At 39.0% G+C, this 126,263-nt stretch overlaps 3 protein-coding genes across 3 annotated transcripts; 1 reads left to right on the forward strand and 2 right to left on the reverse strand.

The window, feature by feature from the left end:
* Nucleotides 1–13,336: 13,336 nt before the first annotated feature.
* LOC139736360 (uncharacterized) lies at nucleotides 13,337–87,495 on the reverse strand. The gene is made up of 14 exons (XM_071647115.1): nucleotides 87,345–87,495; nucleotides 76,556–76,761; nucleotides 75,005–75,127; nucleotides 73,931–74,050; nucleotides 72,593–72,715; nucleotides 47,981–48,103; nucleotides 47,194–47,402; nucleotides 37,479–37,524; nucleotides 23,933–24,066; nucleotides 22,343–22,468; nucleotides 21,820–21,934; nucleotides 20,092–20,226; nucleotides 14,689–14,814; nucleotides 13,337–13,461 (listed from the first exon to the last, which is right to left on the reverse strand). The coding sequence occupies exons 2-14, from the start codon at nucleotides 76,704–76,706 to the stop codon at nucleotides 13,337–13,339; spliced, it is 1,656 nt and encodes a 551-aa protein (XP_071503216.1). The 5' UTR covers nucleotides 76,707–76,761; nucleotides 87,345–87,495.
* Nucleotides 54,732–56,725, reverse strand: LOC139736358 (piggyBac transposable element-derived protein 4-like). Its single transcript, XM_071647114.1, has one exon. The coding sequence runs from the start codon at nucleotides 56,723–56,725 to the stop codon at nucleotides 54,878–54,880; it is 1,848 nt and encodes a 615-aa protein (XP_071503215.1). The 3' UTR covers nucleotides 54,732–54,877.
* A 26,475-nt stretch (nucleotides 87,496–113,970) lies between the features above and the next one.
* LOC139736361 (heme-binding protein 2-like) lies at nucleotides 113,971–121,507 on the forward strand. Its single transcript, XM_071647116.1, has 5 exons — nucleotides 113,971–114,057; nucleotides 114,115–114,162; nucleotides 114,898–115,027; nucleotides 115,876–116,056; nucleotides 121,336–121,507. The coding sequence occupies exons 1-5, from the start codon at nucleotides 113,971–113,973 to the stop codon at nucleotides 121,505–121,507; spliced, it is 618 nt and encodes a 205-aa protein (XP_071503217.1).
* Nucleotides 121,508–126,263: the final 4,756 nt, after the last annotated feature.

The following is a 126,263-nucleotide window of genomic DNA, read 5'->3' on the forward strand; positions in this document are numbered from 1 at the left end:
ATGTCTCTCCAAAATTTGTGGAGTCTGCGTCATATCAACAGCACAAGAACATGCCTGCTTGAAAGTGGCATACTTTTCAAAGTGCTCTCCGATAGAAAACTAATGTGTCCCTTTAATATCCGATTCTCTCTGGACAGGCAGAGAAATGAAGCAATCATAACAATGCATGTCATGCAGAGATACGGTCTGTAATTACAGTACGTAGTGTATGAAACCTGAAAGTAAACTAGGACTGTGTAGCGAACCAAGAAACCGATGATTTATCTGGAGAGTGCACCGGGGTTTCAGTTTCGAGGGAGGATTCACTCACGAGGAGGAAGCTATTAAGGATGAGGTGTGTAGCACAACAGCAAGCATCATGGTTGCCTAAAACCAGGAGGGGTAAACTACCCTTGAACTGTAGCCTCCATTGATGAGATATCCAGGCTAAGTGGCAAAAAAAAAATGGAGCCATTGGGACCAGGGACCAGTGGCTCCCTGAGCGAGTGACGGTACCCAACATGAAGACATCCACCTTTCTATTAAAAAGTGGATGTGTGGGTTTCTGTGTAAGAAAAAGGGAAATCCCCAGAATGTGTTGTACGATGTAGTTTGCATCATTCGAGCCTATGCTTTCCTACACGTTTAAGTCATACAGAGTTTCTCCCCAAGATGGTATTGGGAGTTACTCGAATTTCCACGTACTTGTAGCTCTCGTGTTCGTGGCTGGCTGGAAGACGAGATCCGCCTCGTCTCTTGTTGGAAAATTTTTATTTTTCGATGTTTCCGTTTTATTGTTGTCTTTTCTCCCTCAGCTGAGCCACCAGTGAAAGAATATTGAGGTATTTCACAGAAATAAACAGAAAAAGAAAAAAAAGTTCTGCATGCTTAGTGTGTATCATGGTAATGTGTATATGTGCCTTGGATATATGTGTGTGCATTTGTATATATATATATATATATATATATATACACATGTATATGAAGAGTTTGAATGCAAGAATCATATATATTTATAGAGGAAAATTAATCTTTTTAATGGTACTGCACTCGTTACATTAACATTCTGAAAATGTTACTAAAATTGGCACATATTTTTATCACTTTCTCTTGATCTCTATTTCTACAGGTTCTATCTCAAAAATCTCAATTTGATGAAAATAGATCAATCAAATTTTGAATTACAGCTATCTCTCTCTAATATATATATATATATATATATAAATAAATTGAAACAAGAGAGAGAAAACTGACCAGAAACAAATAATAAATGGCGAAAACTATTGAGCAAAGAAAATGGGTTTTCATCGGGATTCGAACCCGAGACCTTCGGATTACTAGACCGGTGCTCTACCGACTGAGCTATTGAAAGCCCTAGATCGGTGTTCGTCCCAAACCCTTAATTCTCTTTGCTCATGTGGTCAGAAGCTATAGTGTGTGTATGTGTGCCACACACACACACATTAACCTGACATAGACCCGAAGGACGTAAATCAACTTTGGAATAAATGCGAGGGATCACCGAAGCGATGCAGCTTTTTATTTTTTGTAATATAAATTGAAACAAGAGAGAGAAAACTGACCAGAAACAAATAATAAATATATATATATATATATATATATATATATATATATATATATATATATATATATATATATATATATATTTATATATTTATATATACATATAAACATAAGCATGCTAATTACCTTCCTATATGAGGTTCCTCACTACATCAAGTTACAAAAACAAAGAAATGTTATGAATTGGGACCTGCAAAATTACCTTCTGACAGGAGTAACTGTTATATCTGACCTCTTTATAACAAGATTCTTTCTCTCTCCTCTCTCTATATATATACATTTATATGTATGTATGTATGGATAGATAAACAGATAGATAAATAGATGGATAAATAGATACTGTAAAATCAGAGATTGTCGTATGCATGAAACTAATGTGAATTTCGCGAGGAGCCCACTGGTTTTGTCTAAACAATGCACTGAATGCTAGTGGCAATTCAATTCAGCTTTAATTTGTGAAAGTTCAATGCCATGAATGTTTCTAGTTTTACAGTAGATATACATGTGTGTAGATACTTACATGTACATAGATACGTATTGTATATTGTGTGTGTGGGGGAGGGAGGAGGTGTGCATGTTTGTGTCTAAAACTGTGAAAATGGATGACATTAATATACATGTACTTGTCATACAGTACATCCCTATCTGGTCAGTTTTTCAACTGTGATCCACTGCAGTGTGTTACTGTTCCTGTTGCACGTACACAAGTCCCCCGTGAAGTGAACTTTTGCTTTTTGGGGGAAAAGGAAAACTTATCCCTTGGAGAGACGTTAATGCTCTACAATTCAGGGAAACCCTGCAGATGGTGAGCTCGCATAGGACAATGTGACGCTTTTTAAATAAGGAGAATTCGGCAGTGCCGATTTACCATTTCAGTATTTAGCTGGTCTCTCTTTTTTATAGCAAGGCCTTACATGAGGTACATGTACCAGTTATAACAAGGTCAAATTAGTGGTCCTAGCAAAGTTGCTATCTGTATAACAGGATTCCCCTCTTCATACAATATGTACTTTTTAAAGTCATCAGAAAGAAAAGAGAGGTTTTTAAGGTCATATGGATTCCCTTTGCAAACATCACAAAATTTTATGTGGTTGGAAAATAATGTCTCCCAACTTCATGTATGAAAGCGTATGGTACATACACCTCAAGAGTTTGTTTTGTTTTTCTTTCTAAAGAAATGAAAAACTAACCCCATGTCACTTCAGAATATGCCCCCCTTTTTGTACCAAGAACAACAGATGGAATTTTTTAAGGAGGTCTGAATAAATTCACTGGAAATCTACAGTTTTGTTTCCCCCTCCATCACAGAGAAGTTTCCAGTTTTATCATTCTGAGGAAAAAAATGATACCCTCCTCTACAATATACCGGCTTATGAATGGAATCTTGATTTTCAGGGTTTCAAAAGGGACACAAACACCTTATATAACATGAACTATGTAATTCTTTATCTTTTTTTGTAATCCTTTGATCATCAACTAATAAAATAGAGCGTAATATTAAGTGCATTTGAAGAGAATGACAAAGACAATGAGTGTACACCACAATTCCTTTTCACGACGGACTATTTTTAATACTGCCTCCTCATAAACAACTCCAAATACAATGAATACAAGAATGCATTGTTTTCTCTTTTTTTTTCACTTGTGATGCAAAATACTACATTACAAAGGCAACTTTATACACACACCTATACAGGGTTTACAAATAAATTAATATCTAATATCTTCATAACACAATTACAGCATCGCACCGGTATGATGCAATGAATGTTTCCCTGTTAGAAACTTGGTGACAAGAATAAGATATCAGTAGTCTTTCCAAACTAATATTTTTTTTCTTTTACTTTTCATGAGACGCGCTGTATAATTATAATGGTGAATATGCCATGACAACACATGTCATTATGAACCATCACATCACAACAAAAACTAGAAGATGTGTAAGTACAAAATGCTGCATACTTGTCGACGGGGGGTATTTATCACAATGTGAGTAACGGAGGATTTTTTTTTCATTCTCATCACAATGATTTAATACAGAAATACACCAATGGCACCACTATATCAATGGGTAGATGTTGCTGTATTATCGTCCTATTAATAAGCTAGTTTGTAGGACTTCTGCTCAGAAGTTACCGTACACATCTTGGTCCGGGATAATGGGTGATGGCACAACACTGCTTTAATACATTCTGCACAACCTTCAGTTCACAACACCACAGTTTCATCACAAGAATAGACCCACTTTTGACATATAGCTACCGTTCAGTGGGAACACACAGCCTAATCTCAGTGGTACAGAAAGCCCACATAAGCAAAAAAACTTCAGACTATGCCTTGGGATCAAAGAGGAAAACTACTTTGAAGGGTTTTGCTGTGAAAACATCCCAAACAGCTCCCAGTTTTGTATCACTTTGTTTTAGATCTGAAAACCTATAAGGAAATTGCTCAGTACTAGCAAATTTTGAATACTTTATAGTGATTTTTTTTTTCACAAAAGCTATGATCTTTATTACATGCGGGACAACTAAAAATCCAACTTACTCTCTTGACAACGTAGCTCGAGAAACCACAAATTTACATACATGTGCATGAAATTGTTGCAAATTTTACAAGGAGCCAAGATTAGCGAAATTAAAATGCATGTGAAAGTTTTTGTCTTCACAATTCAGCGAGTGCCACTCGCCAATTCGCGAAAGTTTCACGCCACGAATAAGGCCGTCGGCTTCTACTCGTGAAAGTTTTATGATGCGAGTGTTTCTGGTTTAACAGTATTTCTTTGGCCTAATGAAACATTTTACTATAGTATATTGAAGTTTGAAATCAACACAAATACAAAAGGCAGAAACTTGGGACACTGATTTTGGATTGACATACACATAGTAGGCCATTTGTCCTGTCTTGTTTGAAATAAATGTGGCCATGAGAAGACACATCATTCCTCCATGGACTTGTAGAGTGCAGAGATGGTTTAAGCTCTGAGATGCGTTTCTGTCGTCAGTGGGATACTGCAAAGGTGTGCCGAAAAGCTGCGCCAGCCCTTGCCATCTTATCTACTTTAAAGGGGAATTCCAGACGATTTTCATAATTTTGAATCGTGTAGTACATAAATCAATAGCTCCATGTATAGATTTGTGGAATTTATTGTGGTTCTTGAGCAGAGAAACAATACTTTCAAAAACCTCAAACAAATTACACTGAACTAGGATGATGACATAGGAGGTTCACATATTTCAGAAATGTAGCAGTGTAATTCCATTACAATACCACTTGCTTGCGAGTTCACCTGTGTATAATCTATGCATGCCTTCTTCTTTTGTTCTGCTTCCTTGAGCCCCAACTCATGTATTCTTGCAGTGACTCTGCTATGTCATCATCCCTGTTCACTGCAATTTGTTTTAAATTTCGAAAATATTCTTATTCTTCATGCCAATTATGATAAATTATGAAACTCTGTCATCAGTACAACTAATTTACAGTTGTTCAAAGGTCAAAATCTGAAAATCATCTGGAGGTCTCCTTTAACAATCGGCTACCTTGGTACACTTTCAGGTCTTTTACGATAACAGACTGGTTTAAACGTAATATATTCACAGTGTGCGCTCACCAATATGCCAGAAACTTGACCAACAGGAAAAAAAAAACAATATGACACATGCAAATTGGATTCCATGTATTGAAATGCACTGAGAATGTACAGATAGAAGAAATAGCTCGTTAGTACATCCTTTAAAAAAACAACAACAAAAGTGCCCATGAATTTGAATGCATGAGTAAGCCCTTTAACCTGAATAATGCAACTTTGAAGTATTTGGGCAATGTTGAGAGCAAAATGTACATGCATATTTCTCTGTCAGGCTCTGGTGCGATCTACAAGACATACACAGCATATCATTAATATGCTTGTACACTACAGTATACGGCAAGAAAGTTCTGCATGGAGCAGCCTACTCCTGGGTCATGCTGCATAAAAGTTGGGATCAAACATAAGTCAGAAATCAAACACAAGTCTCTGAATATTCAATTCTGATTGGCTCATACATGACTTATGCTTGATTTTCATACTTAATATCTTTGATTGCATGTTTTTATGCAAGAGGGCCCTGGTATTTTTCTTTACATACATTTGCAGCAACAGCATTTTGTCCGGGTGGGGGTGGAAAAAACTTGGTATGGGCTGGTCCAATTCATCACAACAAGCTCCTAAGTTACCTTTATGCCTTTTACTACGTACAGCACACATACATGTACACATGCCATTTCTTTTCAAATTGTGATGGATGGAAATATGACTATTTGCTTTTCTTTTTGGTCTTCCAGTGAAGCGAAGCTAAGAGATACTGCGTACTTTGCCCATGGAAGTGACACCAACACGCTCTTGTGCCCCGTACAGCATGAACTCGTCCAGACTGGACGCTGCACATCCCAACTGGCCAAAACAATATGAACAAACCACAAAAATGGTGCCAAAACCAAATAATACCAAACTTGATTTGATGCACAGCACACTCACAAGCACATCTTTTTTTCATGTTTCTCACTTTTTTCATCTTGTTTTTTAGATTGTACAGGTGACACACTACATTACAACAACAGATGCCTTTAATACACACAGTAAATCTCTCTTCCAGCATAATGCACACCAGACAATATATACAGTTTGCGTTGCAGAAGACCATAACAAACTACAGGTGTCACAGTGTACACAAATATGTACATCCAGTTTTTGGTGACCTTCTTGCAGGCAAGTTTTTTTGTTTTAAAAAAAAGTGACATTTTCTTCTCTCTCTCCCGCATGAGATCAAATGAATTCTCACACTTTTATTGCAGTTAGTTCAAAATCATAATGGACGCAATTCTGAGCTGTACATGAACTTTCTTGTAAAACTTTCCGACATATCTTTAAACACATTTCATGGAACGTACCACCACAAATGATCTCTGTGGTACCCACACCTCACAGATGGTCACAAGAGAAAAACACCAATATCACTTGAATAAAATAAAAAAACAGATATTCCTCTATTTCTCTCCCACCACCCTCCACCCCCCCCCCCTTTCCCCCGACATGGCGGGAATGTAATGAGGAGCGCAAAGCCACATGACTTTCACAACCACGATTCTAATAACCCTTTGGCACCCGAGATGTTGTAATTTCTCATGGAGCCATCACTGGGCACAACCGATTCCCCAAAAAGCATTGCATTTTAAAGTTCCCACAGCCACAATTGCACTTGACAAATTCTCAAGACCAGCTACTGTGTCCTCGCGTTTGGACGGGAGAAGATAACAACACAAATCCAATTGTTCACTGGCCCCCTTCACACTGTAACCCCACAGGAAATACAAAGACATCGCAACACCAATCTCTTACCATTATTGCCAATATATTGAAAATGTTATGCAACACCATCCCAACCTCTCATTCACTTCATTCTCTAGATTTCCCCTTCCAAATTCCGGCATGATGCAAAAATAGGTGAATATATGGACATCAGAGAGAATTTTCCATTCACAGTTCTGGTGAGCAACAAAAACCATCACATCACAAATATCTTGTCCTTCTTTTCTGATCATAATTCTGTTCCATCCGCTCTGTTTTGTACCAATAATAGATTGTCCAAGGCCTGCTACTTCTACGAGATGAATTAGAAAAGTTTTGAAAGAAATAAAAGGTACATGTGGTCATAGAAAAGTTTTGAGAGAAATCATAGGTACGTTTGATAGCGTGTCCCAAACAGATGAAGACTGCATATTGAAACTGAAGTCTTTCCTTCAGAGATTAATAGTATTTCATTTGTTTAATTATCTTCTTTCTTTTTTTGTGTGAGAATGCCTGTCTTCATTCTGTTCTGGAGAGATCATCAAACATTTCTCATAATTTTTCCTTCAGTTTGAGTTAACAGGATGACTTTTGAACCATCTTACATTATAGTTTATTTGTGCCACTTCTCTAACAGCAGGGCACATTATGGGGTTTTTAGACCAAAGGAACAATTTTATCACAACCTTGTACATGTGATCTTGCCTACGAATACATGGCTGCTATTGGCTGATGGCATGGGCTTGAATATTTGTTTTGTCCCTAGCTTGTAACATTCATATCATCATAGTCAAGTGCAACAGAGTAAAGATCATGAACAATGCACTGCATTAACACACACACACACACACACACACACACACACACACACACACACACACATATATAAACATTTTTCAAAAGTCATCGACAACATTCCTTCACTAATAAAGAAGTGATAATCCTTCATGTGAAATGATTTGAGTGCAAAAAAAAAAACAAAAAAACAAGAATACTCTCAACTGTCAAGATGGGAAATATATCTCACAAAAACGAATGAAATTTAAATGAAATGAAGAACAAATGAAATTCAAACACTCCACCAACCCCCTGATAATACATGTAACTCTACCACAATAAATATACTACACAGAATTTACTACACACAAATACAATATGCTGAATAGAAATAAATAGAGGCAGGAAAAACAAGAAATGAATACACAGTTGTTCAAAGGTGTCATCTGGAGGCAGTGCTAGTAGAGAGAGAAATGCAGTAAATTATCAACAAGAGCAACATGATATCTACGACATATGGCACACAGACAAGCATGTTTAAATTTAGTAGTGAAAGCTTCCTGTGAAGGACAGATCTTTTTAGGTCTACCAGTGGTCCTCTTCTGCAATCTCGCCCTGGATTTGATTGGTTGGAAGTTGGCTTGGAATGTTTCTGGTTGGAATCGTCGATTGGTCCTCCACCATTGTTTAATAAACTCAAAAAGAACTAAAAGCTGATGTTGTGACTTTCAAAAGTTGTGTATCCCTTTTGCAAACATCACAAAATTTTGCATCATTGAAAAATAATATCTCCAAACATCGTGTATGAAATCTTACAGGAATAAACCTCAGTCTCTGATAAAGAAACAAAAAGCAAATCCCATGTCACCAGAGAATACTCTCTCGTTTTGTACTGATAATAACTGTTTTTCCAGGTCTGCATAAATTCACTGGAAATCTTTGTTTCCCCCGACATCATACTCAAGTTTCCAGTTTGATCTTTTTTTGGGAAGGCCTGAATTAGCCACCTCTATTATGTAAGGATGCTAACTTTCAGGGTTGGAAGAGGGACACACACACTTCAAATGAAAAAAAAAATCAAAGTCAAATTTGGTTATCAGAGAGAAATTGTCTGTAAGAGGTGAATATCAGCAGTTTGAATCACCACCTGCCAGACATAAACATATTACCCAGAGCTCCAAACAAGCATATCTCCAATATTAGTTTTGCTGAAAAAAAAAAAAAAAGAAGCTAAAAATCACCTTCTTTTTACCACATGCTGACAGTAAAGCTCACGTTCTAGCACAAGCATCAAATGTTTTATCTCTGATGACAATTTCTCACAGAGTATTACAAAAAATGTGCATCATATCTGCACCGTGATGTCAATAAACACATCACACTAACGAGCCTGTCAGTAGACCTTAGAAAGAATCAATCATAACTTTCACAATACTACATATCAAACATGCTTGAAAGAACAAGCACCCAAATTCTCTCCATAAATGTATGACGTAGAAACAATGGCAGACTATATAACCAAATCTGATGCACAATCAATCACACCTTCATTGGCCAAAATTCTTTTTGAGTATGGGTTTGGTTTGGTGAGGATTATAAAAACTAGGGCAAGGGGGTGGAATGGGGTACAATTCCGGAAACAGTATGATTTCTTTCCTTATTTACTTGTACTTTTTTTGTCAATTTTTGTCAAATATAAAATGGATAAATGTAGATCATATGTAGGAATCTATACATCTTCATAATATGAGTATCTTCTGCAATATGAGAATACAAAATCAGTTGAACGGAGATAACAGGCATAAATCGCTATAGCTTAGCCTGTACATCTTCCGCAAACATGAAGTGTGTAGTATCAGTAATAAGAATACATACTCTTGCAAGCTAATAAGACTTGCAGTGTGACATCAATTCCGCATGACGTGTCCCTATGCAGTTAAGTACGCCGAACGGGAGGAAAACAAAAAACAGAAAAGAATTCCTTTTGAGTGGAAACCGTAAGTACGTGTGAAGACACACTATCAAAATGGCACCGTTTCAATTTCTATTCAAGTGAAGCATAGGGTGGACACACACCTATCAAAGGTTTTTGGCAAATATAAAGTATCATAAGTACAAACACAATAAGAATGAAATTCTTGAGAGCCCCGACCACCACAAAGTCGAGGCTATCTTACAGACCAGACTAGAAATTCACATTGAGGTTGGTCCTCTAGCGTATGGAATGCCAACTTGTGACCTCATCATTTTGTACAATTCTGTAATACATACTTTGACAACACAACTAAAACTGTCTCATGCAGAATCATGATTACCATGACAACACGCGCTGTTTGTCTGTCGATTTGTTTCATAAGTACAGAATCACGACACAAAAGTGAGAGGCTGAGGTCATCCCTTGCAAGTCAGAAAAATGAAGTTTTAACGCAGTCATGATCGATGAAACAAGTTATTAATAGCACACTGTTGATCTCAGACACCAAAACTTTAAGTCTGTTTTATACACTGTCTATCCCAGCTGGCCTTTCCTAGAGTGGTTAATGCCGAGTTTGCTTTGACTACTCACCCCTCCCTATACGCCCATGAATATGCAATACCGAATTAGCATAAACTTCAGAATCCAGACGCATTCTCTTCTTGACATTGGAGTTATGTTTCTTCTCTGAAATGATTTTGATATATCTTTAAACCAAGCACACAACAATTATGGCAGCATGAGTACTTTATATGCATGTTAATAGCTAAAATAACCCCAAACAATGATATGGCTACAGAAGGCGCGGTCAGACAGGCAAAAGATCGAGAAGTTTAAGCTCGCGAAGTTTGGGCCATTCGTACGCGCGCAAGAAAGAGTGCCCCGTCCAATGGCTAGTGATTGTGATGTAACAATGCACATCTGTACATGACAATGGCCTCGCGCTTCGGAGACACCGCCCACAAACAGATCGAGAAGTTTCGCGAGAAATTTCGCAGGAAGTTTGCGGTCACACTGGCAAAACTTCGAGATCTTAAAGATCGCGATCTTAAACTTCGCGATCTTTTGCCAGTCTGACCGCGCCTAGAGATGCATAATTTATCCACAAGAAGGGTTATAGTGCCAAGGAAGTAAGAGGGGCTAGAAGCTACATGTATCTTTGGACAATATGGGCAGATGAAAAGCCAAGGTGCAGTCTATGACTTCTGACCTAATAAGCTGCCAGCTGGGCCCTGTTGCATATTAAAAGTTGAGAACAAATGCAAGTCAGAAAATCAAACATAAGTCTCTGAATACTCAATTCTGATTGGCTGATACCAGACTTATGGTTGATTTTCTGACTTATGCTTGATTGCATCAGGGCCAGAACAGGCATTTGAGGAAGAGCCCCACAACACACACTCAACAGGCAAGGTGCCCATTCATATTTTTTTTCACTAGCCCAACAGTGACTTGCAGTAGCCCGGGGCAAGTAACATGTGGCCTTGCAGTGCCCTAGGACAAGATTTCAGTCTGCAACAAGCTGATAACATCTACCCTTGGTGTGACAGAGAGAGCACTCTCCTTTCATTATTTGACATTCTTCCAGCGCAATTAAATTAGATGCATTTCCAAGAAAGTGTCAATTGAAGGATTAAGTACAAAGTGGATCTAATTGAAGCAAGGTGGAAATTTTCAAATTTGAAACTAAAACGGCATAAAATCACCATCTTTAGTTTGATGAAACACAAAGGTAAACAGGTCTCAAATTGCAAACAGAAGCAATTGATCAAGAGGTGATATTCCTGAATATAATTCTTTTCTGTCACTTTTCACTGCTTCATATGATCTTGGTCATATTCACCTCAGCACTATGAAGTAACTAACACTGGCCAGATAACAACATGGTATACATCAAAGATTCTGGCCCCTACTTGTTCATAATTCCCAAATGATGTAGTGAAAAAATCCATTGCTTGATAAGCCTTCATACATTGTACCTTTAATAATCGCATTTTGCAGGATTTTAAAAACAATAATGCCAAGATCCCAAGATAAAGAAAGTTATTCTTACCTTTTACTCTTGTAAAAGGCTACAAATTGCTAAGTATTTGCATTACTTTTTGGCCAATTCTTTCCCCTTGAATAGAAGTGAAAGAAAAAGAATGGGGGGGGGGGGGGGGGGGGGGGGAGTAATAAGAGTCAGATAGACCAACCGGCAAAACAGTATAACAGTAATATATACAATCTTTGTAGATTGTAGAGCAGTGGAATTATGAGGTCCATTTTGACAAGACGATCAGTTTTGGGAAAGTCTACAGCTGACTGGTAAGGACGCCGCACCAGCAGATGTGATGCTTGGGACAAAAACGCAGGCTGGGAGAGAGTCAAAGGTTATGCAAGTTTACATACTTTGTCATTTTATTCCTATCTGTTCACAAACATCTGGTGCTTAGCCAAAACCTCGGGGGGAGTGGCCTGTGTCTGACTCAGACATATCAAAGTTCGCAGTTGCACATCACCACCTGTGAAATAAGATGGCTGACCTTACATGTGTCTTAATCTAAAGGATTTCATTTGTTTGGCCACAGAAAATGTGTGCATGCATCGTCTGAGTCTAACACTGGCAATGCCTTTCTGCTTTTAACACTCACAAACTAGCTTGAAAAAAGCAGGTAGAAAAAAAAAATGATATGAATATTTGGCCTTATTCTACTGTGTGTGGCAAAAAAAAAAATATATATATATATCTTGATTATGTCTTACTTGCAAAGCATCACACTGTTACAAATTTTGTAGCATTATTGTGACAAATACAAAAATGTTAAACTATTCCAAGGGGACAAGATATCTCATCAGATAACTGTATCCATGGCAAAAATACAAACAAACCAACAAACTGTTTTTCCACCTTAATTCCTGCTGAAGGAATGAGTATCAACTGCAAGTGCAGCCCATCATTTTTTTTTAAATCATCTTCTCCCTTATCAGCCCCCCCCCCCCCCCCCCCCCTCCTGTTTTCCCATTTCCAATGCTAGGAGGCAGAGACGGGTGTAGTTTGTGTTGGAACTGAACACAACTTAGGGCTGCACAAACACACACCAGAGAAAGGTTCACCATTCTCATCCCCCATCCCCATCCTCCGCCCCTCCCTTTCCCTCTCCCCATCCACCAATACTAAACCAGTGTTCCTCATGTCGCGCTCATATGACTGTCACACTCAACCAGTTGGGGGGTGAGTAAAAAAAAAAAAGCAGTCAACACGCAGACTGGTGAACAACCACAAACTCTGGACAATCATTGGTGCATTCATGTGAGTGATACCAACACATATTTGATGACAATCTGCACAGGAGTAGAAGAGTTGGTGCCTGTCTGTCCAAAGTCCACTCCCTTTTCTGCCACCATCTTTCCTTTTCCTAAGAAAAGCAAGAAATGTTTGTGCAAAGGTCTCGGACAACTGACCTCCGATCATTGATGTATCCATGTGCGTATCCAAGAGAGTCTTCATCATACATCAAGATGTGAGCATCTACCTTTTCACTTTTTAACATTAGCATGTGACTTTCATAAAAATCACTGCTGCTTGTTAACAGTTAGACTGGTACCACTATCTTGTCTTCCATCATGATCCATGCCAGGTAGTCAAGTCAAGTCAGCGTGGTTGAGAGATGGGAACGCGCACCCTGCAACAACTACCCACTCAGGATGGAGACTGGTTATCCCATGTTGTCCAGGACAGTCTGTGCAAGCTGCTTGAGCTGCGCCGAGTGAGAAGAGGTCAGAATGGTGTCCACCAGCTTGGGGAGAGACGATTCCCCGAACGCCGTCCTGAAAGCTTCCGCTGTAGGGAGGGGATGGCAAGAAGAAACTTGAAATTAAAGAAATGAAGCAAAAAACATTTTCCTATCAATGAGACAAGAGTAGACTGGATACATCAGTTGCAATCATCATTAGCACAATTATCACCATTTATAAAACTTATTACAAACTATAAGCACCACCACGTCTGACATGATCATCACCCTCTTACCAGCATCACCACAATTTATGTTAATCATCAGCAACATCATTCTCATGACTATCACCATGATAATATCTATTGCCTTAATCATTATCTTCTTCCTCATCACGTCATCATTATCACCATTATCATATTCATTGTCACCATTAGAATCATCCAACTGTTGACACAGACATTATCGTCTTCATTATCATTGTCATCACTGTCACCAGAAACAGAGACTTTCCTATCAATGAGACAAGTACAGATTGGATACATCAGTTGCAACTATCATCATCACCATCAACACCGTCATCATCGCCATCATCACTATCACCATATCCTTATCACCATCACCACCATCACATCGCCATCATCATCACCATCACCATATCATCATCACCATCATCATCACCACCATCATTACCACAGTGATCACCACCATCATTACCATCATCACCATCACCATCACCATATCCTCATCACCATCATCATCATCATCACCATCATCATCACCATCATCATCACCATCATCATCACCATCATCATCACCATCATCATCACCATCATCACCACCATCACCATCACATCCCCACCATCATCATCATCACCATCATCACCATCATCACCATCCACATCATCGTCACCATCATCATCACCACCATCATCATCATCACCATCACCATCACCATCACCACCATCATCATCATCACCAAGCTCATTACCATAATGACCATCACCATCAGCAATCACCATCATCATCACCATCATCATCACAATCATCATCACCATCATCATCACCATCATCACCACCATCACCATCACATCCCCACCATCATCATCATCACCATCATCACCATCATCACCATCCACATCATCGTCACCATCATCATCACCACCATCATCATCATCACCATCACCATCACCATCACCACCATCATCATCATCACCAAGCTCATTACCATAATGACCATCACCATCAGCAATCACCATCATCACCATCACCATTATCATCACTATCATCATTCTCTCTATCACCTCTGAGCAATGCATGTATGAGTGTCTTACACTTGAGGAGGTGGACAATGGTCCAGAGAGAGATGTGGATGAAGCCGGCGTCCGAGCTGCGGAGGAAACGGGTCAGGTACTTCTGGAGCATGGAGATGTTGGCAGATATCAGCTCGGGGGGCAGGCCTGGCAAAAGATACAAAATATGAAAGCTGTCAATGGAAAAGTTTCACTGGTACAAGTATGTTAGGAAGCATCATTAAGTGTCTCAACATGGCTGGAAAGGAACTGTGTAAGATACAAATATGTGACCCGCTACAACAAAAGGATCTGAAAGTCGAAGGAGGTGGATTTTCTGAAAATGACATGACATTATTCCCTTACTCTTCTGCCGTAATTTCATATATACAATGTAACACAACTCATAAAATTCATCGGTTGCGGAGATATTGATGATTTTATGAGAGCACGTCGAGCGGTCTAGGAAATCAGCATTTTGAGAAAACCGCCTTCAAAGTTTCTTTCTGATGCAATCGTGATCAAGGGGAGGTAAGACAGTTTACACCTCTTGACAATAGGTCTGCTCATAGCAACCTCCACAATGTTCAATCAAGCTTAGCACCAGCAGTTTACACACGACCAATCAGCAAACAGGATGCCACGCACTGACCAATAAGATCACTCCCTCGTTGCGAGGGGCAGAGTCTATCTGCAGCGTTAAATAAAAATCTTCGGCCAAGTTTCTGTTCCGTTGCATGTTGGAAAATCATGGCTCAGAAAAACATCAATTTCTCACCTTTCCTTTGATCATTTAAGCTTCAAAATTTCGGTAGATGATAGACAAAACATTAGACTACATTATCCTGAAAATAGAAATTCAATTATTTTGACAAATTCTGACGATCTGACTTCAAACTCGATTTTCTCTGCTCAGCCATCAGCAACTTTCAGATCCTTTTGTCGTGGTGGGTCACATATCATCATCACTATCATCATCCTCAAGTCATCATCATTATCGCTATTATCATTACTACAACTACTCCCCTTACTATTGCCTCCATTACCATTAATACTACTATATCATTGCTCTGATCATTTTCATCATCATAACTGTGACATCAAGTATATTTCAGCTTTAGATTTAAGATACAGATTGTCAATAGCTTTCGTCCGTTTCCTCATCCCCATAAGCAAGAACATGCGCGGAGCACTGGGCTGAACGGACATGGTGCCAGCTGCATAGTGACTCGAGAAGGAGAATTAATCAACTGTTTTATTGTCATATTGTCACAAGCCTACCACAATGAACAAGGAGTCAAAAGTGCATAACCTAAATCACCTCCTCTCTCACAGATATGCATTACACACAAATACACAAAATGGGACAATGAACAATATACAGGATATGTTATTTATGGAAATGGAAACGTGTGAAACAATAAAAGTATTTACAGGAAAATGACCTTAGTGTAAAAATAGTAAAGTGCACTTGGACTGTGTTGAAGAAATCAGTATGCTTGGTTCAGTCGCTGTTAGCAGTATTCTTTTGAGAACAAATGTGACAAAAGTGTCATTGTTCTTGTTTAAAGATGTTTGGAAACCATGAGGGGAAATGAGTCTCTGTTTAGAATGATGATGTCCATGAACATAGGCAAGGCTAAGCCGACTGAATCATCTGGGTTGTTTAAACAAAGTGTGGGAATGTCCTGAAGGTGAGGGGAATATTTTTGTGTTTTTACGACACCTTGAAAACAAAAGGGTCTCTGTTCAGAATGATAATGTCCATGAACGTGAGAAAGGCTATGCCCACTGAATCATTCACAATGCAGCTTGTTGAAAAAGGTGAGTCAATGTCACAAAGGTGAGAAGAATATTATTGTGTTTGTTCTTATTTCTTCAAATTCTAGTCATTTCTTTGACAGCATGCAGTAGCATATTTTAAAACCTTTGTGTGCCCATGTGCTCAGCGTAACTTGCCAGGCATTTTCATTGTCATTTAGTAAGCCATCAAAACTTAGCTTTATAATTGTAAAGTTAGCAAAGTGGATGGTGATTTGATTTGGGTTTATAGGTGGTTGGATGGTGTCGTATTTGTGCTGAGAAGTGGCCATTTTGGGTCAGGGAGCCTGGCAAGAGGTTAGGGTTGGGATGGGTGGAGGATGGGTTTGATGGGGGAGGGTCGATGTGGATGTAGTGGGCTAAATAGATGTTGGGGTTGTTAAGGGGGATGGGTAATGCCATGACTGAGCAGGGTGGTGGTGGTGGTTGGGGACAATGGTGATTGGGTGAGGTGGTAGATGGATAATGTGAGTTTTGGGTTGGGTAATGAGTTGACAAACAGTTGAATTGTGCTGGATCAGGCTGATCTTGCAGAGGTTGGGATAATGGGAGAGGATGAGGTTTGACAGACAAAGGCCTCATTTTAACGCCCAGGATCAGGGTAACTTTGAAGACATTATCTGGCAGAATGATCTGGCAGGTGGGGAGAAGGCTAACACAAACACCTGCTCACCACAGAACAGCTAACGAGGGCAAGTTTTGAGGTAAAGACGTCACAGTCAGTTCATCATCATCACATTCACCTGTTTACTTGACAGGGCAACCAACATCGTCATCTTGTGGTTACCTGAAGGATGGTTTGGCCTTATTTACCCAGGATAGCCTCCCTTTGAAGCTATCAGCACCCTTCCCTGCAGGCAGCTGCTAGTATCAGTACCCTTCCTTTAACCCACTGAAGACTGGTCCCGAGTATACTCGGGCAATTGTCTATGGGAAATGGATGTTACAGCAAAATCAGCCCGTCCTCAGTGGATTAACCAACGCTTAACACTGGCGATGGTCCCAGACTGGCGAAAGTCACGGATGGACTGGTAACTTTTCAAGAATCGCAACAGTTACTGGTCCGACATGACCGTTACAACAAAAAATTATGATAACATCATTGTTGAGCCAGTCAAACCAACAGAACAAGACCGGTAAATTTTAGGATCCCACCAGTAAAAAAATGGAAAAACTGGGTATCTACTGGTCCAACAAAGATGGGTTGTACTAGTAGAAAAGGGGTTCTAGTGTGCAGCCCTGCTTTACTGCAACAATCATACCAACATCATGGTCAGCATGAGTATTGCAGGTAGATAAAAAGCCCGAAACTCAGTGATGTATGGATAGGGCAGGAATTAAAGTTGGGATCTCTTCTTGTTTGAGACTCCCATAACTCTCTCTATCTCTGTACGGCATCCAACTATTCTATTGTAAGTTCGATGTATTGAGTGGCCCATATTCCTACAAGCTTGTCTTCTATATGGGTCCCTCTTTTCCATTAACGCAATTATTTTGAACGATCAGTTCCATATATGCAATTCTTTTGTTGTAATACAATGTGTTTTTTTTAATATGTATCGATAACAAACGTGTGTTATTGGAAATAAGATTTATTTGAATTGAATTGAACAGTATTCCCTCTTCCAGTACATAAATCTAGAACTACACGTTTAGAAGAGTTACCATCCCTATTAGCCCATCTTGGGAGTTTGAGTCAGAATTTGGCAACTAAGACGTAGACTGTCCATGAACCTCGGCTGAAAACAAAGAATGAAAGGGGCACACAAGCAAAAGACTGGGTGTGGCACACAAAACCAGCTCATCATAACCTACCAGTCAAGGATACAAACTTTGATGACCCATTTTACTCTGTTTTCCGATTCTCATCTCTTATCATATCTCTGCACATCATTGGCACTGTTTTTTTCTTTTTTTTACTTTAAGAACAAAACAAGAAGCGGTTGATAATATCAACCGACTGAAATTAGATAGTCAAGAGTGTGTACTGATCGCCCACTTATTTGTTTCGTATGTGTCAATCATGCATATCAAAAGGTTTGCAGCGAAAAACAAATATTGCTGCTCCATTGTCAGCATTACAGTAGACGGCATGCTATTGTTAAGATAGAGAAATATGGGTAATATCTGTCAATACAATGAATAACTCCCCCTCCCCCCCCCCCCATAAAAAAAAAAAAGAGAGGAAAAAACTACTATTGGCCTATTGTGCAATTTTGTAAAACTTGAGAATGATCCAGGCATCTTTGTGAAAGGTGCCAGGAATGTGAAATCAAAGCCTAGAATAAGACCTTGACATGTAACAGGGGTTTAATAAACACCATGATTATTACTCAGGTTTTTACTTAATTAACCCCTGTGTTTAAAACACAAATGTGTGATGTCTGCTGTTATCATGTCTGCTAAAGCACAGACTTTTCCTACTGATTAAGATGTCCCAAAACTCGTTGAAATGTGAGAGAATGATGCCAGACAAATGATGCATGGGTGACAGTGCGTTAGTGGAGATGCAGTGCACTGGAGGGTATTTACAATGGTCTTCTTTTCTTTTCTTCTCGAGTCACTACACAAGTCCTGTCCAGTGCAGAGCGCAGGATCTGGCTTTGGTGTTGAAAGTCTCCAGATCATTTACAATGGTGCAACATGCGCAAGGTGCAGCCAACAGCATGTTGCATGATTTGTGAATACCTTTGATTTCAGTTTATTTATTTTATATATTTTTTATATTCTTATATATGTTTTTGTTCATTTATCTTTTATTTTTTCTTCATATTCCAATGTTCTCACATCTACTCATGTAAAAAGTCTGTAATTCAGCCTGCGGGCTGCTAGAGATGTTGCTTAATAAAAAATACCTTTTCATTCATTCATTTAATGTCACAAGCTTAAACCTGTGCAATATTTGTTACAAAAATAGGTCGATGAACTATCATGTCAGCTGGAAAACTCTTTGATCCCTCTTTCATCAGCTGTACAGACGACCATGTGAATCAAAGCAACTAATTGGGTTACTCTATAATCTTCCAGTGGAAGATGTGTAGTGCAGTTTGGTTTCTCATTGCTGTGCACTTTTTGCACTCAGGTGCTTTTTGGCACAAAAAAAAAAAAAAAAAAAAAATGAAGAAGGCACTCATGACTCATGTCAGCATTTAGGGTTGGCTACATTCTTGTACCAATTCTATAATATTCAATTATTTCACCCCGTCATATTACAATAGTCTTGATGTGGGACTGTTACATCTTTAATGAAACTTTTAACCCGTTGAGGACGAGTCCCGAGTATACTCGGGCAAGTGCTTATGGGAAATGTGTGTTGTAGCAAAATCAGCCCGTACTCAACAGGTTAATGGGATTGTCTACTCAATAGTACATAATATTAACCCATAGAGGACAAGCAGACTTGATTTGCTATAACATGCATTTCCCATTGACACCTCTCTGGTATACTCAAGAGTAGCCTTCAATGGGTTAAACAGAGTTTAGGGAGACATTGGTCTGATGTCACAGATATAATACAACAAATTGAAACTAAAGTGCACTAGCCCTAGAAGGGTAAGGGTGACAGTTCACATGAACTCTTATAACTTCACAGCCCAAGTGTGGTGCCCCCTTTTGGTCACTCACTGAATAACGCCAGCTGCCCGATGGTTCCAGCGCTGTTGTACTGCACATCCCGACTGGGCGAGCACGCGGCCAGGTTGACCAGACGACTGAAGACCCGTCCGTCACCAATCCCCAGGAGCACTCGCTTGGCCTCGTCTGGAACACAGCGCAAACAATTGAAAATTTTTATGATCAGGATGGTTTATCGCAACTGATTGGCTAATTGCCCAATGTCAACATAAATGAACATCAATCATTGGGTGTTTGAGTAGCAGCCATGATAGAGAAATCCTGAGCACACATACTTGGTTAACACTCAAACCAACAAGAGTACAAGAGTATGTATGCCTGTGATATTTCATTATAGCTCAAACACTGAATAATAGGTGTTCATTTACATCAATGTGGGGCAATTTGTCAATCAGCTCCAATAAGAACAACTCGACACAAGAATTACTACCGGTAATTATTCAAAATTAGGACGGTTTATCGGACAACATGGCAAATTCACAGCATCATGAGAAATTACATAGTCTGTAATTACAAATGTACATGGTCATACATAGCTTTGACCATAATTTTAAAATAGTGACATAAGTACATATCAATAAAGGAGCACGTTTGAACAGGGAACCCAAGTCTTACAATACAAATGGCAAGCCTGTAGATAGATAATTAGGAATGTAATATGTATATAATGAATTGACACGGTGACACAAGTACGTGTACAGGGCAGTCAAACTTACTCAGTTCTACAGGTCTCATGGCAAACTCAATCCTATGATCTACACGACTTTGCCGTAGTGTAACTTTCATCTCTTCACATATTGCGCATATTGCACAAACTGTTAATCTATTGATTCGCACAATTTGCAATCGTGTGAAAACTATGTACTGCACAATGCCCACAGCGTAGCAAAGTGCAAAGATGCATCCATGGACTGACTTGTTACTGACTCAAATATCATCAAATCACCTTAATTTTCATCTCTTCAAATGAGACCACAAATTGACGTTGCAGTTACAGGAAAGAGAGATATTGTAGTTACAGAATTCTTCTTCTGCTTCATGATCACTGAAAGAACTTTGTCCTGTGAGGTAATTTATTTGACAGTCTCTGGCTGCATTTATCAACTTTCCCCTGTTTAAACGGCTTTCAAAAGCTGTTTCCAAAGCCCTTTCCAAAGCCGTTTCCAAAGCCCTTTAGAAACGGCTTCCAAAATAGTTGCGTTTATCAACTCTTTGCAAACACAATAACTGGCCTGTCACTGCACAGCTGCATTGTGCAATTCCACCCGGGGAGAAGAGGTCATTAAGGCGTGCATTGTTCGTAACTGCAGTATAATACCACAAAGCCGTTTCAAAACAGCTTTGCGTTTATCAACTTCAAAAGGCTTTTACAAACAGGTTTCTGAAAACCTGTTTAGGAAACCTGTTTGGAAAGCCACAAATTTGCGGCTTTCGAAAAGGCTTTCCGAAAGGGCTTTCAAAACAGCTTTGCGTTTATCAACTCGTAAAAATTCCTTGAAAGCTGTTTGGAAAACCTGTTTCTGCTCAGAAAAAGAGTTGATAAACGCACCCTCTGTTGTACCAATTGACTGTTTTCGCACAGGCGGATCACCAATCTGTTCGTTCTCTGTGGACAGGGAAAAAGAATCTTGTTTGGGGGCACTGAAGACTCTTGGAGAATTGTGGGAGGAATGGGTCAACAATCATGGGAGTTGCATTGGCCTTCACCGGCCACCTTACCGTGTCCAGCAATGATGGCCAGGGCTGCGGTCACTTCCGTCTGGACGCTAGCTGGAGAGGTGGACTCAAGGAACACGGTGATTAGTCCGTCAAGGGCACCCGAAGTGAGAATCATCTGACATTCAAACAAATAGATCAACATTCAACACCATTTATGAAATCTGTGTCTTTAATATATGCAACACACATTATGTCTGCCTCAGAGTTATGTATGAGCCTTCTCTTATTACCTCCGCCACGCAGGATATGTTTTTGCTTGTGTTGGTTTGTTTGTTTGTCTGGGTGCAAAATAACTCAAAAAGTTGAGAACGGATTTAGATGAAACCGGCAGGAAAAATTGATAATGACACAAGGAATAGATGATTAAATTTTGCCAGTGATCCAAGAATTTTTATGAATTTTTAAGAGACTTTTTATTTCTTGGCATATATGGTCAATGAACTTGGGAGTTCAAGCTGCGCATATTTGAAGTTTGTGTACAGGCGCTAAAGTGCATGTTCTGCTCAAGGCTCTGCAACCTTACCGATGTCTTACTCCCGGCTGCCAGGTTGCGTAACGTTCCGGCGGCGTGGCAGTGAGCGTCCCACAGCATTGGCTGCCTCAGCACCACCGCAATCTCCTCCAGGAATCCGTGCTCCAAGATGGGGATCTGGGACCAGAGGAAGAAGGTGCACAAAAACCAGATCATCCCCAAATTATTACTTTATTACCTCCGCCAAGGGAGGAGGTTATGTTTTCGTTACCGTTGGTTTGTTTGTTAGTTCGTTCATTAGTTAGTTAGTTAGTTACTTAGTTAGTTTGTTAGTTAGTTAGTTTGTCCGTGTGCAAAATAACTCAAAAAGTAGTTGACAGATTGGGATGAAACTTGCAGGAAAGGTTGAGAATGACACAAGTAACAAACAATTAACTTTTGGTAGTGATCCGAGGATTTTGGGGGAATTTATGAAGGATTTTTGATATTTTGGCAGGTAGGGTCAATGAACTTGGGAGTTCAGGCTGCGCGTATTTGAGGTTTGCCTGCGCGCACTAAAGAGCGTGCTCTAGTTTCTGCTGGGGTGAGGCGCACTGTGCAGCTGAGGGTTTATGACGTAACAAAGGCTTCAATATTGGGAAATCAGGCAACTTTTCAGCACACAATGCTACAAGTATGTATGGGTGAAAATCACTGATATCTCTATGGAAGAACAAGATCAGTGGTGAAAATGATTTGCATGCTTGGCGGAGGTCTGCGCTCTCAGAGTGCTTCTCTAGTTACTTTTTTTTTCCTTTTTTTTTTTTGCTGGATCAGAATTTTGCTTCTAACAATGGAAGTCTCTAGTGAGTTGCATCCATAAAAAAAAAGGAGAACTTGCCAAACACGCCTACAGTGTACTTGCTCCAGCCTGTGTCATAGGGACCACTAGAAGAGCAAAAAGAGCTAAAAACACACTTTTGCCTGCAGCAAACAACCATTCTAACAATTGATGCTACATTGTTCTTTTAACTCACTAAAGCAGGCCTGAATGCACACGTTTCTGTACTTAAAGGGATAGTATTGGTGGAGATGAGGATTGGGCTTTTAACTTTTTGCCAGATACCACAAACCACTTCTGAAATAGTACAGAACATACCATCTATACAAGGAATTCAAAGTTTATTTTGGAACGGCTGAGGCATCCAAAAACAAAGTAAAATAAAGAGATCGTAATAAAATGTGGGTCCCATCTTTCATGAGGATCGCTCTGTTTTTGATATCTCAGCCATCTCAAGACCAATTTTCATCAAATAAACATTGAATTCCTCTTGGAATTACATGTTCTTTCATAATTGATTTAAGAGGTTTCTCGTATCTCATACAAAAATATTAGAAACCCGAAGATGGGTCTCAACCAAAACTATACAATCCCTTTAACTTGAGCGTTCATGACAAATCCTTCCTTGTCTATTTCAATCACAACATAACTCTTCTGTGTACACATTTTCACACTGCCTTAACAAGTTTTCCCCATTGTCACCAATATGACTAAATAATAATGCTAATAAATAACACTGTATGTAATGCTTCATACACTTAAGAATGAAGAGGACAATGAACTTTGAGTCACATGACCACCAGTTGAGAGAATACCATTACCTCATTGAGTCTGTGGATGGACAAATTGCGTAACGCGGCGATGGCAGCTGACAGCGTCTCCTTTGAGCTGTTCCTGATGATGGACAGTAGAGGGGGTAATCCGTTGAGCTTCACAATGGCTACCTGATTCTCATCTGTCAGAGAAAAAAAAAATAAGCATATATGAAACATTGTTGTTTAATCAGATACTTGTATGAAAATTTAGACAATATCTCAGACTTCATAAGTTTGTTCAATATCTGAGTGCATAAAACTGTATAGTGTATTAAATGTTTCCTGAGAGACATTTCCCTTCATATCTTCTTTGTTTATTTGCAGGAAAACTGCTGAAAATCCTGGAGAATTGCCATACTGGACATTGCAATTACCATGCATCATCTTCCAAATACTGCCATATCACAATAATTCAATGACAACAATGCAAGGAGGCATGTCAATCAAAGCATCAAAATCAAGAGGCAGGGGGTTCAGAAAAGCTATCTGGGAGGATTTTGCATGTTAGATGCATTTCAATTGGTAGAAAGAGTATTCACAAAATCAGGGAAGCTTTTAAATCCTTTAATCAGTGTGTGAAGTGTTTTGGTTTTGTTGATTTTTTTTGTGGTTTATTTTTTTGAGGAGCCTCCTATACAATCAGGGATCTTCCCACTAACAGCAATGTCATTCAAACTACAATGTATATGCTACCAGAATGTCAGTAAGATGATGCCAAGGGAATAACAGATTTAGGATCAATGTCATATATGTGAATGTACATACAGTGTGACTAAAAGAGAGTGGAAGCTCTCCAATGTAGGTCCAGCATTTTCCCTCAAACAAATAATCCCTCTTTCATTACGGTTGGGAAGATGTAAGTAAACCCAGTGGAGCGTTGCTTCAATGAAAGTCAGTGAAACACAAACCAAACGTCAGCGTAAAATTTTTCGGCAAATTAGCACAACTGGGACAGACACTAAACACAGGGAGCAGAGTGACAGTGAGTCACCAAGACATGGTTGTCCTCTTGGGGTCCACAAATGAGTTGTCTACATCTTGGCTTGTCACATGACTGTGACATTGATTGCTTTATATCTTCATAAACTTGTTACTGGCGTGCCCTTATTTCATAGGAAAGTTAATAGGTATATCAATAAAATTTTCCAAGAATCTGTTCCAGATATCATGCTCTCTCTAACACTCAACTGCAGACTTCAGAAACACATTACATCCTTCTCACATTACATCACCTGCTTGTAGACCAACAATTCAACAAGTTTTTTTTTTTATCTACAGACTTGTCTTTTTGTGTAAACAAACAAACAAACAAACAAACCGACAGACAAATCCAACGTACATGTGGAGTCTTTACAGGTTATCATTCATTTTTATTGTGTTGTTTCGTTAAGTTTTATTGCCAGGTATAAGTTGTGGTTCAAAACTTGTCTCGAGTCTGCTGCACTGGTCTTGATTGATGTAATATATAAGATGGAAATGTGCATAATTTAATTGATAAGAACTAGAGTTCATCAATTTTTCACTGAAGTTTCACTTTAACAAAAAAATCACTGCGGGTTATAGAACTTCAATCTGCTTTCACTACTAATCACTATGTCTTCCACAGTTGCCTAAAAGGTAAACTAACAGGGCCGAATGAAACAAAACAAAACATACAAAGACTTCATTTTCAATATGAGAACAAATACACTTTATATATTGAAAAAACGAAATGTATATGATTTATAGCAGAAATTCACACAATACATTCAATTCTTTGTTAAACTGTTTTTGGTTTTTCAAACTCTTTCATCACATATCATCAGGTCTCAGTTAGCTGCGAGTCTGGCTTGGAAGGAAGGTCACTTGGCTACTCAAGATCCATATCAGCGATTCTTGTGCCGGGAGTCTCACGCGCCCACGATAGCATCGATGAGTCAATTTCCCTGAAAGTGCTATGTTACGTGCAAAATGTAGTCTTGTCCCGTAAGGAATCGCAAGGAATCCAACGAAAGTCATCCCATAGTGTCATCCGACACTGCTATCAAGTTATATCAATTAGCACCTTTATCTGCCAAGATGCGTTGTAATGAGTCAAGATATACAGCGTTGTACATTCTAGCCTGAACACATGGAGAAGACAATTTGAACTCATGATAGACGTTTAAATTGAAAAAACAGATATTGAATTAAAGCTTATTATCATGTCCTGGTCTGTAGAAGCAGGTAAAGGAATTTATGATTAAGTCTTGATGGTAGGCTACCCTGCTCAATGTAATTACTGTGAAGTCTGGCATTGATACCGCGACTAAAGAGTTGATTTAATAAAAGCCTGTGAGTCACTGCGATATCAGTACCAAATATCCATGCTTTCTCCAGTCACCGCAAATCGAACCCGACAATGTGTCCCACAGACACGAAGACACAATGCTAGCGATCGCTGCACATCAGATGAAACTGAGCATCATCATATCTGTAGTTCCCCCTGCTCACTCCCCCATGCTCCAATGGGGCCAACACATGTAGTGCAATCACAGCTGTAATTTATAACACGTAAAGATGATTACAATTCCAAAATTGTGCCATCTGTACTTTGGTACTCTAAATGTTCACACAAGGGTACATCTTGTTTATTTTGCCATGTCCCATTCATCAAAATTTCCTCAAAACAACAAGCTCTGTTCATGATTGTTGGATAGAAGTTTAACCCTTTGTATGATTTGCATGCCAAATGGCTCAGAAAAACCCTATAGCATATTTCACACTGTCCAAAGTCCCTGGCACAGAAATGGTTTAAGGGAAACCCCACTCCTTGCTGGCGTAGACAAGTTTCATAATAGATAAGTAAGAATACAGTCATACAAATAAAGAGTGACAAAGGTTTTACGTTGAAATGGTCAAGAAATATAAAAGAAGGTTGCAAAGTCTCTTGTGTTTTCAGAAAACAGTGCTACTGGTTAATATCACACATGCTGCTCAGGAAAAGAGACTACTGTAAAACATATTAGCGGCAGGAAATTTTCGCTGTTAAATTGGAGCCGACAGCCTTTTTTGTGGCATGAAATTTTCGCTAATTGCTACTGCCGTTCAATGCATATTGTGAAGACAAGAACTTTTGCATGAATTTTAATTTTGCGAATCTTGGCGCTCACGAACTTCGCGAAATTAAAATGCACGCGAACATTCCTCGTTTTACAGTATAATGTAATTAATCCATAAATATCACGTATTGGTTAGCTCATACTAAAATACATACATGTAGTATGCACATTTTGTCTTTTTGGTCAGACCCGTGGCAAATTTGACACCTACCACCCCCCCCCCCCCTTGCAAAGGGTCACCTGCGCACTGTCGTCACAAACGAAGGATGATTTCATGAAAGATTTCTTCTATTGATTCTAAAATAAATAATGCATCAATAGCACATTTTCTTCATTTATGTGGTTGCGTCTGTATGTGTGTGTGTGTGTGTGTGTGTGTGTGTATGTATTGTTGCTATTGTCACCTTTAGTTTTTGCTCATAAATTAGTACTGAGCGCAAATGAAGACTTCAAGCACTTTGTTTTCTGAACACATATCATTCTATGGGGAATGAATGGTACAATTGTACAAATGAAGACTGAGAGGGCATTCCAATATGATTCGCCGCTCCTTTTGAACAGACATCAGCTCATGGGATTTAGGGAAAATGAAGTATTCACTACAATGCGAGGAAGACAAGAATTTCAAGGGTTACAATTCACTTGACAAGAGGGCGGGAGACAAAAAAAAAAAGGCAAGAAAAGAAAAGAAACATGGTTTGTTAGCTTGCTTTTCCAAGGCTAGAATCAGGATGACAAAAGGAATTGGGCCGGATTTCAGGAGCGGCTCTTTGTAGATGTACAAACAATCCCATGGGTGGAAACTTAAAGACAAGGACACGTGTGATTTTCTATTGGCATTATGTGATTTTAGCAAAGCTTTGGGCACCTCCATCCTCCCTGGAGGACAAGTCTAAGAAATGGCAATGTAGTGTTACTGTATGCAAGCGATACTCATGATTGCCCTAGGGTGGTTTTTTTTTGTGTGTGTTTTTTTTTTGGGGGGGGAGGGGGGACTACGTTGGGGTTCTTGTGCTTGTACCATATGTCTTGGAGGCAAAAGTAATGTTGGATGAGATTTATAAACACGATGCTGTAAAGGGAATTCAACCTGACCACACACTTTTGATACTCAATAACCTAGTACAGTTTGTTTTTTGCTTGTTCTTATTTTGTATGTTTTCAATTTTTGAGGGGCTCTCTCTGACAGTGGAAACGAGTAGGAACAACTTTAAAGTTCTGAGTCGAAAAAAGTCAACATATTGACAGCAAGAGATGCCAGAAGACAGACCAGAGAATGATCGAACAAAAGCAACCTCTGACATGTTCTTTCAAAGTAACTACCTGGCTGTGACACATAAAACTAGCTAAACATGGAATTCACATTCAATACATTTGTTACCTGATCATGCATTTAGTTTCTTTATTTGGAAGAAATACTGGGTTAAATCGGCATGGATAATGGAAATGAGAGCATGAGGTATGAAGATCTGAGACAGTCTTCATACTGATGTGCATGCAGCTTAGTAGTTAGAGAAGTGAACAATTTCTTTCTGAAATGTGTAATGGAGGTGTAGTTGTAGAGACTAAACTGTTTACAATAATTATTGTTATATGCTACAAAGCTTTATATAAATCATTTATAGTTATTCATTTTCACTTAACAATGTGTGGTACTACATGTAATACCATTCAACAAAATCCTATTGGTGCATGTATTTTCTTAACCCATTGAGGACGGGCTGATTTTGGTACAACACAATGTTTCCCACAGACCCCTGCCCGAGTATACCCGGGACTCGTCCTCAATGGGTTATAAAATCATATGAATTCAGACATTGTTACTTAGCAATGTAATATCATATAAATTCTGCCATCTCCCTCGATCCAGACACACACCTGTGAACAGAGGTGTGTTTGCAAAGATACTTTGAAAATCTACTGTAAGGGCAGCTTCAGAGTCTATAGAGGTACATGTATATATTCTATTTTTAACTTTTATCTCAAAGTGTAATCAATTTTTTTTCCATTCTTTTTGATGTAAATGTCAAATTCTAAATTCAGGGCAGGCTGTATTCCATTTCAAGATTATTCCAATGCCAAATGTGACTGCCCGGTTCAAAAACCACAAAAAGTAGGCCAAGATGACTTGTCACTTTTCTACATACAGTTGAACCTCTCGTATCCGGACAAGTCGGGACCGGGGCTCATCCGGATAAGGGATTTGGCCGGATACGGGAGATTCAATGCTTTATACATGTACATATACATACACATGTACTGACGTAGCCCATTGTAGTACCACATGTAGTAATGTGTATACTGCAACCTTTTCATTGTTACACTCAGTAACAGACAGCTGCATTACCTAATACCGTACCGGGCCCAAGGTAAAAAGTGATAGCGCATTGCGATTGGGTTGCTCTCTTCCCCACACTCTCTCTCCCTCTCTCTCTTTGTGTGTGTACTGTGTGTGAACAATTTCCCCCTTTCCTCCCGTAATCATTAAAAAAAAAAAAAAAATCACGGCGAGATTGCGTCGGTATAATAGAGAGATCCGGATAAAGGGAGGCCGGATAAGAGAGGTTCAACTGTAGTTTAAATGAGTGAGCTATAAGCTTTAAAAATGATATATGTAACTTGTGAAAATTGGAACTTCCTAACCGATTCGAAAAGTGACTGAAATAAGAGAGACCTAGGAAGTGCAGTTTCACAGAAAAAGGAGAAAAGAGGATTTAAAGATTAGGGTCAATCAGGCATGCTGTATAGAAGTGTCAATGAAATCACAGCAAAAGCGGCACCTGTCAAAAAAAAAAAATATGGTCCAGAAGAAGTGCTAATATCTTGATTTTGGTTTTGTTAAAGCCGCCATATTTTGACAGTAGGCGGAGAAGAGACTACTCTCGCAGATGAGATAAATCTTAAAAATTTGATTTGGTCGACACAAATTACTATTTTGCTCTATTACAGAGAATCCTAATCTGCAACATTCTTGTGGGTTTTGAGCTGGGTGGTCACATCAGTCTTTAGGAGTAACATGATAGTAAAACATTTCAATAACATTTCAAAAAAGAGGTAATGCTCATGGATTCAGGTTTAAAAATGACAGTTTTTGTCTTCCAGCTTCTCGGTGAGCAAATTGGCAATCGCCTAGCAGGCTGATGCCACCGTACCGCTCTCGTGTATTTTGCAATTTTTTGCAGTTCTCATTCAAGTACCATATTTGTTGATGATACCAAAGCATTATAGTGAATCCCTGGATGCTGTGAGACAATTTTGGCTGGAAATTTCGTGATACTTTGAGCTCATCTGTGACTGAAAGGTTTGTCTATAATTGTGGCGACCTCCCACTAGTAGCCATGATGAGCTACACCACATTGCCCTAGACAGTCATGCTTGACCAGAATCAAATTGGAGTACAGCAGTGTATAGGCAGCTGGAATTGAGAGGAGGGTGAGTAATGGAACCAGTGAAGCTCATCGCTATTGTGTTTATTGTTAACCTGTCCGACTGGGCTGTGGGGAATGTCGCAGGCCCAAGTGCACGTATTCAGGTACTACCACAACCACCAAGTAGACCCTATGTACTTTTCAGTAGCGATTTGAGAGAGTGCAGATTTTTGGGAGCAAGGATATCATATCATGCCAACACTACTGCAACATTTCAACTACGACTTCTCGTGTCCGGGGATGTGAAGCCAAACCCAGGACCAACCAGAAACGGCAATCATGTATATGCACTTGATGACAAATTACCTAGTGGAAACACTAAGCGAATCAGGTATGAGCGATCATCCCTGCTCACATGCAACCCGCTTTGGAATCATTGCGAAAGAGGAAATATTCCAGAACAGGTACGGAAACACATCACAGCACTCGGCATCAGCCCATCACACTCTATTCGTACAAGGAGAGGAAAGAGATGTGGAAGGAGAAAACAGAGAAAGATAGCAGTTGTAACAACAGCATCGGTCAGCAGAGAAAGGGCAACTCCAGGACAGAATGGGGTCAACCTGAATAACCTCCGTCCTCTAACAGGCACACCAGCAAGACAATCAGAGGTGAGAGAAAGTACACTACGAGCAACGGAAAACTGTTCAGGAATAAACGTCGTAATAAATTACTGTCGCCGGTACCGACATAAGAAAATAATGAAACGGTATGAAAACCTTGTGCAGATAAAGACGACAAAACGCTGCCATAACTCTGTAACATCTCATCAAAAAAGACATTTGAATCTCCCATCTTTTCTTCTATGCAACGCGAGGTCACTCAATAACAAATTAGATGAAATGGAAATAGTTCTAAGAGAAAACAAAACCGCTATAGCAGCGGTAACGGAAACATGGTTCAAATCCAATATGCCAACGCACGTCGCAAAAATAGCTAATTACAACTTGTTCACAAAGTCGCGACAGCATAGACAAGGTGGTGGTGTTGCGCTTTATGTGCTGGAAACATGTAACGCAAAACAAATGAAAATTGAAGTGCCCACAGAAGTGGAGGTTCTTTGGGTGAAAATGCGACCTCAACGGCTTCCGCGAGCAATTTCGCAACTGATCGTAGCAGTAGTATACCATCCGCCAGACAGTGTACTGACAGACAGACTCATCGATCACTTACAGGATACCATGGACCAGATCTTAAGCCAACATCCAGATACTGGCATAGCGATTATGGGAGATTTCAACCAGCTTGACTTAACTACGTTGCTTGCTAACGCAAACTTCACACAAGTTGTCAAGACGCCAACGAGAGATAGTAGGATCTTGGACAAGATAGTGACAAACTTCCCTAACTTCTATGACCAACCACTCGTCTGTTGCCCATTAGGAGCTAGTGATCACAACATGGTGGTATGGTCACCGAGTACCCCTCCTCATTATCAAAACTCTACCTCAAAACGGATAACAAGACCACTTAGAGATTCAGACTTGAGGCGATTCGGGTCCTGGATCACAAGCTATGATTGGAGTTCTGTGATAGACAGCATCTCATCAGACGAGCAGACGGAATCTTTTTATGCCACTCTTAACTCCCAGATTGACCGATTTCTGCCAACAAAAATGACCAGAATACACTGTCGTGACAAGCAATGGGTTACTCCTGTCATCAAATCTATGATTAAGGAAAGACAAGCTGCTTTCAATAGTGGTGACAAGAAACTTGCCAGGAAACTTGCTAATCATGTTCAAAAAGAGATACGTAAAGCCAAGCACAGTTATTACAACGACCGAGTGAAGAAACATAAAAAGGCCAATCCTGCAGAATGGTATAAACAAATAAAAATTATGACCAACATGAGAAATGTCAACTCACACATAACTGTTCCTGGAGTTAACAGAGATGACACCGCCGTCATAGCGAATATGATCAATGCCTTCTTCACCTCGGTCGCTGAAGATGTACCTGCTATGGACACTAAAGACTTACCTGCATACTTACCTGATCCTTCTCCTCCTCCCCGCGTTGAACCATGGGACGTCTATCTGCAACTTAGGAAGGTGAAGGTTGGGAAAGCGGTTGGTCCTGACATGATACCTTGCCGAATCATTAGAGAATTTGCATTTGAACTTAGTGTCCCATTGGCCCATATCTACAGTACTTCACTTGCTGAAGGTGCCGTCCCGACGATGTGGAAGAGAGCTGTAGTTGTCCCTGTCCCTAAAACCACTCCTGCGAGAATTGATAAACTCCGTCCAATCTCTCTGACTGATACTTTCGCCAAAGTCTTTGAGGGTTTCGTCTCGAAGTGGCTGATGAAGTCCATTGGATCGCAGCTTGACAACAAACAGTTTGGTAATGTGAAAGGATTATCCACTACGCATTACCTAGTTGACTTATTGCATCACCTTTATCAGCACGCAGAGACCAGTAAAGCTGTATCTACACTTGTCATGACCGATTTCCACAAGGCTTTCGATCGAATCAACCACACTGTTGCCGTCCAAAAGATGATCTCTCTGGGAGTGAAACCTACGCTGATTCGCTGGATAGCACACTTCCTTACGGACAGGAGCCAATGCGTGCGCTACCGTGGTGCCACATCCATGTGGGCGACTCTAAAGGCCGGAGTACCTCAGGGGACCAAACTTGGACCAATTGTGTTTTTAATCGTCATCAACGATGCGCTACGTGATAGTGATATAGCATATTGGAAGTATGTCGATGACCTTTCCATTGTTGACTCAAGATTCGCCGGAGAGCAACCCCTTTTATTGGAAGCGACTCTCAAGCGTTTAGCCGAATGGTCTACGTCCAATGGAATGTCTATTAACCCCGCTAAATGTGAGAGTATGCAAGTCTGTTTCATGAAAAATCCCCCAAACCCATGGCCACTGCAAATTGACCAAGAACCCCTCATACAATCCACTTCTGTAAAATTGCTGGGAGTCCACATTCGTCATGATCTAAAGTGGAATGATCATGTTGATTTTATGATTAAGCGAGCTAACGCACGGATATATCTCATTAGGATTTTGAAAGGATACGGATTATCAATTGAGGATCTCTGCACCATATACATTGGCTTCATTAGACCCCTTGTGGAGTATGCCTGCCCTGTTTGGAATGGTGGCTTAACTAAAGAACAAGTATACTGTTTAGAAAGGGTGCAGAAAAGAAGTTTGAAAATAATCTTAGGCACGAATTATTCATCATACGAGACAGCTCTGACTCTTCTGAACTTGTCATCCTTGGCTGACAGAAGGAAACAATTATGTCTGACTTTTGCTGAGAAAATGGTCTCAAATGATAAGGTCTCCTACCTCATACCCCCTTGTAAGAACATTAGAAATCTACGCAAATCAAATGTCAGAGAACAATTAAGATGCAAAACAAAGAGATTCCGTAACAGTTCAGTACCGTATTTCATCGATTTGTTGAATTCATGTTAATCAGGCTTATGATTATATATTGTAAAACTAAGTTGCATATTGGTTGTATGTTACATAATTCATATTTTATTGTTCGGTTGCACTATCCACGAGGCATTATCTCTTTGGACCTTTATACCTATCTCGCTCTCTCCTCTCCCTCTCGTTCTCGCTTCTCTCTTCCCATCTCTCTCTCTCTCTCTCTCTCTCTCTCTATCTCTCCCCTATTCAAACCACTTTTTTGTGACATAGTGCAAAGTTTTGTAATTACCTTACAAATATGGTTCTCATTGGTGTTCAGAGTACATTGGTTATCATTTGAGATTTGAGAACTTGTTTTCAAATGATAAGATTCCCTGCCTCATACCCCTATGTAAGAACATTAGAGATTTACGCAAATCAAATGTCAGAGAACAATTAAGATGCAAAACCCAGTGATTCCGCAACAGATCAGTACCGTATCCCATTGATTTGTTGAATTCTTTTTAATCAGGTTGGTAATGATATATTATTTGTATGGTATTTTGTACAAACTAAGTTGCAGATTGTTTGTATGTTACATAATTTACATAATTTATATTTTATTGTTCGGATGCACTATTTATGAGGCATTATGGCAATGGGCTTTTATACCTATCTCGCTCTCTCCTATCTCTCTCCCTCTCTCTTGCCCTCGCTTCTTTCTTCCTATCTCTCTCTCTCTCTCTCCCTCTCTTCAAACTACTTTTACGCGAAATAGCGCAACGTTTTAAAAATCGCCATCTAAATAATGGTTCTCAGGGGTGTACAGAGTTTATTGGTTGTCTTTAGAGATCTTTCTGCAATATTCATACCTCTACATCAAAAGAGTATACCAAGCAATATGACAATGTCCGTTTGATACGGTTTCATGGGGCGCCCTCCCCGTCCATCAGTGGTCATAATGATAATCATGCGATCGAAATTTAATAAGCCACATTTTTACAATATTTTTGTTGTGCAATAATTATTCCTGAATGTTATGATATTGTAATATTTTCTGTGAGTTTTTGGAATGTTTTTTTTTTCTGATCCATATATTTTGTGTGTATTTCACATCTGCATTCATAAGATTGATATTTTATATCTATTATACGATTTATATGGATAAGGTAGTTTGGTTTTTATCTAATTTTGATCAATAATGATGTACAGTATTGTTAAAAAGATAGCAAAGTTAAGAGATTATATGGATTGAAATGATGATTTTGATAGAAATAGAAGATGAAAACAAATATATTTGATATTTTATATCTTTTTGCATATCTCTTCCCTAGTATTCTCTTCTGTCTCTTTCTATCTTTCTTGCTATCTCCTTTTTACAAGTACCCCTTCTGTGTTTCTCTCTCTCCGTCTCCATACACAAGTGTTTGATATCTCTTGTTATCACTGCCCCCTTAAATTATTTCTCAGCACATGTATAAACAAAATATAAAAGTTGTTGCAGAAGTATAATGATTTGTGTGTTTTTATATATATATATATATATATATATATATATATATATATATATCTCCGTTTCCATACACGAGTGTTTGACATCTCTTATATGTTATCACTGCCGGCCTATTTTTTTTTTTTTTTCAGCACATGTATTTGATGTAAACAAGATGTAAACAAAATTTGAAAGTTGTCGGAGAAGTGTAATGATTTGTGTATTTTTGATATATTTTTGTCTATACGTTTGTGTATGTATATGATGGTGATATGAAGATTATGTATAATTTTCCTAGCATATTTCTCAATGTGTGTGTATAAGTGTATTTGATTAATTCTGCTATTTTGGTTATCAGGTGGCTTTCTATATGTATGTATATAATTGTGTAGTTTTATCTTTTAATCGTAGACTGATTGTATGATTATGTATGTTACCATGAAATGAAATATTACACTGTACAAAATTCTGCAATTCAGCCATGTTCATGGTTGCAAATGAATTTTTTTTTAATAAACCATTACCATTACCATTATTATGGCATGAACAAAAAGAACACCATTATGTCAATGTATCAATGTTGTTCTTGCCGTTATATATTTTTCTTAGTATCAGAATGTCCTCGGGCTATTTCTGTGCTGGTAACAGCCTAATGAAATATACGGACAATGAAGAGAAAAATCAATTAAGCTGAAAACTCCGCAAAGTGAAGTGAAGGTTGTCACTGCCCCTCGAACATTCATTAATTAATTGGATTTACAGCAGCAGTGACCACACATTATTGAGTGTGTGAGATTCTACCATTCAGCGGTGTGCTCTGAGTGTGTATGGGGATTGAATGGGCGGAGTAGTGTACATGTAATTATTAGTGGTATACTCTAATGCAGAGTATAGTAAAGTGCCCTTCAGTTCACTGGACTTTCAGAGTAGTCTACCAATTCAGACCTTGCCCCAACATGTATTTGATTGAACAGTGCTGTGGCTATAGGACGTGAATATTATGCAGAGACTCCAACCCCAGGCACCTTCTGATCTGGAAATTCTCCCGCCTGAAACCCCAAGCAAACGGGAGACTCCAACTTGGCTTGCGCACATCACGAGCGCAAAGCGCGAATTTCCTTGCGACCTGGGTTATAAAGTGGAAGCTTTAGGGTTCTAGATGCTCTCTCATGCTATCTAAGGCTGATGTTTTTTAACATACGATGACACTAAGTAAGAAATAATTTCAAGCGGGAGACACAGAGCCAGGGCGGGAGAAATTAAAACTTAGGCGGGAGAATGGGAGATTTTGCAAAAATGGGCTTTCGGCGGGAGATCTCCTGTCGAAAGCAGGAGAGTTGGAGTCTCTGATTATGTCATCTTTACTGTCACAACAACACTCACGATGACTACTCTTCTGCTGCTACATATACATGTATGTATCTACTACTTCCACTACAAAACTTATTGCTGCTTCTCTTGTTACACAAACATAAAACTACAACTTTTCCTGTTGCTGTTGATCACGGACTGCTTGGGCGGCTACTAATATTACTATGACCACCACCACCACCACCACTACTACTACCACCACCATTACTACTTTCACTACCACTTCTACATCTACAAGGACTCCAACCCCAAGCACCTTCTGATCCGGAGATTCTCCCGCCTGAAACCCCTAGCAAACGGGAGACTCCAACTTCGATGTGCGCGAGGCACACATCGCGAGCGCAAAGCACGATGTCCCACGGCGGCTGGAGTCCCACTCTAGGGTTTTATGTGCTCTCTTGTCCCATCTCATGCTTATTTTTCAACATACGATGACACTCAGTCAAAAATCATTTCCAGCGGGAGACACAGAGCCAGGGCGGGAGAAATTAAATCTCAACCGGGAGAACGGGAGATTTTGCGAAAATGGGCTTTCGGCGGGAGATCTCCCATCGAAAGCGGGAGAGTTGGAGTCTCTGCATCTACTACTACTACCACTACTACTACTACAACCATTTTACTACTGAGCCTACTACACATACTATTACCACTGGTACTACCATCACCACTAAGACTGCTACTTCAACTACTACCACTACTACTATTACTACCACTACTACTATTACTACCACTTCTACTACCTACTATTACCACTTCTACTACCAACAGCCATTTGAGTTCAGAGAAAGAACTTACCATCTGAAGCCAGGTTGCGTAGAGCAAAGCATGCTTGACACTTAACCTGAAGAAGAAATGGTCAAAAGCAGAGATATTATTAAACAGAGACATATTTGATGAACATTCAACAACAACAACAAAAAGTTGATCGTACATGTACATTTGTATCTTGCACATTATTATGTGCATCCATGTATGTGGGTTTGTGTATCTCCATACTTGTATAAAAATTATGCATACTAGATAGCAAATGGTCAGGAAAGCTCTAGAGAAGGATTATATGATTATTAATCGCCATTTTCACCTTGACCTCAGGCTGAAGTGAAACAGAATATCGAGAGGGCTACTTAGGCATTTGGAGTACATGTACTTTACAATAGTCCAGAATGGTACAGGACAGAGCACTCATCATAATAAAATTATGTTATTGTATAAATAACAAAGTACATTAACACCAAGGAGGTAATATCCCATGAACAAATCTGTAGTCACATTGCATGACCATCCACTAACAGAACAATGAATGTTACATTGTACGTGATACCAATTCAATCGGTTGACCAAAAATAATGTCAGGAATACTGTACGCTACATGATATGAGATACTTAAGACAGTGAAGGAGTCTTCTCAATTGATTTGATCTGTTAACACAAATCACAAGAGGGGATGAAAAAAAAAATGATGGAAAATTGTGATTTTCAAAATTGTGGTTTGATCCTCCAGTTACCAGGTATATTCAAAATCAAATGGTTTTGGTATGGATGCAGCACATTATCCCAGTGGCGGATCCAGGGGGGGCAACCGGCGCACGCCCCCCCCCTTTATTTTTCGTTAAAAACAAAAGAAATAAAAAGAAAAAAAATGAAATGAAACCCAGAAGTGGCACCAGAAATGTTAGCAGCGCCCCCCCCCCCCCCCCTTTACAGAATTCCTGGATCACTCCCTGTTATCCTGTGACTCACTCAAAAGTTTGTTTAACATGCCTATTTTGTCTAATTTTTTTTTTTGTCTGATTTCAAGCCATGCTGATTTCTCTCAGAAATAAGGTATCACTCTATCAAACTAAGTAATTTAGATAACAAAGTAAATTTTATTCAGTATAGCAACCTTGAACAAGTAGTGTGGAATTTTGTTCTACACCTATTCACAATAGTGACAGGAGTATAATAGATATTCTCAATCTATCTGAGGGATGACAATTTCCCTTTCAATAAAGTTCCATCCCTACAAAGTTAAAAGAAATTGAATAATGAAAACATGTTATAATTGTCATTTGGTGTCTGTTAACTTTTAATTTTTTTCTGTCTGATGAGCAAATCACCCAGAATTTGACAGCAAGTTATCTTGTACTTTGTTAAATTCCATTCATAAGAGAACAGGTGTGAATTGCAACTTGGAGATAGATGTAAATGTGAAAAAGAGATGAATTTATTTCAGTCACATTTAAAGTCTGCATTAAACCACAGACAAATCATCTGCTGAGTCACACTTGTCACTTTATATCACGATAGAAGGCACTAAAACGAGACAGATGGCTCACTTCGGAGTGCTATCATCCGGGCACAGACAACTGCCGTGTCTGCCCTAGATCGTCCTCTACGCTCATTCTGGCTGCCTTCCAACATCGCGGCAGTTTTTCGTCGCCGTGGAATCGAAGACGTTGATGCAAGCTGTAATTAATGAGCCACAGGAAATCCTATTTTCCCACTGCGAGTAATCCCCGTTTTGCAACTGCCAGAAATTTGATGCATGGTATGAGAGAGAGATTTCATCTCCCATGGAATCTCGGACAGTGCTCGCAAATCATTCTTTGCACCACTCGGGCATATTGCACAATCGCTGTTTCAAAACTGCCACGCATAAACTGACTGAATCTTCCTCTCAACACGTAATGAATGTGACGACGTGTCTGCGCATAGACAAGCAAAGTTGGCTTTGATCTAAACAGTGCGTAAATCAGTGTGATTCCAAAAGTATGCCGTATGGAACATCGCAAATTTGAAAAACATTCTCAAACAAACATGACTTAATTCATTTGTAGCTATGGTCTGTTTATCATTCATAAATATACTTTTTTTCTGTCACAAACACAAAAGAGATAACCCGTGAATAGAGAGCTCTGGGGACGACTTATGATGGCAGATATTTCTGGGAACTTGGCAGCAGATATTAATGTCATCCTGATAAAGTATGGATGCATAAAATTTCATTACTTAAAGGGAATTTCCGACCACATACAATTTAGTTTGAAAAGAAAAAAATTTAATTTTCTGGGAACGTCTGAAAAAAAAAAATTATTAAAACCTGACAAAAAATGTTATAAATTAAATTGTGAAGTTTTTCTAATTTTTGCAAATCAAATCTCAGACATTTGATAGTATGCGAGTACAAAAGGTGTGCTAATGTTGCCATCACCTCACAATTTTCCACCGGTATGATTGGGTACAAAAAAGAAAAGACAAAAAAAATTAATTTTTCTGCTATAAAGGTATTAAGTGTCAAGTCATTCCTGGCTGAATGACTTCATACTGACTGTTCAAGAAGTATTTTGTATAAATTACCCAGACTTTAAAATTTCGTAACTTTAATCCTTAATCTTTGTCCGATTTTAATTAAATTTTCACTTTTCTGTGAATGAAATATGACCCTTTCTTATCAGACTTAACTTTTATCTAACTAGTCAGGAAGTTAAATTGAAGCCTTTCATACAACGTGTAGAGTATCACGATGTTGATATAAAAGTGGAAACACTTTTAATTAATGGCCAATGACGACACAGTTCAATCAAACATAGAAAAACTTCACAATAGCAACCAATTATGATGTGAGAAAATGATATTTGTAAAGTCATCTACTGGTGATGTACCGTTCTCCCTGAATCACAAAAAAAATGCAATTCTTCTGCGTCGCATTCACAAGCATGACCCCAACATCATCTATATACAATACGATGATAACAATAGTATGATAATATAATCAATATACAGTTTGTCTATCTGAGGCTGTAAGGGGAGGTCAAAACGGAAGGAACGGCTGAAAACAGTCCTGTAGTGGAGCCGTTGCAGCCCATGTGGGTAAGGCCACAGTCTCTAACTTTCTATATCCCCGGTTTTAATAGAGTTGACTGGTGGCAGCAGTTGTACCCCAGGTGAGGAATTTTGTCCTCATTGACTCTCATTGACTCTGCCATCAGAGGTGAATATAAGCAACCAATAATGAAGTAACTTTCTCATTAAAGTTCAGAGCTTCTGTAGTGGCCATGTTAAATCAAAAGACATAGGTCCTGTGTACACACACAGGCGGAAGATGACGTTACTAGTAATTCATCTGATCTCTGTACTCTGCGGACATTGACGTGACAGTCTACTGCAACCCTAGAACACTGGTTCTTGAAGAGAGAGAATATTTAGATTTTTCCATGCAATATGATGAAGCCATTTCATCTTTAATCACTTCCACAGTATCTATACTATAGTAAGCTGAAATGAAAACAGCATGCAACATGATGTCATACTGAACTCTATGATGAAACTGTCATACACACCACAAAAATCCTTTCACAATTTTAGAACAAAAATCATTCTATATCAAGTACTATAAAAGGTACAAATTTTAACATGAGTAATTTTTTGCACTCAAGAAGGTAGAATTAATTTTAATCTTGCAGATTTATGTAGATAAAATATTACACACTTCATGCAAAAATATGCAATTCAATGTTTAAAGACTCATATTCAGCTAGCTGAGAATCTGTGATATTATAACACCCCCCATGTATACACTGATAAACACACACCCTGCTAACAATAGCATTCTACACACAATACTGTGTACATAAGCCACCAGTCCGCAACACACGTATCAAGCCCCAAGTGGCACAAATAAAAACACAACACTAAATACAATTTTAATGCATCCGTTGGTAATAAAAGACAGTTAGCCTGAGTAAACGCCACAAGTCAAAAGAGCTACACTCCTATAAAATATTTGTATGGCAAGGCATGCTGAGCTGTGCAGCTGACTGAAAATTTGGGTGAAATATGAAGAATAGGCAGGATTATTCTTTTGACAGTTGTGAGCATGAAGTCATCTATGACACTCACTAGTCATGGTAGAAATTGTGGCTATGTATTGTGATATTTTTAGATATTAAAATGGTATATTTGTTCAATGTTTCACATGTTTGCTGTATAATATAATTATCAAATTGCATCCCTTATTCACATATTGCATGAATTTGAGAAACCAAATTTCTGTTCTTTAGAGCTATTATTTCATTATGATTTTTGCTATTCATTATTAGTATTTCACGAGGTAGAATACGACAAAAAGTTAATAATCTCTTTCACATAAGCCATACGTAGTCACTGCTTTTGGGTGCAGAATTTAAAAAAAAAAAAGAAAACCTCTTGCTAGGCTTCCAGCTAAATTCTAAATTGGTACCACATTTTAAAAAGATGAAAGTTTCCTAAATCTATATTGATCACATTAAAAAACTGGGTTGGGCAGACTTGCTGAATGTAACCCACTCCATCTCCAGTGTAAGATATATGCAGTGAAAATTCAGAGGTGCCAATTTGAGGATTACGATGATGATCACTTCTGCAGTTTAAAAAAAAAATTCCCCCCGGAATTGATGGATTAATATTTGAAGCAGAGACAAACAGCAATGTCTGCAATCTGAACCACAGTACCGTCAAGAACGGGGGCCCGGATGCTGAGATCAAGATGCGGTTGCCAAATTTTGTGCCCACCACTTTATTAACCCTTTGTCTACCAGAACATGGTGCATTGTCAAATATTTAGGTCTTAGGGATGACAGAGGCTGGTAGGAGAAGGGTTAACGGCTGACCAGCTGTCAGCTGGCGACACCTAGCCTCCTAAGGTGACGATCGCTGGTGACAACGGTTGGCAACAGGACAAAAAAAAAAGGGAGGAAAAAAAAAATCCCCTAGTTGGCAGCCATTCCATTCAACCAAGTTTGTTTTTTATCAAAGTCTTGTAGAAATAGTTCAGAACCCTTTGCTGACTAATTACGGAGGTGTTAGGGGGAAAAATGTTAAAGGTAGCATTCTTGTTGGGGCCAACAACTGTGTTTAAAGGCGACTCCATAACATAGCTTGCTTGTAGGCTTTTTGTCATTTTATCGAGAAATCTCTAAATGATGCAGTAATAAATCCTATCAAATCAAATCAAGTATTACTGGGTTATTCAGAACAGAACACACTGCACCTCACAGAAGGAAAATCTAAAATGAAAATGTAATGATTTTTATTAGATGCAAAAGCATCTTCAAAAGAGTTTTAATTTTCTACAATCAAAGTGGCTGGGATGTGTACATCACCTAAACTGCACCTGTAAACCCTCTTTGCTTTTCCTCATAATTTTTAAAGTGATTGAAGCAGGGAAGACTAGCAAAAGGGAACAAAACCTACAAAGAGTTTCTAGAAAACAAAGAACCTTAAGAAGAAGAAACTCTTTTTTCATGCTTGTGTTTTGTCTTATTTTGTTGTTCTTTTTTAACACTTGATCGAGTAACGGAACCAACACTGTGTTTGGACCAGAAGGACTTTTCATGTCTGGAAGACTTGAATAAAAATCTGGTAATGACTTTTGGGGGGAAACAATCAGAAAAAAAAATGACTTCAAACATCTTTGCTTTTCTTTCATGATCATGTGAAAGGAGGACGCAAAATGAAAAAAAAAACGAAACACAACTATTAAGACCAGTGGTCTCTAATGACTGAAATAAAGACAAATTGTAAAGTAAAGTTGTATTTTGTTGGTTCTGTTTTTCAAGGGTTTACAAAATGTAGACTACCCATAGAGAAGCTGGTAGCAAATGAGTTAAGTTTTTGAAACCTCAGTGACATGTCAAGCGACACGATGGTCCCGCCAAGCACGAGAGCACATATCACTCATTCGAGCACATGGCACGTGGACGGTAGTTGTTAACTAGACCAGAACAAACCCAGGCCATGAGAACAATACCGCGACACCTAAAGACTATAGTTCGAATCTGGTAGCATGCACCCTGCATTTACTGTACGAAGGCAACAAAAATGTTACAGGCCTGTACACACATACTCATGCATGTGCACACGCGTACACACGCACACACACACACACACACACACACACAAACACACACAGGCTTGGGCATGCCAGTGCATTCAGCGAGAGAATATATACAGCTGTACGTACACGTGTATGTATGTAAGCATATACAAGAGTATCTGATTTAACTTAATCACACAGCTTCATTAATCTCACAGTGTCACCTGCAATGTCTGGCACAACTTGGCCCTGTGTAACTTGCTTCTGAGGCGACTTTTTAATAGCCACATTGCTGCACATCTGTTTCAGACACGACTCCTCCCCATTCCCCCCCCCTTTTTTTTTCATCTTCGATACTCGTGCATTCGGCCTAGGGACAACAAATTTTAAAGTGCATGCTTAACACGTTGAAGACGAGTTCCAAGTACACTCATGCAGGTATCTACGGGAAATGAGTGTTGTAGAAAATTAGCCCGTCCTCAACGGGTTAACGACATCTGGGTTCAGCATGCACAGTCCATTAAATCGAGACATCCAATATCACCTCGCCCTACAAAACTGCATGGTTCATTGGGATTGTACTCGCTATAAGGGATACAAACTCCAATCTATTTCAATACAAAACAACAAAAAGTAAAAGGGTTAAAGATGCTCCTTATGAAAAAAAACAAAAAAAAAACTCTGTTATGGCAAGTTGAATTAATAAAGCATGAATTCAAACAAACACCCCAAAAACCGTTAGACTGTATCACAACCGCAGACAATTTTGGCCGAAACAAATATGGCATTTCTGCCTCTACTGCACAACCGTGACCCTTTAACAACAAGCCGTCACACCCAAAGGAACAGCAATAAATTCAGTTATTTGTTTGATCTCTATTCCTACCTAGACATACCATTCAAGCTGGGTACACGTGGGAAACTTTGATTATGCACATTCCAGGTGCCTTTAAAACTTCCCACTTAACTACCACAATTGAGGTACTGTCTATACTCAAAGTGCAATTCAATCCCATGCTAAAGTTGAAATAAACAAAATTAAATAAACAGGCTTGTGTAGGTTTCATCAAATTCTGCCCCCCAAAAAATATGGAATTCTGGAGTTTTACACATTTTCATGAAGCAATTACTAGATAGTACAGTCAGGCAGCAAGCATATAATGTGAAAAATTGATAATGCCACGGCCTCGCATCTTTTACCATTACATGTAAATCTCTCTCAAATCTCCCTAGTTATGATTTGAATACAAAAAGAAAATCTATCTCCTTTTCACCACATCTTTGGTGTGTTGCAATAACCTGGGTAATGATGACTTTTGTAGTTGCTATAATTAAAGTTATCGACAAAAAACATAATTTTCATCATGCTTTGTACAAGAACCAATAGGAGAGTTCAGAGTTTATGACATCATCAACCCGTCCATCCCTCCCCCCCCCCCCATTTAATTTGCATATAATGGTAGTGACAAAAACATGCAGGAATTTAAAGACCCGTTATTATGGAAAACACCTTGGAGTGGGAAGGCTGGCCAAACATGGATATATTCGAGAATCCATGTACAATTGCACACACCTTTTCAGAGACTCCAACTCTCCAGCTTTCGACGGGAGATCTCCCGCCGAAATCTGATTTTTGCAAAATCTCCCGTTCTCCCGCTTGACATTTAATTTCTCCCGCCCTGGCTTTGTATCTCCCGCTTGAAATGATTTCTTACTTATTGCCATCGTATGTTGAAAAATAAGCCGTAGATTGCACAAGAGAGCATCTAGAACCCTAACTGTTAGCTATAGAGCTTCCAGGAAACCGGGCTGCAAGGAACTCCGCGCTCGTAATATGCGCTTCGCGCACATCATATTGGAGTCTCCCGTTTGCTCGGGGTTTCAGGCGGGATAATCTCCAGATCAGAGGGTGCTCGGGGTTGGAGTCTCTGCCTTTTCTCACTGATCTCTATGCAAGCACACACGCAGTTGAAGAATCTTGACTGGAGTCGAGCGTTACCGATGAGCATACATGTAAGCTTCAATGCACATATTTGCTGACACATGGCCGACAGGCGCTATTCATGGTTGTCGAATGTAACCCAGCAGACAGCGAATGAAGATGGATTCAACCTGACCATCCATGTTTCCCCATACCATTGGGCCTTTTAACCCCCCCCCCCCCCCCCCTTGAGGACGAGTCCCGAGTATACTCGGGCGAAGGTCTATGGGAAATGCGTGTTGTAGCAAAATCAGTCCTTCCTCAATGGGTTAAAATTCCAAAGCTTGCTCATCTTAATAGTGTGTGTTTTTTTATACCAGAATAGCAGGACCAGTACATTCTTATGTAAATACATGAGGAGGGTGCTTGTTTGCCTCACATCCATCACAAATTTCAAATTTACATGCTGCTCAACACAGGCACAAAAAAATGTTGTCGCAAAACCATGGAGTACACAAGGTCTGTTATAATGCTGACATATTGTGACACTAAATACCATGCTGCTTGAGCTTTCTGTGTATACTGCAGTATAATCGAGAAGTTAAAAAAAAAAATGATTATCAACACTCATGAAGTCATTCAATTTAAAATTATTCCACTGCTGAATGCAATAGTAGATCACTGAAACATTTCTGATGGCTTCATTGCTTTATTTTGAGGACACATTTTACTGCTGTGCAATCCTGGGGGCAAACAAAGATAAATACCAATGCATTCTGATCATTTTGTTTCCAAAGATATCATAGACATGTCTTGTTCTCGTGTTTTGTTTCGTAAAACTCTCCCCTTCCAACCCACCACCCTCCTCTCCCCATCCCACACTCCCCCTTCCCAGTCCCCACCGTCCCTCTACCCATTCCCAACCCTCTCCCTTTCTATCCCCACCCTCCCCTTCCCAAGACTCCCCTTTCCTCCCAATTCTAAACTTGCCCTATTCACATCACCCAACCTCTCTATTTTCATATCCCACTTTTCCTTTCCCATCCCCATCCTCCCTTTCAATTCCCCACTCTCTCCTTCCCATCCCCATCTTCTCCTTCAACCCCCCCATCCCCCACCTTCCTCTCCTATCACTATCCCCCTTTCAATCCTAAACTCTCTCATTCCCTACCCTGCCCTTTCCCATTCCCCATCCTTTCCCTTCCCATTCCCCATCCTCCCCCTTCCCATCCCCTACTCCTCTTCCCACCATCCCCCTCCCCTTCCAATCCCTACCCTCCTGTTTCCCATTCCTTACTCTCCCCCTTTCTCAATCTCCAACCTTTCTCCCTTCCTATCCCCCGCACCTCGGGCCTCCTCTTCCGATTCCCAGCCCTCCCCCTTCCCAACCCCGCTCCTCTCCCCACCATCCCCTCCCTCAAATTCCCTACCCCCTTCCGATCCCTACCCTCCCACTTCCCATTCCTCACTCTCCCCCTTCTCAATCTCCAACCCTTTCCCCTTCCTATCCCCCACCCTTCCTCTTCCCATCCCCTACCCTCCCCTTTCAATTCCTACCCTCAGGCTTCCCATTCTCCACCCATCTGCACCCTCCTCTCCTATTCCCCACCAACCCCCACCCATCCCCCATCCTCTCCTCCAATCCCCCACCTCCCTTCCCATCCCCAACCCTCCTCCTTCCCATCCCCCACCCTCCTCCCCCCCCCCTACCCCATCCTCATATGGGTGGCAGTGAAGACAGAAGAGTCAGTTACCTTGTCGGCAGGTGAGCTGAGAAGATTGATGAGTAACCGGATGACCTGGTGGTTCCCCTCCCTAACTACGGCGACGCGGTGCTTGGCGTCCACTGCCAGGTTGCTCAGCGCTGCCGCACAGTAGTATTGGATGTCGGTGTCGCGGGACTGGAGCAGGGTCATGAAGGTCGACACTGCACCATGATTGACTAACACTGTCCTGTTGGAATCTGCAAATCACAAAACAGGGTTCTGATATTAGAGTATGAAAAAATGTTTGATCTACTTTGAAGGAGCACGTAGATCCCTTGTCCATTAGTTATTCTGCATAATGAGCAAGTTGATGATGTCACACCCTCACAATTTTCCGTATGTTATATATGAAATTCAGAAAATTTTTTGTTTTTAGCTAATACAACTAGAAGCATGTTCCCATACCAAGATATATCAGAGTTAGCATTTGCTCTTTTTTATTTTGGGTATGCTGGATTTTGCCGTTATAAGAGGGTTTAACATAGCCAGTTTTTTTTTTTCCAAAAATGGGCTCACCCAATTGTTAGAAGAAAAAAAAAAATGACAGTGTCAGGACAGGTATGAGCGGGTCAACAAAACAGACCACCAAAACAGAAAAAGAACAAAACAATTCTGCCACCAAAACAATTTTTCCCCCAAGATAAAATGCATGTTAAAGACCCTGTCTATCGTGGCCAACTATCTATAATGGCCACTCTTTCTGTCTCCCTTGGGTGGCCGCAATAGAGTATGTCTGACCAATAATTTTTGGGATAAAATCTGTATACATACTGACCTATGTGAGTGAGATTGAGGAGGGGCGCCAGCCGCGTTGCGTTGCACCCGAATGTCGGGGACGACGTCAGGGAGATGAGCGGAGGGACACCATTGCACGAGACAATTGCCATTTTGTTGGTATCTGGGGAGGACAAGAAATGGAGGAGGTAGAAAAAAAAAAAAGATAGAGAGAGAGAAAATGATAGAGAACAGATTATCACTACCAGCAGCTCAGCCTAAGAGGCTTACAAAGTGATCTTTGGTTCCTCTTCCTAGTTTACAACACTAACCCATTGAGAACGAGTCCCGAGTATACTCGGGCAAGTGTCTGTGGGAAATGCGTGTTGTAGTAAAATCAGCCCGTCCTCAATGGCTTACTGACAGCAGGTGTACTTTTGGGGGGGGGGGGGGGGGAGGGGTTTCAATCTGAGGAACAAGAGAGAAAAACCAGGAAGAAGTTCCTCCCACTTTCAAAGAGAGCAGACTGCTGTATTATGCTCTTTTTAAAAACATCTTTTTTTTCTGGTTTAGCTGAATATGGCAATTTTCCAAGAGATACTTCTGGACCTTGTGCCTGCATACTGTTTGTATCTTAAAAAAAAAAAAAATAGAGAGAGAAAGAGAGGAGAAGACGAGGAAGAGGAAAGGTGAAAACTGAAGCTAGTCACCTCCCTTTAATCAGGACTCACACAAACTAGTCACCTCCCTTTAACCAGGACTCACACAAACTAGTCACCTCCCTTTAACTCTTAACGTGCCATGGTCGCCGATCGGCGACCATAGTCCTGACGTGCCATGGTCGCCGATCGGCGACTAAGAAGAGCAAGAAAACTCCTGCTCATTAAAGTGTTTGTGGTATCATAATTACTTGCACTATGAAACTGCCATTGATATATAATGATAGCAGATAATTGTATCTATCGTTTGAACTAAATATTTGTGTATGCTTACATAGGATTTTTTAGAGTAAATTCATGATTTTTCGACAAGGTATGTTTTCTTCGCGCCGGGAAAATTCGGCGTGAGCGCACCCTCTGTGAGCTGTGTATAAATCAAAAGTCTCATTGGTAAACCACGCGTGTGTACGCTATTGAGTCTGCGTGTCTTTTCTATGAGGTTCCAGTCGTCTTGTTCCGCTTGGATGCTGTCCTGCGGGACGGCTGAAAGCATGCTTTCATTTTGTCCCTCAGAGAAGGTCAGCTTTTATTTTGACGGTCAAGCCTTTCATCCTTTTGTCTGTTTGATGTACTGTAATCGTCCCGACGCTTACATACAATCAGATACAAAAGAAGAAAACGCCTTTGTCCTTGTGTATGCACGCGTACCAGCAAGCGAAAACTTGACTCGTGAACTAAGCCGCACGGCACATCCATATAATTTGCGTTGACGTGATCGTCATTGTTTTTAGCCTGTCATTGCCGGTCTCCTTGTCCAAATGAAAGTGAATACCAGGAGAAATTTAGGTTGGCGTACTTTAGGACTAAAGACAGAATGGTAGAAAAAGAGGGGGAGGTGAAAAGGGTATAAAAATACCCAGGTATAGTCCCCTTTTGTGTATGAATGTGTCATTACATAATATCATTAGCGCTAGAAAGAGTTCGATATACACACCTTGAGAAAGGGAAGTACTGAATACATAATGCAGCTGGTATGGTATTGCCCGACATCATAGTAATTTCGTACGCATATTTCTACGTACTTACGATCTTCAATACTCGCGGGACCTCGTAGACTGGCCTCACAAATCGTTTATAAGGACTGAAACCGCAAAAATAGAATGCAATACAAAAATGCAAAAACGTTAAGAAATTCACATTTTACCTCAGATTTAGAAGAAGATGTCGATTTATCGCAAGATTTTATCATGGGAACTATTCAAAATGTTCGTATTAGACATTTTGCGGTGAGAAAAAAAATGAGCCTCATTAGCCGATTCTTTTTCTCTTTGTCCTCCCCTCGGTAAGAATACTAGTAGGTACATGTAGTGAACCTTGGGTAAGAATTGTGGTTCTGGTGCAAGAACAAGATGTGAAAGCATTGACTATGCCATTACGAAAATCATGTACCTAATTATAATGCGATTTTTTTTTTGCGGTTGTAAAAGACAACTTTTGATTTTTTTTTTAAATTTTTGGAGAGAAAGATATACTTGAAGCCTATTCTCCAAAAACCTGAGTGAATAATTTGCGTACTTTTGCTGAATTCGTATTTTCAGGACTTTGTGAATAACCGGTGTTATTTTTTGCCGACATTTCATCCACTATGTGCTGAATTCAAAGCCACAAAAAAAAAGGCGTTCGGTGATACGATCCGCTCTCCTACTGTATACATAGTAAACGATTCATAGACATTCACAAAGCACACATCGCGATAGCTAATGTCCTATCTTTTTGGCCCTTTGTATGCGTTTATTGTGTACTTTCTTCTGACGATAAGTGTCCCATGTTTTGCAAAATGGTAAAGTGCTCAACAAAACTAGTCAACAAAAGGAATTCCAATGTTGACATTGATCAAATCCAAAAACGTACGTGAAGGACTTTCCAAGATAGCGGAAGTCATTCAAACTGACTAAACTCTCACTAAAACCCTGTGGACTTACGAACCTTATTGCTATCTGCACCGCGTAGTGCGCCGTGTTTTCATTTCTGTTGTTGTTATCGTACGTATCGAGGGCTGCAAATTATTATGACGTTACACTTCTGAAGATCGTTTTATAACGGATTTTTGACTCGGTGAAAAATCCATCGGAAATACAAAATAAAGATATTACTTTTGACATTTCTGGGCAATGAATCGAACCGCGATATGTCTTTATTTCTTCTTATTGTTGTTGTGTATCAATGAGCTCCTCATATACTTGGCGAGCAACTCTCTTGCACTTCCTCTTCTACAAAATTTCGTGAATAAATTTGGCAAATACAACAGATCACAGTACTGTAGGCTGTCTTACTTGACACCTGATGCTGTTTTACGTAATTTGTGCAAAGTGCAACGTGATTTTGACCTTTTTTTAGCTTAGCTTTTTTGTTCTAATCTAAGATAGAACTAAGTGTACCTGTATAATCAAACCTTTTGTTGTGGAACTTGCCTTGATTCTTGTTTGTGTGTTGTTTGATATGTGTGTGTGTGTGTGTGTTCTTTTTTTTTTGGGGGGGGTACTATCCATACAAACGATCAAGACGCAGCCTTTTTCAATATTCAATAATTGGTGTAATTTGGTCATACAAGAATGTCGTTAACTCAAATCTTTACTTCACAAAATAAGTGAAGAAGTCGAGGTAAAATTATTATATCTCTCTATGATATATGAATAACTTCAAATTATTGTTGTAACGTTAACCTCAATATCCATCTGTCCCTTCTCTCTCTCTCTCTCTCTCTCTCTCTTTCTGACAGAATCGCTTTGTCTCTCAAACTCTTGTTGTTACTAATACCCTATTGGCGAATTTCATTTCTTCTTTTTTTTTTCTCTCTCTCTCTTTTTTTTTTGGGGGGGGGGGAGAACTATATACTCTAAAGAGGAATTGCTGTACAAGGCTTCGTGCATTGTTTCTTCGTACCTTGCGTCTCGTATGATTTGATGCGGATATAAAAACTGTTAGCTTACATGTTGACGTTGTTGTACAGTACGTTTGCATGGAGTGTATGATTTGATGAATTCCTTTGTTGTGCATGTTTTTAGCTTCGCTTATTATACTTTTCCAACCTTACATGCAACTAAGTGTGCTAATAATCATACTCTTGCTTTGTTTGTATGTGTGCTTTTGAGTCTTGTTTGTCGGTTGTTTATTTGATTTTGTGTTTTTAGGCGAAGAAGAAACTGACGACCTCGATCTATGTATGTATACAATATATATATATATAAATATATATATATATATAGAGGGAGAGAGTAAGAAATATACGCATATTATATACTTATATATTTATATATATATATATGTATATATACATATATATATATATATGTATATATACATATATATATATATATGTATATATATATTATATGCACACATGTTTATTATTATTATTATTATTATCGTTATACTGTATGTCATAGATAACTATTTTTGGAACGTCGAGTTCCATTTCCATTCGTCACTTTCTCTCTCTCTCTCTCTCTCTCTCTCTCTCTGTCTTTCTGGCAATAGTATTCTCTCTTCAAACTGATCTCACTCCACATATACAACCTGTTATTGAATATACATTGCACCTTCTCTCGTCAATATCTCTAGATACTACTAGTATCCTTCAGTAGTTACATACACTTCAGTTTTGCAATCTCACTATAATTGATCAGCTTTGATCTGACATTACACACTCAGCAACGCTGATTAAATTACAAATAAGAAACAGATGAGTATAGTTTATCTCTTTCACTCGTCACTGTGAATAATGCTTTATTTTCAATTCCTCATTCACACGATGACTAGTGATATCCGGAAAAGAATTCACTGCTCTTACATTGACAACTTACATGCATGTAATATGTGGTGATATGACAATTACTTATTCAAATGCGATCGTGGAACTCGCTGTAAAATCATGACAGCGGCTACTTATTGTTGAAGAGCCAAGGAATAATTACACAATGACATAAATAACCCCACATAATCTAAAGTTTGATAAGATACACCATTGAATTCATAAACACGACAATATACCATCGAGATTCAGAATTGCCACTGACAAGTATACATTGTAAGTGTAATGAGCACTACACAAATCCATAATTCCATAATTTGTCGGACATATGTATGTATACAAAATAAATTACTAGTACAAGTTGATAATAAACTTGCTAGTGGCACAATCACTGGCATATCACTGGTTACTCATGGGGATCGATTTGACCCATAATATCAACCTTTTCTGATAATACAAGAACTTGTGAGCTACATCTCAATAAATTATCACATTGTCATTGATATTTTGTGTATAACCATATCATCAATATGAACGTTTATCTCTTTGTACAGTATTTGATTTTTTTTAATGCTATTAATTACTATTTCGAAGACTTACGGATAATAAATAACCAATCCTTACAATTACGGGAATATCACCATTATTGTAATGTACATACATTGTGTGTACACTGTAAATAGGCAATGTAATATGAGAGATAACTTGGCAGAGAAATTCATGTCTAAAGATTTCACGTTACCCTGGCTAATGACATAATCATTGGTAATTGGGATCGATTTGACAGACAATAACCACCTGGTTTTGTGTACATGCAAATGAGTACAAGTGAGAGTACACGGAACGTTTCTTCTGGGGTGAAGTTCAGACAGATATCGCGATTATACTTCAATACATCTCAGTCTTGGATCGTAAAACCAATAATGTCCATGTAATTCAAGTTTCAAGTTTCAAGTTTCAAGTTTATTTCATATTTCCATTTCTCAGTGATGGGATCACAAAATGATTGACAATAAAACAAAAGTACAAAACATATACAACCATATCTTATGTTTGAAGAAAAAAAGACAAACTAACATTACACACAAATATAAATGGTCATTTTCATCTGAGGATATCACAAATAAATGTCAGAAATATGATGGGGCCTACATAAAAGCAATGACGCTTGTAAAAACTGTAGGTTCCCGAATTTATAGGCGTGAAATTATACGGAGAACGGACATGTTTATCTCGACCAACTTAAATTGTACCAGTGCAAAATCAGTATTAAAAACGAACTAACGAACCACATGAATACTTTAGTATCGCTTAAACGAGACTGTACATATTTCGCCGTGTTTACACACACACACACACACAAAGTGCTATAACGGTATCGTGAAGTAACTTGGAGCTGCAGACAAAGACAAAAGACTGGGGGTATTAAAAAAGAGAATGTTGCTAAGAGCCGGGTAGTGTGTATCCACTAAGTAATAGCCGTTTTAGTTTGCGTTTGAAGGTGAATAAGGATAAGGAAGAAGTAATATCTTGAGGGAGGTCATTCCAGTATCTGGGTCCAGTAAACATAATTGTTTTCTTTGCAAAAATAGTGCGAGTACGGGGAAGGTGATAGGCGTCACTCTGACGAGTGGGGTAGCAATGAATAGAGCGATTTCTTTTGAACATGTGAATAAAAACGGATGGTAATTCATTAGTTGTTAGTTTATACATGAAAATTCCAAGATTATAATAAAATAGGTCTGGAATTTTCAGAATTCTGTTTTGATGAAAAAAACAGTTGGTATGAGCAAAATATCCGGCGTGGTTTATAATTCTTATTGCTCGCTTTTGAATGCGAAGAAGGGAATCTAATAGTAAATTGATTGCGTTTCCCCACGCCAAAATTCCATAATTAAAGTGTGGAGATATTAAAGAAGAATATATACTCTGCAAAATATAAACAGGGAACAAATGTTTAAGCTTGTTTAAAATTCCAATATTTCTGGACAAAATTTTACTTACAAAATTAATATGAGTTTTCCAGGATAATTCTCGGTCAATCCAAAGCCCTAAAAACTTCGCGTTATTGACCTGCGTTAAACATATATCATTTATTTTGATCTCATGTGGGACAACATTCAAAGAATTACTGAATACCATATAATAAGTTTTTTCTATATTCAGGGATAATTTGTTGGCATAAATCCAGGATTGCACAGACCTAAGCTCAATATTCATCATATCAATTAATGTATTAGGGTCTCGATGAGAACAAAACAAACTTGTGTCATCAGCAAAACAAATAAATGATAAAATTGGCGATTATGGTATGTAATTACAGATTATGGTATGTAATTACAATGAATCATGCACCTGGAAATGCTTGCCATCTGTGAGCTGTAATTTGAACATGCATATTCTATAAGCAACGGTAGACAGGCCTATACACGACAAGTTCATGACATTGTTTAGAGTTCATGTCATCAGAAGACTCAGTGTTTGTGACCTATGATCGGAAATCTTTTCTGGTGTGGTAGATCTCGAAACACGGGATGCAACACATAGCAAGTCCACATTGTCGGCAGTATGTCCTCGTCTGTCTTCGCCTTCCCCTCCTGCGGTCCGAACACACGTAGCAGTCAGGACGATGTTGTCGATCTTCGAACTCTGCTGGGAAGTGGCGCTCAGTCAGTCTTGCCTCGTTGTCGGCGATGGGAGGTGACGGTGTCCGACGATAGCGAGATGCTCTGTAGCCGTTCAGCAGACCCTCAATCACCCGACATCTGAAGTCGCGCGTGGACATCTTGTGGCCAGCCATGCGAAATGCGATGTAAGCGTTCACGAGAGCTACTTCCATGGTGAAGTGGTAGGTTACGCGGTATCCCTTGATTTTCTTATGAGGGTAGCGGTAGTAGGACATGCGTTGATCCATTTTGTCCACGCCGTTCATGAACCTGTTGTACACGTCAACAGTTGCTGGCTTCTGAATCGTACGGCGACCTCCTTCGGCGTTCTTACTCCGTATCTGCTTCTGTTTGAGATCGTTGCTGCTGACGGTCGACAGCACGTTCACGAGTTTCACGTCATGCCAAGTCACTGCTGACATCTCCCTCCCTTTGGCGAAAAACACGGGATCGTCACCTTTCGCAAGGTGCAGACCACCACGTCGGATCTCTTCTGGAAGTCCTCGTCGGTTGCTCCTCACCGTTCCACAGGCTCCAAGTCCGTTCCGTGACAGATCCTCGTAGAGCTTTACGGAACTATAATAGTTGTCCATCACGATCACGCGATCCGTGTTGTAGAATGGCTCCGTCAGCTGTTTCACCAGGGCTTCAGTGGCGCTGTCCCCATTGTCTTGTCCCTCGGCTCCGACATACTGCCGCCACCGCAGACAAAATCCCGTTTGGGCGTCACAGAGCATCCAGAATTTTATCCCCCATTTCCGTGGTTTGTTTGGGATGTACTGTCTGTAGGAGATTCTTCCTTTGAACGGCGCCAAGCTCTCGTCGATTGACAGGTATCCCCCGGGAAGGAAATGCTCAAGGTACGTCGGCTGGGACATATCGATGAGGGGGCGCGTCTTGTGAAGGGGGTCGAAACCGGGCTGTCCACGGGGCACGAGCTTCTCGTTGTCATTGAAATGTAGGAAGGTGTTCAATAGCTGAAATCGATTCCTGGAAATGACGTCGGCAAACCCAGGAGTCACTAAGATGTCGGAGTTCGTTTCCCAGTACTGAGGCACAGATGGCTTTGACACCAGTCCCATCGCTATTTGAAGTGCGGTGAAAGCGCGTATCTCCTCCTCATCGGTGTCCAGCCATACGCCGAATCGAGACGCCTCTGGGAGGGGCGCTGGGCAATCGAAGAATTGTTGCGCATACTTGTTCGTTTCATCTGCTATGTGGGCAAAGATGGAAGTCGGATAGAACTTCGTAAAAAAGTCCACTGGCTCCAATCCTTCAGCGTCGAAAAGTAGTCTGGGTTGGTCGTCATACACTCGTCGACTTGACTTGAATCGCTCGTCAGGCTCAAGTCTCCGCCAATCGTGATCGGAGAGTGGTTCAGCATGAGTTGTTGGATGAGGCGCAGGTAGATCATTGAGGTGGTCATCGTCACCTCCATCAGCTTCGTCGCCTGACGAGTCTTCAAACAGTGATTCACCGTGCTCTTCAAACTCCGGGAGAAGACGTGAGGAATCACGTTCTTCTGTGCTTTCACTGCTACGAGATGATTGCGTGTCTTCTTCCCAGTTGTTATCTACAATATCCTCGATTTCGAAGTCAGAGTCCAACATGAAATCACGGACCTCATCGGCAGTGAACTCACGCCTTCGCCGTTTTCTCGGTGGAGCCATAGAAGCAAACACACTTTAGCTCATTCAGGAGAGACTGATAGAGTATTTAGAGATTATGAAGCAGTAACGTTGTTGAATCGCAGGAGAGATCGAGATAAATGATGATCACTGGCAATTTCCCCCTTCTTATGTAAGTCAATGTGATCAGTTCAGGTGATAGAATAGCAGGATTAAAACTATCAACGTTCGATACCTTCGCCAATCACGTATAAGCAAAGGTTATTATAGCTCTAGAATAAAACTTTCGTTTGAAAGACCTGAAAAGAAAGAGTACCGCCTATTTCCAAAACCTAGCCCATAATAAAGGCGCGGCACGCGTGAATAGATGTTTCATGGCCACCGCCACCTCACCGCGAATACAATAAGAGTGCCTTATTTGCATAGATGAAAGCGCCTACCGAAAGACCGCCTCAAACAAAAGAAGGCCTTGACACCCAACCTTGGTCATGGTCTATTACATTCGAAAAACATGTGTCAGTATTTTGTTGGTCAAACTATGGAAATACATGAAAATATCCTGTCGAAACAAGAATATCGGTCTGTAAACACTCGTAAAATAATTGGGAATGAGTGTTTTGAACTGGCAGTACTTCAATTGCGAATGTCAACCTTACCTTTTCCCTGTTATATTGTACCTTTTCTGCCAGCAGATTCAAACGCGTTAATAATTGTGACAGACTATAATTATCATGCAGTTGATTTTAGTCAGTAAATCTAAGTTTCATCAAATATGTCAACGAACTAAACATTGTAATAAAATGAATTTCAATAAACCATTACCATGTCGATTTAAAAGACACATGTACATATATATATATATATATATATATATATATATATACACTCATATATACAGAGTGGGAAAAGATAAAGGCATTCATGGACGTATAGATAACTCAACGTACATGTTTCACGTATATACAGTATATACACATTCGTTGAACTACGTTCGTGAATGCCCTTTTATCTTCTCACCCTGGATGAATAATGAAGTAGCTACATGTACACTTGTTCTGTACAAGGCGCCTTCTCTTTCTCGCTCTGTCTCTCTCATTTCATATATATATATATATATATATATATATGTACATATATAAAGATAAGTAACAAAATACAATGAATAATACAATAAAATAAAATGAATTTTGTTATTGTTCTCTCAGTATCAACACTTGAGAAAGGGCGGCGAGACGCTCGAAAATTTGTGTGAAGAAATAAACCGTTGGTGAATACAGCATGAATTTTGTTACAGCTTTGTTACTTATCTTTTTATCTTGCCAACACGTGGGCTACCTTATCAACATATATATATATATATATATATTCATATTTTTAATACACATATGTGTATCTTTATAATATATATAATTTTGCCTTATTCTGTTCAAATGTATGCAAATTGGTTGTTTTTTTGCGCGCTTTTGTGTTTACGTCCCAAGCCCTTGAAAAAGACTGGTAACTCCGTCGAAAGCTTGGGAGAGTAAAAGGCTATTAGTGAACATTACTGCAACGTCTGCGAGCAGTCTTTCCCGTCACACATACACATAAATATAATTCAGCACCCACAACGTAGGAGGCCAAGCCCGCTTCACCTTATATGTTGTATATATATGATTATATATAATGAAACGTTTAGTCCGCGTGTTGGTACCAGTAGGTATAGAAAAGATGAAAAAGTAGAGTGGTAATGCATTTTGACAGTCTTCATCTTCATCATCATTTTTTCTGTCTACATGTATATAGAAATATATATATATATATATATATATATATATATATATATATATATATACCAAAATATATGTATCTTACATACAATTATAAATTCAGCAATGTTATAACGACTGCGCTTGATAACCTAAGACGGCGCTTCTTCTCTGTCATAATAGTATAGGACAAAATATGTACCATGTAAAGCAGAACATAAAAATGCTTCTCCTTCATGCTTCAGTCAGATTTTTTTTTTTATCCCGTTTTGCAAAGCTTCTTCAGCATACATAATACCGTGTTGTTGTAGCCTATAAGAAAAGCAATCAGCTTTTGTGAGAAAAAGGAAAGAAAGAACACAGACAAGTTTCAAACGTAAAACTTGCCATTCATCTCTCTCATCTTGACCACACAGTGGTATAAACACGAACTAAAGATTTGCCACGCAAACGCTAAGAGGACGCTAATCAGGCAGATCATTATGTTCTGAACATGCGCGACACAGCCAACAGCCATTGTCCAACACGGGAGGCTGCGCCGTCTTGATGTTAGCGTCGCCGATCTGATAGTTAGGGCATTTTAGAAAATTTCTGGACCATCTGTGAAAAAATTGCTTACCAATAGCTTTCTTTACCATTGTGTTCATAAAGGTGTCTACTAACACCTCTCAATTAGTTCCAACCCAAATCCTTGTGGAAAATTCTTGGGAGCCAATCAAAGTTGAGCATACAGAGGGGGGCGGGGCAAAAATGGAAAAAAATGTTTTTTTCCAATATAAGGGTGTGAGATGTCTAAATAAGGGTTTCTGGGGGTGCTGAATCGATTCCAACCATTAGTTTTGAGTAAAAACAACTATTTGACCGTAAAATAGGCCACGCCTCCTTTTTACCCCGCCAAAATACGTAAATATCGGTATTTTTACGTATCTCATTGGATTTATACAGTGGGTTTTTAGGGTGCACTGAAAACATTTGTGTACGATTGGAAGTAGTCGTTCCCATTTCTCTTATTTCTATTACACCACATACTATCCTATTATTGTTGTACATACTTATTAAATGTTTGATTCTCAATTAGTTATTAACCCAAGTCCTTGTGGAAATTTCTGGGGAGCAAGTTAAACTTAGGCAACAAGGGGGGGGGGGGTCAAAAATGGAAAAATATTTTTTTTCCAGTATTAGCATGTGATAATTATGTCCAACTTGGGGTATCCGGGGTGCTGAATTGATTCCAACCATTAGATTTGAGCAAAAACTTGTACCTGACCATAAAATAGGCCACGCCTCCTTTTTTGCACCGCCAAAATATGTTAATATTGGTATTTTTATATGTATCTCATTGGGTTTATATAATGGGTTTTACCATTTTGCGGGTTGCACTGAAAACATGGGAAGTAGTCGTTCCCATTTTCTTATATCCATTACACCAAATTATCACTGCAGCTGTACATACTGGGACTGTTTGATTCTCATTCCTTTCCCTTTGTGCCTGTCCATGATCAGCAGTCCGCTGATTGTCCATTCCATTTGTCGAATTTCTGGGATTCCTTCAAGATATCTTGCATTACGAATCTAAGAACAGTATGGAAGCAGATGTAATAACGGCACCTGGCCATGGCGTCAGGTGTTTCATCTGTGATGGTCCAGAAACTGAAGTGAAGAAGTTATCAAAAGTTACTAGAAAGGGCTACCCACTGATGTTATCATATTCTGAGTGCGTGGACGATGCTTCGCTTAGCAGGAGACTGAATGAAGACTGGAACAATGGAGACGACCCAAAATTGAGATACCATATGGATTGCAAAACCGAGTTGTTCAATCATGTCAAAAGTGCATCCACTGCAACTGCTGAGGGTAAGTTTCTCCATTCATCAGATGTACTACTTGCATATATTTCGTTAATTATCTGTCAGACGTTTTAATGCTTAAAAAAATGAAAAAAGTGACCAAAACTACCTTTCTACACAATGCGTTCCCCAGGACAAGATGAGAAGAACCAATGGAATGACAGGATGAAAAGACGCCGGGTACTCTCTGGGTCAGGCACTTCAATTGCCGGTAGCTCCAAGTCCGAAACCCCAGCAGCACACCTTGTGTACCGTGAAGTTTGTATACTCTGTAACCAAGGCATCAATGTTGGAGCATTGGCCAGAAACCCTGGTAGGTTGCCTGTCATAAGTAGGGTCCTATAAAAGTTTCCATGAATATTTTGAGAAATCAATTTTTCTTGCTTCTTGCTGTAACAAAAGTATTCTAGTTCACTTGCGGACAAATTTGGTCAGGCTCGTTATAGTTATGATTAGGGTTAGGGTAAGAATTAGGATTAGGGTAAATGTTAGGGTTATGATTAGGGCTAGGGTTAGGGCAAATAGAAGTAGCTCAAGTTCAAGTCGCAGAAATGGTTGAACTAGAATATTATCGCCTTTTAATTTACTACCACTCAAAGTCGAATCATTTACTATCACTTACCTGATCCTATATATGTGGCTACTAGTATTGTGAAACCTTCCTATTCTTCCAGAAAGAGCCCGGAAGTTGTATCGTGCACCTGACAATCGCTACATGGATCGATTAAAAAGGAGCCTCATGGAGACAGCACTGAGCCGAGGAGATGCCTGGGGAAATGAAGTCGCTGGTCGCCTGTCTGGGATCATAGATTTGGTTGCAGAAGAAGCACTGTACCATCTTAAGTGCAGGACCCTCTTCGAGCACCCAGTTCAAAAGTCTAAGGTAAAGACTGTTAAACAAATTAATGACCCCTTTGGATCTCCGATTTCTTTAAAGATCAATGGTCAATTACTCCACTGAGAGCAATGTTAGGGGTATAAACAATAAATTGCAGTCATTTTAATTCAAAATTTTATCGTTTTCCTCAGGTCGGACGGCCTCTTGACGAAGAGAGACAATTGCTGTTTGACAAACTGTGTGAATGGATGGATGAAGGAGTGGAACACGGTGTGACAACTCTCTCAGATATCCACATGAAGATGGTAGAGCTTGATCCAACCGAGGACAAAAGTCTGGCATATGGCCGACGATATCTGAAAACAAAGCTTCAGGAAGAGTACAAGGAGTCTCTCTACTTCACGTCGGAAGAGAGAAGAGAGGACATTGTGTGCATGAAAGACATGACAAATGCAATCCTTCGAGACTACCGTCAACATGTCATCAACCCTTTGCACACCCTTGACAATGCTAAACTGAAAGAGCTCACGATTTCAGCTGCCATTAAACTGATCTGTGGAGACATGGCAAGAGTTCCATTTGCCCGAAAGCAATATCCTTCAGTGGAAAGCATGACCAACACAGAGAGCCAGCTAGCTCTAATTCCTGACAGCCTACAGCAGTTACTGAAGCCGATCGTAAGAACTGATGAAAAGGTGGCAGTCTGGGGGCAAAACCTGCTGAAAGCATACCGCCCTCGGTCAGGAGTGATGCCCTTTCACCTTGGACTCACGGTTCAGCTAGACCACAAGTTTGGGTCTAAGTGGTTGATTGAACGTTGTCATCGCCTGGGATACTGCGAGTCGTATGCTGAGCTCCATCACTACAAGTATTGTTACTTGAGTGTGAAACATGAACTTGGTAGCATGAATCAGGATACCAACATCACAGATGACGATGAAGCAGGTGACGTGGAGATGGAGGAAACCGAAATAGACGCAGTTCTATCCTCAGAAGACCAGGGGGAGAGTAGTGATGAAAAGATGGATGAGGATCCCCAAACATCTGCACATTTTGTTCCAGAGGAGAGCACAGTTCATCAATTTGTTGGTGATAATATAGATCTGAACATTGTGTCACTGAATGGGAACACATCATTCCATGCCATGGGCATGGTCAAGGCAACTTGTCCAGCTCCGCGGGAAAGACCAGATGAGCTTCTCGCGACTATCCCAAGAAGGAATATAACCACTCAGGAGAAAGCAGCCATTCTCAAAGCAACAGAGGTGAAAATTCTGCCCTTTACTCCAAAAAAGAAAATAGGGTTGGCAGATGTTCAGTTTGTTCCCGTAGCAGATCTCGGCCAAGACCCTCCAACCTTGCTGCCAGGAGACATCGCTTGGGCGGCAGGATGGGCTATTAAGAATCACAACCCTGCGTTTGAACATTCAAACTGGAATGGCTTCATGAAGTCAATCCACCGACCTGGATGCAAGGAGAAGTCACTCATTGAGTTTCTTCCAATCGTCGAGGGTGACCCGAATGACTATAGCACCATCTACACTACTCTAATGGAGTGCCTACGTATTGGTCAGTCTCCTGCTGTCATCACGTTCGATCTGCCAATATGGTTGAAAGCAACTCAGATAGTCCTTCAGTCAGAGCTGCCCATCATCACAAGGTTAGGCGGGTTTCACCTCCTGAGAAGCTTCCTGGGGTCCATCGGGGCAATCATGGCAGACTCAGGGCTGCACGAGTTGATACAGCTGGTTTACCCTGGCAGCAGCACTGCAGAACACATCCTATCAGGTGGTGCTTATGCTAAGTCCATCCGGTTTCACCTTCTTGCATCTGCTGCAATTACAAAGTTTGTGCTGAGAGAAGTTGTTTTCAGCGAGCAGGAGTTCAAAGACATGGAGGACTTTATCAAGCATGCAAAAGATGACAAAACAGGTAATTGCAATCTTTCCGATCTGTAAATCTGTAACTGTCTCTGAATATTCATATTGTCAAGCTGAATGATCTTTATTATTATTAACAACGTAAAACGGTCATTCCCCAACAGGTACAACACACCCACCAAGGATTGTCACTCTGTTCAAGGAGAGGATGGAAGAGAGGTTGAAGACATTGGCTGAAGGAGGAAGGACACCTGCACTCTGGGTCTGGTACCATCGCAGAATCGACCTCGTCAAGATGTTTATCAGGTGTGAGCGTATCCCGGATCACGCAGGTCACCTCAGCTGCATCGTTGCAATGCTCAACACCTTCGCAGCAGCCGGCCACCATCAGTACGCCAAGGGAGCAAGGCTGTATGTACAGCTAATGCACCAGCGACAGGACAGTCCAGTGTTCCAGGAAACTCTTGCCAAATTCACCGTGTATGGAAACCATGCAGTCAGGTTCTCAGACCATGAGTGGTCAGGTACATGGACTGACATCACGATAGAAACCACACTCATGCGTGAGGCCAAGTCCTCAGGTGGTCTAAACAGAGGACGCTTCCGGAATGAATCTGCTCACAGGTGTTGGGTTCAGACGCTAAACCACTTCTCATGCATTCACCAGGAACTTGAACAAGGTATGAACAAGCGTGGCGTACCTGACCACACAGACGTTACAAGAGCTCAGATGAAGAATGACGAAGATGCTGTCGACGCCATTGTCGAATGGTTGGAGGAGGTCAACCCCTTCGATGCAACACGGGACAAGAAGACCCTAGTATCCTTTTCAACAGGATTCAGTAGCACTCCAGAGGACCCAGTCAACGCTGATCAGGCAGAGGAGGTTGGCAGAGCCATGCAGGCCAAAATGAATGGACGAACGGTTCTTGATTCAATGGAAACTAAGCACAAGGTGAAGTCATTAGAGAGCCTCAGAAGTGGACCTACAGTCAATGGAAAGAAGCTGGTTATTGACTCACTCAAGCTCTTCAACCGTCTAATCATCATCAGTGAGCGTGAAGTCAAGACCAAAGATGCTCTGCGATTTGAGTTGACGCCAACACCAATGTCTCTATTTGACAAAGACCAGAAGTTGCGAAAGCCAGTCAAGGCTGCCCTGGGAAGATTTCTGAAGGCATTTGTGGAACCCGTTGAACAAACCCCCTGCAAGAGTCTGGTGATTGATGGTGGGTGGCTCCTGCACAACGTCAAGTGGGAGGCTAACCTCACCTGGAAGGGCATTGCTGAGAGCTACCTCCAGTTTGTGAAGTCCATGGGGAGTCAGTTTCTCCAAATCACTGTGGTCTTTGATGGATACGGCAGTTCCACTAAGGACCATGATCACCTGCGACGAACAAAGAATGCATGCTGCGACATTCTGATTCGCCCAGACATCAAAAGCCTCGTTCCAAGAGAAAAGTTTCTCGACAACAAGAGCAACAAGGCCCAGCTCATTCTCCTGCTCGCAGAGACATTCAGTAGAAATGGGATCAGTGTACAGCAATGCCATGATGATGCAGACACTGCTATAGTTCGGGCAGCTCTAGATGAGTCAAAAGATTCTCCTGTTGAGGTGAGGGCTGAGGACACCGACATCATGGTTTTGCTGATTCATCATGCTTCAGACCATCCCATCTTCCTCACAACAGCCAAAGAAACATCTTATGATGTCACAAAGATCAGGGAGGCCCTGCCAGAGAGATACCGGAGGTATTTGATCTTCTTGCACAGCTTCTCCGGCTGCGATACAGTGTCAGCGATTTCTGGGTTCAGCAAATCAACTTTGGTGAACAAGCTCTGCGAGACTGACAAGGCGGAAAGGGCCATGGATGTGTTTCTGGACATCCGAGCTAAGAAAGATGATATCATCAAAGCCGGCTGTGAATTATTCAAGCTCATGTTCCATGGAAAACCGCCCAAAGACTTGGGGGACTTGAGATTTGACATCTTCAGCAAGCGGGCTGCTGCTGGGAGCATCAAACCTGAGAAACTGCCCCCGACAACAGAAGCTGCAGCGCAGCATTCTCTACGAGCTTATCTCCAAACCAGAGATTGGCTACGTTTGCAAACTCCATCATTGGATGTCTTGGAGTACGGATGGAAGCTCGGTGACCAAGGATACGCACCGGTCCCTTCAACAGACCCCATAGCACCGGACTATCTTCTGAAGTTTGTCAGCTGCAACTGTGAGGGGGACTGTAGGACGCTTAGGTGCTGTTGTAAAAAGCAAGGAGTCAAGTGTATTTCTGCTTGCGGCAAATGTCATGGTAACTCTTGCCTGAACATCAACCAAACAGCTGATGAGAGCAACGAGGGAGCTGTCGGGGAGTAGGGTAATGTAACAATGTTTTGATATCGAGATACATTTCTGTTGTTGCAGTAATGTTGCAGTGTTTTGCACAATGTTTTTAGAGTGGGTATAGCTCAAATTCAATGATAGAACTTAACTCAGCATTCTGAAAAAAAATACTCACTGTATAAGCCCACTGAGATACGTATAAACTACCAATGACACATGATTCGGCTGGTACAAAAAGTAGGCGTGGCCTATTTAAATGATCAGGTAATAGTTTTTTACTCAAAACTAATGTTTCGAATCCATTCAGCACCCAAGAAACCCCTAATTAGTCATCTCACACGCTAGTACTGGAAAAATAATTTTCCCATTGTTTGCCCCCCCCCCCCTTTGTTGCCTAGGTTTAACTGGCTCCCCAGTTGTTGTTTTTTGTCCACAAGGATGTTGGTTCGAATTTATTGAGAATCAAACATTTAATAAGTATGTACAGCAGTGATAGGATTAGATTTGGTGTATCGCACACAAATGTTTTCAGTGCACCCTAAAAACCCACTATATAAACCCAATGAGATACGTAAAAATACTAATATATACCTATTTTGGCGTGGCTAAAAAAGGAGGCGTGGCCTATTTTACGGTCAAATAGTTGTATTTACTCAAAACTAATGATTGGAATCGATTCAGCACCCCCAGAAACCCCTAGTTAGACATCTCACAACCTTGTATTGGAAAAAACAATTTTTTTCCATTTTTGCCACGCCCCCCTACGGATGCCCAACTTTGATTGGCTCCCAAGAATTTTCCACAAGGATTTGGGTTGGAACTAATTGAGAGGTGTTAGTAGACACCTTTATGAACACAATGGTAAAGAAAGCTATTGGTAAGCAATTTTTTCACAGATGGTCCAGAAATTTTCTAAAATGCCCTAACTATGAAGAACTCGCTGTTACCACAGATCAGAATTGAAGATCGCGGGTAGTAGAATACCCATTTCCATGAATTTTGGATACTAGAGGTATTCACATGTGCATAAAAAAATCACACTATCGATCGAGATAAATGATGATCACTGGCAATTTCCCCCTTCTTATGTAAGTCAATGTGATCAGTTCGGGTGATAGAATAGCAGGATTAAAACTATCAACGTTCGATACCTTCGCCAATCACGTATAAGCAAAGGTTATTATAGCTCTAGAATAAAACTTTCGTTTGAAAGACCTGAAAAGAAAGAGTGTCGCCTATTTCCAAAACCTAGCCCATAATAAAGGCGCGGCACGCGTGAATAGATGTTTCATGGCCACCGCCACCTCACCGCGAATACAATAAGAGTGCCTTATTTGCATAGATGAAAGCGCCTACCGAAAGACCGCCTCAAACAAAAGAAGGCCTTGATATCCAACCTTGGTCATGGTTTGTTACATTCGAAAAACATGTGTCAGTATTTTGTTGGTCAAACTATGGAAATATATGAACATATCCCGTCGAAACAAGAATATCGGTCTGTAAACACTCGTAAAATAATGGGGAATGAGTGTTTTGAACTGGCAACACCTCAATTGCGAATGTCAACCTTACCTTTTCCCTGTCATATTGTACCTTTTCTGCCAGCAGAATCAAACACGTGAATGATTGTGACAGACTATATTATCGCGCAATTGATTGTGGGCTGTAAATCTAGGTTTCATCAAGTATGTCAACGAACTAAATATTGAAAAGAAATTAAATATTCATTTCAATAAAGCATTGTCATGTCGATTTAAAAGATATACATACATACATAATATGCAGAGTGGAAATAGATAAAGGCATTCATGGACGTATAGATAATTCAACGTACATGTTCCACGTATACACACATTCGTTGAACTACGTTCGTGAATGCCCTTATCTTCTCACCCTGGATGAATAATGAAGTAGCTACATTTACACTTGTTCTGTACAAGGTCGAGGCGCCTTCTCTTCCTCGCTCTCTCTCTCTCTCTTATATGTATAATATATATATATATATATATATATATATATATATATAACAGCAACAAATAGTTTCTTCTCGGAGTCCTAAGAAAGTATAGATTCACTACAGTAGGTCAATATAAACTCCGTTGGAGACGTAAAGTGTCAAATCTATTGACTTGACAAAGCCCTATGGGCGAAAATGCGTCAAATTTACGTCTCCAACGGAGTTTATATTGACCTACTGTTGTGAATATATATATATATATATATATATATATATATATATATATGTATATATATATATATATATATATATATATATATATATATATATATACCTTTATATACGATTTTGCCTTATTCTGTTCAAATGTATGCAAATTGGTTGCTTTTCTGCTTTTGTGTTTACGTTCCAAGCCCTTGAAAAAGACTGGTAACTCGGTCGAAAGCTTGGGAGAGTAAAAGGCTATTAGTGAACATTACTGCAACATCTGCGAGCAGTCTTTCCCGTCACACCTACGCATGAATATAATGCAGCACCCACAACGTAGGAGGCCAAGCCGCTTCACCTTGTATGCTATATATATATAGATTATGATTATGTATTATGAAACTCATAGTCCGCGTGTTGGTACCAGTAAAGAAAAGATAAACAAGTAGAGTGGTAATGCATTTTGACAGTCCAACAGTGCTATTTATTAGCACATTTGGACTTTCAAAAATTCATTACCATTCTACTTCTTCATCTTTTCTACCGACATGTATATAGAAGTATATATATATATATACATATATATATATATATATATATATATATATATATATATTGACAGTAATGTTATAACGACTGCGCTTGATAACCTAAGACGGCGCTTCTTCTCTGTCATAATAGTATAGGACAAAATATGTACCATGTAAAGCAGAACATAAAATGCTTCTCCTTCATGCTGCAGTCAGATTTTTTTGTTTATTCCGCTTTGCAAAGCTTCTTCAGGATACATAATACCGTGTTGTTGTAGCCTATAAGAAAAGCAATCAGCTTTTGCGAGAAAAAGGAAAGAAAGAACACAAACAAGTTTCAATCATAAAACTTGCCATTCATCTCTCTCATCTTGACCACACAGTGGTATAAACACGAACTAAAGATTTGCCTCGCAAACGCTAAGAGGATGCTAATCAGGCAGATCATTATGTTCTGAACATGCGCGACACAGCCAACAGCCATGATCATTGTCCAACACGGGAATCTGCGCCGTCTTGATGTTAGCGTCGCCGATCTGAAGAACTCGCTGTTACCACAGATCAGAATTGAAGATCGCGGGTAGTACAATACCCATTTCCGTGAATTTTGGATACTAGAGGTATTCAAATGTTCTTTAAAAAAAAATCAAACTATCATTTTTTAGCTCTGTATTATTCAATTTTTCAAAACAGATTCAAATTCTGTCCATTCCAGTTGCATTACTCCTGTCTCGATACCGGTGGGACGTGGCTGTCGTGATGGGTCCGTACATGTATTTCCATAACCATCCTCCATCATGTCTATAGCAACGTGGATTGACTGTATGCATTGTGCCAACTATTTTCGTGTACATTTTTCAAGAAGTGATAATGTCAGTAATGCATCTAATTGTTATCAAAAAAAGAAAATCAACAAGCTGTATACAGGTACTTGAAATACGTGGGGTACCTTGTATGAAGAATGTGGTAATGACAGGGTGTTGAAGGAAGGCCTCTGATTTCGACGGACTGTGAGAAAAAATTGAAAATGATTATCATTAGCGCAGATAGGGTCTTTACCAAGAAAGAAGAGTCAATCAGAGCAACGTACAGAACAGAAACCAAGAATTCAAGAGACCTCCCCTGATGGTAGCATAAGTTGTGAAGATTTTGCATGTTCAAAGGAAGCTTTTGTTCATGAATAAACGCAGTATAAGCATATACAAACTTCGCCTTTTGTGAGAGTTCTTTCGGTCGACTTTCAAATGCAGTGAGCATCGCGGAGCTGCAAGAAAACGATACATGTTTTATGAAGACTAGAAGAGCCCTATGATAGTTATAGTCGAAGCCTGTGAATGAAACTTGTATACTAGCGTGACACCTACGCTTTATTGAACATGGTTTGAGTTTTTAGGTCAGTAAAACACGTTTCCAAATTAATCTTTGACAGGAATTACTTCGACTCCCTTTGCCTATAGCATATTTTGCTTCATTTCTGTGCACAACAAAATATGAGTTTCAGTACCACCTGTGTTCTGCATTCATTCCTTGAAACCCTTCAGTTTGTAGCGAAATGAAGCATCATCCTATATGCATCCTACAGCATACGAGTGATTGCATGGGTGTATACGAAACTACAAACGTGAAAAACAGCTCATTCTGTATTTGGCGTGTACATGCATTCATTTATTATGTATAATTATTATCTTCATTGAGCGTATCTAATTGAACTCATGAACCAGACGGCGAAAACTTCCCCCTTCCTTTGCAGCGATAGTGATTACTATTGACATTGAGATTATCGTAACTTCACAGTCAATTATGCCTAATGTGAATAACAAGTCAACGATCAGAAATGAAGAAGTTGAGGGGCAAGATATAAAGAGAGAGTGAGGGAGAGAGAAAGAGAGGGGGAGACAGAGCACATACTTTGATTTATGCAAAGGCACGATCAGTGATCGAAATCATAAAAATTGATAAAGAAAAGTATGAATAATGAAGCTAGCATTCTACGCTACACCGGGACGACTGAACTTCGACAGTATAGAGTGTAAATACTGTTTCTGCTAGAGAAAAAGATGACACTCTGAGTTACAAGACGTGTAGTGAACAGAATTAGCAGCAATAACAAAAGCGCCTCAGATCTTCCGACAGAAGATAGCTGTATTGACTATACTGCTGAATAACGTAAACTAATCAGGAGCGATTAGCGAGTAAGGAGACGTAATTTCAAAAGAGAGATAATGACATCAAAAAAGCCCACATTAGCAGAGTTTCTAAAGGTTGTCTTTATGTTTGTAGTTTCTTTTCGTTGTTTGTTTGTTTGATTGATTGACATCTTGTTTCTTTGCTTGATATTTTGTTGCCCCGGCGGCTCAATCCCACTTACCAGCATTGCCTTCTTCTTTATAGCTGCTACACGGGTACGATGATTTTTGAAGTCCTTTGATTCTCTCTTTCTATCATTTTGCATCATGGTAATTTTGTTGGAAAGATTTTAGTTTTTACTGCACCTCAAATGTTTTCCCTCATGTTTTTTTTTTTTACCTCAAATAACGTGATCATACTAATCATATAATGTTTAACAATTTTATATATATTTTCTTTTTTTTTCAAAACATAAGGATGCGTGCTTGACTTGATCATATTCTTTGATGTGTGGATGCATGACTTTCGCGACGGATGAGTGCTAGACTTTACATTCTGATTTTGCAGTTTTCTCCGATATTACTAAGGTTGTGAGACGTTAGCGGTTAAAATGTCGGGAAATGAATCTGCCGTCATGCGAAGGTCCAGCATCAAAACACTTTTCCGAAGTGAAGTACAATTTCTGGGATACCTCTAATATCGCTGATATTCTGTTTGTAAGTGTTACCCAACACCCAATGTACCGATCACGTCAAAAAGCAAAGTAATAGATTTTTTCACATGGTCATAATATTGGTGCGATACGAAAATGAAACTCACTAAGCTCCAAAATAATTTCAGTAAACAATGATATTGTTACCGATCAAAATCTTTTGAAATATTCAGAAATACGCAAACCAAAAATCACTCTCTCCCTTTCTTTGCGCCTCCCCCCCCCCCCCCCCCCCCCCGAATCACCGCACTGCAGTGCACACAAATGAACTATCAGTAACCTTTGTTTATTTCATATGGATGTGTAGTTCTTGGTCTGTGTGCCATTATGTCCTTCATTTTGAAATAGACTAATTAGTTTGAGAATTTCATATTCCTACAAAACGATGTTCGCATACAGTTCGCGGGAATATTAGACCTAGATGAGGGTCTGATTGCTCTTCAAAATCTGGTGAACGTTTCAGAATGAGGATTATGTAGATATGTGTAGTGCTATATTTTCAAATTCCACTTTGTTCCACGTATCTGGTTTCAACCAGCGCTAGGCGCAACAAGCACGTGGCTTCAACTGCAGGTTTCAGCGGCTGTCCTCGTGGTGCTGTGAGTAAATCGCTTGTTGTGAGCCAAACACGCGTCGTTGTTATGAAGTTACTAAGGTTACACTTTAGTCATGCCGCGATCGCTTTGGTGGTGGGTAGCTACGCAAAACAAGGAGCTGACCATTGATCGATTACTCGTAGACTTTTGATGAAATAATAAGGAAGGCATGCGCCGCATTGTCAATAAGATATTTTTTGGTCCGACAGTGTAGCACATTGTTCAAGGCATCCTCGGATTATCTCCGCCTGTGACCATGGGCTCGCACGCGAACGAGCCCCTCACCGACAAAGGACTGCCGATTTCAATAGGGCACGCTCGCCCCTCACACTAACAAAAGAGGGATTACTGTTGGCACTTCCTGCTCAAATGGATAAAAGAGTGGAAAGACTCTCCTCCAAGACCCGGGACAATTACCTTTACTCTCAAAGAGGAACCGGGACTAAATAACCAAAGTTTGGGAATGAACTACTCGGTCAAAAAAGTAAATTGCATGGGCAAAACAAACTGCGAATATCTTTGAAAGTATACGACTCTAGTTGACAAATGTGGTATCATTCGAAAGAAAAAATGTATATCTAAAACTTTGTCACAGAGTCAAACACACGTTCTATTGAAGAAAATTCACAATTAATTCTTCCTTTTCATGCTACCCAAAATTTCTTGATAATTTTTTTATGATATGATTTCTTTCAGCAATATTTCAAATTAGGATAAATATTACTGCAAACTGACGACATGGCACGAAAGAATTACCATTTCTCCACATTTTTTGTGCAGACAACATTTCAAAACAAGAAGTAATTACAGAGATATGACAGTTTGAAATTACCCTGTCTATCCAGATTCGGAGCTTCCGAGCACTGGCTAAAAATCTCTGGCACGTTAGGGGTTTTGGGCCTGGCACATTAAGAGTTAATCAGGACTCACACAAATGGGGGCACAGCTTTGACAATGAAAAGTCACAACATTTTTATCACAACTGAACAAGATATATATGGGAGATGCTTTAGGTTTTTTTTTCATCAATTTTTATCACAACTGAACAAGATATATATGGGAGATGCTTCAGGTTTTTTTTTTCATCAATTTTTTTTTTTCAAACTGTACAGAAATCCATACTTACTTGAGGTAGCCAGCGTCGTGATACAGCCGCAAGCATTGCACTGAATCTCCACATTCTTGGAGGAAAGGAGTTTGATGAGAACGGGGAGGGCGCCGCACTTCACAATCAAACTCTTGTTGGACTCTGGTCAGTTTGCAAAGGGCACGAAAGGAGAGGGTGGCAGACAGTGGAGAAAACAATTTAGAATGCAAAGACAAACATTTGAAAGTACAATGGACTCCCGTTATATCAAAGTCCTCGCGACCAGCAGTTTTCTTTCGTTATATCCATATTCTGTTATGACTGAACAAATAAACGATGAAAGAATATAGAGCGGATTATATTGCGGTCTGAATTTTTACTTTGTTGTAACCGGAATTCCGTCATAACCGTGTTCGTTGTAACTGGAGTGCACAGTAATACCCAATGAAATTATTGCCTTGCATCGGTAAAAGAAATGAACTCAAATTACGGGAACAACAACTGTAAAGCAAGAAATTTTTGCAGAATGAAATTTTTGTGAATTGCCACTGGCATTCAAGGCATATAGTGTACACAAGAACTTTTGCGTGCATTTGTATTTCATGAATCTTAGTTGGCTCTCGCAAAATTCACAAAATTAGAATGCACACAAAAATGTTCTGATTTTACAGTATCATACAGAAGTCAGTAGATCATTTAAAATGGCATCTAGTGAAAACCTCGAGGTTATAAGATTTGATCGCTATTAAATGTATGAATCCTTGTTTGCTCTGTACAACAAATGAACACATGGATAGTCTGTTGTATCTTGCATGAAATGCATTGTATTAGATATAATATATGTATTTTCATGATCAGATCACACACACACACTCAAACAATTTTTTTAATATACAATGTATATGCTTGCATATATGTTTCTCAAATCATGCTATATTCATTTGCATGATTTATATGTGTCTCTGTTTTATTTCTATCACCGTATTTACCTATTGATATATATGTTTCTCTCTTCAGAATCTATGAAAAATGAGGCAATCTATCTACTGTAAAACACAATATATTCCTGGCATGAAATTTTCGCGAATTGGAGCCTACGGCCTTTTTCACGGCATGAAATTTTTGCGAGTTGCCTCTAACAGTCAAGGAGTACTAACTATACACAGCCCTGTCACTGTAAAAGCGCAACAGCTCCGCAAGGCGTCTGGTTGGGCTAAGTGTAGACGACAGCTTTCACGTGCATTTTAATTTCGCGAATCTTGGCTCTCACGAAATTCACGAAATTCAATTGCACGCGTATATTTTGCTCTCGCGAAATTCACGAAATTAAAATGCACGCGAATATTCCTCGTTTTATAGTATCTTTCTGTCTCTCACCATGGCCACACAGGGCAAAGTTACTGAGAGCGAGAGATGCAGCCTTCTGCGTCTCCACGTCATGTGACTCCATGAGGACCAGGATCGGCTCCATAACCTTTGTCGTGATCGGCTGCATCACTGACGAATAGAAATGACAAAAGAAAGGCAACAAGTTGTCTTGGTAATATACTATAACAACACTGCTATACACCATGTCTACAGAATATGATTTGAATTGAATTGAATTGAATATGATTAACAAACATACAATAACTTGTCAGCTGTACTGAAATATCCATTGTAGCAACAACAAAAGAAAAAGCGGCTGAATAACAGCTTTAAATACTGTAAAAAAAAAAGCTGCTGAATAACAGCTTATACAGTACTGTAAACGTCAATATTTTCGCGCGATTAATTTTTCGCGCTGAGATGAGCGGCTCGAAAACGTATTCGCGGGTTCTTAAATTCGCGCTCCGCAGCAGGTTACTTTACTGTAGTACACATTAACTGCTTTCATCCAAAGCCTCTGCTACATAGCTTGCTATGCCAGCGTACGACAAGCGACGTAGCGAGCGGCTCGAATGCGAGTACAAGCACTCAAATACGTAGTACAGCTGTGACTCTAGTACCGTAGTCACGGGGGACTGTAGCATCGATGCGTGCGGTGCACACATGCATGCTACAGTACACAGCAATCTAGGGTATCGTCTCCTCGCACAGTACTAGTAGCGTAAACATGCCTGTACATTGTACTACGTAGCAGTATCATCGATGAAGCGCACACAATTCATCCCGTTCAAAATGTGCGTAGAAAATTGTGAAGATATATTCGCGCGTTTTTGAATTCGCGCTAGCCGAGCGTAGCGCGAAATCCGCGAAAATTAATGTACCGCGAAAATTTCCACGTTTACAGTACACTGTATTGATTCCAAGTGCCAATGCCTGGCATACATGGGTAGTTAATCCTCTTTTCTAAATTATGCATCTAAATCTTATTGGTCCACATGATCCAGAATACAGGTGAAAAAAACACACACAAACACATACACACACATATCAAAAGACTAGTGTACATGGTTATGTAAGACTCACATCTCTCACTGATCTCCGCAAGACAGAGGGCAGCAGACCGTTGCAGGTCGGCATTCTCCGAGTACGTCAGCGTGCACAGCGCCTCCAGCCTCTCTTCCGATATCGTCGGCTTTTCCTCGCATTCTGCGGGTCGACAGATTAATCGGTCACAGCGTGAAATAAACCCCAACAAAATAAACCAGGCTTTGGAAGCATGAGGCATGCCACTGTGAAATGGCTGAGATTAAATGCTTTGCACGATTGAACTCTTTGAACTCTTAATCATGTATAATTAGTGCACCAGACTTTAAATACGATCAAACAGCAACAGGAATGAGAAATGACTCGTAATTGGTCGTCCATAAAGTCTGGGGAGGAGATTACAGGTGTAGCTAAAATAATATGTGAGGTCAAGGAACTAACCTCATACTCTACAAGTCACAGAACAAATGGGTTGTAATGTAAAAAAGAAAAAAGAAAAAAAAAGATAGATAGAAAAAAGGTCACCAGGCTTTGGAAATGTGAGGCATGCCACTGAGAAATGAAAGAGATTATGCCTCACACAATTACCCACATACAAATGTATACATACTTGAAGAACTGTGTATTAATATTGCACTAGCCCTTTTTTCAACAGTAACAGGAATGCAGAAAAAGGTCTTGTGATTGGTCATCCCTGAAATCGGGAGTGGTGGTTGGATGTGGGTTCACGCCATAGTGTTGTGCAACCAAGGTACCATCTCACATCTGGTCCTCCTTCTCCTCCTCTTCCTCCTCCTCCTCTTCCTTCTCCTCCTCTTCCTCTTCCTTTTCCTCCTCCCCTCCTCTTTCTCCTCCTTCTCCACTTCCTCCTCCTCCTCCTCTTCTTCCTCCTCCTCTTCCTCTTCCTCCTCCACTTCCTCCTCATCTTCTTCTTCATCCTCCAATTCCACATTAATATTCTCCTTTACCTCACTCCTTACACACTTTCCCATCCCCCCCCCCCATCTTAAAGGGGCATTCCAGACGATTTTCATAATTTCACATCAAGTAGTGCGTAAATCGACAGCTCCATGTATAGATTTGTGGAATTTATTGTGGTCCTAGAGTAGAGAAACCAATACTCTGAAAAATCTTGAACAAATTACACTGAACAGTGCTGATGACATAGGAGCCTCGCATATTTCAGAAATGTAGCAGTGTAACTCCGTTATAATACTGCTTGCTTAACAAGTTCACTTGTGTATAATCTACGCATGCCTTCTTCCTTTGTTCTGCTTCCTTGAGACCCAACTCGTGCATTCTTATGGTGAGGCTGCCATGTCATCATCCTTGTTCATTGCAATTTGTTGTGAATTTTAAAAACATTCTTATTCCTAATCTCATTTATCAATCACTGTAATTCTGAAACTCTGTACTTAGTTCAACTAATTTAGAGTTGTTCAAATGTAAAAGTCTAAAAATCATCCAGAGGTCTCCTTTAATCATAATCAATATACAGTGTACGCAGCATCATGACCAATGAAGAGCAACCATGCTTTCAAGGTCATCACAAATAAGGTCCTCCTCCCATAGAAACGTGATGTCACTAACCTCTGTTCAGGTAATTCAACAGGTCCTTGACAGCCTCCCTCTCCGTATCCAGGAGGAGGGGCTCATAGAGGTCGTCGTCATAGTGACGGTAGGCGCTGTAGCATCCACAGCAGCAGCACAAGGAGAGCAGGTAGTCCAAACAGTTCTCCATCTCGTCCGATGGCTGGTTACCACGGCGATGATGCCTTCCCCGGCAATGAGAAAATCTGGAACACCAAAGGACAAACCTCTTTCATATATGCATTCATATCCCACACATAATTTCTGAAATAAAGGCTATTTCATAATTACTCAAAGGTTTGCTATCTAGAGGACTGCCAAGGTTAGCAATAACTGATGCATAACATGCATCACAATAGATGAAGGACTTGAATTAGGTGATTAAAAAAAGTTGTCACTAAATCATCAGGATGGAACTTCAGCAAGTCATAACACTCTTAAATGATTATTGTTGACACTGTTTCCTAGAAGCACATACTGTACATAGCACACAAACAAATTCAAATTAAAGGGATGGTATAGTTTTGGTAAAGACGGAGATACCAATTTCAACTTTCTGTGAGATAATGGACCTATGACATATTGAAGAGCATACAATTCTGAGAGGAATTCATATTTGATGAAAATCGGTTTTGAAATGGCTGAGACATCCCAAAACAAAGTAAAACAAAGTGATCCTAATAAAACGCAGGTCCTACCTTTTATTAGGATTGCGTTGTTTGGGATATCTCAGCCATTTCAAAAACCAATTTTCATCAAATAAACTTTGAATTCCTCCTAGAATTGTATGCTCTTTCATATTTCATAAAAGGTTTAAACATCTGGAAACCTGAAGCTCTATTTCAACCCTAAAATTATATCATCCCTTTAACCTTTTCATCATAAGCACCACAACATGAGCCGAAAGTTAAGCCTGATGTCTACAGAGTATTTAGAACCAAATGTCAGTACTGTACAAACTAATCCTTTTCTCTTGTTATCATAGCCAGGGTCACAGTGACCATGACATTTAAGGCCCCTTTGTTCCTACACTACAGCCACACAACAATGGACACATACATTGTATATGTTTCAATATATCAAGGAGGTACTAGGCAAGGTTATATGAAATACCATGGCATATTTAATAATAGTTCTCTGGTAAACATTGGAATAACAGCTCTCCTGATATGCACAAAGAATAAAGTACAATATCAGGGTGAGCACTACATAACTTCTTTTTTTTTTACTGCTTGCTCAGTAAGGCAGGCAGATTTTCAAATTGTTGCAGGACACATGTGCAAACATGAATTTTACTAGCCTGACAAGGAAGTCCAAAAATATAAGAAAATGACAAATAGAAAATTATTTGTATACCACACGTGGACGCACACACACGTACCACACATGGACGTGTGTACAATGTACATCCCTGCAATGTCTTATTTGTTTGATCATGGACCTGTTTAGACAGAGCTCCACACATGTACATCTCTTCCTCTTTCATCTATAAGAACCAAAAGATACCAATTCTCTTTCATACCTTCTAAAGAATCAAGACCCATAATATCCATAAACAGGCTTTTAGACCAATCAACAGAGATCAACAGACCATTCTGGCTATTTCAAGTTCTGTGTGTTACTATACATGCAGTGACTGGCTGCAAAATTTTTCTTCAAATGGCATGACAATGGGGGAGGGGCAGGACCTTGATATTATACCTGGCTACAAACCTTTCTGAGGGTTTTTTTTTTTGTGTGTGTGTGTGTATTGCTTTCTGGTGTTTTTGTTTGTTTTCGTGTGTGCATAGGTAACAATGAGGGTCAATCTGCATGCTCCAGTTCAACTCACTCCAGTTCCACAACTTATACCACTGTAACACCTCTCAATGATACATGTGTCGACAATTTCACAATTTCATAGCCATTAGCTAAATGACCGTTTTGTCCTTTGTTAGACACAGCGCATGACCAATTGAAATGAACTCCAGTCTAGTGGACATCAATAGCCAGGAATGCATTGTAAGTTGTCTGGTTGACCTGACGACAGACAAAACATGCATCGCACACAACGGTCATTGCTGTTTACATTTTCCTTTGTTACCCGGGGTGAACCCACCATTATAGACTTCTATCTTTTCTTTCCTATTTTGAGGAGCAGCACCTCACTCTTGAACGGTCTTTTGGAGATTTTGACTTTGAATGCATTGCCCTCTTGACCGGCAATCAATGGCCATTCTAACCATCTAACCACCTGATATTCTCGGATATATGTATACATCAAAAGTTATAATGGCAGCCAAAATATGTAAAGAATATATGATATATGAGTTGGTATTTTAAAAAAGAAAAGGGCTCTAAAAAGGGCTCATAGATATCATATGGACCACAATTTTAATGTTTTAAAAGTCAGTCATTCCATAAACCACCATATTCAGTCCACTTTTAGCAAGCTAGTTTTTTGCATGAAGGTGTTTCCCTTCCGTTCCCGAATCCATTTTTAGCCCATATTTCCATACTGTAAAACGTGATATATTCGCAGCATGAATTTTTCGCGAATTGGAGCCGACGGCCTTTTTTGCTGCATGAAATTTACGCGAACTGCCACTGGCATTCAATGCATATAGTGCAGACAAGAACTTTCGCGTGCATTTTAATTTCGCGAATCTTGGCGCTTGTGAAATACGCGAAATTAAAATGCACGCAAAATTCCTCGTTTAACAATATTCCAACCTGCTCTGCTCATATCTCTTCTCCATGCCATGCATTCCCTCCCCTCCAATTCTCATCCCTCTTCCTCCCCTTCTTCCCAACCCCCTCCCATTCTCTTACCCCTTCTCTATTTCCTCCTCCCTACTCTCTATCCCCTACCCCCCTACTAAAATACCTCTTTTCCTTCTTCTTTCCCCAATATTCTCTCCATCCCTTGATGCCTACTCTCCCTCTTCTCCTTCTTTTGAATATACAACATCCAAACTAGAGAAGCACTCTGAGAGCGCAGACCTCCGCCGAGCATACAGCTCATTTCCACCACTGATCTTGTTCTTCCATAGAGATATCAGTGATTTCCACCAATACACACTTATAGCATTGTGTGCTGAAAGTCACCCGATTTCCCAATATAGAAGCCTTTGTTAGGTCATAAACCCTCAGCTGCACGTGCACCTCACCCTAGCAGACACTAGAGCACGCACTTTAGAGCACGCACTTTAGTGCGCGCATGCAAACCTCAAGTACGCGCATTCTGAACTCCCAAGTTCATTGACCCTACCTGCCAAAATATCACACATCCTTCATAAATTCCCAAAAAATTCTCAGATCACTACCAAAATTTGTTCATCTGTTACTTGTGTCATTCTCAACCTTTCCTGCAAGTTTCATCCAAATCTGTTACCTACTTTTTGAGTTATTTTGCACATGGACAAACTAAAGTCTACAGTTCGACCTCGATTATCCGGCCTCCTTTTATCCGGAAATCTCTATTATCCGGACGCGTTCACGCAGTGAAGGACTCTCTTTTCATTCAAAAATTGAGAAAAAAAAAACAGTGACTTTAACATCTTTTCATGGATCTGTTTCACTAATTTCATAAGATGTGTATGATAGGTTTCTCAATATCTAATGAGGTAAAACATGTATGATTTTCACATAAAGATATACTTTATTTTTGTGAAGAAGGGACTACAATTTTGCGCAGGTTAGCATAGATTACACCACCGTTGCGGGTTACGCTACCTGCCTAGCTGCCAGTGCACTGGGACGGCAGCTTGGACGGCAGCTATGATTATACTTAGTACATGAACAGTGTGTCTCCCATATCCGGCCAATTCGCTTATCCGGATGAGCGCCGGTCCCGACATGGCCGGATAATCGAAGTCGAACTGTAATTTAAACAAACGGTAACGAAAACATAACCTCCTCCCTTGACGGAGGTAATAAAAATGATGAGATTCCATGCAGTAAAAACTAAAGGATTCTGTAATTTGGATCTGATATTTGAGAAAACCTCATATCATACAATTGTGTACTGTTAAAACTTTATCACTGATCTCTGTGTATTAGCACACACAAAGAATCTTTAATAACTAGAATCAAATGTTACCAATGTGCATAACGCTTGGATGCAATAATTCGCTGATGACCAATTCTATTCTAGCAGGGCTGCGCTTCTTGTGGTTTTCAAATGTAGTATGTACCTCGGCGGGCAGCAAATGAACATCGATTCAATTAGGCCAACCTTCTCTCTTCAAGCTACCGGGCCTTTAAAGGGATAGTGCAGTTTTGGTTCAGATGGGGCTTCTAGTTTCAAACGTCTTTTGATGATAATTCTTTGAGACACCGGTAGCGAAAAACCTCTTATGAAATGCTAAAGAGCATCAATTCTAAGAGGAATTCCAAGTTTAGTTGATGAAAATTGCCTTTGAAATGGCTGAGATATCCAAAATGAAGTGATCCTAATAAAAGGTGATATTCAACTTTTATTTGGTACCTGGTATGTAGAGCATGTTTTGTTTTACTTTGTCCTTGGATAACTCGGCAATTTTAAAACCTATTTTCATCAAGTCAACTTTGAATTCCTCTTGGAATTGTACGCTTTGTAACATTTCATCAAGTGGTTTCTATAGGTATCCCACAAAAAGTTACAAGCTGAATCCTCACCTCAACCAGTACTATAACATCCCTTTAAAGTCATGGAAATACAGCAGGTCATCCTCTGACCTGCTTCCACACATCTCACCTCTATCTTTTGCCACCTCCACCTCAATCTTTGCAATCAGTGCCATGGGTACATCAAGGCAGAAAGGGGACACACTTTGTAGAAGTGGAAACCTTAGCCTTTGCACCAGGCTTTCATGCACAAACTTTGAGCGTGTTTCTACTGAGAGCACCTCGCATCACCTCGCATTACTTCGCATCACCGCGAATTTTGTCTCCCGCGTCACGTCGTATTTTACGACCACTCGAGCTGTTTCTACTGAGCGATAAAATATGCGGTGACGGAAGGTGACGCGCAAAATGCGGTGAATCCGGAAGTCACATATTTTCAGGTCACAGATCGGGTCACGCTGCCTCGACTGCCATTTTGTGGTAGACAACTGAATTTCGTTTACTTTTTCCATTCAAAATACTTCTCACCAAGATTTCCTGCCACTTGGTTATTAGGAATCGTCGCAGGTCTAGGGTCCAGTTAATGCTGTCTAACATTAGAGGCTCCAGCATACTAACGTTAGTATTCCAGCGAAAACAAATTAGGGAATCTACAACTTCAAGACGATACGATATTTTGGGAAAATGAACGCAGTGTAAAAATCAGAGTAATAATAAGTAGGCTGTTGGGCACACAAACAATAAACGATGAATGCACACATGTACCATCACCTCATGTATTTAGTAGGAGTTCGTACAAGGCATGATGTGTGCGAAACTACGGTCACTGTGCATGTACACAAGTGTCGGAGTGTGCGATGAACCGATTTGAAAAGGGCGGGCAAAAGCTCCTAATAATTCGAGACTTCCGGTACACCAAGAATTTTGCTACCCCGTGTGTTTCTACTGAGAATTGTCCCTCGCATCACCGCCCATCGACCACCTCAGAAGGTGGACGACGGAGCACCTCGCATCACCGCGCATCGGCCGGCCGCTACTCGATCTGTTTCTACTGAGGAAAAATTCGAGGTGTCATTACGTATCATCACGAATCACCTCCCATCGCCTGGCATCACCTCGAATTTTCATCGCTCAGTAAAAACACGCTCTTTGACCCGGGAGCAAAGTTTCAGCTTGCACAGAAAAGAATAATGGAAAGGTACACAAGGCATCATTAGTTTATTCTAGCAAAAATTCACACACTTTTGTCTTTAAATATGTGAGCTGTTCATCTAGATGTTTACTGTTCACATACATGTAAGACATCCTATTCAATACATTTTCAAACTTCTTTAAAAATCTATTCATCAATTATCCAAGGGCAAAGTCATTAATTCTTTCATACATTTTCACTGAGAACCTTTGTTTTCCTCAGCCTAGAACATGGAACTCTATGAATCAAAGCTGTGATTCTCAGCGATCAAACAATGGCTCCTCAGCTACTTTATCACAATTTAATAGCTTATCAATGTTAACTTTAAAGGGATGGTACAGTAGTGGTTGAGGTGAGGATTCAGCCAATACCTTTTGGCAAGATACCTAGAATTCACTTTACAAAATGTTACATAGGGTACGAATTCAGTTTACTTGATGAAAATCTGTTTTGAAATGGCTGAGACATTCATAGACATGTATTTAAAACTTGAATTGCTTTTGTTTTGGATATCTCAGTCATTTAACATCCAATTTTCATTTTTTTTTTTTAAATTGAATTTCTCTTCGAATTATTTGTTCTTTCACATTCCGGAAGAAATTTCTCATGATCTGAAATAATTATCATCAAAAGAGGTTGGAAACCTGAAAACCCAACTCAACCGAAACTGTACCATCCCTTTAAAATATCAAGCAAGGAACCCTTGTGTGAGTCAAAGATGTGATTCTCAGTGATCAAACAGTGGCCCCTTTGCTACTTTATCATGATGCATCAATGTTTAACTTTTAAGTAACAGGTGAAGCAGCCAGTGCATGAACTGTATCCACAAAATAAATGTTTGCAAATGTGAGCAAGTCTGCTAGGTAAGGTCTCAAGTTCAAGTATGAGAACTTTACTGTAAAACCAGAAATATCGCACCATGAAACTTTCACAAATTAGAGCAGATGACCTTATTTGCGGCATAAAACTTTCGCGAATTGGCGACTGCCATTTGACGCATCATTTATACCCATGCAAACTCTCGTGTGCACTTTACTTTCACAAATCTTGGATCCTGTTACAAAGAGTGTAAGATTCTTGCAAGGAAAAAAAGGTCTGGCTTGACAGTAAATTAGTGTGGTCTTGAAAACACGTGTGCGTATGGTACATGTCTCTATTTGAAAAGAAATCAATATTGCACTGTGTAAATGGATTTGTCTACTTGGCATACCTGATTTATATAAACACTGAGACAACAACGGAAGGTCATCTAGTAAGCCTGCATCGTAGTTATTATTCACTTTGGATGTAATACTACATGATATAATCAATGGCAGACCTGTATTAAGGATAGACAAGATGTACACAATCAGATTGTTATCCCATTGCTGCTGTTGCATAAAACCTTTTTTTCAGTCACTCGAAACAGTATACATGTAACTCCCAGCGTAAAATCTATTGTACAATATCATGTCAAATGAAATCAGAACTGCGTGTAAGATTGGACTATGACTCAACCAGACTGTTTTGACAACAGCTGGTAATCTCAGACAGCCCTGGGGAAAGAGAGGGGGGAAAAAAAAAGAGGCAAAGAAATTGTTCGGTTTAATACGTTGTGAATGTCATCACTACTAAACTGGGATTGCTACCAACCAAACATTGTTCCCTGAACTGAGTGTAGTGAGAGCAAGTTGGTTTGAACTCCTCAAACCTCCCGGGAATTCAAAATTGTCCCAGGCTGACATGCATGTGAAGAGATGTGTCAGATTTACATCACGGCTCATATTTCACTCTCTGCAGATTACACATGATCCATTTGAACAGGGAATACTTTTCAAGGTATCGCGTAGCAATTTGCAATGCATTTTTCGACATAACTGCAGATACAAAATGCCCTTGTGTAGCATTTTTTTTTTCATACGGAATTGTATAAGGCCTACCATTTGTTCAAAATACAGCTATTAGTGCTTTTCAATTTTGTAATGGGGAATTATTCCCTGCTAACACAGTACAATGATCAAAAGACTATTATATAGTTCAGCAATCTTTTGTGTAACCTGTGGTATAAAAGTACTTTACTTTCTTGTATAAAAGTCCTACTCTTTTGATAAGCCACTCCACCCATCATTATTTACCCTAGTGAATCCTACAATTCAAGGTCAAACTAAATGTTTCACTAAAGTATTTTATGCACAGTATACACTGTACACCAGTATCAGTATGCGCGCATGAATATGAATCATAGCCATGCTACACATACATGTATTTCACTTCACTGGCATGTGGTTTCAAAGCAACAAAGATTAACAAAAGTCTGCCTCAGCTTAGAAATTTCCTTCGAGTCTTTAAAGGGGAATGAAACCAAATTATGTGTACAATGTATGTGGATTGAGTGAATGCAACAATATCTTTAAGGAACACATACCAGAATAAAGTTGGAGGAAAATTGGAAAATCTGTTCAAAAGTCAATAATTCTTAAAGTTTTGGTTCCGCCATCGCTGGATGAGATGACTTCAACAATTTTTGACATCATGTATGGAAAGCAATGTAAAGAAAATCAACATAAAATTTAATGTATTTTTATATTCTAGCATTATAAAAGAGCATTACCTCTTTCAGAAAGCAGGGGGGAATACTGTAAAACATGATATATTCGCGGAATGAATTTTTCGCAAATTGGAGCCGACGGCCTTTTTTGCGGCATGAAATTTTCGCGAACTGCCACTGGCATTCAATGCATATAGTGTAGACAAGAATTTTCGCATGCATCTCAATTTCGCGAATCTTGGCGCTTGTGAAATTTGCGAAATTAAAATGCACGCGAAAATTCCTCGTTTTACAGTAATTTCACCCTAAACAACTGTATGTCAGTAAGAAGTTGGGGGAATGTGTTCTTTTAGGGTTAAAAAATATCAAATTTTGCAGAATTCTCTCCATATTTTTATCCCTAAAATAAGAATAACTATTTCATAATTCTTTACTGCTCAACTGTGCAAGGCATAAATCCTCTACACTACAGCCAAAGTGTAGACTTGAATTTGTGCTGCAAAGTATAGGCAGAACCTATGATGCTGATGTGCTAAAAATATTGATCTAATGTAGCAATTCATATGCACAAAGTCATTATTACAAAACGCAGATGTTTTGTAACAATTCATTGATTTTCTTCTTCGCAGAGCAGCTGCCCCTCTCACATCCCAGCCAAAAATAAATCATTACGATTGAAGTTTATTACATATGCCCTCTTTTTTTCCAAATCAATGCAACTTTAATACACACTACATAATGACGAGAGCAGCGCATTATATGTGTCTCTCCGAGGCTGTAACCATTCAACTGCAGAACAATACTTTGTGCTGCTATTTTTTTTCATGAGTCTCCCGCCTCACAATAGCAGATGAACACATTTTGTCGGGACACAAATGCAGGTACACACATTAAATAGCACATTTCCCTAATGGTGCAGAAAATATTGCTAACTGCTTTAAACCAAAAATAAATCATGTATGTTCTTTTCTCTGGCCAGAAAAATCAGGGGGAAAAAAATGATAAAAACCCAACCAGAAACAAACCGGAATAGTGGATCACGTAATAGTCATTACTGAGAATGAATGATTCTTGGAATTGTTTTCTTCTGCATTCTATGTCAGTGTTGATGTCAAAGCAAGTAACATCAAAGTTTGAAATGGATGTACGTTGTATTTTGGCAGCTGTCAGCAAAATGATTTGCACGAGATCTGCAACACTGTATTTTTCAAACGCTGCAAAATATGAACTTTTTTTTTCTTCTATAATCGAAGCGATCAAAGTTGGATAATGGTTGTATTTTGTACATCTGGAGAGAATCCTCAGGGTGCAAACAATGATTTGAATAGTTTCCCATGTGGTGCAAATAACATCATAATAATGAAAAGTAGGTGATTTGCTTCAGTTACAAACATATTAGTGTCTGTTTGGGTCCATGAATACACCAGTGAAATGATGTCAAAGTTGCATTTTAATATTTTCCTTTTGAGGAAATTGTGGTTTAACTACATGATACTCCGTGTGTCTCATCTCTTCAGACATTTCATGCTTTTCATTGCAAAGGCTACTGTCATCCAATACATCTGTTCTGTGGAAATTTGAATACCATCTACACTTTAAGATACAAGGTTTGTTTGTGTGCAAATCTTGGCACAGATTTTGTACCCAAGAATGCCAACTTTGTAAACAACATTGCAGTCTTGTGAGGGCTGAAAAAGTCTCATTGTTGGTGGAAAACAGTGTACCTTTCCAGCAATAGACAAGTGCAGTTACTGTAAAACATGATATATTCGCGGCACGAAATTTTCGCGAATTGGAGCCGACGGCCTTTTTCGTGGCAAGAAATTTTCGCGAATTGCCTCTTGCGTTCAATGCATATAGTGTAGATAAGAAATTTCGCGTGCATTTTAATTTCGCGAATCTTGGCGCTCGCGAAATTCACGAAATTAAAATGCACGCGAACATTTCTCGTTTTACAGTAATACAACTGAGAAAAATTTTATTTTCCATGAAATTTGCCTATATTTTTGGGGGAAAAAGGTTCAAAATACTGCAAAAAAAAATAGTATCACTCATCACTAGGTACCCATGAGCAGGGCATAACACACACAGAGACACACAGACACACACAGACACACACAGACAAAAATGTTGTTTTTTTTTCCCACTTGCCACATACACATTAAAAGGCATTTCGGCAAAGGCCTCATACAGCTGTTAATGGGCAAATTTCAATTCATTCTTGTTGCCCTGCGTAGCAGGTTTATAGATTTGTAGTATCTTGATCACATATTGATCTTTTGAAAATGAACATATTGAGATACGACTAGCATCTTATTTTATCAGTATCCTTTATTTGATTGATAAGCCAAAGAGAGGTTCGAAGTCAACGGAAAATTCATAATTAGTGCTAGTGCATTTCTATTTTCTAAAGAATGTACAATATTGTACAATAGCAAAATAAATTTTACATTGTACATGTATCACAAAAATACAATGATTACCTCAGGTATAAAAGTGAATCCCAGTGTACTCGTCGAATTTCCTCAGTTGACTTTCCCAAGCTGCTCGATCAAAATGTACTCCTTTGAAATGTCTTCAAATGCCAATAATTGTCCAGTTCTTCCACACACCTGTGTATGTGGCGGTCAGACAGTCCACCTAGTGACTTTCATGGTGGACGCTATCACAACTGTACAATTCTTGGCCATCACTTGGGGCTGATCACCATATTTTTGCAGAATCAGGAATTGGACCAACGGGAGATGGGACCCCAGGCCTTTTCGTCTTTCAATAGTAAGATCCCTCGGACACAAAGTCGTACAAGCTGGCTGCCAGCGGGACAGGACCGAGTTGCTTCAAGCTGCAATACAAAAAAGGCCAACAGTTATTACTTTTGACTCTTGCCCTAGCTATACGTAGGCAATACGGATGGGTTTGAAAAACTGGGCACCATTGAAAACAAATAATATTCCCTTTTGAAAAGAGATTCAGCACAAGCAGCCATTTGGAACCAAAAACCTTTCCTATTAACAATAGTGACATGCCACAACAACTCTGTAAAGTTTGTATGAAATAAATAGATAACAATAACTCATACACTGCATATTTTGCGAGACTATATGGCTATAAAAATAGCTCAAAAGAAAAATATGAAGAACAGGTCAGCTGACTTTGTTTTGGTCTCTAGAGATTGGGATACACTCAATGTAAATGAGAGACGCCGTTACATTTGTTGTGAGAAATTTCTAAAATAATGAAATTTTGACGAGAGACTATAAAAGAAAGATGCAAAGGAGGGGACAACTGTAAATTTTAGAGTCTGAAATATCAGACTACCTAGATCTACAATGTAGGTCAGGGGGAGAGGAGGGTTTATCAGGGAGAGAGTCAGTCATCTTTAAGCAATCAAGGATGGCAGCTCAAAGCTATTAATTCAGGCATATCCAAAATATGCATGGCAACTTTGCACACAAAAGTGTCAATTCCGTACAAGAGGATACAATGTACAAGTTGTATGTCTACACAAAGGTTCCCTAATACAGAATGTTAACTAGTATGAACGCAAGTGTGAACACATCCATGTGAGAATGTGTATGTGGTCACTCTATTCTACATCTACATCTAATGAGGAATTAGTACTAGTATTATACGCTGTCCTAACTGCCAGAACAGCTCAACAAGTCAAACTATAAGCACGTTGTAAATGCTGCAAACTGAATTGTGAAAAAATGATGCATTGAATGGTATTGTTACTATTCAGACAGCCTTTCTATACACACTTTTCTTTCATGCAAGCATCCTTTCAGGTGCACAAATTCAACCTGTTGAATAGCTTTTGTTGCTTCTACATACAATATACCTTTGCTGCATATCATATTTGAACTTTTTACCTTTTTTTTTCATAGTGCTTTATATGCTTGTTGCCCTCAGAATGACACAGACCTATTTATATACTAACTAATCTTGCGTAATCACTAACCCTGGTCATCTAAATATTCAGAGTGATGGCTCACATCAACTGTCACCACGGACAGTGACCGGCAATTAACTCTTCGTGTGCCACGGGATAAATCCCCTGTGTGCCATATCATTCTACTGCAACGCATGAGCACTTTTGGGAAACATCTGTTTATAGTACTGTAAATGTGGAAATTTTCGCGGTACATTACTTTTCGCGTATTTCGCGCTACGTTCGGCTAGCACGAATTAAAAAACGCGCGAATTTATCTTCACAATTTTCTATGCACATTTTGAACGGGATGAATTGTGTGCGCTTCATCGATGATACTGCTACAATTGTACGTAGTACAATGTACAGGCATGCTTACGCTACTAGTACTGTGCGAAGAGACGATAGATTGCTGTGTACTGTAGCATGCATGTGTGCACCGCACGCACCGATGCTACATTCCCCCGTTACTACGGTACTACAGTAACAGCTGTACCACTACGTATTTGAGTGCTTGTACTCGCAGTCGAGCCGCTCGCTACGTCGCTTGTTGTACGCTGGCATAGCAAGCTACAAGTACTAATTGTACGTAGCAGAGGCTTTGGATGAAAGCAGTGAATGTGTACTACAGTAAAGTAACCTGCTGCGGAGCGCGAATTTAAGAACCCGCGAATACGTTTTCGAGCCGCTCAGCGCGAAAAATTAATCGCGCGAAAATATTGACGTTTACAGTATTTAAAGCCATGTAACTTGTTATAGAAATGTTTACAGTAGACATGTCTACATGTATGTATGCATTAAGCAAAGTTGGAGAGAAAATTCCAAGCTTTGCTGCGATGTAAATTTGTGACAAAGCTATGATAACTTCTCTCGCAAATGGCCAATACAGCAGTGGCTATGCTATGTGCTTTCTCAGGTCTGGGAGGCATGACTTTTGCAAACACAACCGCAGCTGAAATTTATAAATTACTTGAAAAACCTGTAGGAAACACCACTGAATGGAATCATAAGTGACGCTTTCATTATTCCTAGGCATCTGGCAAAATATCTATCGGTTCAGGCGGGAATGTGCCTTATTTCAGCAAAGTATGCAAACTTGCACGCTGTCGACTGAGTCGGCCACGCGAACATGGCACTTAAAGAGTTAATTAACAACCATACAAGATTAATGCCACAGTGACCCACTTTCTGCAGCACAAACTTTGTACAACCGTATGTTAAATGATCACTTGAGCTGGACGTGTCCGACCCTGATATTACCACAATCAATTGAACCACACATTACTATCATTGATAGGATATGGTATCTAGTGCTACATTTCCATGCCTCTTCACACCCCCCCCCCCCCTCCCATGAGATGTTGATTGGTTCATAGTCAAGGTTGATACATTGTATGTCTATGCACATTGTACTGTACTACACAATATGATATGTTTTGCAGTGCTTTCACAATAATTTGCGTAAAGTTCCCGGATGGATGAATGGATGGATACTTTGCAAAAATGAACAGCAAACCAAAATATTGCCTTCCCTCAACAGAAATGTTACATATTTCATGTGTGCATTAATGTATAATTTTCAATACGCATGACTCTCAAAAAATATTGCCCCCACTACTAAACAGATTATATGCAATATATAGTATGTATCATCTCTTCAGTAGGGAAATGATATTCTCTTGAAAAGGGATGATGCTCGTTTCTCATTCTGTGAACATGATTCTCAATCACAAATTCACAAAGTTCTTGTGTATACAAGAGTACTATGATGTATTGGATGCCAGTGGCAATTTGTGAGAATTTCATGAGCACTGCAAAAAAGGCTGTCAGCTCTAATTCGCAACAAAGAATTTTATGTTGCAAATTTTTCCTGCTTTATACACTACTCTTGTTTAGAGAACCAAGCACACTCCACAGTCTTGAACAGGAAAACACACACACACTCACTTACAACGTACAACTTTATATGATGTACACGAAAGATTTTAGGTCTTGTACACACAATGCCGTCAGCTCATGGTTTAATGGGGGGAGGGGGCTCATCAAATCATCTAATTCTATAATTTCTCTAATATCTGTTATTTACAGAAATGATTGCTCATGCTAGTAATTCAGAATCTGCTAGTAGGAAGAGTCATCTCAAGACAGCAGCTGCCTTCTTGCTAATCTAAACAGCAAGAATAGTGATGTTACAATATATTGATTGTGTGTTATCACATACCAACACTAAGTTTTGTACATCACTGTACTTCAAATGTCATAGGGTTTAGAGAAGGGAACTGGACCCATAAAGTGTTTTTTACCATACATCAGTTTACAGGCATGGGACAGGTAACATTTACGGCCCAAAATGTTAAATGATTTGAAAACTGGTTAGTACATTTACCAGTTCCACTGTTTCCCTTAAGCTTACACCTACAGCATGCATATTTGTAGAAACACTGCGATTTGACCTCAGGTTGTGTCAGTACATATTGGTCCACCCCTATAAATTGTATTATCTCATGCATTATATCCATAATTACTTTGAATAACAAGGAATGTGCACAGGGTTTATAAATAATATAGAACAACAGTGCTGTAAAAAGACAGAAGAAAAGAAAATCTCCATACATTGTGCTGGGTAAAATTGGAAGTAACTGAATGTAGACAGACAAGAGTTGCATTCAGTGGAATATAATTTGTTACAGGGCAAACTTGTCCACCTTCATAGACATGTGGATTGAGTGAATGCAGCAATATTTAATAGTAGAACACTTCATTGAGAGTTTGAGGAAAATCTGACAATCCGTTCAAAAATTATGAATTTTTAAAGTTTCTGCGCGGTCACTGCTGGATGAGAAGACTACTACAGCTTGTGATGTCACATGTGTACAACGATAAAGAAAATATATAGAAAATTCAACATATTTTCACTTTTCTCGCTTAATAAAAGGTCACAGTAATGACTTCCCTCTTTCAGAAGGCAATGGGAATAATATTACCCTTAACATGTACATCAGTGACAAGTCCACGAAATGTACACTTTTTTCAAAAAGTAAAATTTTGTGAAATTCTCTTTATATTTTCCTTATATCGTTGTATGCATGTGACATCATACACTGTAGTAGTCTCCTCATCCAGCAGTGACTGCACAGATACTTTAAAAATTCATAACTTTTGAACGGATTGTCAGATTTTACCCAAACGTTCATCTATGTGTTCTACTAATATTGATGCATTCACTCAATCCACATGTACACTCAGCAAAAAAAAGAAAGTAAACACTTTTTTGAGGTCATATTTTTCATAGAAGATTTTTATGAAAATCAATGTATTATATACCATATTAAAGGTAATTTAATTGCCTATTAAGCTAATAGTTTAATTAGAAAGAAAACTGTACGCATGAGTAAGCACATTCGATTTTGTCCTCCAAGGCACAAAATAAAAAATTGCAAAAATTGACAAGTTCTCTTTTATTTGCAAATGCCCTTCACGATAACATTGACAACAAAAGACCAGTTTAACACAATGAGAGACATGAATGAAATAGGAAAAATAAGTTTTTGTTCTCTTTATCTCTTTATAACCTCTAAGAAAACAAAGTGGGAAACTAAGGGGGAAAAACAAAAATTTTCTGTCAAGTCAAACTTCAAATGACAAATAGGTAATAATAAGCATAAGATGGTTAAATGAGCAGAATTTCTTTATTTATTTATTTCAATCTAGTGATTTAAGAATCCATGTGACAATTTCAAGAACCGAACATTATTTACAATTTCCAAATTTGAAAAAACACCTCAAATTTCTACCATTTTTGTTAGTTATTACTTCTTCTCTCATTTCATTTGATTTTAGATTTGACATAAGATGCTTTATTTTCCCCCTTTATTTTTAGTCTTCATTCATCTTTTGGTCTTTAAAGAGATCATAGAGATCACAGGTTTGTTTTTGAAACTTAATTCATGTTTCTTTTTGTGTGAAATTTGTTGTTTGTTCTTATTGTTCTATGGAAGAGCACATACGCATGAATGGCAAATTGTTCAGTTTTGCAATTTTTACTTTTGTGCCCTGGAAGCGAAAAACAATGGTGTTCACTCATACGTAAAATTTCCCTTTTTGATGATCTACCAGGTTGATAGCCAATTAAATTACCTTCAAATTCAATATGATATATAATACACTAGCTTTCAGCCAAATATTCTATGAGAAATCTAAACTTGAAAAAGCGTTTACTTTCTTTTTTTTGCTGAGTGTATTATGAAGGTAAACTTGTCCTTTAATATCAGCATCCATTATTAGAAGGCTTCAGATTTGCGATGCACACATTTAGACGACGATTACATGTATGTGGTCCAGTGCGCCTCTGCCAAGCACGTCAAGCAAGAGGTGCAAAATTGTACAGCACACCAGGCTTCGTTTAGAAGGGAATGCCGTTTGTTTTTCTTTTTAGCTCAAATTTGTTCAAGTAGGAAGTATGCACTGTACACTACACACAAGGCACCACACTAGTCAATCAGTACAAAAATACACCAGATGGCAAAGTGTACTATAACCACAAGAAGGAGAACTGATAAATGTGATGCTTCCATACAATGTTGTAATGGATTAAAGGACACAGGTGTTACACAATCATATACTACCAGTATGGATGTCACAAAACCATCACAAACAAAGGAGTAGTTAAAGGCCCTTTAATCAATCATTGGAACACACAACAGATTACAGCCTCAGATCCAGACCTTTGTATTTTTGTCTGCTTGATTGACAAGGCAGGTTGGAAAAACGATGTCACAAGTACAGAGTTGTGGCAAAGTGTCCCAGGCTGCAATGGTTGGATGTCATCCACACAGAGCAATGTGATCTGTACGTCATGACTTTGATTTTGAAAATTAATAGCAAACACCCAGAAATGAGACTAGCATTGTCAATGTGTAACAGCTTCTATGGGTTATGGCCCTTTTGTACTTTGGTGCTGGTTGAGATATTGTATAGCCACAGGCCCATATCAGGCATCAGAGAAACCACAGGCAAATCTCTGACTATATACTAAACAACCATCCAACCTTGTTGTCTTATTCCCATTCTTCACAAGTTTGGATATAGGTTGACATATTACCTATTAAGTGAAGCATTAAAGGGGTATCAAAGATTACAAGGAGGGTTAATAAAGTAGGCTAGGGCCAAGTACCCACAAGAGCAAGAGGCAGGCTTTACAATTGTAATCTTCTTGGCCAGCTCATGGCCAGCCATTGGACCGTTCACACGTGAACTCGGGTGAACTATGGTAGTATGACATGACTCTTGAAAGCAGTGGGCTTCCCCCAATACTGTAAAACTCGATATTTTCGCGGCATGAAATTTTCGCGAATTGGAGTCGACGGCCTTTTTCGCGGCATGACATTTTTGCGAGTTGCCTCTAACATTCAATGTATATAGTGTAAACAAGAACTTTCATGTGCATTTTAATTTTGCAAATCTTGCCTCTCGCGAAATTCATGAAATTAAAATGCAGGTGAACATTCCTCATCTTACAGCAATCAGAATAATGTGGTGCTGTTTACACACAAATAGACTAGATGGCCAGTGCCGTATTACTGCCTTGTTGGGGCAATGATTCCTGGAGTTTATATTCTTTTCTTTTTTCAAAAGTTACCTGTGTGTGGGACTAAGGACGAAAGAAGGAAATTACTTTTCTGTTTCGCTTTTTTTTCTCTCTCTCTCTTCAATATGTGAAGGCTGAATATTTTGAATATTTCTGAAATGGAAGAATAACTGATATTACCATAACTACTGATTCCTCTACAAACTAAAAACAAACACAAAACAAAAATATTCTTAAATCAAAGACTACATGATACGATGTTTCAGAGCTGATAGGTAAAGAAACATGTGGATCGAAAGAGGAACAAAACTAAGACTTAACTAATAGTATTAAATCACATCACTCATTAGTCGACACAGACTTTGAAAGACTGATGTTACATCAGTTGCAGCCTACGTATCAATAAGACATAAAATCTAATACGTTTTAATGTAAGCGAGGCTGAAGATAAACTAACCTCCAACCACCTCCACAAGAGAAATGAAATGGAGGCATTTCTACAATATATTGCATTGTCTGAAACCTACGCTGTGCATTATGCTTTGCGAGTGGACCTTACTCAAGCCTTGTGTCACCTTTGTGAATTGAAACAAGGATCCCGCAGAAGGTCTGTTTGTTAGCCTACAGGGACAAAATAAAATCAAAACTTTGCAGAATATCCTTGTTAATCATGCACTCACCGTTAATTGCGAGAAAAAAATAAACGAGAAATAACACTTCAGTAACAACAAAGGCAGACATTTTCCAGTCTCGCATGATACCAAACCAGAAGACTATAAAACAAAGTTCAATAGTGAGAATCACATTATTATTGTAGATCTGTAGCTACAGAGTCTCCTCTTGCCTTGAATGAATATGATATTAGCACTGCACTACTGCTGTAAGACCCCTGTACAACACATTGCAGACTCTGTACATGTACTTTCAATAACCTGCCACCATCACTGAATGAGACTACAAATGGGCCACACCAGCGTGTACATCGTGTTCGTCGTCACAAGCACTTAAAAAACAAGTCATGCAGTTTGCAAAACAAACGACGACAATGAGAGTTCATCGTCGTCGCGGCGATTGATCGATCCCGCCGCTCACCAGCTGATGACAGACTATGTGGCAGCAGCTGCATCAGTAATTTACACTGTTTAACAGGATTCCACAAAATCCTTGCTGATGTGTATACTGTATACGTGTGAGTGTGTTCGTGTGTCTGTGTGACAGAGTGATGCTGTGCATTTTTTAAGAATGATTTAAACAGATGAACACACTATCTCATTCTCACTGTCACACACCACAACGCACAAAAGGCATAGTGTGCAAAGTACAAGTGTACAAGTGTAAAAGAAGTGAAGGATCAATATGTATAAAACACATGTCATATAGAAGATATGTTGAGCCCCCCCCCAAAAAAAAAAAAACATGAAAAATACAATGTATGATCCCTATGGGACTGACTGTAAAGCCTATACTGTAAAACACGATATTTTCGCGAATTGGAGCCGACAGCCTTTTTCACGGCATGAAATTTTCGCACGTTGCTTCTAATATTCAATGCATTTAATGTACACAGGAACTTTCACATGCATTTTAATAATTCACGAGTCTTGGCTCTCGCGATATTCGCGAAATTTAAATGCACACGAACATTCGTTGTTTCACGGTACTGAGTACACCCTATCACAACACTCAACGCAGATATCATATATCCAGCTGAACAGGTACAAAGTAAACAATGGACAGTTGGTTTTTAGGTTTTGTTTTGGTTTAGTTTGGGGTTTTTTTTAGTATCAGACCAAGAAACTATGGGGGGAAAATGCTTTTACCTACAGTATCTAGAGAAAAAAAGGACTGTGGTAAAATATGTGTAAATCAGTACTACGGACAAAAGAATCTTTATTGTAATCTACTGTGCTGAAGTTTCAATAGTCCCACTAAAAAAAAAAAAAAAAAAAAAAAAAAAAAAAAACTCTAGTATTTTGCACTTTGCGACAATTTTTTCTCCACCATGATACTTACAACCTGCACATGTACATGTATGTATCTTGCATTTATGTATCTTGCATTTATGTACAGGGGTATACACCGTATACAAATGTAATGTCTGGTGTACACCACGATAGCAAACAGCAAACTATACAAAGCATGTACACATTAGCCAATGTGTATTCCTCGTAGTCTGTTCCACTACAAAAATTATTCTTTTCCAAGGAAATGACACTTAAATTTCGAGGACACAGTTGCAATATACACACAGCTTCATACAAGCAAAAACTGTTAATAACAGATCCATTTGAATATTAAATACAGATATTTACAAGTACGCCTTCTGCATGACATGCGGTAATACCAGTATATTTCATATATGTACTAGTGATCACATCTTTACACATGGACTATTCACAACAGATGATATACCGGTAATTATGCACAAATCTCATTTGAACAGTGAATTCATCAATGGCATGGCACAATGCAGTAGACAGCTATTAGTTTTAGTGGCATATACTGTAACTCTGCACGTGGTATAAATTGTAACCATCCATCAACAGATGTTGAACTGCTGCTTTATCTACCCAGACAGGTGCAGACATTTAAAGAATACCAATTTATAACCCCCTTGAAGCAATTCTTACAAATTAACACACATAGTTTGTACACACACACACACACACACACACACACAAACACACGTGCACGCACAAACATACAAAGAGAACATCGACATACATGTAGAATGTGATGCCCTTGACAAGACTTCACCAACCTGGGACAAGATTCCAGAATCCTTGATTTTGTCCCCATCCACTCACATGGATAAGTACTGTTTCCTTCTGTAAATTTTGTGGTAAATGCCCAGAAATGCTTCAGCATGCAGGGGATGGGGAGGTACTGTATGAGTGCACAATTGCACAGCAAATGTAGACTGCATGTGTGTGTGTGTGTGTGTGTTTGTGTGGGGGGGGGGGTGGGGGAGGAGGAGCGGGGAGGGGGAGAGGTGTGGAGTCCTTTTGTCAGGTTCAACAAACAATGGCAATACCAGTACATGTTACACACAGAACTTGGGTGGCATCTTACAATGCAAATTTGTACATTCACAACAGACACATAATAAGCATTTTGAGAGTCCAACAAAAGCTATTCCCTAACAATGGGCCATTCTTTAAGCCCCTGAGAGGACCCCTTTGAGCTATACCCAGAGACTCCAACTCTCCCGTTTTCGACGGGAGATCTCCCGCCGAAAACCCATATTTGCAAAATCTCCCGTTCTCCCGTTTGAGATTTAATTTCTCCCGCCCTGGCTCTTTGTCTCCCGTAGGAAAGGATTTCTTACTTATTTCTATCGTATGTTGAAAAAGTAAGCCTTAGATAGCACCAGAGAGCATCTAGAACCCTGGGAATATCGCGCTTCGCACACATCAAGTTGGAGTCTCCCGTTTGCTAAGGGTTTCAGGTGGGAGAATCTCCAGATCAGAAGGTGCTTGGGGTTGGAGTCTCTGTATACCGATTGAGACAAACAAAACAAAATAGATTTTTCTTTCTCCCTGTAGCTTGGGAGAGGGGATCATACAAGTTCACATGCTGCAGTGGGGACAATGGAAAAAGAAGAAGGGTATGAGCAACAATAACTGTACATTGTCAGCTTGGCTCCCACAGTCTATACAGAGAGTGCAAAATACAATGTATTGCTTACCATGCACCTGACACAATAAGTAATACTTTGAATTTGCTGTAACATGCTCTGGTATTAAAGAGAAATCACTGGTACAGCTACACCGTACATACATTTTGCCCCCCCCCCCCCCCCATATATTCAATGAATAACCCCCCAACAAAATCTCAAAACCGGACTTTCACAAAATGCATTAATTTAACCCCCCCCCCCCCAAAAAAAAAAAAAAAAAAAAAAAAAAAATCAGACTTGACCAACAAAATATCTGCACACTTGAGGACACATGATAGACAATATGATGAAGATGAAAACAAAAATACAAATAATCAACTGATATCAAGATGATGAAAGTATATATTCAGACAGAGTGAACACAAGCAAATTAAGAGGTACACTCGTATCAGACACAAACACAATTGATTAAATTCACACTCTTTAACAGGAAAGTATGGATACTATTTCACATATATTTCATATATATTTCACATATTTGTTTTGATATTCTTTGATATCCCCATTCAGCTGCAAAAGCAAATGATGACATGAATTATGACACTCCCTCTCACACTACCAGCCAAAGTTAAAGGTAGGGCCTATTGTTTACAACTGGAAGCAGTGATTTAAAATATGTTCAAGTTATCACATTTGATGCATAAAAAATGTGTCATTCAGGTGAAAACATCTTAGCATATAAAAAATTTGCAATAAAGCCTAAAATATAAGGAGATATCATTCTTTTTCTCAATAAACCATAACTGTAGACGGTTTATTCTAGAAACAAAACATTATAACTCTTGTTCACATTCTGTATATTTAACAATACTTAACACTTATTAAACTGATTAACATTTTTACATCCCTAACTCACATTTCAGAACTATTTTGAAGCACTAAATCTGGGTTTTTGTTTCATCTGTATTTTAATATGGTAAACAATGTTTTCAATTTCTCTGTGGTTCCCAATGTCCTGAAGACAGAAAATTACTATCGGGAAAAAAAATTATGAAGATACAAATTATGTACCTCAAGTTACGCAAACACTGCTTCTTTTCGTGTTGCTGTCTCACAATTCCATACACAAAGATTGTGGAGGGTGTACATCTGTATCATATGAGAGAGCTTATTACTGCAAGGTGAATTTTCTCCTTGAATAATGAACAGCACAATATCCATCATTATACACGGAACTTCTCACAAACACTTTGGCCCAAAATCAAGAAGGTGGTTTACATTTAGACCATGGTTTAAACTTGTCCCATGGTCTAAAATGAGCCTGAAATAGGTGTAGTGACATGTGCATATCAACATGCATTGGTTATTGGATGTCTGTTGGGCTACGCAATCTGTCAGTGCTATTTATGCACACACACACAAAAAAAAAAAAATGCATTTAAACCACGGTCTGAATCTGTACCGCCTTCATGAATTCAGGCCATAAGGTCTACAAAATCATGTCAATAAGTGCTTTCAGCACTGTGGCATGGTAGAGGAGTATAATATTTACCAACAAAGACCAGTAGGCAGGTCTGTATTATACTCACATGATGCATTTACAGCAGCGCATAAAGCCACTGAAGCCAGCATTAACACTAGAATCCTGCATCCAGATCTCCTGGAATCATTAATATTCACGGGGCCTCAGCATCTCCACTTCAGTGGAGTTTGCAGGCGTGCATCACGCAAGTCGATTGCCGGAGACAGGCTAGCGGAACGCTTTTGTTTACAAACTGCAACACAATGCACTTGTCCCGGTAATGAGGACATTCTATTGCCGGATGCCACCCACACGCTGCCTTTGTTCGGCGCGGCGGCATTTCGACCCAACGCTCCTACATGTATGCAATGTCAATTACGTATTACACATCGGCCACACGAAGCTAGCACTGGCTGATGATATACACTCGCTCACATCACCCCCCAAGTTACGTGTGTGCACACACTGTTCCGTATTATGGAAGCGACGCTTATGAGATGTACTGCAAGATGAGGGATGACGAGTTAAACGCACCCCTACGGGACTATACAGGTTGTACAATTTTGTAGCTCCTTGCCTATTCTCTCTCTCTCTCTCTCTCCTCTCTCTCACAAGATGTATGCACACTTATTGGAAATACACACACTCGTATACACACACACACTGTTTCTGTACGGTTGTTAAAACACCGCGGTACTCAGCCGATCTTTCGGAATATATCCAGAATACATTTACCCCGAAATAATGCCTCGGGTGCATTTCAAGACTTTTGAGATCAGATTTTCCAATGAAAAAATATTACGACCTCAACCAAATGCTTCCAGGGAAAGAAATGCATGCATGCCATGTGAACTACACTACTAATCTGTATTAATCCCAGAATGAGGCAATGCAGATTTGGATATTGTACAGTGTAAGATAAGTTGTGCATGTATTCTCTAAGCCGGTGCATCGTACAGTATTTTAACATACATGTACAATGGGCAATCATTCAATCTGAATTTGCCAGTGGGGGACTTTCTTCGCTTCCTATCAAAGTAAGGCCTATAAGTTTTTATTTATTTTTTTAAATACAAAACTGTGGGTCCCTTTCATAAATACCTGGCAAGATAGAGATACTCAGAGTGATAGTACAGAGTGGGTAGGGGCAAAAAAACCTTGTGCCCCCTAGCCAGGGGCAATTAGATCTCATTACTGGGCAAGTTATAAACATGAATATAACTTAAAGGCACTTTCCCTATGTTAATGGGAATGTTTGAGTGCATATTTGGAAGAGCAAGTGAAATATCCCTGTATCTCCTACAATGCCTTCAACATGGAATCTTACAAAACTCACGCTGCATTATGAATTACTTTTGGTGATATCCATCCATATAAAACACCACTGAACACAAGATACCCCATTGTGTAAAGCAGAAAAATGGCTAAATCTAGTGTAAATGAATTGGGTAAGGCAATATAAGTTCTTTGCCAATGGACTTGCATGCATCAGTGAGTTTGTAACAGAAAAGTCGTAGGACTAGCTACAGAGTACAGTACTTACACATCTTCCACTGATGTAACTCAAATACACTGTATACTGAGCACATAAAATTTAAATGCACCTGAGTACCATGCTGTCTTAAAAAAATGCATTTTCCTGGATAAATGTGCATTGATTTATACCAAATATTGTGTACACAACAGATATAATTTTGCAGTGTTTTCATTACTTTAAATCTTGTAAAGTCAACTGATAATAGACTGATACAATTCAACTCAAGGTGTGCAACTTGTACTTTTAACAAAATATTGCTTTCCAGCAAGTAATCTTTGCTGCAGAGAGCAAATTTTTATGTCTGCAGAAGATTAAAAAGGTAGAATCAAAGTGTATATAATATGAAACATATAGGAGTCGAACATGCAATTAAATCTGTTCGACTGGACTTACGGTTTATGAAAACCAGGGAGAGAACAGTTTTGTGACTCCTCCAATCACTTCTTCATATCAGCTCAAAGTACAATTTTACACTTTGGCCCGAATTCACAAAGGTGGAAAAATTGAATCCATGGTTTAAACCATGGACAATTTGTATGGAGCGCCAAGTGTCGCATGGCCTATTTCGTTACAAAATCAGTCATTTTGTAACAAAACGACAACATCGACGAAATCATCATTTCATAGACGAAATGACCCAACGAAGTGGTCATTTTGTCGATGAAATGACTGATTTCGTAACGAAATAGGCCATGCGACACTTAGCGCTCCATACAAATTGTCCATGGTTTAAACCATGGTTTCAATTGTTCCACCTTTGTGAATTCGGGCCTGTATTCAAAGTCCAGTTGGACAGATTTAATTAAATGTGTTCTTATCATACTACCTGGATGAATCAAATCCTATGAGATAAATTACATAAGAGTCTTTTATACTTTGCTTGGGTTTAGTCTTGAATACTCTCATAATAAATAATGTCATTCCACGCTCAAAGTTGAAATACTTTTTTTTTTAAAAATCAATCAAACAAACTGAACAGCTGAACATTCATTAAATGATACAAAATGTAGAATGTAAATATTTGAAACTTGTAAATTAATTTTCAATTCTAATAATAGGATGTATTCATTCAATCTGCATTTGCCACAGGAAATCTTCTTTGCTTTACAAAAGATGCATTACCAGGGCATAATTTCCCTTCTTGAAATTGATAGCAAAATAGTCAATGGTAAACATTTCAAACAAAATACAGTTGAACCTCTCGTATCCGGACAAGTCGGGACCGGGGCTCATCCGGATAAGGGATTTGGCCGCATACGGGAGACTCAACGCTTTATACATGTACATATACATACACTGTACACATGTACTGATGTAGCCCATTGTAGTACCATATGTAGTAATGTGTATACACTGCAACCTTTTCATTGTTACACTCAGTAACAGACCCCAAAATAGAGGTTTGTGTTTGCAAGAATGAAATCATTTTCTTTTATATATTCTTGGGATGATTTACCTAAATAATTATTAAGAAATGTATCAAGTATATGTAATTCATGTGTGTTTGTGTAGGAGTTCTCAAGGAGTTGGGAATCCCCCTTTCCTCCCGTAATTATTTTTAAAAAAATCACGGCGAGATTGCGTCCGTATAATAGAGAGATCTGGAAAAAGGGAGGCCGGATGAGAGGTTAAACTGTACTGGTACTCAATCCTACATAATGAAAGTCTAGCAGTCATGCAAAATGCACAGCAATGTATGACATGTAATATCAGGAAAATTATTCCCCACATTATACACGTAGTTATCATTCATTCCTTTTATCAATGTCCCTTTCACACACACACACACACACACAAAAAAAAAACTTAGTAAGAGCAAAATATTCACAGTGATAAGACAGCACAAGTGTAAAGAAATCCACTTTGATTTTGAAACCTCACATCACATACAATGTAAACTTCAAATTTCCACAAAAGCATTCAAGAATAATGAAAGTGATGTATGTTCTCTATTCAGCTCAGTGCATTTCATCAGCATTAGCCAAATGGTGGTTGATTAATACGTCCATTGGGATATCAATTAATAAATTTGATAAGGTCAGTCCAAGCAGGTCTCTAATTAAATGCCTCTTCAATCATGACTTGGTGCTGCAATACTTCGCATGTAACATACGATGCCGACTGATATCAAGTGGACCCAATCCAACAATAGGAAGCACTGCAAACTTTGGCATTTATTAAAGTAACAACTGGTAGAACCTTTTTTTTTCACTTCATTACATTGTATTCAAGGTGATGTCAGATACTTTGAATGGCAGATTCCATTTTTCCAATCCAACTTGACAGAAAATATTAGAGAGCAGATTGATAAATCTTATGCAGTACCGGTACCAAATTATACTACAGTTGTACTATTTACCACCTTGAAAGATATTTCAACAACAGCCACGCAGAATCTATTTGCTTCTCTTTCGAACCACTACATATCTTTTTTGGGCCACTAAATTTCAGATTTAAAGTATAAGTGGCCAGAATAGGCCACCAGACAAATAGTGTTGAGCCATTAGTATAAAATTGCCAAATGACAGGCTTGCTGTCAGGTGGATGTGTGATAGCAAGTGCTTATTTACTGTACATATGCCAAATATTTCGGGAGGTTTTTTATTTTCGCGAATTTTGCGAGTCAGAGGCAATTTGCAAAGTCAAAGACATGCAAAAATATTGACTCTGATCCCGATATGAATGTGACATGCACGATTCTCCGTTCGGTATTGTACTCCACCATCGCGAATTTGACCACTCGCGAAATCAGCGGTAAGTCCCGAATCACAAAAAATTTAGACTCACTAAATATATGGCATAGTATACAGATGATAAAAATTACATCACAGATGCTTAAATCTCAGTGGTTTAAAAACCAACATGCCTGATTGTACAAATGACCATTTTCTGCTGATTGTGTGTAGTGAAACTGTGAACCCCCTGATGTATTATCAACACTGCTCAAAATAAAAGCAGTACACATCTGTTTCAGAATACCAATCAAAATAGAGTCACAGACAATGTTGAATTTTTGAACTCAATTTCAGCCAGCCAAACAGAATTGAGGAATGATCAAATGAGGTATAGAACTTGATCATTGATCCACCACCATCAGAGCACCTGCAGCCTGTTTCATCACATTGCATACAGCTGTACATTGTACATGAGGTTTCTTTGTACAGCATAAAACCTTCACTCTTTGCACTTTCAAATTTATGCACAAAGTCTGTAATTACCTCCGCGAAGGAGGTTACAATTAATTTTTCTGTGTTGATTCAAGTTTGTTTGTCCGTTTATAAAATGACTTTAAAAAGTTTTGAATGGATTTGGATGAAATTTATAGTCCCAAGTTCATAATGACACCAAGAACAGATGATTCAATTTTGGTATTATAAGCAATCCGGATCATCATCTTGAATCCAGGAAATTTGTTTGATTTCTTTTTTTAAGAATTCTTTATCATTGGGAAACCGTGCCAAATAAGAAGGGAATTCAAGCTGCCCATATTTGAGGTGCGCATTCACTTGTACGTACTGCACATGTACGTACACTGAGCTTGCACTTGCAGTGCAGTGGGAAGCTTTTAGGTAGCAGAATGAATTCATATCATTTGGAAATACAGCAGGGCTATTTTCAGCAAACATAAGTAAGAGTAACAATAAGCTGCTTGGCAGAGGTCTGCACTCTTTGAGGACTGTTTTTTTTTACAAAGTTCACAATGCATTGAAGTATATCTTATGACCCCTCAGTGATTGCTGAGGCACAAGATAATCGTTACCACTAAATGCACACTGTATCCTCTCTTTGGGACGATTTCACTACCTAAATACTTTCACTTAAGCCACTTTACAGCCCTTTTGGATTTAATCTTTCCTGATAACAGGTTCATTGTAGCAGGGCGGCGAGACGTCTCACCTCCCTGATTGTAGCTGCTAGTCCAAAAACCACATTCTAAGTATGTGAGGAATTATACAACCATACAAGCAGTTTGCAACCTTTCAGGGTACATCTAAAGCAATGTAGAGGATCCGGGGTTTACAGTAGACAAGTGTGGTGCACTACTGGGTGCGTCTGTGGAATTCCAAATCAATGAAATGCACTATATGCACTGCATTATAGTGTTCTGCCAAGGAGCTATAGCTCCTTGGTTCTGCCAAACAAGCTTGGCCATGCTGCATAAAGGTATTGATGGTAAATTTACCAATAAGTGGTAAGCATCAATGATTTCTTGGGCTTTGATTGGCTACGAAATTATGTTTCTATAGCACAAGGAACAGTACAGTTAACTGTATTTTCCGGTATAAATCCCACCCGTGTGTAACCTCCACCCCCACTTTTGGACCATGGAGGGAGGAAAAAAAATGAATGAAAAACAAAACAAAACAAAACAAAACTGGGAGTTAAGAAAAAGGGCAGACTTTACCTGAAATTGAAGCCTTTATCATTTAAACAGAAATCCATGCCATGGCTCGACACTAACTTTTTTGTTTGGTGGCCCAATGGGGCCACCAAAATCCTAAATTTCAAATTTTTGGTGGCCCGAGAGAAAAATTTGGTGTCCCCCCCCCAAAAAAAAAACAATAAAAAACATTAAAAGTCCTTTTTTTTATGAGTCAAATATTTAAGTTTATGATAGTAAGAATTAGAAGTTGGACATTTCTACTCATAAATTAACTTCAACAAACTTCCAACACTCACTCTCAGGCACTCATTCAGTCCTTTTCATCCATCCTTTAAACAAATTTAACTGCTAATTTCCGGCGCAAAAAGTTATGAATTTATTGACATACTTTTCAAAAAACTTTGGTGGCCCGAGGCGGGCCACCAAATTTGCCCTTTATTGAAATCTGGTGGCCCGACTTTCATTTTTGGTGGCCCCGGGCCACCGGGCCACCGTTAGTGTCGAGCCCTGCATGCAAGTTTCTATACCTTCTCATGAATTGTCATTATTACCTCCGCCAAGGGAGGAGGTGTAATGTTTCTGTTACCGTTGGTTTGTGTGTTCGTTCGTTCTTTAGTTAGTTTGTCCGTGTGCAAAATAACTCCAAAGTAGTTAACAGATTGAGATGAAACTTGCAGGAAAGGTTGAGAATGACACAAGTAACAAACGATTAACCTTTGGTAATTATCCGAGAATTTTTTGGGAATTTATGAAGGGGGGGGGTTCCACCATGGCACATAAAGAGTTAATCTTTGGATATAACAGGTGGCTTTCCCATTCGTTAAGACGCTCTGATACTGCTATGAACTAATGATATTGCAATCGATGTAATCAATTGTAAAATAAGCATTTAGCAACCACAATCAGGTAAGCTCAGTCTGAGATTGCGATACTTCCAGCATACACTACCTAACAACTAATAAATAAAACTAACAACCTGATACAACTAATATTTCAGATATTGTCATTACCCAACTGAAATAGTATAATCACAGCTTTAAATTTCACACATTTCTTGTGCACTGGTGTCCATTTTAGAAGACAAAAAATGAGTTTCTCCAACTATGTGAATAATGGTTACCAGGTGTACCTTTTTACTGGTACTCCTGGTAATCGTAGCTGGCATGGGGGATAGATGGAGTGGAAAAGGTTTTTCCAGCTCGGATATGTGCTGTAAAACAAACCACAGATATATTTGCGGTATGAAACTTTCATGAATTTTATTGGAGCCAAAAGCCTTTTCTGCGGCATAAGATTAAAACTTAATTGTGAGTTGCCGCTGGCATTCAATGCATCGCACAGACCAAACCTTAAATTGCATACATTCCGGTTTTGCTTTCATAAATGCTGGCTCCTTGCAAAATTTGTGAATGTTACATGCACACAAAATTTTCTGACAGTGTCTTTGGGGATTCCATCCCTTACAGTTAGAGTAGAGATCTACCACCAAGAATGTGCAGGTATGATTTGAGTGTTTGAACAAGATTTTGCATGATATGGAAGATTTTGATTCAGCTGTTGTCTTTGTTAATGTTATCAATAATGACAATGTCAGTAATGATCAATGCAGCTACTCGCGGTCATAAATTAAGTTTAAGTTGTAGACTATAATGGAAGGTCTCAAACTAAACAATTTGTATGTTAGGCCTCTGTTAGTATGTTGTTAAACTATTTCAGCCAGAGAGTAGTAAATTCTTGGTATAGGCTTTGTGCTGAAGCTGTCGAGGCAATAAAAACACCTTTTTAAGTTCAAGTCTGAACTCAATGATCACTGAAAAGCAAAAGCATTTTGATTTAACAAATTTAATCCAAATCCAACAAAATGCTTGCCAAGCTACAACAAGTAACGTTAATATTTAATAATAATAAGGAATCATATTAAAAGTCATCAGTTCAGTGTCTCAACAACAGTTAAATTAATGACAATTAAGCGGTTCGAGGCTTACCTTTCTACTGACAAGGTGATATTTTTATCTTGCAATGGCCAATGTATCCTCAGGTTCTACAAAAAAAAAAACCTCGCTGGTGTGGATGCATGGGTTATGGCCAGTGCTGATGATGAAAGTCAGTGCAGTGGCAATGCAGAAGCGAAACTCGCACAATCTTGTCAATAATAAACGGCATTCCCAGGGCAGGTGAGCACAATCCCAGCGACACCACTACTGCACTGTACCGATGGCCGCCGCGACGGTCTTGCGATGCAGAATCACGTCGACGGCTCACTTGTTTAGATTTGCTCCTTGTTCTGTTGAATAGAACACAACAAGCAGCGCTACTACAGATATCGTTTACTTGGTACTCCAGTAATCAAGACCGATTGAGAAATAATAGCCACAAACGAACACATGTTTTGGCTAGCTAGTTAGGACGACTCAAAATTTAGCAATCGTACACATTCTGGAGAAAGGCTATCGTGGGAATATGGAATTTTTTTTTCTCTATCAGTGGTAGAGAGATGGCGCTCTTGCAAAAATCATAAAGTAATGATTGATTGTCTACTAGACCGTATGCATGGAATACGGAACACAATCATACTTCAGTATCATTCAGGCAGCGCGCGTCTATTTCTCCATTGTTTTGTTTTGTTTTTCCTTCTTAATGTCCTTTTTGTTGTGGAGCACAATGTATTTCTATTTTTTCTAGTAGGCCTAAAATTTAGGCCTACTAGATACATGTTACGATGTAACTAGTTTTTTTTATAATCCTATATCAAAATATCTGGACACTTTTACCCAATAAGGTAATCTTATATCATTTTTTATATGGTATATCATTCATGTGGAATTCCTATTCATTCTAATTCCATTGTTTATATTTCTCTTTCTTTTTTTTTCTTTTTTCTTCCTCCTCTCTCCCCCTATGGTTCTCACTTTATTTCCTCTATTTCTCTCGTTCTCTCCCTCTCTTTCTCTTTCATTTTTACTATCTTTAAGATGTATATATGAAGAGTTTGTTTGCAAAAACCGATAAGTCCATTTTTGAAGATTTTGAAGTAAGATCTCTGTCATAAAGTACAAAATAATACCTTTTAAATTATATATTGGTCACTACATATAAAGGTACATTTTTGAATTTATGGTCAAAAGAAGCACAAAATTTCTTTTTATTCACTTTATTTTTCTTGACCTTTAATCGCAAATATCTGCGTTTGGCAAATATGGACTTATCGGTTTTTGCAAACAAACTCTTCATATGTATAAGTTATGTAAATATGTTTCAGGAGTCTGTATATATGTTATATTCTCAATCACTCTGTACATAATTATGAATATTACTCGTTGAATGGTGACCTACATATTTTACAAGCTATGCTTTTAGTTGGGTCACCCCACTTCCGTTTTGTATAGTAACTCTATATTCTGTTAATTCATGCTATTACTGTAATATTATGTGTCAAAATGTAATCATCAATACAATGCAATGTAAATGAAAATGCAAAAATACAATGTAAAATGTAATGTAAATGTAAATGTAAAATGAAATTAATAAATTCAATTCAATTCAATTCAATGCACGAATGTTTACAAGGTTCTATAATGTGTGGAAAACTATAAATGGGTGAACTTTAAATATTGGTGTTAGGTTTAATTGCGCATTACTATAGGTATTTCATTTCATTTCATTTCATTTCATTTCATTTCATTTCATTTCATTTCATTTCATTTCATTTATTTTCCATATCTGAATAATAAGAAAAGTATACTTAATACAAAGTGATAATAATCATGTACAGAAGCAGGTGAAAGGCATAATCAAAATTATACAATGAAATAGATACGAAATGTACTCGAGATAAAAAGTCAAATCACCGAATAATCACAAATGATGACCACTGCATCACATCAATGGGGGGGGGGGGGGGGGGAGAAAAAGAAAAGATGGCACACTAGACAAAAAGACATGGTATGAATACATGCATACAATACGTCATGCCCGGCCTGTACATAGTATAATAGGGACACAGTACACAGACAGACAGAGAGACAGATATGAACTGATTAAATGGATGGAGGGTCAGGAGAGACAGGGAAAATATTGAGATGAATGAATTGGGTTAGAAGAAGTGTTATCTAGCGTCATTACCATAACAACCATCGTGCCCAGCTTCATCATCGTCGTCATCACATCATCATCATCATCATCATCATCATCATCATCTGTGACTGCCATTATCCTCATCATTAAGCCCTCAGCTATTGTTACCAGACTTTTAGGATAGCAACTCTTGCTGGGATAGCAACTTCCCATAGCAACAGCCAATCATGGAAGCTGGATTCTTGTCATTACCATGACAACTGCCATTCCAGCAAGAGTTGCTATCATAGCAACTTTTTGAAGAAATTGGACACTGGTGGCGACTCGTCTCGCTGGTTGCAGAGACTATCAGCATATCACGGACGTCTCCACGACGCGTCGTGGAGACGCCGTCTCATCATACGCAGCCACGTCGCGAAGACTACTTGTCTTGTCTTTCGAGATGTCTCCGCAACCTATGCGGAGACACCATGCCGACCTCCCAGCGACTACGTCGCGGAGACGGATTCGAAACTGAAAAGACGTCTTGGAGACGTCGCGACGCGTCGCGGTGACGTCCCTGCGACTTCCGATTATGAATGTACCCAGAGTAATTTTAATTGATTTTGTGTTATGTAAATGCTTTTTGTATATACTGAACTTATAACTTATAATTTTTGTGTCACTTTACATTGTCATTGATGGATGTTGTAAACACAACACTGTATGATCTGTGTGCATGGAAACCTAATAAATGAAATGAAATTAAATAAGTCGTCACCTTGTGTGGAGGTCTCGGGAAGTTGCCGCTGGAGTCGCCGTGAGTGCGGAGCCATTTTTTGGGGGGTGGGGTGGGGGTGGGGGGGTAGGTGGGAGTTCGTTGGAGTCGCACGAGTCACGGTGATATCTCCTCCAGTAACATAGGCCCTTTACCCAAGAAACCTATTCTTTATGATCGACATAATAAATAATCACACACTCCCATTTGTATATCCGTATAGTATACATTTGGTATAGGTAGGCCTATATACATCGCTGTTTCGTATTGCACGTGTGAAAAAGCAATGTCCATTTTGTATGCACATCCCAACGTTCTTCTAAATTACGTCTGATTGTGATGATCATGAAACATCAGTCATTTTCTTCTTTGATGATTCTATACTCTATAGTTACCAAAGTCAATATGAACATATCAACAGAATTACATTTAGATAAATGTATTCAATATGTGATCTATCTTTACATATGTTTTATCTTGTGTATTGTGATGTGTTTGTTTCATCTTGTGTAAGTTGGATCCAAATGAATTGAGTGTGGACTTTGGACCACAATCCCCCCCCCCTTGCGTAGCTCGATACGTACTAAGCTTCGATTCCTGTAGTTATATATAATGATTGGACAGAATGCCTTGATGATTCAATACACTTCATGTTTTGTTCAAATCTGATAGCCCACTACTGACGTCAAAAATCACGAGGTCTAGGATTACAATTACATAAGCTCATTTTGATTTGCTTTTGGGTTTTCTTTCATAATGGATGATTCCCCCCCCCCCCTCCTTGATATTATGATTATTGAACATAATTACTGACAGTTTTTCTTTTTGTTGTGTTGTGTTGTAATTTGATTTTATAGAAACAATCTCTTCAAACGATTGCAATGAGCTTGAAAAGAAAATTAATTTCTTGTAAACACACTATCAACCATGGATTCGCTGCAGCCACTAACGTCATGACTGTCACGTGACGGTATTTTCGCTGAAGGAGAATAACAGACGATCTTTTAAAAAAATAAACACGGTAATTCAAAGTTGATACCTTTCTTGTTGTGATATTTGTTGTGTTATGTATGTGTTAGTATTCTTCTTTTTCTTCTTCTTCTTCTTCTTCTTCTTCTTCATCATCATCATCATCATCATCATCATCATCATTATCATTATCATACTTCTTCTTTGACTAGAGAACTTATGTAAATGAAATGTACTCTTTATACAATTCATTTTAGAGTTTATTTCCATAACCTATTTTATTTTCATATAGCCTAGTTTATTTCCATATCCTAGATTCTCGACAAGAAGTTGGGAATAGCAGGGGAACACTGTCAGTCTCTCACATGTGTCACTTTTAATCTCAGCAAACTTATCACACGTACATGACTCTATACATAGCAGATTGGAATAATTTATGTGACAAAGGTATTTGAAAATTGCACAGCAATTCTTATTGACTTGTATTTAATAACGAGGCCGGCTGGATATCTGCAGTAGCAATATAATGCAGTATCGTGATAAGCCATGATTTTTTTTTTAAATCTTAATCCATGTGAGAAGGAGGGAAAAATATACGGGAGACTGACATCATAAGTGAAGCTTGACTATAAACAAATGAAGAGTTTGTTTACAAAAACCGATAGGTCCATATTTGTCAAATGGAGATATTTGCGATTAAAGGTCAAGAAAAATAAAGAGAATAATAAGATTTTTTTTTGCTTCTTTTGACCATAACTTCAAAAATGTACCTTTATGTGTAGTGACCAATATATCATTTAAAAGGTATTATTTTGTACTTTATGACAGATACCGTCAAGGATACCGTACTTCAAAATCTGCAAAAATGGACTTATCGGTTTTTGCAAACAAACTCTTCAAATATAAGATAATACGAGTCTCATAGGAAGAGTCATTAATATAATATCTGTATGCAGAGTTTGATCGCAAAACGACTTAACTCCATTTCTGCCAATTTGATATGTTTGCGAGTAAACCTGCTAAAAAAACAGCGAAGATGATAAGAAAACATGGGCTGTTTTTGATCACAACTTCAAGAATATTTCTCGTTATGCAACAAGTACAAGGTATCCCCGGAAATGGTTTACATTTGCTCTTTTTGATGATGAACTTACCTTAAGATATTAACAAATGGCACTTAACTCGTTTTGCAATCAAACTTTTCAAAATTAATGGTACGATCTCGTGTCATGCGGTTTGCCCAGCAAAGAGTTAGAGCAAGAAATGACTGCGATATATTAATGATAATTATGTCTTTTATTTCCCATCACCCTGAATGATCTTTAAATTGACTTTGATATAGGAATTATGAAGGCAGGCAAGGGCCGATCAACATTGAAACAAACTATACTGCTTATGAAAGAAACCAGGCAATGATGTAATTATTTTTCTTTTCCTGCAGACATTTTGGCCCGACCATTGTCTTTGTTTGAAAGGTTGTTAACCTGCCGGTTTAAAGGTCTCAAAGTGGATCATCGATGAAACAAAATAATGCGGCGAACTCATGCCCGAGCGCGTGAAGCAAGGATTAATGGATAAACATTTGATTATTCAACTCTTAACTCGTGTTCGAAACACGAGGATCTTTCTTTTCTGTTCGTTTTAGTTACTGTTTGTGGAGTTCCTAGCTAAGACACTCCCACTCAAACTCAACAGATATGTAAACACGATCTGTTTGGGAATAGGCTTAGTTAGTTTAAGGAAGCACTATGTGTCAAGGCTCGTCTAGTTATGCTTTGTTTTATCCACAGAGGTTATGAAATAAAAGCTCTCGATACTATATAAATTGCCCAGTGAGTGACCTGGTCCAACACAATCTGTCCGGTCAGGAACGGCGAAGAAACATCAGCAGAATACATCGCACATCGCACATCACAAGCATATCCTTTGCTTCTCGCATGTGAGTTGATCATTTATTATTTAGTGTATTTCTAAAATCTAATTCACTATTTCGTTAACGTCTGTGATATATGCTCTTCTTTGTTTATCATTCTATTATTGTGTTCGTCTACGAATTTGTTCACTTTTTGTTATATGAACAAGATTTGTCATTAATTGTTTTGGTGACACTCGGGCCCCAATCTATAATATATACTTTCTGAGATATATATTCTATATTGAAATTAATGATAATGGAAACATGGATATGGTATATGATTTATAGGAGGAACGAAATTAATATCTTTACCAAGGGGTATTCTAAGGGGTATTCCCCGGAGTATTCTAATATGTTTGTTAAGAAGTAATCTATGCTGCCTATCACCCTGTAGGAGCAGGGTGCTCGAACTTGTATGAGAATCATACATCATGGAATGATCGTATATAAATCTAGTCCTATACAATTCCCAGGATAGCCTCTTCGTTGCTTAAGTTCTAAGCACAGTCATAATATGCTACTCCTCATATAGTAGACCTATTATACCAAATATCCCTTTGTACTGCTGCGGTCAATATAAGAATTAAATGATTTTGATGAAACATCTTGATGTCCAAGATTATTCATGCGTATCTTTCTGGAACTTCATTACTATATATAAATAAATAAATATATGTATATATATATATATATATATATATATATATATATTATAGTATACTTGAGTCAGAGCCTCAAACACAACACCCAAAGGACATTCACTTTTATCTATCATGATTTATGATCATAACAGAGAAATCCTCAAGATATCATCATGGCAAGACTTCTCGCAAGCGTCGTCCTCCTCGTCGTCCTCTCCGTCAACCTCTGCCACGCGATCAAGCTGAAGGCTCCGGCTCCCGTCGAGGCCAAGGCCAAGGCCCCCCTGCAGCCCCGGTCCGAGTCGGGCCCCAGGCAGTGCAAGGGCCTCGAGTGTCCCCGATACACCGTCATCAACGATGGAGAAGTAAGTACTGAACTCAGCAATATCTAAATTAAAGCGAACACTCTTTGATTGATTTGTGACTACATCCCTGTACGTTTTGTGATTTACAGTTCAACTCAATTCAAATTTATTTCCAATATCAGCGCTAGATATTTTTTTTCGATTCAATAATTACAAAATTGAATTGTAATGCAATATCATATATATGTATATATATATATATATATATATATATACTACATAATGTAATATACAGATGTAATATATTATAGATTATTATATTTGAAATACATATTATTTAAATATACATATATGTATATTTATAGATCATTATATTTGATAGTGGGAAAAACATGTAAGTGTATAACCGATATCAATTTTTGTTTCACAAAGTCATTGTGTTGCTGAGAAAGAGAAAGTTCAATACTTCGAAGATTTTACTTTCTTACTTTCTTTGTGTAGCTGCGTCGTATACATTTTTTTTTCGACAGAAAGTCGATGATGATAGACAAGACAGAAAAGAAGGATTCTTTCCCCACAACCGAATGCTCTTAAGGAAGGACGGATTGAAAAGAAAATAATGGGCTAAATCATAATCACAACGAAAATCGCGATTTCCGGATTCCACTTTGGGATGAGGTTCTTAATCGTAAGTGATCTATTCAGGAGAGGTAATAATCGTTCTAATCGAATCCACAAACAAACCTCCCTAGATGTGCCTTTTACCCAACATCGAATTTCGTTATGTGCTTACAGGGCTACGAGGAACGCCAGTATGAAGCTTCAATGTGGGTCAGCACTGAAATCATGAGCATGAACTACGAAAGCGCAGTGAGCGAGGGATTCGACAAACTTTTCCACTACATCGACGGACACAATGACCGAAGTAAGCTTGTGAAACAATAATTAAAGCAATCTGAACTGCCATCAATTGTTACAGATCAAATGTATAACAGTTCTTCGTTAGCTGTTATTACGTCTGTGCATACCAATCGCATCCTGTTTCATACTACCTGTTTTGTTTTGAAAGAAAGAAAGATATTATTCAGAGGGGTAAAGGTTCCGATGCGAGTTTCTTCACTTTGTCTCCCTCTACAACTTGAGTTTGTTGTGTTTTGTTTTGTTGCGGATGATTGCATCATGCATCAATTTATCTTTTCCACTTGATTCCATTCTTTAGTTATTGATTACGAAATTCAATGACAAAACTATGCAAAGATACGAAGGTCCTATATACCTTGTCAAAAGCATACGAAGTATATAAAACAAAGAAGTTTAATATTATCTAGATGATGGCGGGAAGAATTCTTATGCCTTAAAACTGGATAAAGAAGACTGGATAGTAACTATATCATCGTCAAAACTATATTTCCCCCTGAAAACATGTGATGATATGTGTGAAAAGCATAAGAGCGTCTTTAAAATGATAGTAATGATCGCAGTGACAAAGATGATAATTTTAATATAATGTTCATGATACAAATGTAATGGTGATAATAATTGTTAGTAGTTAATATAGTAGGCATATCATAATAATGTTAATAGGGATACTGCTACAAGTACTCAACAAATGTTACTCAAAAAAATGCATTACTACTACTAACAGGTTACTTACCATATACACATGTAATAACTTATTATAATATTGATGATAATGATAGATATATCAATGACGTATATACGTCACATATATCTTCCTGTTCAATTGATGTCTGACTTTCATCCCTTTTACAGAGGAGAAGGTTGAAATGACCGCCCCGGTGGCCACTCGAGTCATCCCCGGCCAGGGTCCCGCCTGTGAGAGCAACTTCACCATCCACTTCTTCGTGCCTTTCGGTGTCCAGTCCAACCCACCTCAGCCCAGCGATCCCTCCGTTTTCTTCACCAACTACCCGGCCTCCAGAGCTTACGTCAAGTGAGTTAAATACACTGGATTGTAACCATTCTATAAACCTCCCCTTCTAATCACTCTCTTGCTCCTACCACTCCTTCTCCTCCTCTTTCTCTACCTCCTCCTCCTCCTCCTCCTCCACCTCCTCTTCCTCTTCCTCTTCTTCCTCCTCCTCCTCATCCCAATCATTCTCCTTCTTCTCCCCCTTCTCCTCCTCCTCTTCCTCTTTCTCCTCCTTCTCTTTCTTCTTCTTCTTCTCCTCCTCCTCTTCCGGCCTCCTCCTCCTCCTCCTCTTTCTCCTCATCCCAACCATTCTCCTTCTTATCCCCCTCCTCCTCCTCCTCCTCTCATCTTCCTCTTTCTCATCCTCCTCCTTCTTCTTCTCCTCCTCCTCCTCTTCCTCTTTCTCCTCTTTCTCATCTTCCTCCTCCTTCTCCCCTTTGTGCTGCACCTTGTTCTTTTTTCTTTTCGTCATTATCCAAGCACTTTATCTGTTTCTTTTCTATTCTTCCTCGACCTCTGTTTCTTTTTCTCTAGCGTTTTATGCCTTTATCCTCGTTATCCATCCATTTTTTCTTCCTTTGTCCCTCCTTCTCTTTCTCCTATGACTTGTTTGTCTTTCCTCTCATCATCATCCACTGTCCTTTCATCTTTTGTAATTTCCTATAAACTTTTCCTCATTCTCTAGTAGGCCTGCCTTCTTCACAATTTTTTCTTCCTCATCCCCTGCCTCATACTCTCTTTCATCTGCTCTACCTGGTCAACCCCCCCCCCCCATTGCTCCTCCTCTTTTGCTATCTTCTTGTTTCCCCTTCATCATCTCCTACCCCTCCCCCCTCCTCCTCCTCCCCCTCCTATTCATCTTCCATGTATGGTATTTGCGGCAATGCCGTCATACGCTGTGAAAGTATTGTTGTATACATCACTACTTACGATAGCCTACGGGGCTAATTGTACTTGGCAGAGCTCAAAGAAGTGAAAGATTGCCCTCTTGTGTTGGCTGGTGTCGCTTTAAACTATGCGGTAGAACCGAAAATGGATAGATTCAATGTCGGTATAGGGCTCACACCCATAAATATTTCCCCATAGGGACGTGTGTTAAAAATCAAATTTCAAAAAATTCTGTAAAATAGCTGGGAGAAATGAGGTGTTTCAGCTTCACTAACCTGGATAAGTTAGATGTACCCTTTCATCCATCAAATTCTCTGGGTGGATAATTCAGTTCAAATTCTGTTCAGGGGTACGAAAAGCCAGACTACGAGTTCTTGTCACTCAAAAAGTCACCCATTTTCCGTGCACGTACCCAATGAAATATAGTCCCCTCAAATTCCACCAGAAAAGCTTTCATCTTCTAACCAAAATGCAATTTGTAGAGGAATTCATACTCAATATCTACAGCTATTCAGTTTTTTGCCAAACTGCATCATTGATTTTTAATTAATTTTTTTCTTCATTTATTTTGGTATCTTTGGTACGAATTTGTGAAGGGGTTTCGGACATTCCATTGTATTTACGGGTGTGAGCCCTATAGTGAAGGTCATATTTCTCATTTGACTTTTAAACATCATAAATGTGTTTTTGATGATATTTGCACCTACATCATATGGGAAATTACACATTCTAGGGTTATAAAGCTTCTCAAAGGGACACTTTTGAAACTCACACCCTTTGAGGTTTTTTAAAGAAATAAAAATGTAGTGTTGATCAGTTCTTCATAAGATGAATACCTAGAAGCAGGCAGTAATCTTTGATTATGGGGGTGTCATCATCACATTATTGCCTACAAAATACTTGAAAAGACTTTGTTCTGTCAAACAGACTAACTTTATGAATTTTGACCTCTTCCAGTGGTAGCCAAACAAAGAAATACATTAAAATAACACAGTCATTCAAAGTTGTGTGATACTGATGACTGCTATGTACAAAGGTCTATCTATACCACAACAACACAACAACATAATAAGAAAACAAATTATAGCCAAACAGAGTTGGGGGGGGGGGTAGAGGAGAAGGGGGGGGGGGGGTAGGAAGGGGAAGGGGGGAGGGAGGAAGAGATCTGACACAATACAACAACATAAACCAGCAGAATTTGTATGGGATGAATACTTCCCATAGACTTGTGTGCATTGCATACATCCTCTATAGGGCTCACACCCATAAATATTTCCCCATAGGGACGTGTGTTAAAAATCAAATTTCAAAAAATTCTGTAAAATAGCTGGGAGAAATGAGGTATTTCAGCTTCACTAACCTGGATAAGTTAGATGTACCCTTTCATCCATCAAATTCTCTGGGTGGATAATTCAGTTCAAATTCTGTTCAGGGGTACGAAAAGCCAGACTACGAGTTCTTGTCACTCAAAAAGTCACCCATTTTCCGTGCACGTACCCAATGAAATATAGTCCCCTCAAATTCCACCAGAAAAGCTTTCATCTTCTAACCAAAATGCAATTTGTAGAGGAATTCATACTCAATATCTACAGCTATTCAGTTTTTTGCCAAACTGCATCATTGATTTTTAATTAATTTTTTTCTTCATTTATTTTGGTATCTTTGGTACGAATTTGTGAAGGGGTTTCGGACATTCCATTGTATTTACGGGTGTGAGCCCTATAGTGAAGGTCATATTTCTCATTTGACTTTTAAACATCATAAATGTGTTTTTGATGATATTTGCACCTACATCATATGGGAAATTACACATTCTAGGGTTATAAAGCTTCTCAAAGGGACACTTTTGAAACTCACACCCTTTGAGGTTTTTTAAAGAAATAAAAATGTAGTGTTGATCAGTTCTTCATAAGATGAATACCTAGAAGCAGGCAGTAATCTTTGATTATGGGGGTGTCATCATCACATTATTGCCTACAAAATACTTGAAAAGACTTTGTTCTGTCAAACAGACTAACTTTATGAATTTTGACCTCTTCCAGTGGTAGCCAAACAAAGAAATACATTAAAATAACACAGTCATTCAAAGTTGTGTGATACTGATGACTGCTATGTACAAAGGTCTATCTATACCACAACAACACAACAACATAATAAGAAAACAAATTATAGCCAAACAGAGTTGGGGGGGGGGGGTAGAGGAGAAGGGGGGGGGGGTAGGAAGGGGAAGGGGGGAGGGAGGAAGAGATCTGACACAATACAACAACATAAACCAGCAGAATTTGTATGGGATGAATACTTCCCATAGACTTGTGTGCATTGCATACATCCTCTATAGGGCTCACACCCATAAATATTTCCCCATAGGGACGTGTGTTAAAAATCAAATTTCAAAAAATTCTGTAAAATAGCTGGGAGAAATGAGGTGTTTCAGCTTCACTAACCTGGATAAGTTAGATGTACCCTTTCATCCATCAAATTCTCTGGGTGGATAATTCAGTTCAAATTCTGTTCAGGGGTACGAAAAGCCAGACTACGAGTTCTTGTCACTCAAAAAGTCACCCATTTTCCGTGCACGTACCCAATGAAATATAGTCCCCTCAAATTCCACCAGAAAAGCTTTCATCTTCTAACCAAAATGCAATTTGTAGAGGAATTCATACTCAATATCTACAGCTATTCAGTTTTTTGCCAAACTGCATCATTGATTTTTAATTAATTTTTTTCTTCATTTATTTTGGTATCTTTGGTACGAATTTGTGAAGGGGTTTCGGACATTCCATTGTATTTACGGGTGTGAGCCCTATAGTGAAGGTCATATTTCTCATTTGACTTTTAAACATCATAAATGTGTTTTTGATGATATTTGCACCTACATCATATGGGAAATTACACATTCTAGGGTTATAAAGCTTCTCAAAGGGACACTTTTGAAACTCACACCCTTTGAGGTTTTTTAAAGAAATAAAAATGTAGTGTTGATCAGTTCTTCATAAGATGAATACCTAGAAGCAGGCAGTAATCTTTGATTATGGGGGTGTCATCATCACATTATTGCCTACAAAATACTTGAAAAGACTTTGTTCTGTCAAACAGACTAACTTTATGAATTTTGACCTCTTCCAGTGGTAGCCAAACAAAGAAATACATTAAAATAACACAGTCATTCAAAGTTGTGTGATACTGATGACTGCTATGTACAAAGGTCTATCTATACCACAACAACACAACAACATAATAAGAAAACAAATTATAGCCAAACAGAGTTGGGGGGGGGGGTAGAGGAGAAGGGGGGGGGGGGTAGGAAGGGGAAGGGGGGAGGGAGGAAGAGATCTGACACAATACAACAACATAAACCAGCAGAATTTGTATGGGATGAATACTTCCCATAGACTTGTGTGCATTGCATACATCCTCTATAGGGCTCACACCCATAAATATTTCCCCATAGGGACGTGTGTTAAAAATCAAATTTCAAAAAATTCTGTAAAATAGCTGGGAGAAATGAGGTATTTCAGCTTCACTAACCTGGATAAGTTAGATGTACCCTTTCATCCATCAAATTCTCTGGGTGGATAATTCAGTTCAAATTCTGTTCAGGGGTACGAAAAGCCAGACTACGAGTTCTTGTCACTCAAAAAGTCACCCATTTTCCGTGCACGTACCCAATGAAATATAGTCCCCTCAAATTCCACCAGAAAAGCTTTCATCTTCTAACCAAAATGTAATTTGTAGAGGAATTCATACTCAATATCTACAGCTATTCAGTTTTTTGCCAAACTGCATCATTGATTTTTAATTAATTTTTTTCTTCATTTATTTTGGTATCTTTGGTACGAATTTGTGAAGGGGTTTCGGACATTCCATTGTATTTACGGGTGTGAGCCCTATAATCATAATCATATTCGTTAAATATGAATTCGCTGATCTTTTTCTTTCTTTCTTTCTTTTGTACTCATGCTTCAGACACCTGCCGAAAAACATAAACTTCTTTATTCAATACTGCTTTGTATAGGAATCCTGACGTCATTACATTTCACATTAACAATTTTCAATGTTTCATGTAATTTACTATTCAATATTTAATTCACGTCTATTTCGTTGCCGACTAACCGGGTCGGGGAGCAGTCGATGAACGAAGTTAGCATCACTGCTATTATATAACTTCTTCTTACTCTTGCAAAAAAAAAAAGGGGGGTGCGTTCGTTTTGTTAACTATATAGAGAATCGTCTTCTGTTTATACAGGACCTAATCACACTCTTATCTCGAAGTTTGTGATTTCAGTAATGTCATTAATGTGTGGTTCTAAAAGTCATTCCATTTTGCTTCCTATACTGCAGTAGCATGCAATAAATCAATCATTATTACCGTGATCATTGACTAAGTCATTGCGTGGTTCTTGTTACCCCAGGTCGTTTGGTGGCTTCGCCTCGCAAAACGACTGGATCTCCGCCGCCTCCGAGCTGGCCGACGCGCTCGACGCCTCTCAGACGTACGACAGCTCTTACTACTTCACTGCCGGCTACGACAGCCCGTTCACCTTCTTCAACCGCCACAATGAAGTCTGGTTCATCGCAAACTAATTGACGACCATTACCACTCACGTATTTATATCATAATTACACACTTTGTATCATATTTGTGCAGAGTCAGAGCGGTATTATCCATGTGAGACTGAGTTAATTATTTTTTGCAGATTTATATTGACGCAATTCAAGTCTTCTTTGACTGTTTGAGAAACTTTGGGAGCAGTTTAGAATGACGACGCACAATTTCGCGGGAGCCGCACTCTTACTTTGGTAGCCGAGGTATAGTAGGAGCACACACTTCAGAAAACCCATTTTATATTTTCTGTTATGGTCCTTTATGAGGTCATTTATGATGTAATAACAAAATCATTTTGATATGAACGACGACAAAAGGGTGCGGGGGAATAGATTAGTTAACGAATATCAAAACAAAGGCCTTATAAAAAAAAATTGAGGTTGTTTTGTTTTGCTTTATTAGGAGACCAGAAAGATGTGAAAGACTTACACGATGTTAAACGTTGTTTAGTTGACTAGCTGCAACATACATGTTTTTCTTTGTAAAGGCATCAATAACCCACCCCTCCCCCCCCCCGAAAAAAAAAAGAAAGATTCAGACCAATTAAGAGCATGCAACCTAACGGCTTTCGGAAAGTAACGTGGTATGAAAGGCACCTTCAACATCATTCTGTGCTGACACGTCGTAGTACAATATACTGCATGTGTCAAGCACGCACACACACATAGTATAGCTTACACAAAATTGTAGTCATCTACCACACGGCATCATCCATGCGTTGATCACTTTATGTAGTTTTGATGAGTTCATTAACTTCGAATGCTTGCAACCTGGCCAGGCATGGCTTCCACTGAGTCAATATCGTCTGAGTATCGAATGGAGTAAATGCTTCAAGGGCGGATGAATGACGTGTCGTTACACACACAATATCATAGCAAACTGTCGATTGCATGCTAATTAGGCCTCAGTGATTGCTTCTGCAGTCACGAAAATTTGAAACGGAGTATCGGACGGGGGTAAAGTCTCCTGGATATTGAAATAGTTTCATGTTTTGAGTCACATTGTAAGCACTGTGGAAGGAATAAGAAGCGTAAAACGATGACACGAGCATAACTTTAGAGAGAAATAGATATTTTATTGATGCGTATTTATACTCCTAATTGTTTGTACGAAGATGGTAAAGGAAGAATATGTGCTAAATTGCATATAATCATTGTTTGTGAGCAGTAAAGGTTTATTATCACTGAATTATTAAAGAGGAGGAGGAAGAAGAATATAAGAGGAAGCAAACGAAGAAAACGCAAAACAGTCTCATTTAAATTCGTAATGTGCACAAAGATTTAATTTATATATTTACATCTTTTCTTTTCAAAACGAAAGTTCATTTGATAACGTATGTGCAAAATGACTCATGCATGTCCCATCCTGAAATAGACCGATCAGACGCTCTATGAGGCACGTAGCAGAGGAAGAAAGGTGTACATTTTAGGGTAGACAATTTGTGCGCATTCGCAGAGAACGGTGATTAGTTGGCATACCAGAGCCATACGTCACTGCGTTTATCTCTTAATGGTACACCAAATCAAACACCTTTAAGCAAGTTACTACGATACACAGAACGAGGTGTCTATGCTAGCAACTATAATGGGGCCTACACTGTCTTGTCTGCTCCGACTTTCGTATTGAAGATGGTGTCTGTATATTATGACTGTGTCCTTTTCAGAACTGTGAATTGTAACTATGATCATGTGTTATATGCAGTCAAGCTCATACTGCTCTTTGTACAGAATCTATGTAAATAAAGACGCTTGAAGCAAGTAATATGTTCATATACCAAACTACTTTATTGACCCCGTGTTGTATTATGACGTCAAGTGTCTGGGATGGTTCAAAGATTATACAATAGTCGTTTAAGTATTGACAAAAAATGTCGAGTAACACGGAAGTGGTTCTGGAATGATGATTTGAACACAATTATATCTCAGTGGTTAAGTTTCAATACATAATTACATCGTGAACGCGCAAAGACACACGTGATCTGGCGAAACACGTGTATTATCACAACAATAATGTGCAACTCCGTTCCATGTTCAAGTTAGCCTTAACATGAAGAGTACTGCTGTGCCAAAGTCATACACGCATGTGTATATCCATGACTTTGGCACAGCAGTCTAATTACATTCATTCTTACTGTACTATACAAAATACATTGTACATCTATTATAATACATAAAGACAATGGAATGGATACATTTTAAGATACTGAGCTATGAGGATGTGGCTGTTGCCATGGCAACGGAAGGCAAGCACCCACAGAGATTATATTAGAATTATGTGCTGCAATATTATTTCGTTAAGTCATGTAGAATCCCCAAAACCTTCATACAATAATGGCAATTGGCACAGCAGGATTTGAACCGCTCACAGACAATTCTTAACAATTGCCAAGCTCTACAACATCATCGGCTGAGAACAAGAAGGGCGTTATCGCAATTTTAAGGGGTATTGAGTTGTTGGTATCATAATTGTAGATGTCGATCTCATCTACATTGTGGTGTCAATTTCAAACTATTTTCATTTTCAATAAAATGTTAAAAATCAAAAACCACAAAGGCATTATTTTACCCGATATTTGGAACAATACTTGTAAATCTACCTACTTTTGGTTAAGTACAGTTTTTATATCATCAAAATTGATTGTTTCGTTTTTATTTATGCTCAAATCTTAGAATGCAATAGCGCCCTTTTGCTTATCAGTTGACGAAATAGTATAGGTTGTACAAGTATGTAGGCCTATAGCTCCTTGCGTGAAACGGAGATCTTGCTAACTCTTGAGATCTAAATTTTACATCAGTATATATCTGAAGACCTTTCAACCAAAAGGCCCCAAATCCATTGAAAAGATGATGGATTTAGCGCCTTTTGGAAGCAAGCTCTTTAATTTTGCAACAGATTTCTATATCCTACCATGAACAGAAATCCAACAAATAATGTTACAATGTAAAAGTCACCAGGGAACGATTGTGATATACGAAGACTTTTACACACAAAATGTACCTGGAAGCACATATTTCTTGACTGGTCAAGATGACCGGAAGTAAAGAATCGTCTGAGGCAATATCACAGAGGAAGACGCTCTGTTTCCCGTTGATGAAGTTTTGATCTAACGGTAGGTAATAATACGATTCCCTAAAACGTTTAAACTTAAAATGCAACATAAAAAAACGATACTAAAGCAAACGAGGATAAACTGATTTCATAATGTCATGATCATAATTGTCAATATAATGGAATGATTCTTCTGTTTTATATTAGACAAAACTTACATCCGCACTGATATTAGATGTGTTTGAAATAAAAAGTTTCACGAAAATATTACTGACAGTGCAAACCGGTAAAATCAAAACATGACTAACACTTAGGTCTATATCACTGGCACATTATTCCATTCCAAAGGTGTTTGAAAGAAAGTCGAATTAATCGAAGTGTCATGAACAACACTTTACATATATCTTAACCACCCGTGGCATCATCGGTAGATCTGAAAAGAACAGCTACAGACCTATTTCCATAGAGCAACGGTTGCAGTTCGTTATTCCGAAAGGTTCGGAAATCCGAAAGTGAAATAAGGTTCGTTATTCCGAAGATTCGTTTATCCAAAAATGAAACAGAATTCGTTATTCCGAAGGTTAATCCGATAATGAAAGAAGGTTCATTTTCTGGGGGTTCATTAATCCACGAAATAAGGTTCATCACTACGAAAGTTCGCATAGTTAAGCACCTTCTTTTCATTTTCGGAAATACGAACCTTTGGAATAAAGAACCTTCGAGATAAGGCCAAAAATGTTCGGATGAACGACCCGTTTTCACTTCGGATTAACAAACATCATCAACGTATACGGTATTTGTGTGTTTCGGAATAGCGAACCTTTAGCTTAATAACGAACCTTATTTTGATTTCGGATTAACGAATCTTCGGAATAACGAACATCAGCCGAAACAACACGCCACGTCGACCAAAAAAGCTACTATACGTCACCATGATTCTGTATGACGCTTCCTGAAAGTCATGTCTACACCTCCATGTCCTGACAAGGAAATTTAAAAGCCTCCCGATGGAGGAGGGCATCATCGCCTACTGAAATGTTTGCGGGACAACAGTTCCCTCCCTGATTGCTTTTTTTTTACCTCCCTGATGTTGCCGTGTGCATCCTGGCAGCCCTTTAAGTACAAAACTGTTCTACAGACAACATAAGAACTAAAACTTCACAACAGTATAAGGCATCATGCATCCAAGCACAGCATTCATCCACACAAGATATAAGATACATCCGAAGAACAGCCTTGCCATTACACTGATTGTTCTGTACGTCTGAAAGAACATCTTTCTCGTGTAAATTGGTAAAGTTGAGAAAAATGACATTGAAACGGCTACCCTATAGATCATGCAGTCATAGTATTTTGTAAGCACATGCAGAGCTGGTTCTGTACATCTTAAGTAAAACAAAGATATTTCAAAGTAAAACCAAAAAGTAGTAATGAATGACTACGGTAAACAATAAGAGATGCCAATACACAATAACAACATCAAAACTGGAAGATCTTGGACAAAGAAAGAACGACTGATTAGCAGTCACAGAAGGGTCTAACATTTTGTACTTAAAACCTAGAACCAACATTAGCACCTTATCTGGATGTACACGTGGGACTATATTCTTACTCGCGATTAACATCCAGGACGATACCATGGGTATATGTGGCGACCATAAAACGATAGCATAAGAAGACAATCAC

The sequence above is a fragment of the Diadema antillarum genome, unplaced genomic scaffold (genome assembly GCF_040938485.1).
Source record: "Diadema antillarum isolate AM-2024a unplaced genomic scaffold, OU_Dant_1.0 seq00000637_RagTag, whole genome shotgun sequence".
NCBI classification, from domain to species: Eukaryota; Metazoa; Echinodermata; class Echinoidea; order Diadematoida; family Diadematidae; genus Diadema; species Diadema antillarum.

Coding starts and splice junctions, on each gene's coding strand:
- LOC139736358 (XM_071647114.1), bottom strand. CDS start 56,725: ATGGCTCCACCGAGAAAACGGCGAAGGCGTGAGTTCACTGCCGATGAG.
- LOC139736360 (XM_071647115.1), bottom strand. CDS start 76,706: ATGGAGAACTGTTTGGACTACCTGCTCTCCTTGTGCTGCTGCTGTGGA. Junction 72,716..73,930: donor CTTTGCCCTGTGTGGCCATG/GTGAGAGACAGA, acceptor CAAACTGACCAG/AGTCCAACAAGAGTTTGATT. Junction 24,067..37,478: donor ACGCAACCTGGCTTCAGATG/GTAAGTTCTTTC, acceptor TTTCTCTGACAG/ATGAGAATCAGGTAGCCATT.
- LOC139736361 (XM_071647116.1), top strand. CDS start 113,971: ATGGCAAGACTTCTCGCAAGCGTCGTCCTCCTCGTCGTCCTCTCCGTC. Junction 114,163..114,897: donor CCGTCATCAACGATGGAGAA/GTAAGTACTGAA, acceptor ATGTGCTTACAG/GGCTACGAGGAACGCCAGTA. Junction 115,028..115,875: donor CGACGGACACAATGACCGAA/GTAAGCTTGTGA, acceptor TCCCTTTTACAG/AGGAGAAGGTTGAAATGACC.